Source organism: Sander lucioperca, chromosome 10 (assembly GCF_008315115.2).
Source record: "Sander lucioperca isolate FBNREF2018 chromosome 10, SLUC_FBN_1.2, whole genome shotgun sequence".
Taxonomy (NCBI): domain Eukaryota; kingdom Metazoa; phylum Chordata; class Actinopteri; order Perciformes; family Percidae; genus Sander; species Sander lucioperca.
Window position 1 is genome coordinate 19,854,991 of NC_050182.1, and position 142,500 is coordinate 19,997,490.

The window sequence follows — 142,500 nt, forward strand, 5'->3', positions numbered from 1 at the left end:
TGCAAACTACACACTCTAATACCACTGTACTGTTTGACATTTTCACTAATAATCAACAAAAGGGACAGACATTTCTTAGGCAGGGATCTGTGTGCGTCACTCACTCAGAAACCTGATTACAGCACCTGATGGAATTATCATATTAACAATAAGACCTTTTCCATTATAATGCTGCGCTATTGTGCTTCAGATGCGGACAGTAAATGCCAGACCAATTTGACAGACGGGGGAGAAGCTGAGGTAGATGCCTGACAAAGAGAAAAAATGAAATGAAAAAATTAGCAAAATGGTAGTGATTGTGACCTAAGGTCTCTGTTTTAGCATAAACTGCACAGCAGATCAGTAGTACTGTGTTGGGCTTACGACATTTGAGACCAATTTTAGAAGCTGTATTTTTATTAATTACAAATAATATAATACTGTCAAATGCTTACATTAATGGGAAAAATGTGTGGTCAAAAGGAAACGGAAGGTTACAGTGTAATTCAGTACGCTCTTGTGTATCTCTTCACGAGGAAGACTCAGTGAATGTTCAACACGCGGCACTCTGGTTTGGACCTCTTCTTGGCTCCGTGCCTCATGAGTGTAATTTGGATGAGTGCAGCTCGCTTGCCTTTGGGCTCATTAACAACAATATAAACAGTAATTACTGTGATCGCCTAATTAATTCATTTAAAAATGCTGCACCGCGTAAAAGGCATGAGCAAATATTTTCTGCAGATAACAATTTTACGGAATCATTGTTGACATAATTAGCAATTTCTCTGTTCCAAAATACAACCGGAATAATTAAAAACTTTTTTTTTTTGTCCTATTTTACACATTTACTCTTTTATTATTCAGATTGTCTCCGCTTTTCTTTCCCTTTTCACTAAGCCTGTTTTCTGTGCGTTATCCTTCTCTGATCCCGTCTCTGTCTGCATGGCAGCTCCGCAGTCCTGATAAATGTAATCCTCCCCTCTGGACGCATTCTTTTGTTTTTGGGCCATTTCGAGGCTCTCCTCTGATCACCAAGCCCTACTTATTATAGAATTCTCTGCCTTCTTTTTGTGGGTTTTGTTGAGGTAAAGAATGGCCATTTGGCCCGCAATTGTCCAGTCATTCTATATACTGTATTGGCTAGTTAATTGTGATTAACAGTAATTAAGATTCAGTTGAACAAAGAGTGGATTTGTTGTGGCTCTGCAAAATGAATGATGACATTTCTTCCACCACAGCCACATTCTTTTCTCTAAAGACAATGTTTCAATTAAACCATCAAGCAGCATAGATATGTTCCATGATAACTAGTTGGTAAAAGATCCGCTCATATATATGAAATTAGCACATTAATGTTTTGTGTTCATGAAAATCCCAAAAGACTTTAAACATTTAACATATATCAAATTCATTCAAAAAATATATATTTTGTATCATAAAATAAAAAATAAAAAAATGTAATTCATTCAGTGCTGTAATGGAACACACCTTGGTACTTAAGATGAAAAAAGCACAAGGTGAGAAGCATGTGACAGAGTGGTTTATGTTACAGGCACAGTCCTCTGACCCTTCAAAACCCCAATTAGTATTCCTGCAGAATTTATTACCACGCCTGGCATCACTTCTTGTTGATTACCTCTCTACTCATTAAAGTGAGAGCAGATTTATAGACAGATCTGACTGATGCATGAGTGAAGTGGGGGGCTCTCACTATGTCAAAATGCTGATCCAAAGCAGTGTGGTTGGTGTTTTAAAAAAGTGCCAGAGATTAATAAGCATCGTTATTTTGATCTAAACAGAGACAGGGGTTATATGGGGTAACCTGCTTTACCAAAGTAGAGACCAGTGACGTATCAGCAATATCTGAGGTACAAAATGCCTCTCATCAACACACACACACACACACACACGCACACGCACACGCACGCACATGCACACACACACGCACACACACACACACACACACACACACACACACACACACACGAGTGACAACATTTTTAACTGTTTTCTTGATGTATGTTGTGCAAAATCTATGGACATACATGTGCAGCTAAATTGGTCTTAGGCAACTACTACAGTAATTCTAACTGAATATATGCAAAGACAAATGTCTGCAGAACAGGATGGATGCAATACAATAAAATGAATGCATGCATTATTTAATTCTTCTTACTCTTTTTGGCAGGTCAACTTGTATAAGATGAAGTGACATGCAGAACATGTGAACATAACGTAAAGCACAGCACCTGAGCACCACCTGCTGGTGTAATACACAATACCATGCCCTGTATTTACAAACCGTTTGATTCAAAATTCTAAGCACATTTGGCAGCCGGTATCCACACTCATACTCCTCTACAAAGGTATTAAACTGAATACTACAGCAAACTATACAAAATAATTCAAAACTATTTTCTTATGGCAAAGCTATTCAGCTGTTCTGATTTAAATTGCTCTTCTAATGTTATTTTAATTCCTGTTAATTCATGCTGTGCAGCTGTAACATAAAATGAAAGTATAGAATTAAAGAAAAACAATTATTGGGTTCAATTTGACTAGCAGATACTCAATATTAAGACTCCTTAATGATATGAATCAGGCGTAATGGTACCACTTTACTTGAAGGTATCGACATAATCGTGACATGACACTGTCATAACTATGACATGGCACTGAATGAACATTTATGACTTCTGTCATTAAGTGTCATTCGGTTTTTGTCATGACAAGTTGACATTGTTTGGGTTGTCTTGATTATGACAAGTTGACATTAATCAAAGTGACATTACCAGAGGATGTCTTGGTCACGACAAGTTGACATTAAATTAGTTTGGGATGTCTTTGTAAAGACAACTTGACATTAACCAGGATGACATTACCAGAAGATGTCTTGGTCATGACAACTTGACATAAACAGAAAATCCACCTCTTTTCGTATTCATGACATGTTGACATAATGATTATTAAAATTAGATGTGCACGGTTAGAGACCAATTCTAGCACTTGGTCAGATAGACAGGATATTTCACAAAACTGGCTGTCATGTGTAGCCCAGGCTTAATAATGACACTCCTATATTATTTTATTTTATTTTGAGACATTTTGTTTTCCAAGTTTTTAAAATGTGGTCAAAAGTAGTTGGTAAAAGCTATGGGAGAAAATAGTGGAAAATTATTTAACTTTCACTTATTTTGTTGTTAGCTTTGATGGGCTTGTAAATAAGCCAATGGGTGAACTTGGGTCCGTGAGCTGACCAATCAGCTATCAGCTAGGCTACGTTAGGCACCTGCATCGGAACGTAGGAGGCTTCCGTTATTCACTCAGTAAGATAAAAAAGAACGACATAGTGAAATACATTAATTCTACATACTAAATACTATCTAATACTGGCTATGAGCAAAAAAGAGCTGTGCCTGAATCCACTCTCGTCATGGAGTTAAAGGCAGTGCTAATCGGTGCTAATAGTGCAAAGCTAACGGGTTAGCTAAGGTGCTGTATTCATATGCTAATAGGGTGATTAGCAAGGGGGTAAGCTTTGCTTCAGAGCTCAAACCTCCAATGGCGCCATTTTGATGCTACCAAACGATCACCCCCCGTTAGCATCCCATTGACTGCCATTCATTTTGGCGTCACTTTGACAGAGAATAACTTTACATCTGAAGAGTTTAAAGACTCTATTTGTCCATTGTTTATTTCTAAAGAAACACAACAATGTATAAAAGGCTCCATTACCTTGTACCTCACATTATGGCTCCGTAGCAGACGTTTTTATAAAAATAGGCTAACGATTGGGTCATAACCACGAGACTTACTGTCTCATAGTAGAGGAATTACCGTATAGTACAGGAGAAGCTCGCAGGCAGTTTTGACTTCCATTAGCTGTTTAAGTTTAATTACTAATGTTAACTATCATTTTAGTGATCAATAATTAGCCTGTGTCTATGTTATCGCCTTACATATACCTACGCTCTCCGTCTCTGCTAGATTGGGAATGATTGAGATTTCTCTTGGCACAGCTACCAGAAGACTTCCAACTTTCAGACAGGTTGCTCACGTCACATCTATGTCGTCAAGCTCAGTTGGAGGCTGCTCAGTAACGCTCAGCCATCACCGGGAAAGTGCTTCTAATATCCTTCACTGGTCTCCGTCCAGAGACACGGGATCTGTTGGTCCATTATGTATACTGTCTATGGTAATTAGCCACAAAAGCCTAGCGGAGTACTGCATATTGCCTGTGAAAATGCTAATGATTCTATTCTATCTATTGGTTATGAAAATTAATGTTGCTTTTCAACACTATTGCTAGCTGTGGGTATTTTCTTGAATGAATGTTAGTACAAATTGTGAGTTTAATTGTTTAACTGGAGTTTATGGTGAAGTAACTTAAAGAAGCCCATTTTTAGTACATTCTTTCTACTGTTACCGGTGCAGGGAAGGATAAATAAGCACGCATGTCTTAATGCCTCTAAATTACAACACTGTAGCTTAAGTTATGGGAAAATAATACAATTTGAGAGATGTTTACATGCAATTTATGCAATTATATTTAGGATAGTGGTAATGTCACTAAGGTTCCATACAACTTGAATTAGAAATGTATTTTTTGTATAAAGGTTGCCTATTAATATAAATTTGCTTTTGATACCTGAAAGGGATTTATATACTTTTGATACCTAAGAGAAGACATTTAAGAACGGTTGTACTACAACTGAATAGAGATTTAGACATTTCAATATGGGTTAACTGAATTTTATTTTCATCGTAGCCTAAGCAATTGATTTTATTACTGAATAGTAATTGAGAGAAATGATTGGGCCTTATCTATAGGTCAGGTTTTTGGTGGAGATTTGAGAAATGCTACGCAGGGGAGGTCCAGTCCACAGAGGGATATTGAATCACATCGACTCTTCAGATCCCAGAGACTTCCAGGGTTTAGAGATTCCCAGTTGAGTTGGCTGTGTGGCGAGATACAGGATCGAGACTCTGAACTTAGACGGATTGCCCTGGATCCCTTCTTCATGGTGGTAGGACAAATGGAAACCAAACTCATATGGGCCCCAACGTTTAACATCTCTGAACTCACGTCATCAAAGAACAACTGAGCTCATAGAACTGAAAAGGTTTTCTTTTATGTGCACACTTTATTATTTCAGTTGTTATTTTTCATACCTGTGTTTATTTGTATGTATGCCATATTTCTGTGTATATTAATAAATTTCTCAAACTTTATCATGGTTTTCTAGTCTCTTTATTGACCTTCAATTATCTGGTTCTTAACAATCTAGTTTTCTTCTGGTTCTGGTCCAAATTCACACTGATATCAACTACATAACCATACTGTCAACAAAGATTTTTACATCACATGATAGAGTGTTAGGAAGGTAATTTGGTGTGCGATGGAACTTCGTAAGACATGTCTTATCCTTCATGATATCTTAATGACAAATCAAAATTGTACCACTTTACTTGCGGTTAAAATATTTATTAGTTACACTGTCATAATGTTGTCATGACAGCAAGTCTTATCCATGATATCTTAATGACAAATCAAAATGGTACCACTTTACTTGAATCTATCCATTACACTGTCATAATAGTGTCATGACAGCCAGTTTTGTGAAATATCCTGTCACACATCTATCTGACCAAGTGCTAGAATTGGTCTCTAACCGTGCACATCTAATTTTAATAATCATTATGTCAACATGTCATGAATGCAAAAAGAGGTGGATTTTCTGTTTATGTCAAGTTGTCATGACCAAGACATCTTCTGGTAATGTCATCCTGGTTAATGTCAAGTTATCTTTACAAAGACATCCCAAACTAATTTAATGTCAACTTGTCGTGACCAAGACATCCTCTGGTAATGTCATCCTGGTTAATGTCAAGTTGTCATAATCAAGACAACCCAAACAATTGTCATGACAAAAAACGAATGAACCTTAATGACAGAAGTCATAAACGTTCATGACTTGTTTATAAGGTTTAGGTTTAGGTCACGTTCATAATTTAATTTATTCTCTTTATTGATTCCCAATGGGGAAATTACAATTTACACACTGCACACAGGCCTGAAATATACACACACACATGCTCTGGTCCTTTTACATGCACTAATGGAGAGATGTCAGAGTGAGTGGGCTGCAACTGCTGAACAGGCGCCCTGAGCGTTTCGGGGGAGCTCGGTGCCTTGCTCCTTCCAGGAGGTGAACTGGCACCTCTCCAGCTACCAGTCCACATCTGTATTACGGTCCGTACGGGCACTTGAACCAGCGACCCTCCGGTTCCCAACCCAACTCCCTACGGACTGAGCTACTGCCACACACCACCACTGTCATGTCATAGTTATGACAGTGTCATGTCACGATTATGTCGATACTGTCAAGTAAAGTGTTACCGGAGTAATATAATATGATCAGGACAAACCCAACTGAGCTCTGTTACTTTTTATTAAGAAATGTTAACAGAGGCTCTGGCCCCCTGACCCCTTGGGCCCCTGAGCCTTTGCCCGGCAGGCCCTTTCAATAATCAAACCATGCATAAAATATGTTCAATGCTAAATAACAAACACTAGCTGATACAGTACAAAAGTCCTGCATCAGACACACAATGAGTGTTGGGGTATTGCTATATTGCATATATATATATATATATATATTTCATTTTCACCAGTACCCTACTACACTTACCAAAAGTTAAGTCATTAAATTGGTATAGGTTAAACGCCATACCTTCCCAGTTGTCCACTAGATGACGGTAGAGTCTTACGAAATTATAATTTAATTCAGCTCGAGGTGGCTAGAGAAGAGATATAAGACAGAACTCTCACTCTGCTCTTTTTTCGATACCACAAATGCACGCAGACGCGGATTTCAAATAGCCTGTTGCTTCCATGGTGGAAAAATAAAATGTCGAGTTTTGTAAAAACAACTACCATTTGTGTCATGTTTTAGAAAATGTCGAATGGCAAACGTTATGCCCAGAGTCTAGTTATGACTCGTCCGACGGCGCATGCGTCATGACAGACATAATTTTGCAGACCGGAAGATGAGCCAGTTTTCCTCTCACGTAGCCCATCTTCTTTAAATCCTATCTTTGATCTAACTAGCTATCTAGCTACACTGACACTTGTTGGGGATACATGTGTTTCTGAGTGTTGCTCTGCAATATACCGAGTTACCGGCAGATTAAGAAGCCACATCTGGTGACATTTCTCATTTAAGTGGTACGTCTCCTGTTTGAGGTTAGCTATCTATTTACGGCATTTATAGCATGTATAGCTCTTATTGGCTGTTTCTTCTTACAGACCTTGACTTAAAATATAACGTTAGCTATGTTACGCTGTGGTAAACTCTGGCAAAATGTAACTGTTAGGTTAGTGCATCTTATTTTAACTTACCTGGTTAAAATGTAAGCAGTCTCATAAAATATCCTTCCACAAACGCTAACACTAACGTTAGCGTTTATAAAACGTTTAGCTAGCTAACGCTACTTATTCCGTTTTTGTGTAGCAGCTTAGGTCAACATAAGTTAGTTGTAGCTTTGCTTTGGTGTATCCAAAACCATAGCATTTTAGCTGTCTATGCTAGTTGAGCTTTGTAGAGTAACACCACTTCTTTCTTTGGCTCCGTGTTGATGCCACACGGGTTTAATGTTCCGCGGGCTTTTGTTCCATCCACTCTTACTACGTCTGTCATATTTATCAACATGTATTATGCTCTCATTGTTGCGTATTTACAAATGCTCTTAAGATGTTCGTAGGTTGTGCTTTGGGCGGATACAAACTATAACAACAGAATCTCTTAAGCTCATAAACTGTTTCCTGTGCCTGGGGCAGAACGTTTAGAAGGGTTTAGGTCAATATAAAATATCCATTAGTTAGGTTTGTTTTGTTGTTGTTTTTAACATATGTAAATCAGGAATTCCCAACATTTGAACTGAAGTGTAGTCTGGTTAAATGCACCCCATTAAGAGATTTTGGAAATCCCTGCATTACAGAGATTTCTCACTTATGGCCAAGATACAACTGACAACAAAATGTTCGCCCATAATCAAGTAAAATATAGAATATACAAACCTATACTCTATTTAACCACTTTTTACATATTTATATTATATTGTTATATGAATTCATCAATTGTTATGCAATGGCATGAACTGCTTAGATTAGAATGCATTGTGTATATTACATTAAGTACTGTACACTAGAGCTAGAATGATAAATCAGCCACTCCAACATGTCGGCCAATATAAGCTTCTTGCAAGTTTATTGATATCTGTGTGTATGTCTGATGATAACTAGTCTCGCTTTGCCAGACCCTCCTCCAAAGCATCCTTGAGGAGGGTCTTGCTACTCCTCATAGCATTCGGGGATGGGAAAAAAAAACGTTCTCTGGTTTATTGGCATTTCTTTAAACCAATCACAATCGTCTTGGGCGGTGCTAAGCACCAGAGAAAAGCCACAGTGCTGCTGCAAAATAGGCCCGGAAGGAACTCGTTTTGGTGGAACACATAGAATAGATAGAATACACTTTATTGTCCACAAGGGGAAATTTGTCTTGGACATAGTGCTACAATCTGTTAGTCAAGCTCAATCTTTTAAGATTGAACATTGGTCTGGGGAGTCTGCTCTGTATTTTCTACTGCACAAGAGGCGTGATCAACGGTCATAGTTCAAATGACTCCGTACACAATTGGGTAGTCCTTCAACCAATTAGACCGGATCGGGTGACGTAGCAGCGACAGCGGCATCAACCGGTTGCTGCATTTCGGTGGCCGTCATGTTGAATGTAAACAAAAAGCTGCTTGGTCGCTTCTCTATTGTCATCGTGTTAAACCCGCCACTACTGCGCCAAGTGGATAAGCCAGTTTGTGATTGGTCCCTGCAAAATTGTAACGGAAGCAGGATAGATAAACGTACAGGTTTCCAGCCTGAGCTGCAGGGAGAAATGAAATCGCCGGCACATCGGGCTGGGTTTACCCAGTCTACCAATCTGTTGCTTCACAACACAAACATGAAAAAAACATTCTAAAATCAACATAAAAATAAGATAAACAAAGCATCATAGGACACAAAAGAAGGACACACATGACAGCACAGACAACAAAACATCCTAAGAATGAACTGTAATAATTAAAGTGCGAAGTGCAAAAAGTGCTGGTGTATTTATCACACCCATGCAAGTCAACCGTAGCAGGTTGCTACAGAGCCGCGCTTTAAAAGTAGTTTTAGTTGTGCAACAGAAAACTCAGATTGGACAGATAGTCTAGCTAGCTGTCTGGATTTACCCTGCAGAGATCTGAGGAGCAGTTAACCATAGTCCTCACAAATCCACCAGAGGTTAGAACGCCAACACAAAGACAGAGGAAGGGGACAGACATGCGGCCTAAATGAGTGAAATCCGACAGATTTTCCGGCGGGAACGAAGCAATCCCGGAAGTAGAACGTCGTGGATATAGACTAGTCGATAACTAACAAAATGCCAAACTAGGTTTAAGGTAATTTAGAAACAGTTTCACCATTAAATGTTTTTTTTCCACCAGAAAGCAACTGTAAATTGTCCCTCTTATTATGTATCTTGTATCACAATTCTTAAAAAAAAAAAAAAAAAAACTAATCTAAGGGATCAAGATTTTTTTGTATGCTTAAAAAAATCGGTTGATATATTGTTATTGGAGTTTTCCCCCTAAATATTGATATTAGTATCAGCCTCAAAAATCCAGTATTGGTTGGGCTTTAATCTGGTATGGTCTGGCTACACCACCTATATGCTGGCATAGGGGGGAAATGCTCTGGCTTGTTTATATTTCTTTAAAGCTCCATTGTGTAAGTTTTTCTCCCATCTAGCGGTGAAATTGTATATGACAACCAACTGAATATTACTTTCTAGCCCCCCCCATTCTGAGCGCGTTCTAACTCCTACGGTGGCCGAACTCAAAATGAGCTCTTAGTATCTCCATCATTTACACGCAGCTGTCTGCGTTACAACTGCATGACGTGCGTTGTCTACCAGGGAAATCACGACGTTATGCACAACCATGCTATAGAAGAGCTATAGCCAAGCAACTTTGAAACTTTGAATTTACACAAATAGGCTGAATTACCTGTCGAAGAAAGCAGGCAACTTCGGCGTCCCTTTAAAAATTTCCATCTTGGAAAAGCCACTCCAGTATTTACTTTGATCTTGTTGCTTTGCGTCGTTTTAATTCTCTTTTTAACTTCCTTGGCGACTTCGTTACACGTCCTTGAGAATAGGTGTGATCCTCCATTTTCAACAGGCTTTCAAATCTGCTGGCAGTCGCGAGTAATCTTCTCCCCCTCCCTGGCATTCGTCACGGTGCCACTGAGTGTAAAAGTGCGAAAGGCGGAGGTATGTCCCTCTTTGGCTAATTTATTTTAAAGATGGAGGCGCTGCATGGCTGCCGCCATTCGAGCAACTCGCTCCTATGTATTCTGAATGATTCTGAATGGCAGATTCTACGCTTACGAGAATACTTTGATTAGTTGGTGGAAGTAATTACACATGAATGAGCACATATTTGTGAAAGAACAAAGTTTTTTTTTTGTTGCTAAGAATCAACTCAAAAAATTACACAATGTAGGTTTAACCAATCTCAACTGTCTAAGCCCCGACAGAGGAGATAGTGAGATGGGAGGATAGCGTATGATTACATGTTTTATATGTGAAATAAGTGTAGAACATCTGGTCGCAGTATGAAGCAAGTGTTGGTTGGTGGATCATTAACAAGAAAGCAGTGGTAGCACCCCCCTGATGGATATGCAAAGTACATTTGTTAAACTGAGCCACAAATGAATGATACTTTTTTAAGTAATGCATTTCATTTTTAGGAAGAAGAAGGAAAAAACCAGTGGAGGAGGGTGCCTTTTCCCGGCTCTGGTGGTCTGGTGGATTCATAGTTACTGCGATAGTAAGGCTTCCGGTCATGGCCTGGGAAGTTTGTGCACAGATAAGAGTACAAGAGTGTACTTAGACTTAATACATGTAATATCCCAATTTTTAAATTGGTTGGCTTTGTTCAACACTAGGGTTTAAACTCTTTTTACATATGGATTATGCAGGGTGAATGAACTTCTACAATAGGTTTCATTGCAAATCCAGTTGGCGATTTAACCTTGCAGTGCATTACCAACTTGGCTTTATCTGGTGTTATCTTCTAAATTATCTTTTGTTAAATGTTTCTCGTGCTTGTGATTTTTTTTTTTTTGCCAGCCATACTAAATAACCTTAGAAAGTGTGGAATAGAGTAGTCAGTGAGCGTCTGAGCAACGTTAATGAAGCAAATAAACGGAGGCAGTGATAAGAGCCGGCCGTACAGTAACATCATCTAAACTTTGCCCTCAGTCAGTGTTTCCTCTGACCCCCTGAATGAACTCTGAAGTTGGGTCTGCAGATCAGTGACCCTGATACACGCAGGCTACACGTCTGGACCTCAGTCAGTGATATACAGCCACCCACTGACCTACTCATTAAAGCACGTTTGTCGACACACATTTATAGATACAAACACAAACATATACACTACAGTACATATTCACATGTTAAATACAGTAAGTGCAGAAACACTGATTGTTTTGCTGGTCAGTTGCATACCAGTGTGACATAAAGTCTGGGGGTAAAACTGAAGTTAAAGAATTTGTCTCTTTTCATCTTTCCTCAGGTGCTGTTGACTTTTAGGTCATTGGTGGATAAGGAAGGACACATAAAGCCAAACACTAGACGGAGTGACCCAGCTGTCTGAAACCACTTACTTGGGCTGCAGGCGTCCACACGTTCCACCTGGTGAGTGACAGAACTACAGCAATTGAACTAATTATTGCCAATGTTTTATAGCTATAGTCTGTAGATATGAGATACTGTACATAAGTGCAGGAGTGTGAAGATATCTCATAAGTGTTTTGACATCAACCGTGGTATTATAAAACAGCTGCATACATTAGAGATTCTCATGGGGCATCCCAGAGAACAGCCATTGTAAAAGTTTGATTTCACTACTGTGAATGGATCATAATTAGGGCAGCAGTGATTACTTTTGTGGCAACATTTACATTGATCATGCCTATACTTAATTTCATAACATTGCCTTCTGTCAGCACCTACTTACCATGATTGATACACTGCTTTTGTTAGTAAAAGCTTTAGTTAACACTGTAGTCTCAAATCATGGATTGGAACCTATTTCTTGCCACAGTCCAAATACATTTTAGGTGAATTGCCTACAGGTGTGTGATGTCTGTTTAGTGCCACCCCTATGATAGACTGGCTTCTTTCCTAATATTTTCCTAGTACCGAAACCCAAACGACTGGTATCTACCGGACCGCATAAGAACACAGATTTCGGGGTCTCATTTCGGTGCCACTTAAATGACTGTGCTGCACTCTGGTGCTTTGTGGTTCGTGTATTTGATTAGGATGCCCCTTGGATGCCTCTCTGTGTAGATATTCCATGATCCAGGGGCAGACCCATAACAAATGGAGGGAATATACATCTAATCTGACCTGGTACAATAATTGGTTAATTACAAGTTAAGACAACTGAAAAAGTTTTCCATCTCAAGTTATGATGCAATTTTATCGTTGAGGGATCGAGAGCATTCTCATCTTGGGAATAACTGTGGTATGGAAACACTTCAGCACAAGACTGTAAACGTCTCAACAAAATGGCACGCAGCGCATCAAAAATCAAAGACCCACCGCTCAATGTGGCAACAATATTAATGTCTCCTCAGATGATGTTCGGCACTTACATGAAAAATGTTCCAACTCAGTGACAAGGGGAAAACGCCAAACGTCCAGCACTTAGTGCAGAATAGATGCTCAGCACCTCGTCATGCTCCTGGCGTTTCTAGCATAGTTTAAAAACAAGGTCCGCCCATTGCAAAGAATTACAAAAGTACGCTGGCCTCAGGGAAAAATGCTTAGGTGGACACACAATGCTACCAGGTAGTGTGCACTCAGTGCTCTGTGGCTGATTTACTTAATCTAGAGATAACGTGCAGACCCACCCCCCCATCAACCAACCGACTGAAGAGTATGTCGAATTTCAGTCAACCATGACTTCCTTTGGTTGACTACAGCCCTAATTATTATTAAAGGGGATATATTAAGCTTTGTTTGTATTTTCTGTCACATCTACAATGTTATAATGTTGGATTTTCATTTTAACGTGGCCAAAACAAATAATGAGGTAAACATATTTTAGAGAAACCCCTGTGAGCTAAAACATTCAGATTTCCAACTGTTCTGAACGCTCTGGTTTCAACATTTTTTTTCTACTCTCAGCTACGTGCTACGCTACTCTAAGCCGGCCTTCTATGATTGGTGATCTGCTCCAGGTAGGCAGGACTGGAGTGTTTTTTTTACTAAGCTACTGCTGTGGTGTCAACATTGTCACATGTAGCTACATGCTAACGGCAGTAAAATGTCATCTTGGCTGCCAGCGTTGTTATATTCTCCCCAATTCCGGGTCACATTACTCCTAAACATTCACGGTTATGTAGCATTTGGTTAAAAAGCCTTAATCTGTGATATTGACTGTAGAAAGTGCTGCTATATTCTATTAGTGCCCAGTGCTAACTAAAGTAGCTACATGCTAACGGCAGTAAACGTTGTCGTCTTGGCAGCCAATTTGTTAAATTCTCCCCAATTTTGGGGACTCCAGTCTAGTTACTAAGTGAACTAAAAGCAGCAGCTATAAACTTACAGTGCACAATGATGTTAGCTGTTGCTGTTACCAATGTTACAAGTAGGCTACAGACATGGAGCGTTGAAAAAATCACGAGGTGACACTGAGATTCACTTCACAATAACCTCCTACACTATATTATAAAACTTAACTTTAACATATAAACACTGAGCACACACAGAGTGTGACATAAACCGGCGCTATCACATATTAACGGCGATGATTAGCTAAGTAGACTCTAACGAGTGTGCCGTGGAGTAAGGAAAATAAGGCTTTCATGACAACTCCTGCCATAACTTCGATCTAAATAGTTAAACAACAGTGGAGGCTGCGGCGGAGCTCAGATTCTAGGAACACTCTGGCCAATCAGAGCAGACGGTGCTTTGTCGGGAGGCGGGCTTAAAGAGACAGCCACTCCTACAAAGCATCTCATACAGAGGGTGAATACAGGTGCAGCAGCCATGGGCAGGATGAGAAAAATAAAGTGTTTTTTTTTTTAACATTCAAGCATGTAAACATGTTTTGGTACAAACACAAAATACAAGTATTATCCTGAAAATGCTATATAATAGTTGCCATTTAATACTATCTTGTTTAAATCACCTGTTTTATTGCCCACAGTAGTTATTGTATCTGATGTGACGTTTTTGTTTGCTTTTGTTTTGTGTGAGCTTACCAAACCAAATTCTTGAATCTGGATTGAACCCTAAATCCTAAAGTTACTATAAAGTGTGTAGTGAAAGGCAATGGTTGTTTGCTTTTCTTTGTGTGGGAAACAGTTTCTACATTTGTCCTTCAGTTTTTCCTGGATGGATAATTAGAATTGTTGGCATTCCTCATCGAAACTAAGGACACAGCTATACCACAGCTAGCTGAGCCCCTTGTTCATAGTAAGAATGTCGATGAATCAAATTATGGGCAGATTTTTATTTATTTTTTCATGTAGCAAGTCTGCTTATTGGCAGTTACTTTTAAATATTGAGACTGGAGAGGTTGAGAGAACTTGAGGAGGACAAAATGAAACACAGGCCAGATCTGAACCCAGGACGTCACAGTCACATGGTATGTGCCTTTCGACCACAAAGCTCCATATAAAACAAACTTAGGAACAAATGCTGAAACTACATTTCCATGATGTCCTGTGAAGAAGAAAAATAACTCACTGTAATGTACATGTCTAGACATGAAATATCCTTGAAGCACTCATGTGCAGACAAATATCACAGCATCCCACCCACCCTCAGTGTACAGAGCACTGGGATTATTCCCACGTGTCTCTGCTCTGCTCAACACGAGTGGCTTAGTGGCTGAGATCAAACAGGATCATCAACTGTCAGCCTCATGCTTCCCACGGACACGGTGGTGACATCTTGAACAAGGCAACATGATGTTCTGCCAACTACCTTCAGGAGAAGGCCTAGCACTAGGGATGCAAATTTGAAGCAATTTCTGCAATCAATAGTTGGACGTCTTAACTTATGAAATACGTTGGATAGAAAACCGTTTTAACCACTGACATGAACTATGTTTGAGAGTGGGCTATGTTAGGAGTTAATATGTTAAGGTCTGCAGACCTAATCGACATGATGGACTGATGTGTTTTTCACTTTAGCTAACGTTAGCTCAACTGGACGGATGTCCTGGGGACGAGCATTACTGTCGCTTCAACTTCATCCGCCCATTTACAGCCACTGCTAAAATGCATTTATAATGGAGCAGGAGACTGTCCATAATACACTCACTTTTGTGTTGATTTAGTTAGAAGCATGTTTAATTAGAGTCCTGCTCTCTGAAGTTAACTGTGCAGCTGCTTCTGTTCAAGATGCTAGTTTAGCATTAGCATGAGCCTCAGATAGCTAGACCGCACTGCACTTAGCATGTTTCCTTAATATCTGATGACGCATTGGGGTCATTTTTGGATTTATTACAGTAAATATATTACATATTGGACCTTTTAATGTTAAGTGTTTGTTAAAGTGAAGTGTTTGTTAGCTTGTTAACGTTACCAGTTAGCTAACATTAGCCTGTTTAATGTTAACAGTAGCGTTACAGTTAACAGCTAACAAGTCAGCAGAAGCCAATGTTTGCATTTACGGTGAGTGCACTGGCAACAGCAACAGTTCAAACATGTCACTGATGTTACCACTTAACATTAGGGTTGGGTACCTTTCGCATCTGAACTAATACCACTACTGATACCGGTACCTGAAATTCGGTCAGTAGGAGTTAGATTTTTAATTGGCATGTGCCACCGGAAGTGGCATGTTCTTCACCGTAAGACATAAAACATAACTTATAACGTTAAAATATAACTTAGTTCTTCACCGTAAGACGTACAATATAACTTAAGTTAAAATATAACTTATAACGTAAGATTTTCTTAAAATATACGTGGCACTTTCTAAAGCCACGTGGCGTGTTATCGCGAGGCTACGTCTTATTGCGAGGCTACGTGACACGCGGGTTGCGTTTCAGAAGAAACGGTTGGGATTAGGAAAAGAAGAACGGGGTTGGGTTGGCTTTACCAAAAAAACGGTTGGGATTAGGAAAAGAAGAACGGAGTTAGGTTAGGGTTTAGGAAAAGAACAACTGGTTGTGTTTAGGAAAAGAATAACAAGGTTAGGGTTAGGAAAACGACAAACGTGAAAAGGAAGTATTAATTGCTGGACACAAAGTCACACGTGGGACTCGTCCCCGCTCTCCTGGGTGAAAGTCCTGTGTTTTACCCATCCTCCACCCCGACCAACGTACCTAAACAGATTTTTGCCCTTTCATACTACTCGCTACGGTGTCAATTCACACGCACTCGCAATTGGCATACGGAAGTGCCAGAAGTACATGCCTGTGGCACGTGCCACATGCCACTTAAAAATCTAACTCCCTCTCAATTCGGTTCCCGGTACCCAGCGGTACTTTTTTCGGTACTTTTCCTCTGTAATTACAAAAAATTATTTCAGTTGTAAAAATAATTCCAAACCTATTTACTTAGAACATTATGTTATTTATTTAGAATATTTTACACTGACAGAAATTAAACAAAAAAAAAAAAAACTCCCAAACCCGTCCCTACAACCTATTAAATTGAATAATTATGAATTTCTTACTCACTGTAACTTTTATTCTTGTATTTGTATATTATTATATTTTAGCCTGTTTTATTTTCATCATGACCGTTTTTAATTGCTCTTTAATGTTTCATGTAAAGCACTTTGAATTGCCTTGTTGCTGAAAGGTGCTGTAGAAATAAAGTTGCCTTGCCTGACAATCTCAGCCTGTCAGTCAGTCCCCAGGGCATAGAAACCACTGTTGTGCCTGCTTGTCTCAGAGGAAGTGTAATGTCAAGAACAGCACCGCGACTGCTTTCGGCTCACCATTAATATCATATCACGGTGAAAGGTGTCTGCGTGAAGTTTTGAAAAACTGTAACCACACTTTAAACCGCTTTATCGGCCTCGTCATGACTCTCTGTGACTTCAACAAAACTGCAGAGCCCACGTAGTTTGCTCCGTCTGCACCTCTGCGGGTGACATAAGGCTGCAAAGAGATCTCTTCATCGCATTTATTCCTTGGCAACATGCACATCTCCCTGTGACCATGGCCTATGACAGGTACAGCTTGTCCAGCAGCTCCTCCAACTTTTAGAAACACCAGCTAGCAGGGCCGTTTGTAGCTTTCTTGGCCAACTTCTTCTTAAGGACAGCACCGTTGTTGCCAACTTGGCCTTTGTTTGTGTTGTGACGGATTCACCTCTAGTCTCTAATCTTTTCAGATGAATTTAAATAAAAAGGTTGATGATTCATCATGTAATCATTTTCAAAACATTCAAGCGGACCAGACGCAAGCTTTTATTTTGAAAAGTAGAATCTCGGGGAAGGCACCAGCTGGGATGGCATGAGACGGGAGGTCTTCAGGCTGCAGCCATACGCGACTCGGTTCTGGAGGCTCCCCGGCGGCCATATTCTCCACTCTCCCTCTCCACGCTGCATTTCTTTGGCCGTATACTCTGAGGCACACACTGAGGATTTTATTGCTTTAATTGACTATATTTACAATCAACACTGATTGGATATCAACATAAAAGGTGTTGCATTTTCCCTTTAGGGTTGTTATTATGTAATATGGTATAATTTCATCATAGTTAATGCATCTTGTTGTATGGTGAATTCACTCTAGGGATTACCTAGAGTGAAATGTACCCATCATGTCTCATGTGTGTCAGAGTGAGCCTGCAGTCCATAGATGACTGACTGATGACACCTGGCCCTGGGACTGGTCAGATGCCATTCTCTGACCTGTGAGTCATTACAGCTACGCACTGCCAGCATGTCTGATGTGTTGGATCGTAACAATGGCAGACATTAAATGTGATGATAGACTAGTAAAATCTCTGCAGTCTGCGGCACACACAGGCTCTGGTGGCTTATACTATGTATTTGCATTATTGTGGTTTAGAGTCCAATACACTTGTGACAGTCTTTGTCACGTTAGCTTTTTTCCCTTTTTCACCTATTTCTTCAATGTTTTTCAGTGTGATAAAGCAATGTTGCTCTCTTAATAGGGGTGCACGATATTGAAAAAATGTGATATTGCGATATCGATAATGAATATTGCGATATCGATATTAATTTCGATATTTTTAAACATATGTAAAATTACCAAAGTTATGGGAAAACGCATCAAAATAGATTTATAACAAATAAATGTTTTCTTACAACGCAAGGTTTATTTCAACTGACAGTCATATTGGACTGGTCCAACATGTGTCTACAGAACAGGACATGTTTTACTGCTTGGACAGTATAAAATAAATAAAGAGCATGTCTATAGAACAGGACATGTTGTACTGGTTGTATATACACGACTACAGTATAAAAAACAATGCAATGCACATCTGTTGGCTTAAAGCCAAAGTATTTCCAAGCTACCGAGGAGGAGGCATTACCCTACAGTCACATTAGCTACAAGAGACAGCTACCATTCATTTTCAATGGGAGTGGCCGTTTGGCCACGAGCGACTGCCAATCAGAGTGAAGGCAGCGTGAGGGCAGCTCACATGGAAGAAAATAATTCAAGATGGCGGACAACACTTCAGGACATCATATTTATGTATATATCTGATATGTTTGGCATTTAATCTCATATATTGTGTTACTTTTATCGAGAAATAAATACTTTTAAATCCAAAAACATCGTTCTTGTGACTTAACAATACCTCTGAAGTAACTTTTAAGACGTGGTTTAAGGTAGCACCGGAGAATTTCTGTTTACTGTTGCCAAGCAACCAGGGGTAGGCTAGGCACGCCCAGGAGCACCCACAAGCGAGTGCATGTCGCTCTCTTTTGTAGCTAATACTTTTGGCCTCTAAAGTTTCTTTTCAATCTCGTCGTCTCCCAGAGCAACACTCATTTTCTTACTTTTGTGTTCTTTTTGCTCCACTCTTCGCTCTCTCTTTAGCTTCTTTCTTTTCTTTCGCTTCGTTTTATGGTTCTGCGGAGGCTCCACGGTGTGTGCGTCGAGCATGTGGGTGTGTGTGGTAGAGCGAAGAAAAGGTGAGAGTGACGGCGATTTTCTTCGGAGCGAGTAGTGACCGTAGAGTGTTAGTGAGAGAAACTTAAGTGTCTCCTCTGTTCTTTCTGACCACGGTGGAAAATCTGTAGCAGGAAAAGTTAACCCTCTCCTTGATTTCATGTTGTTTATGGAGAAGGAGAACCAGGAAATGAGTCGGGGGAAATACAACGCTACCAAGTGATGTGTATTTTTCGAGAGGTGCATCAAAGAGTATAGACATAACAAGAGGAGAAACTCAATGGAACTGCAGCTCGAATGCAGAATGTAACACAATGTTCTATTGAGTTTCTCTATACTTCTATACTCTTTGGGTACATGTCGGGCGGGATGCAACGCAAACAAAATATCGCGTAATTATCGCGAGACTTTCGGTATAATATCGCGCAACGTGATATCGCGATAACGATATTGAGTCGATATATTGTGCACCCCTATCTCTTAACAAATGTATTTGTATATAATCGATAAATCGTGGCTATAGCCTTTACCTAATTATTTTATTAAAGGGGACCACAGGGACAAATTCAAGTCAGTCACTAAGTGCAAGTGTCATCATCAGTCTGTTTGTCTTTGTGACATGACACAAACGTTTACAGTTGTACCCTGTTGGCAGTAACACAAATACATGCTAATTTTATTGTCTAGACAGTGAATTAAGCCTCCTAATAGCTCTATGGTATGTGGACTGTAAAATCATGGCTCTGTTGTAGGGATGAAGCGGTCAACCGATTTCACTGTTAACCACGCTTTAAAACGTCACGGTTAATTAATCGTAAAGGCTCTGCTACACCAATTGTGCGCACACACACGGCACATCAGATGCCGGTCACTGCAAGTATTGACTGTCAGAGTGGTGTACAACCGCGTCTCTTGGTGGGATACTGCTGCAATTTTTTAACGTGACATCAAGTAAGCAAACTGCGAGGAAAAAAAGAGCAGATCCAGCCCCTGACCTCAGGACAGCTGCAGCTGCACGGGGATTTCAACCCAAGTTGGTAAGCTTGCTAGCGACTTTAATGTTTGGTAACGTTGTTGTTAATTGTTTGTTAGCTTGTCAACGTTACTAGTTAGCTAACGTTTAATGTTAACGGTAACGTTACATTTAACGGTATCTAACAAATCAGCCGCCGTTTGCATTTACTGTGAGTGCACAGTTACATTATAACGTTACGTTCGTACGAGTCAAAACTCCGCAACAGCTCAAACATGTCACTGACGTTACCACTTAACGTTACTTACTTTCTCTTCATCATCCCCTATGGGACATAAGGCTGCAAAGAGATCTCTCCATCGCATTTTGTCTGTGGCAACATGCTGCACATCTCCCTGTGACAGCTGCATCTTTTCCAGCAGCTCCTCCAACTTTTAGAAACCCCAGCTAGCAGGGCCGTTTGTAGCTTTTTGAGGGCCCGAAGGACAGCACTGTTGTTGCCAACTTGGCCTTTGTTTGTGTTGTGACTGATTCACTTCTAGTCTCTAATCTTTTCAGATGAATTTAAATGAAAAAGGTTGATGATTGATCATATAATCATTTTCAAAACATTCAAAACTGTTACTGTGCTATTTCTGTTTAAAAAGCCAGAAATAAATAACACATTAAAATCTAGAGTGTTCATGTGATTTTATACATTAGTAGTAAAATTAATTAATGCATAATAATCATGATAACCGTGAAACTATGATTATTCATCAGACTATAATCGTACCAACAAAATCTACAATCATTGCATCCCTACTCTGTTGTGAATTTTTATCCATAGATACAGACGTTGTTGGGTGACCATACAGATGTTATCTGTTGACTGTTGGAGCAGATGATGCAAGAAAAGTTGTGTGAACATATATCTTATATGGGTTAGCTTTGTTGATCTTACAGTTTTACACTAGCATCTTCTTACATTTGATCATACTTTTTTTGAGGATTTTCTCTTGATCATTGCAGCATCCTTTACCGCACCCTTCTCTTGGTATGCCTAGTAAACCCCATCCCTCTGCAGCCTCTTGAATTCAAATGTCAGCTGTACACACCAGCTGGTTGTTATAACTCAACTCTGTCTGTCTGTCTGCAGGCAGGACTTCCCTCAATTAAGGTCAGATAGAAAGACAGAGACCAACTGCCGGTGTCTAACATGTGATGATGGGCTTTAGAGCCTGAATGGAGCCACATTTCTGTTCACTCATACGCAATCAGGCTTTCAGTAGATTCTGTAGTGCATTTGGCTGTTTAAAGTTAAGTAAAAAATGCATTTTCTCATTGTTAATCCTATGTCCCTATGTTAATTGTTCATCTGTCTCTTGTTCTATGCCAAATATATGTAAAAGAAAATAAAATTTTGAGCATTTCAACATTTGTTTCAGTATCTCACTGTGGGACACACTCGCCGCGCTGTCCCCAGAAGCTATATCACACCACGCCAGTCCTGACAGACAGACATGATGTCTGCCAAAACCTCTTCTTGCTTCTAGAAGTTAACTCTCGGGCGGCACGTGTGGCTTACAGGCTAGAATAACAGTTCACAGAGCAAGCTAAACACTCGGTTGACAAACACTACCTAAAACGCTGCGAAGCCATCTGAGTTTAGTAGCTGGGCTGTCTCCAAACAGTAGCTACTCACGTTACAGCTCTATTAGCTGCTTACTGGAGCCTAAACAACGTCGGAACCTGACCTTACCTCACCATGGATATGGGCAAACTACCAACCAGGGCGTGCACATGCGGACACCCATTCTGTATGCTCAGCGTGCCTAGGGCCGCAACATGCCCAAGCCGCGTTAGCATCCCAGCCTGCTACAAGGGGAAAAGGCTGCCTAAGGTCAAGTCGTCAGCAAAACAGCTGCTGCCGGTTTTTCCTGAGCGCCTGGAGGAGGCAACCCGCTCATAGAGCATCCCCCTCTGCCAAAAACCCCGTCCAGGGAGGGTCAGCGTTGGACTGGGCTGACATGGAAGAAAATGACATCTGTGGGCCCCACTCTGTCGCAGAAGGAAAAGACTCCGCTCCTCGGCATCCCCGTGGACCCGAAGGGCTTGTTTGACCCAGCGGTAGCCACGATGCTGCGTCGTTGCGAGGAAAAGAGAAGGTGAAGCACTACAACTGTGTCTCCCCAAAAGATTGCCGGCACCCAGGCAGATTTTTGCACAAGCCATGGCCCGGCGTAATCGCACCCCAAGCGGCAGCCCCAACCACCACAGGCGAGCGCCCAGGGTCAGAGCAAGCCGCTTGAGCTGAGAGGTACGTGAGCTAAGAAACCCTTTGCCCTCAGTGTGACGCCAGGGGGCCGAGGGGGCCCTCCTACCACCACAGGGGCTAACAAAAAGGCGCGCCATCTGATGTGCTGTTGCTGGGGGGGCCCAGCCAGACACCTGCCTCGTTCTCCCGGGATTGTGTTCTGTTCCTAACAAGGTTAAAGAGGCCATGTCAGCACTCACAGTTCACAGCCATGCAAAAAAGAGGAAGGCCAGTCCTGCAGAAGTGGTTGTGACAGTGTTGACACAGTTTGAGAATTTACTTGTGGTTGTAGGTGGCGCAGGATGTGAAGGCGCGGCGCGTGATGCCTGGGTTCAGGTATAAACTAGTCAAACGAAGGTGAAAACAATGACTTCATAACATTATCAGATACTTTAGAAATAAATAACTATTTACATATTAAACAAATTAGACTAAAAGATGATACAGATAAAATTATTGCGACACTATTCTGCATCTGACACAATTTCAGGGTAATTATAAGGGCTGCGCGATATGAGGAAAATATGCGATGTACCCTAACGTTGTTGAATATCGCAATAATGATATAACTTGCGATAAATAAACATATTAAAATGTACTCAGTTCTGCCTTTCTGCTGCTTAGTATTCTGCTAAAATACAACAAATTGCTTGTTGAATTTAAAACAAATGACAGGACATGTAGCCATGATGTGCTTTGTCAAATTTTCTTTTTTTCAACAGTTCAGCAGATAAAATACACGTAATACTAATAATATGATCCATACAGAAAGTTACATGGGGGAGGGGCTGGAGGCAGCTGGTCTGGGTGACCTGTAAAAAATACACCGTTGTTTGGAGAAAAAAAAATTTAATTCGTTTTATCTACCTAACCTTTGTATGCTAAACACTGGTTGACACACACACACACACACACACACACACATTTAATGGGAGGCACAGTTAATCTGCATGTACTGCTTGTGCTGCAGTGACAGAGCAGTTTGAAAATCAGCAAGGTTTCCCTTTCCTCTTTTGTCCTCCTCCTGATCTAACAGCAACAACGGGTGAGGGAAGTGTGTGTGGAGCCAACAGTCCTCAGAACTGAACTAAACTCTAGCCTGCCCACTTTTAAGCAGTCCAATCAAATGCTGCAAACTGCTCAAATATTCAGTTTCACTAGAAAATACGTCACAGTACAGAAGCTAAAGACACTAACCTCCATTTCACTGGGACGTAAAAGCCAGTAAATATGAATCAGTCAAGGTTAGAATTAAACTCAGCACCACTGTGAACCAAGAAAACTCTTCAGTGTGTCTTTCATCATTACAAACACATTTCCAAGCATTGTTCAGACCCACAGTACTGTATTTTAAAATTTAGTCAAGATGCCAAGTTTTCTAAAAATACCACAAAACATGCTGAATCCCATGGGAATTGGAATGATAAAATGTAGATTTTTTCTTTTTGGTTTATTGTGTAAAACACCTGGACAGTACATGTGTCACTCAATATAACCCTACTGTTTGAGCATGGAAGTTATCTCTTTACTTTGAACAAAAAAACAAAATCTCTCAAATCAAAGGTCTACTTAACAGCTTTCCAAAGCTTTCAACCACATAACACTGTCTTCATCAGCAAATGGGCCAGCTTCATTCACGGATGAAGAAAATGCAGTTTAAAGCTCCAAAAAAAGCTATTTGAGATAATTTTGTCACAAAGCATTAGTATTGTTAACTGCTCAGAAGTATATATACAAGTATTTGTATGTTAAAGGGATTACTAATGGTTATAAACCCATAAAAAATGTTCCACATAGTGAAGGATTTAGCAGATAACGAGTCAGATATAGTATGTTTTTCAGAAGTTTGTGGAAAGCAAAACAGAGCTAAAAGGAGAGTGAATGTTGGACATACTTCCATCACATGAAAACAAACAAGACTTCTGAAAATAAGCAGATTCCATAATAATCTTTCAGCATTTTGTAATTGAAGTTGTCTGAGAGCAAACTAGATTACATTACTCTTGGATCTGTATTCAGGCTTCAGAAAATCTATCAGTCACAGGCAGTTTTACCAACTCTTTTCCAATTAAAGTAGCTAGCACTAGCGCCAAAAGTCGCTAGATGATGCCATATGCTAATTTGCATAATGGTGCTGTCATTACGTATCCTTTGCATAAAGCTTAGTGGCTGTGCCGGCTGACTGCCTGCTGCACGGCGAGTAAAGAGTAGAGGGAGAAAGAGACCCGTGCTGTTGGCAGAAGAGCCGTGGACTGTGATTGCTGTCATGAACCAGCTCAAAGTTATGACTTAAACAAGGGAGACCACACATAATTAAAGGTACGTTGTGTAGTAATTTCTCCCATCTAGCGGTGAAATTGTATTTTGCATTCAAACGAATAGTGCTCTCTAGCGCCTCGCTTTTTCAAATGCGCGTTGCAACTACGGTAGCTGTTTTGTACCAAGAAGCTACGACAACATGTCTTCCGATTTTTCGCTTTTTTTGGCAACGAGGATTCCTTCTCTGTGGCTCGTATGGCTGAGTATGATCCTCCATTATGAACTAAAGGGCAGTGCAGGCTTTCAAATTTGCCGGGGCAGTGACAAGCGCCTCTCACTGATCTCCTTCTCCGTTTCAGCTGGTTTCAGTTATGTGACGCTGGCTCTGAACGAAAACACGTTGTGGATTAGTTAGACAGGTAGGCTAGTGCTGTATGTCCCTCTCAGAGATTAGAGTTTTTCAAAATGGCCGAACGACATGGAAGCCTCCTTGGACTTGCCCGTCTAATGTAAATACAGATAAGAAATTCTTTGCTTACAAGGATAAGTCATTGGCAGAGGTCATTTTACACCAATGAGGACATATTTATGAATGAAGACTTGATTTTAGCTAATAAAATACTTAAAACACTACACAGTGTACCTTTTAAGGATTAAATTAAAACCAATTTATTTAACCCAAATTAAATATTACTTCAAAATAGAATAAAACATGTAGTGAGTGCATGGGTGAAGGTGAGTGTGTGGAAAGTAAAACAGAACCCAAACGACAACCCACACCCTGCTGGCTGTGTGGACAGAGAGCCAGAGCCAATTAACTTCAATTTCAGCCATCTTAAATAGGAATCAGGAGGGCAATCAGGAGGAGTGGGTTCAGGTGTGGCTGATCGTCCTGCCACACCTCTGCCACTCGGACTGCCTCCTAAACAGCTGCAGGAAAAAATATCAAGAGACACTCATAGAGTGGGGGGATCATCACATGACTCTAAGAAACATCATGCAAATCAATTATAAAATATAAAATAAAATAAATAGTCTCACTTTTCCCCTGATGGTCTAATGTCTGCTAGTCGCTTTTTAGAAATAAAGTCTAAATAAGAGGGTCTGAGAAGTTCCTAAAGCTAGCGAAAAAGTCGTCAAGTTGGCAACACTGGGGCACGTTCAATCTCAAAACGGTGTGCACCGTTTTTCTACGGTTTCCTGGTTGAACGACATGTTTCCTTGGAACGGTGTGCAACTGCTTTGAGATATGTTTTCTCTCATTTGGTGGGTGTGTCTCGTTTATTGGCTGTGTCACAGGTGATACCCAATCAGCAGAGACGAGTCTGTAAACTCAAAAAGACTTGCGCTTGCCTACGCAACAGGGTGTTCAGTGCACCCCCGTTTCAGTTTTAAAAAAACGTGTTGCTACGTTTTGTCTGGGCTGAACGTGGCCCTGGTCATGGGAGACCAGAGAGAGAGCGAACGCTGTTGGCTGTTCTGCGTATGCATTTTCTGTGTGACAAAGAGGGGAGAGGGAGAGCTGCAGGAAGAGTTCTCACGCTACTTAAAATGTTGGCATTTTTTAATTCTACCCACTGCAGCTTTAATGAAGCCTTGGTAAAAGCAAATGAAAACTTCTTATTCAGCTTTGTGAAAATCAGCTATAGAATATAGATCTAAAGAGCTAACATAGAAGTCACATCTTTGCTGGCGCCCAGCTGTAACTTTTAACATGAGATAATTATCTCTTACATTCATTTTGACATGTTTAACTAATTGAAAGAAACACCATATTTGCAACACGTGCATAAGCATGTGAGAAGTACTGATGTACCTGCAATTTGTGAAATGGGATGCTAGCACCATTTGCGATCTGCGTGTTAGCAGTGCTTGAAGACCCTTTTTGTGAAACGGGTATTCCAAAGATACACTATATGGTCAGAGGCAAAGTAAATGACCCCATTCTCAAATGCAACTAGACCTACTGGAGTTTTTTTGGTAGACACCTCTGTCAACATCACCCAGGTACTCAGTCAGTGTGGAACTTCTACCCCAGTAGGCAACATACTGTGGTGAATCCATTTATGAAGTGAGTTAATGGGCAGCAGCTGTGGCATTTCACAGTAGAGGTTAGATTTTCTGCCCAAGCCCGAACTGGACCTGACCCGGCCCGTGGGGTCAAGCATTTGTGTTTTTTTAAACATTACTTCATTAGCCTAATGGTGGGGAGAAAGCTATGCCATAATCATGTGCAGCGACTCCTCCACTCGCACACATCACACCGGGTCTGCTGTGCTGTGGTATGGTGTGGCTTAAGTGCAACATGGAGCTTGAAGATGTAAAGAAAAAAATAAAAACAGGAGAATTAGCCTACCTTTGAGCAAGTTTGGAGGAAAGTCAGAGGTATGGATCCATTTTAAACTAGTGGGCAGTGACAACATATGTGTTGGCTTTGTCGAGTGCATTAAGTGCGGCACGCTGCTCGCCTATGACAGCGAAAAAACGGGGGTGATGAACAGACACAAGAAGCAGGGTTGCCATGGCAGAAAAGATGATAGTCAGCCTTCAACGACCTCTTTTGTTACTTCTCCAAGCATACCCCTTCTGAACAGATTTCTGCAGTTCAAACAACTCTGAATTGTAGTTGAGAACGTCAGTTACAACGGCCCACGTATTAAAAAAAAAATGTCTGGTTTAAATCGGGCTCAGGCTCATAATTACAGTTAATGTGTCGGGCCGGGCTTGGACACAACGTGCTCGGGTAGGGTCGGGCTTGATTTTTTTTTTTGAGCCCAATCTAAGCTCTATTTCACAGTGATCTCTCTTTGTCTGTATGTCATTCTGCCTGCTCCGTAATGTGGCTTCAAACACACAGTGCAAGTTTCCCATTAAAAGATGAATATTTAGCCATGATTGACTGAAAGACTTTCATTATGCATATTTACTGTTGTCCATGTCCACACTGAGGGCATAATGAGACATTGAATGAGATCAGCCTCAGCTCCGTGTCCAGATAGCTAGGAGACTGTGTTTCTAGTTACTAGACATGAAACAATCTGCTTCTATAAAAATCCCTTTGATTTTTTTCTCCATAATAAATGATCATTGGCAGAATAAAGTAAACAGCAACAGTAGTTGTTTCTAACTTGTTGCTGTTGCTAACATTGGATGTGTGTGTAATCTTCTACAACAGCTGCTAAATTTCACTCTGAGGCCTACTTCGTCTCCATGCCATACATAGACTGAGATAGACTAATACACAGTTTAGAAGAAACAGAATGCACACATATGTTGGCGTAATGACAAATACAAACACAAAGACACGCACCACTGTAGACAGGCAGGCAGACAGCTCGGTCCCTTATATGTATTCAACAGCAATAAATTCGCTATCTCTACTTTAAGCAGCCAGAGTCGGGGACGAGCAAGGACCCACCCCCAGACATTGCCACCATTTAGCAGTCTGTTATTGGTTGTTCGAAAGAGCAGTTGCTGGCGACAAAGGCTCCGCTACCGGTCTTGCTACCTACCCATTACAACGAAATTCAGCGATAGGGCTGGGTATTTGTACTCGATACCTGTAAGTCAGGGGTACTCAAATACATACAAATACAACATCTCGATAGTCCGGCAAGCTCAGCCCCGACACAGAGAGCAGGGGAGGCTGCAGCGTGATAATAAATGACACCAAAACTTTAAAAAGCCGGTAATGTCGGAGCTTGTCAATACTACGGACTTTAATAGTTTAGCCCCAGGGCCTGTTTAATACGGAGTTTCGGTACCCATCCCTACTTACAGGTATGCATTTTTAATCTGAAGTGCTAAAAATTGTATTGACATATAACACTGTTAAAACACACTCCATTACCTCACCAGTTCCACAGTGACACCCCACTGCCAAGGCCAGACAGATTGTCAGAAGGGGTGGCATCAATAGCTGCAGGTTGTGTTGGGAGATGTGAGAGGAGTTGCTAAGTCTCACTGACAGGCTTTGACTTCACTCCCTGGCTGGTCAGGAGTCCGTGGGCATGTCCTGAATTAGTACAGGGCTTTCTCACTATGTGAGAATGCTGTGGTGGCTGGAATGCCTCTCACAAGGGTGAAGACCTGGGTTTACAATTGACTTCGGAGGGATTTTTAGAGCCCTGGAATGCCTGTGATTTCAACCCCTTAACTCTTGGGTGTCGGTAAAGTCATCGGTAAACATTCACTGAAGACATTTGATGTATCTATGATGAGCAATTGATTATAGCAAGTGTGAAAGCATAATAAGATGCAAAAATAAATCACACGGTCCTGATAGGAAGGTACAGACAGAGCAGCACAAATAATATGGAGAGAAAATAGTTTCAAAAGTAGTGTTTAATGATCTTAACTTCCATCCCATAACTTCTCTCCATGCAATTTGTGCCTAAAGCTATAGTGCGGCATTCGTGTGTTACATTCAAGCCATTGCCAAATGAGTTGCAGGGCTCCAGACTGCGACCATTTTTTGAGATAGTGCGAGTATTTTTTTACAACTACGACCTGTAAATTTGGTGACTTTTATTTTTTTAATTTTATGTTGAAAAAGGAGGAGCGAGCAAGTCTGCCAGAGTTGTCCAATGTGTGTGAGAGGGGGATGGTCCGTGAGTGATTAGTCAACTGCATAACGCTTTGATCTACACTTCGTGGTGTCACACTCATCGTCCGCACGTGCTGTTGCACAGCGCTGTTGTTACAGTGTTTCCCGTGAAAACCATGATGTTGCAGTCCATAATACATCTACGAGTGGTGATCCGCAGCCAAAGTCCATTTTGTTTGCTAAAGACCTTACATTAGCGAGGAAAATGCTGCGTAGCCATAAGGAGTTAGCTCTCTTCTCTTCATCCCACTTTGTTTATGGTCTCAACCCGGCTTGCATGAAGTTCCGGTCGGCAGAGCTATATTGAAAGACCTCGGCAGTGTTGTATTAGGTCTCGTCACAAAATCGACCGCATTTTTTTTCTCAGTGTTGTATCAGTCTGAGACAAAAAGCACAGATTTTATTTCAACACCACAACTACGAGATATCACTTAATTGCCTGTGCATTCACTGATTTATTTGCATTTTTAGATCAATGCTAATGTCATTGCTACACGCTGCAGGACCGCTCCCTCAGTTGGGTGAGAGAAGTAGTGTCAGCAGAGAGCGGTGACTGCTTCTTAAAAAAAATACATACGGGCTGCTAAATATATAACTATTTACCTCGTAAAATCAAATAGAGCTTGTGTAAGTGTTGTGAGCTCTTCTCTTTCTGACTCCATATTTCCCACACTGTATTAGTTAGATACCCTTTCCATGGAAGTTTAATCACTTTAGATATGATTGCTATTTCAGTGTTAACAAAAAAAACTTGTATGAGGCAAAGGCAATAATACAGTACATTGACAGTAATAATACTTAGTTTACATTTCTGAATGTGCATTTGTTAAGCACCATTCAATTAAAATGTGACTGTGAGCTAAAATAAGACGGCAGATTGTAGTTTCTGTATTTATTACCAAAGCATTTATCAGTAATACAGTTAAAATGGGGGAAATGTGAAAAATTGCATGCAGGTCAATTTAAGATGTGGACCCCTACATTTTCTGCCTGTGCCCCTAAACATTTTTAATTAGGGGGCTACAGTGCTCCTAGTAAAAAAAAAAGTTAGTCTGGAGCCCTGAGTTGATACAAAGCTAATTAAGCTCTACAAAACTCTCTGTATTTCTTGGGTTGGCTATGTTCCAGTGAGAAAGGACAACAGCAGCGTTCCGCTTTGGAGACGAAGAGGACTGCTGCAACAGGTGAAGGCATGGCTGAAAACCCGAAGAAGGGTCCACGAAATGTTAAGTCAGTGATTGTACTGCTAAGAAAATACCTACATGTTCAGCAGAAGGACTAAAATCCAAAAAAGAAAGTGACCGACGGCAAAGACAAACACGGAACCATTGGTGTGGCTTTTCCTAGTTGGAGAGTGCTAAAAAAAGAAAAGGGACTAAGGTAAGACACAGATGTCGCCTTACTGCTCTCGAACAGGTTAGTAATGGGTTTTGTAACGTATTAGGAGTAGGAATGATTGCTACTGCATAGGGGTGTCACGATTCTCCAAATCGATTCGATAAAAGTTTCGATTCTAAGGTCACGGTTCGATTCGATTCTCGATTTTTACATTATTATTTCTTTTTAGACTAGCCTTTTATGCAATATAATATCTGACCTTTGTTTGCAATGTACCACACTACATTGTCAAATTTAAAACATTTATTAACAACATAATGTAACAACCTATCTTCAGTCATTTGGAAACTTGACAATTTATCAATAAAGTTAAAAAAACTCTTTTTAACTTTATTTTTTGCTGACAATGCCGAGGGCAGACGCTTCGCCTCACAGCGGCTGAGCAGTCAGAGAGCAGTCCCCTAACGTGTTGCTCTCTCTAATATAACCAATATAAGCTGCACCGTGCGGTTTTGTTGGGATAAAGCTATAAGCAGAAGGAATCTCTGCTAGCTGCTAGGCTAATGTGCAATGGTAAACACACAGAATATGGTACACGCACATAGCAGAGCTTGCAAACTGTGTTTTTGTCGACAACGCAAACGTTGTCAACATAACTCACTGGAAATCCAAAATACTTCCACACCGGCGACTTCAGTGAAAGAGGAGGGGGCTTAAGTTCTGTCGATGGGTCTCCTGCATCTGCAGTTGCCATGCTATCTTTTGACTGGCTCTAGCTAAGTTACAGGAGGTTGACTGACTCGCAGCACTTCAACACGTTTTTTTCCGCTTGACAAGCCGACCGGACGTGACATGGGGGCGTGGCAGTATCAACGATTCCATTTTTTATTCGAAATTCAAGATTGTGACTTAATTTTGGTGACACCCTTACTACTGCATGTCGATGCGCCGACAGTGTTGTTGTCATTACTTAGAATTCCTTATGGGGGCGACGGAAACTACACACTATAGCTTTAATACTGCTCTGTCTGTACCTTTCTATCAGGACAGTGTGACGGTTTGCATGCTGTATAAAACATTTATTAGATAAAAGAAGATTACAAAAATACTCATAAAAATGAATCACTTTGAGAGACCCTTTTGAGTGGGGTTGATGTCACAGAGGTGGGTGCCTCTTCAAGAGCAATAATAACACTTCTGGAAATCGTCTGTGAGCTCTCTGCAGGAAAACAGAACTAATGGATTTCTGCCAGAATGCAATATACCTGGGTACTGCATACCTTTTTGTAGGTTGTTACAAAACACAGCACTTGTTTGGTCTCGTTCGTCTTGTTTATATAGTTTGTTTAATTTAAAGTTACTATATATAACTTTTTTAATGTTTCTGAAACTATCATTTTTCATCTGATGATCATAAATGACCTGTAACAGCAAACGAGACTAACAGTGAAAAGAACGCTATTTTATATAGTTTTCATTAATTGCTTTTTCCCGGGTCCGATTTTTCCCGCACAAAATGATTTACGACAGGCAGGACTGCTCTACAGTAACACATTCTGACAGGTCACAGATTTCAGTGTAACACTGGAAAAAAGCCTGTGTTAGTCTGTCCAACCAGGTTAAAGGTAGAAGGAGATTTCTTTATATTGGCCTAATTGTATTTTAATTAACAACAACTAACGTTAAAGCTAAAAGGGAAAGTGACAGATGATGGTCAGGCTTTCAACAGATGGAGACAATTACAGATTGTATATGATTTAAAACCAACCCCGAATTGGCCCTCCGTTATGTAATAAGTGTATTTCATTCATAAAATAACTTTATAATGCGCAGTGTGGCTGTAGGTCAGTAGCCGACATTAAGCCTACTATTTTCTATTCCCTTGTCCCCCTGACCCTGTACTTGTGTACAGGGTCTGGGGGTTGACACCAGACACCAGGTTGACACCAGACCCTTCTCAGTTATAACTGAGAGTGGGTCTGGGGAAGGTTCATTGCTCTTGACCAGTCTGACTTGCAGAGCAAATCTCAAATTTGCCGGAAGTTCGTCAGGGTTTTCCCAGGCTAGTGCTTGTGTAAAGTGTCCTTGGGTTTCATGAAATGCGCTATAATAATCTAAGTTATTATTACGTTGGTTGCTACAACAATCTGTTAATGATTTGGCTGGTGACACAGTGACAGTGATACCCGGTTTAGCTCACGAGACATCCAGAGTAGACTAAGTTACCGTATGCAACACTGGAAGTGCAACAACACATCTGTAACTTATTCTCTTACTGTAAATTAATGATTTTCTGTCTGAGCAAAATATTCATCGCGACTATATGACCTCCCGGTAACGCTAACACAAATATAATACTGTGGGCAACGCAGCACTGTAAAGAAAAGACCTTTACGACAGCAGGTGTGGTAAAAACACTATCGCTTTAGTCCAAAGGGGCCTCTAGAATCAACACAAACTGAAAGTTACAAATAGACACTTTAAACCACATGTATGGTTATAATTGACATATGAATACAACAAAGTAAATGCACACATCTGCACAAAAACACACACATGAATTGGGCCCACATTGTCTTTATGTAATGTTCCAGTTTGCCACCCAGCGTGCTGTAGAGGAGAGGTAGGATGAAAGCTTCTTGAAACGACAGTTACATGAGAGAGGAACGATAATGAGTGGGCTCGAAACCGTGACAGGCGGTCTGCTGCAAGAAGGGGAGCGTGAGAGAGAGAGTGAATAAGAGGAGGGGGTTACATGTGGGAGTATACCACAGCAAATATGGTAGGAAGACAACACATTGCAGCCGCAGCCTAGTTTTTTTTGAGCAGATGAGCGAATGAGCAAGCATGCGTGTCTGGTCCAGACACCCACACTGCCTGGGCTGGTGTCCGAAGAGATTAGCAATACAATGTTACGTCTTTCTCTGTTTTTCTTTCTGTGCTTTGCTTGGTTGTTTTTAATACCTTTTACAATTTCAGCATATATCCATTCCTGAGATATTGGCCAATGGCCTGGTGAAATTCCATCATGCTAGTTATTACTCTGTGACAAACAAGACTCGTACCATCTTTTTTTGTTGTTGCAAAATTCAGTCCAGGGTAATTTAGTGTACCGCCCACTGCTTGGGATCTAGGACCAGCTAGTGTGGTGCACCTGTTTGAGCAGGTAGATTACTTCAAGGATAATCAAAGTCCTTAGAACCACTAAGTCAGAGAGGACAGTGTTAAAAAATAGAGATGTTATGAAAAAACTCCTGTGCTTGTTGCCAAAGCTGACCACATTTCATTGCTCATATTTCAGACAACCGATCACTATGGAGAGTTTAACAGGGATATGTGGGATGGGCTCTCTCACACAATAGTGTAAAATATCTGTCCAAAACAGTGACCTGCATGTGTATGCAGAGTCAGAGCTGCTGGTAGCCGCAGGAGTGGGAAGTGGTAATTTTTTTTTGTGGTGAAAATTTCTCAATTTTCATAAAGTACACCACTCGTATGCCTTATTTCCATATGGTTAGCATCCCTGTGCCGCACCAAAATGTGAGCTACCATGATCAGAGCCTGTGATGGTGGCATGGCAGAAGTGGTTTTCAAGTCATTTATTGTCATAGGCACAACAATTACAGAGAAGCAGTCGTTGGCGATGAAACTCTCATGCTCCCTCCAACAATGCTCATACAAATACCTATATAAAAAAAAATCATGCAAGTAAAAAAATTAGAAATGAGAATAAAATGAATGGGATCGGGAAAATAACTTTATGACACTTAAATGTATTGTGGTGGCTCATTGCTTAAATATTGAATTACATAATGTCATTGTTCATCTGTTGGTATCAATGATGTTTGGTCATATATAAGGGTGTTTCATCCTCATGAATATAACAGAAATAGAGTGCAGGAGCTTGCTGCAAATGAAATGTTAATGTTACAGTCTTCCTGCTCATTTGACACTGCTGCTGGTGTTTGATGTTTTTCATGAATGCACACACACAGGTTGTTTTTTTAAATCCTTGATCGCTTTCTCTGAGTTGAATATTGTTCTAGTTTTTACACCTGATTCTAGCTGCTTTTTCTTACCCACCATGGAACCTGTTGCCATGGCATCACAGAAAAGGCTGTGGTCTCCCTGATGTCACATTTTGTTCGAAGACAACCTGAGCTCTCCAAACCCGCTGCTTCTCTGTCTCTCACTTCATTTATTTCCATTCTATCTTTCCCTCCTCTCCCTAAGACTGAAACCATGTGCCTCCCCAGGGGAGCTGACCACTTCCTTAGACCTTTTTAGAAACTGAAAAATGACATTGTCTTCACAAAAAAACCAAATGTAATAAATGAAGAATGCACATTATTATGCGGGTTTAAAGATCATTTCTAATGTGCTAAGAGCAAGGACATGTTATTTAGTTGAATGTTAGTTATTCTAAATCATTTTAGAATGAGGCTGTTGTCTGATTACAAAAATAACCTCCTAATAATACTATTTGCTTGGCTATTGCTTAAATGGCTTTGAGGTGATGTAATTGCATTGAATATGATTTCTAGCCAGAAAACAAAAGCTGAGCTCCTTCATGATTTTTTTTAGAGAAGTAGTTCTATTTTTAGTTGTATTTTTCTGTTTTTCCTTTTCCTTTTTGTTGTTGGGCCAGAAATGGCATTCCATATACAGTCTTCAGACGGGCCAACTTCTAGGTCAGTAGTATGTGTTTAGTTTCACAAATGGTGTGTGAAAATCTCGAGACCAGGACATTCTGTGATGTCTGCACATGTATGATTGTAATGCTTGATTTATGGTTGTGCGGAGGCTCCACGCAGAGCTTTCACCGTAGCCTATGTAAGTTGCCTGAAGTTTATACTTGTGCGTTGGTGTGTGCGTCCATCTCTTTTATAGCAGGGCGTGTGTGCGTGGGGTGTGTGTGGTAGAGCGAGTGAGAGAGTGATGGTGATTATCTTCGACTCTAGAGTCATAGTGAGAGAAACAAAGTGTCTCCTCTGTTCTTTCTGACCACGGTGGGAAATCTGTAGCAGGAAAAGTTAACCCTCTCCTTGATTTCATGTTGTTTATGGAGAGGGAGAACCAGGAAATGAGTCGGGGGAAATACAACGCTACCAAGCCACGGCCGAGCAACGTGCATTACTGTGTAGTCACATTTTTCAAGAAGTGCACGTCAGGCTACGGCATAGGGTCCAGCGTAGGGTCGGTATCTCCATGTACCTACGTAGCCACGGCATAGATTTTACGCAGAAGCATAAATCACGCTTAAGAGAGCAGGCGAGTGAGGGCATGAATGTACATAAGCACTAGTAGTCATGCTTTCACTCATGGGGCTATTAAAATTAGGGATGGTAATGATTACCTGGTAACCGACAACAAGAATTTTGACCGATTCATACTATCAGTTAAACTGTTAAAAACAATATTGTTAAAACAAAAATAAAGTAAAAACAATTTTTTTGCATTGTAAAAGAAATTGCAAGATAAAATAGGCTATACAATCAATTGCTTAACTGCTAGTTAACTTGCTAGTGCAAACTCTCACTAGCAAGCATTTTAAGCTCTTTTTTTCTGCTAAGTTCGTGGCTCTCTGCCAGACGGTGCTCACAGCAGGGAGCTGCGTGACTCATGCCACTATATGGATAAGGACTGGCGGGTTAAATCGTTCGTCCTACATGCAGTTATGCCAGGCAGACACACGGCTGACAACCTCGCAGGTGGATGCGGTGGAGACTGGCTCGGACAGCTGCGGACTCGTCGGTCACACGGACGCACAAGCGGTTCTAGGTAAGGGGCTGCATGTGTCCACAACAATGCAGGGAACATCATGGCTGCGCTACCAGTACAAGTCTGCAGCTGTCCCCGGACACGGAGCAAGGAAAGTATGTGGGACTCGTTGCTTGCTTATCAGTTAATTGTTAATGATCGGTTAACGAGGGTTGGCTATCGGTCAAAAAACAATCTAAAATAAATCTAAATTAGCATGCCAAATTAGAATTGCCATGAGCCAAACCAGCTCCCACCGAACGACGGGAAATAATGCCCTTTGATTTGAAGGCCTCAGTGGATTGAGGGAATAGTTGTTTTGATGGATTGACTAATATCCATGGTACACATCCTAGCTTTTTTTCAGGCAGCAATCCCTTTCTCTCTTCTCTCCCACCTTAGTGTTTGGTTGTAAGATGCTGAAGTAAAGTTGAGTCATTTTATCACTCAAAAGACAAGATAAATGTTTGCTCCCATATCAGCAAACTTATTTTAAGATATTTATTGAGAAGCTCCCGAATAATTGAAATACTAAAAAGTGTTGTTATCACATGATAAAAATGTCCGTCTATTTGTCTTCCAAAGTGCAAAACCTTCCCACTGACTAACTAACTATTCTGGGAAAGCCACAGCAGCAATAGCTCATGTTTGGAGAACGTAGTTGGGGCTGTTACAGAGGCCCCTCAGGGTTCTGTACATATAGCTGCGCTAGCAGCATGCTAACCTCGACAATCCAGCTGTGTCCCAGCATTAACTTAAAGCTTACTCACCCTTACTAGCTAGGCTGCTTACATAACAACATAATAACTTATTTGAAGAATTGGGTCTGTTAGATTTACGCTGTTGTGTTAAGAACATAGATAGACTAAGTTACCAGAGTTAACTTGAATGCATCCTTTTTGGACAAATTTGCGCAGAAGTGTTCATTATACTAACCATTCAGGAACTTAGGATTGATTCTATGCACGAACTCGGCCTGCCGTTTTCTCTGCGGGGAAAAGCCAACAACAATCCTTCCTCCCGCGCATTATCATGTTTTAATTCAAAGTGTGGACAGAGAGGACGGGCTATTCACAGAACCTGCGTGTGGGTGTGTGTGTGGGTGGGTGTGTGTGTGTGTGTGTGTGTGTGTGTGTGTGTGTGTGTGTGTGTGTGTAATTTGATGTATATTAAATGGTTCAAAAAATAAATAGAAAATCAATATGTGGCAATCAATACTGATATTGTGGGAGGCTGCCACAAATAAATCAATGTGCAAATTTGAATGATGTTTTAATCTTCACTGAAAACAAAATGTATTGTGTGTGAGAGCGATAGAGTGTGTATGTCTTACAAAAAAGTTCTTTCCTATTACAAGTAAGCAAAATGTTGTATAATGGTGTTGTTGCACTTAAACACACACACAAACTCCCTCTCACACACATGCACACATTTTTAGTTTGCCGGCAGAGTTTGTGGTTATCAAGCTGTTCACTGCCAGAAGAGAAGACAGGAACCTTAGGAGCTGTTCGCTTTCCTCATGCTTTCACCTTCTCCAGGCACCCAACAGGAAAAAACTTTTATGACATTGGCTTGTATTGTCATTGCTGAAAAACATACTGCGTACTTGCAAAGAGCAGGTCATGTAGCTTGTTATTTTAAAAAAGAATATTGAAGGGTAATTATTATGAAATGACTCAGTTCTAGAGTTGGGTCAGTTTCCAGTTTTACCAGTCTGGGGTACGAGCTTGAATTGGTTTGATTGTATGCAAACCGCCTGAAACCGCATTTGTCATCAGGACACATTCTGGAAAATTAAAAAGTAGCCTACATCAGCAACTGCACTGACGGCGTGAAAGCGCTATATTCAACTTGTATTGCAAGCATTGTTGGCAGTAGCAGCGCTACAGCGGTGTTACTAGTTTAACTACTTCTCAATAGCATCGCTGTTTCATCTATCTGCCTTTTAACTCACATTTACAACAATAAATGTCTTCAGAGAGTCATTAATTCTTCATCCTTTCATTTTTTTAATTAGCATATTTAGTTCTAGTAAATCACAAAAAAAACTTTCGCTTGGATCATGTTTGGGGACAAGTATGAGTTCAATGATATGTTGTAAAAAGTTTGCTTAATTATAAGTCTATACACCTTCACACCTTCACCCTACATGTTGACACAATTTACAAAAAGGCCCAACAGCGCATGTGTCTCCTTAGAAGGCTTAAAGGATTTGAAGTGAGACAGGACATTCTATCCAGAGTATACCAGTCACTGATAGAGTCGGTCATCGGTTTCAACATCACATCTTGGTACAGCTTCCTACCAAACAAATGCAAGAGAAAGCTGGCTAGGATAGCCCGGCAAGTCGTGAAGATCATAGGCATTCCACAAAAACAGCCATCTGATCTTTATATACAAGCAGTGGAAAGAAAATCCAACTTCATCATCCAGGATGCCTCCCACCCCTCCACCAAAGCTTTGAGCTATTACCATCAGGAAGAAGGTTCAGAGTGCCTCTGGCTAAAAAGTCATTATACAACAAATCCTTCATTCCCAATGCAATACATATAAAAAAACTCATGCCACTGACACATCACACACACTCTGCCTTCAATCAAAAGAGCATTTTCTAACATGGCAAGATATTAGACAATAAAGCTTTTTGAATTTTGAATATCCACGACGTTCCACTTCCGGGATTGCCCCATTGCCGCCGGAAATTCCGCTGCATGTCCTTTTTTTCAGCCGGATTTCCGTTACCTAACGCTTCCTTTGGGTTGGAATTTTAAACTCTGGTGGATTTGTGAGGACTATGGTTAACTGCTCCTCAGATCTCTGCAGGGTAAATCCAGACAGCTAGCTAGACTATCTGTCCAATCTGAGTTTTCTGTTGCACGACTAAAACTACTTTTGAACGTACACGTTCCACCAAAACAAGTTCCTTCCTGAGACTATTTTGCAGAGGCACCGTGGCTCCGTGCAGCACTTAGCGCCGCCCATGACGATTGTGATTGGTTTAAAGAAATGCCAATACACCAGAGCACATTTTTCTCCCATCTCAGAATGCTGTGGACTCGCCAGACCCTCCTCCGCAGTGTTGTGGAGGAAGGTCTGGCAATGCGAGACTACTTAATTATTGATGCATAATTATTGAGCCTGATTTTGTTCATATTTCCCACCAGTAAGTAAGCTGCAGAAAATAATTTAAAGCTACAGATTAGTTTAAAGGACTTTTATCTATGGCAGAAGTTTAACAGTATAATGGCGGGTGGTCAAGCTGCAGCGTGCACAATCTCTGTTGTTTTTGGTCAGTGTTGTTTCCCATGACTCTGAGATGAGCCAGAAGAAGCCCAATGTGATTTCCACACAGTTCCCAGGCCCCCAGCTTCCCCTAAACACAGGCCATTACACACAGTCACACATACACACTCACGTAGTCATAAATCAGAGACAAGTGTGTGTGTGTGTGTGTGTGTGTGTGTCTGTGTGTCTGTGTGTGTCTGTTTGTGTTACTAACATTAAAAGAGATACATTGCCTGAACATCCTTTGCTCTTTGATACACACATGCTCCCTGTAAGTTGACAACCATAATCACACACACACACACACACACACACACACACACACACAGGCCTGCAGGGTAAAGAGGTTAAAATAATAAGAGGCGACACTCATGTTGTTTTTGCGCAACAGCCACAAGTAAGCGCAGCCGTCATTTTGGACTGAATGCTGCCCTGACTAATGTCGAAGTAAAGTTAAAAGTCTTTCCCAAAGGTTGCAAATTTACTTGTGGTGGTGGTGGGTGGCGCAGGATGTGACGGCGCGGTTTGTGATGGCTGGGTTCAGTAATAAAGTAGTCAAATGAAGGTTTATGTTAACCGATCATTTGGAAAGAAATAACTATTTATATATTAAACAAATCAGACAAAAATGTGCTACAGATGAATTGTAGCCTTTGATCTAGCCTGGTCCTACCAGACTCTGGTCCATTTCATTAGTACAGAGAGTCTGGCCACTCTCCATTGACAAGTGTTAACTTCCTTGAAGGCGGGTACTCTGTTGAAGTTCAAAACTATTGGATCTGCCATAACCAATCGCTAATGTTTGGTCGTGATGTCGGCTTAACATCGCTAGCGTTAGCCTTAGCCAACTCCTTCACCACTAACTGAAAAATCGAACTTTTCCCGAACCCCGTGGAGAGAAGGGCCACAACATCATGGCCACCAACAAAACTCAGCAAATACTGTTCTTGCTCGGGCGTTAACTTCTGGATATTCAGCAGCGTTGGCTTCGCTCGCATCTTTCTTGCGCACGTCCTCAACGTCATCGTTCTCAGCCACTCCCTCTGTTCGCTGATTGGACCGCCAAATATTTAGCCAGAGAAAACCCAAGAATATACCGCAAACCCAGACGGAGTAGTGAAGGAAAATGAAAATTGAGCGGAAGTACGTAAGAGGGCGGAGCCAGGCTACCTTTGATGTGCTTTGTCAATTAAACCTGGTTGGTTTGTCAAATGTTATGATTCAGCAGATAAAAAATTCCTGATTACCAGGAGCCCAAATGTTATATGTATTAACAACTTAACCTTAAAACTATACTATGATCCATACAGAAAGTAATCTTATTATAAATCTTAACACTGTCTCCTCCTTCCTTGTGTTAAATCATATAAGACTACGGCTATCTTAAGTTAATTCTTGTTCATTTTGTTTGTTAGATCATTTTGTTTTTTGAAGTGTTTTAATCCGTGTTTTGGAGGATCTTAAACGCGCTGTTTTGTACTATACATGTCCGTCTTGCACTCATTACGATCTCTTCTGAACAGATTAATTCAAACAACTCTGAGTTGTAGTTTAAAACTTTTACAGCCAACACAATCAATTGATTTTTTTGGGCTCGAATCAATTAATACAGTTAATGGAGACGGGCACGGAGAACAGGAACTGAAGGCTCGGTTAGCAAGGGTTAGCAAGGGTTAGCTCCGGTTAGCGGTTAGCTCCATTATAAAGATAAGCTCAAGCGGAAGAGACTGTCGCAGAGAGAGTAAACAACTAGACTCTAATAAATGACGTTGAGGGAGCTTTCACAGCGGTGTGGCCGCTGCGTTTCTACAGTTTATTAGTACAGTTAATCCCACGGCAAGACCACCAGCAGCATACTACTACTGATAGCCTCTGAGCCTGAAGTGCAGCATTAATGCTGTGCCATGCATACGGCGCGAGACTTCACGAGGGGGAGGGGCTGGAGGCCTCTGGTCTGTGTGCGCTATAAAAATACACTGTTGACTGGATAAAAAATGTAATTCAGGATTTTATCTACCTGAGCGGGGCGCCCAAGTAGAACCTACTGTATGTATGGGAAACACTGGACTTCTATGTCAGTCTCATGAAGAAACACAAGCTGTGTTCTTCTGCTCAAATTATCCAAGTGAGAATCCAGAGCTACCTTTTAGGTTTCCCAGTGATCCCGACAGGTAGGCCTATTTATTAACAAAAAGATGAAAGAGAAAACTGAACTTGTCAAACTGGCTTGGCAAAAATGCTAACATGCTAGCTAATGCTACACACTTTTTCTCTAATCCAGTCAGTCAGTTCAGACAAGACTGATTGCCCAGAAGAGATCCTTTCCATGACGAACTATTATTCACTTCAAAATACACCTGTCAAATGAGGATCAAGGTTCATTTAATGTTATTGTACAACACAGGGTTGCACAACAACATGCAGTTTTAGTCTCTAAATATTGTCCATCAGCTTTGACTTTGAGCAATAAGCATCACCGATGTAAACAGTCTGCCTCCCCTCGTCCTACCGGACTCCTGCGCGTCAGGTGTAACCAATCCAGGATTCTCCAGTCTCTGCAAAGATGTGGGCACAATAGTCTCAGATCACACCACCGTCGGTGGCGCTTTGTTGGCTGTGTGGTCGGAAGATGTTGTGGGCAGTGATTGTCTCAAGGGTTGCCAAATTGAATCCAATCCCCTCAGACACCAATGAATGAATGAATCTATCTACAGATGTCAATGATTATTCTAATATATTCATGAATCTACTGTGATCTTTCTATTAATAGCTTCTTCTTTCTCCCTATGTATATATTTGTAATGCATCAGAATCAGAATAAGGTTTATTGCCAATTAGGTTTTTGCATGTAAAGGCCCGGACACACCGAGCCGACAGTCTGGCGAGGTCAGTGACTCGAGTCTGTTCGGTGTGTTCCGTGCTGTCGTCCGTCCGAGGGGCTGTCGTCCTTCATTTTGGCCAATTTGACATGTATAATCGGCGGGGCGGGCACTGCCGACAGTCAGACTCAAATGACCCATCTGATTGGTGGAGAGCTAACCAGGAAACGGGGAGCTGAATGAGCATGACTAGAGTCTCTCAAAATCTGATGAAAATCTTTTAAACTGACCTTTGTTGATCTGAAATGAAGACAGATTCAGCAACTGCACGGCCTATTTCTCTCTTAAAATGTTTTCAGAAACACGTTTCGGTGAACTATTTTAGTACAATATGAGATCGTAATCTGAACAAGCCGCCATGACAGTCTGGCTTTGAATTTCCGGAGAAACCAGACCCACGTGACGCGTTCGTCTAATCAGCTGCCAGTTTTAATTTTTGGGCACCAATACAGATTAGCGCCGCCTGCTGTTATGGAGACGTATTACTTCTCATCGCTTTGGTGTGTTCTGAGGAACTTTTTTGACCAATTTGGGGAGACTGATCAGTCACACTGGCTTTTCTGCCGATGTTTGGCCGTCAGCTCTGTGTGTCTGGGCCTTAAGGAATTTGTGTCCGCTGCATAATAAACATTTTAAAAGGATATAAAAATAAAAACAAAGTAATACACTGGCTGTGGATGAAGCTGGATTGAAGTATTGTTGCATTAATTGCGAAACATAGTAATACTAATGTCACTAATATAGCTACAAGCAGGTGAAGAAAGGGAAGGAAAAAGGTTAAGTTTAAGGCTATGTTTAGATGGAAACGATCTGAAGAGAAAATGCAAAAGTGGCGTTGCGTTATCACTTTTTATTCCGCGTTTAGACAAGCGTTTTGGGGGGGAAATCTGCGTGCATTTGGTGACGCAAAAGTGTGTGAAATTCGATGTAGTATGCACACCAGGCGGCTAGGTGGTAGTGTGAAGCACTGACACACAACACCACCAAGTCCGCGCGCCTGCGTAGAACCTTCCTTCTACTTCTCTCCCTAGTAACCGCAAAACCAAAACATGAAAGCTGACAATTTTGTCTGGACAGACAAGTAGGTGGCACAACAGGGCGTAGACTGGGAGTCCTGCCAGTCAAAATATATAGACATATGGACCGAATTTCTTCAGCAGTATCCTGTACTTGGAGGGACGTCATATTCACACAAGAAAGACGCTATCTGTAAAAGTCAGATATCATCAAAGCTGAAAGCCATCCGGACCAAGTATAGGCAGGCTGTGGATACCCAACGGCGGACTGGCCATGGGCGAGTAATCACTCTATATTTTGATTTATGTAACGAAATATGGAGTGGGTCGCCAGCCACCCAGGGCTTAAAGTATTCTGGCACCGTGCCGGATCTCCGGCTTGCGGCCGTGAGGAAAAAAATAAATAAAATTGGGAACTTGCATGCGGTTTAATATTTTCAAGTCAATTGATTTCACCTACCAATCATATGAGAGGAACGCAGCTCTAACTAACGCAGGGCTTAAGTACTCACTGGTGTCCAATTTCTGGCGTATGACTATTTCAGAAAAATAAATAAATTAAAAAGTCCACATGGAATTTGTTTTTGATGTGCTGGATTTAACCAATCATCGAACTTCGACCTACCAATGAAATGAGTTCTTCCATACACTTCATTCAAATTGGACAGAAAAGAAAAAAAACTCACCAAATGTGTCTTAGTTAGATCTTTCCACTGTTCAAACAATCAGCAACTCTGTTTTTGTCTAAATAAATCCTTAATTTACCAAGTAAGATGTAGAGATGATCCACTCGCCTTTTTTGCAGTAAACATGCAGTAACACACATACAGCCCCATGAGAGCTGTCATCAGCAACAATATCCAGCGAAAATGGCCCACGCTGACATTCATTGCATCACTGGTGGACAGAAGTAGAAGAGATTTTGCAGCTGTGGCCGGCTGAGCCCCAGAGACTCTCAGTGTGTTTACATGCAGTCTAAAAAAACGATTATATTCGGGTTAAGGCAATACTCTGATTTCTCAAACGCCATGTAAACACCTTATCCCAGTTAAAATCAGAGTTCTCATACCCCGGTTAACAGACCTAGAGAACTCCTTTAGTAACCGGGGTATACCTTCATATATACACCTTAACCGGAGTAAGATCGGGTTAAACGTCCAGCTGCTCCTCCCCGCTCCGGAAATAATCCGTCGGTGCTGTTAATTGTAGTCGTTGCTATTGTTGCTATGATACCATACAGCAAAACAGCGTTCACTGAATCAGCGGGCCATCTGTTTTACTCAAGCCCCCAGGAACAGCGCCATGTCTTAAAGCAACCATGGGCTTAGCGGATAACGGTGAAATTGCACCCCTCTGGCCCAAAAAGACTTTTCCTAACTAGACATGATGAACTTGCATAATGGACGCGAGCAGACTGCACTGCGCATGCTCATATGACTGTTCTCCCGAGGTCCTGTAGCTGTAATAATGGATAATGCTAACGCTTATGGTTGTAATTCACCATGTGTTCTATTAATACATCCATGGTATGTATGCTGTAAAGCCTGTAACGTGGATGAGAGATGAAGCCATGGATGTTATTAAGAGAAGCTCTGTTCACGAAACTGCAGGCTAACCTTAGTAGCTAGCGCTAGCTAGTAGCACGACATAATGATTACATCTCCTTGGTTCTCTAAATACATCCATCGTTTATTTAGATAAGCATGTAAACGATCAGGAACAACGAAAACACAATGTTTAACGTTAGTGAATATTTTAGACAATGAAACGGTGAGTTTATGAGTTCGCCACTTGTAAGCGACACGAGAGAGAAGCTCATGAATGAGCATGTTGCTACCGGTTGCTACGAAAACACAAACATGTCCATCGTGACTTCATGGGCCAGTCAACGCGCAAGATCCGAGCTCCATGACTGCTTTATGCGCTTTTGAGCAACTCTCATTGGAATGAACGGGGCTTCCCGCCGAACGCTGTATCCAGTTCTCTTAGTACATCCATGATTTACTCCCCGCCGAGGCAGCAGCAGACATCTGGACATGGCTAAACAAATTGTCCATCTCCAGGGCTGTCAACGTTGTCTCGGCAAAAAATGTGGAGGGACCGAGCTGCCCCCGCTGGCTAACGTTAACGTTAGTTAGCTAACGAAGTTAGCTTGATAATTCCACCTGACACTGGTTACAGATAGCTGGGCTATACTGTATATAAAGAATAATATCATCAATTGATATAGATTCATACTATTTATATACTATATATAGGGCAAAAGAATTAAATCAATGCACATAATTGTATTAAAATAGGCCTAGGCTGAGGAAATCAAACACTCAAACTACAGTACAAACAAACTGGCTCATAAAATTATCAAGTGCCGACTTGAATCAAAATAATTGTAAACAAGTGTCTTTCTGCAACTGTTTTGATGCAGATCTGCAGGGAGAAGCCTCTCTCTGCTGGCACACTGGAGACGGGTTTTACACATGCTACCTTGGCCAGTTTGACCCACACTGGATAGATTTTACCGTAATCCCAATAAGTAGGCTACCTCGCAGGCTGTTGAGAAAGTCAAGCCTCCGTAACCGCGGAGACCTGTCTTCATAAATGGCATCTCAATGTTGTTTTAATAGAAAGAAAGATCAGAAAACCACTGTAGCATATTTCAACACAATTAAAATTGTGCAGAGGGAATTATTTCCACCGGTCACCGGAGACAATTAGAAATTTCTGACGGAAACGTGTGTGTGTGTGTGTGTGTGTGTGTGTGTGTGTGTGTGTGTGTGTGTGTGTGTGTGTGTGTGTGTGTGTGTGTGTGTGTGTGTGTGTGTGTGTGTGTGTGTGTGTGCGCGCCTCATAGGGGAGGTGTTGATGTGTCTTTTTCTTGCTCCTGACCTGCTGCTTTCTGATAGGAGACACTGAGACTGTGGGCTCTGGTTAATCCTCTCTCTGCAATCGAGCCTGCCGTTTGCCATAAAGAAGAATAGATGGGACAGATTGGTCATCCGTCTTTTCTTCTAGCTTCTGTTTATAGCTCCTGAATCACAGAGGATGGAGTGGGTTGTAATGCTATTGAGTAACTCTTGAGACACCTTGCAGATTGTATAACAAACCTTTTTTTCATTCCCAATTTACCGTTTCCTCTATAAATGGGATTAAATAGATAACTTCTGTAAAAATTGTTCTTCTCAACACTCTGGATTGTAAAGAAATATAGATGTGTCAAAGGTTGAGTCATATACAATGATATCATTATTATGATTACCAAAAGAGAAGAGTGAGACATACAGTAATGCTGCAAGACTTCCCTGATGAGAAAGTGTTTGTTGTTTGTTCAAGTGTCCATTAAGATTATTTTTAACATGTTTGATTTTTATGACTCAATGAATCGTGTGAGAGCAATAAACAAAAAGATGAAAAAAAGAGTATTTCTGAATCATTACACTATGTATTTAGTATGATGGTTTGTCACAACAGTTCTGAATCAAGGGCTGGTGCCCTTACTGGTGGCTGCACTTATGGTAGTCTCTATCCACGACGGGATTGCTGTCATTCTGAGGGCAATTCTGCTGGATGTCATTCTTTTTGGATGTCCGTTTTTAGATGTCAGTTTCCTTCCGCTTTCTTTGTGATGTAATTCTAAACTCTGGTGGATTTGTGAGGACTATGGTTAACTGCTCCTCAGATCTCTGCAGGGTAAATCCAGACAGCTAGCTAGACTATCTGTCCTATCTGAGTTTTCTGTTGCACGTACACATGTTCCACCAAAACAACTTCCTTCCTGAGACTATTTTGCAGAGGTACCGCCCAAGACGATTGTGATTGGTTTAAAGAAATGCAAAGTTTTTCTCCCATCCCGGATTGCTGTGTGGACAAGCCAGACCCTGCTCTGCAGCGTTGTGGAGGAAGGTCTGGCAAAGCAAGACTACACTCATGGCAATGTGAGTATAGCGAGAAAATACACCAGGGTGTGAGTTCCAACATGGCGGTGCCTGGCCGATGAAATAACAGATCAGTGACTTTTGGACTATGTTCATACTAAATAAACACACTAATCCACATCTCAGGCCATAGGAAACAGTTTGAATACAATTTTCATATACTGGAGGATTTTGCAGACCTGGAACTGGGGTTCCTTGGTTGTAGACTTGTTTCAGTGGTTGCTGTGTGACACTGTCCTTATCACAGTTAATCTGTTGTCCAATGTGTTTTACTTTGACAGTCAAGACTAAAAAAGTCTGTCTATGGAAGGTCTGTTCCCAGCTTTAATCCCTGGCAGATCCCAGTTGTGAAGGTTGTATTGTAACTATCCTTTTTGCTGTTGAAATTGTATTATTCTGACTACCCCAATCCAAACACAAAATACTAACAGGAGAGATAGAGAATAGTTTGCAGGGCAGCAACCTGTCATGATGGCCCTTTTTTTAACCACTGTTGTTTAATGGCATTCAGGCAGATGTAATTAGTCATGGCCATAAGTGCTGATTTAATACATTTGGAATTAATAGATTTTCTGCACCTGTTCAAATACATAGTAGATACATAATTTCTTCCATTAAACAGTCATACTTCTAATGCTAAAATACATTTTCATCTTTGCCTTTTCACTTGCATTACTACTTTCATTCCACTCTCTTCTGCCAGAACGCCACAGCTAATCACTTCCCAACAAATCCTTTATGCAAAATGTCGCGGTCACTACTTTCAACATAAAACACTCTTCCAACTGCCCAGAACTCTGATAACTTGGACGTATTCCTGCAATTTAACAGGTTGTCTAACCAGGATGGTCAAACATGGGTGACGCAAAACCAGTATGAAGCGGAATATGGAGGATGACAGTGGGCAATGTATCCACACTATGTCTCTCTCTAAATATAAATCCATTTTTCTGTTTTGGCATCACCAAAGTTCATATTGCCAAAGCAAGTTGTGTAAGGTTATACAATTAATCATGCCATTTCAAAGTGAACAAAAACATGAAGAGTATGATATGTGAGTTTGGGAGCAGGTATACTTCATCTCTCTCTGGGTTAGTCGTCCATCTTTTCTCTTCCTGTGATTTTCATCATCTCCTTCCCTCGGTCAGGTGTGTAGGCATAGGGGGAATAGCTATACATTCATTTTGTGTATTGGAGTTTAGGAAGATGCATTTCTTCTCTGTGGGCAGACTTCATTTTGGTTAATAACTTTAGTAAAGATTATATTCCTGGATTTGGATCAAAGGATGTCATTCAGAAGATATTTGAGTAAGATCTAAAAATACACCTAAGCCTCCTGTTGTCCTCGGGTCAAATTTGACCCATTTTCAAAAAGTTTCTAAATCCGAAATTTGGGTATTTTCAACCAAAATTGTCAAAAAAAAAATAACGTGAATGGTTTCCTACAACGCTCTTCACAAGTAAAATAAATGATCAGTTCACTACTTTTATTGAATTTGGGTGTTTTAATCAATTTTATGGCATTTGAAGAAAAAAAATGATAAAAGAATGTCGAAAAAAAAAGTGACAAAAACATGAAACGCGAGAAAAGTGTCGAAAAAGATGACCAAAAAGTTGAAAAAAAAACTTTTCATTTTAAATAGAAAAGAGTTGCATGGTCGTCAGGAAGACAACACAAGGGTTAAGAATGCATACATCTTTTTTTATTACATTTTTACTCATTTTACAGTGTTGATACTGTAGCACCAGCTACGATGAATGTCGTGTAATTTCCCATCACAATTATTATTTTAATACCACTTATAATGTCAATTCAGTGCATCTCTTTAAAATGTGCAGCTATTTCAACATTCTAATAAAAATATGAATATTAATATTTTTCCTTTCCATTGCAAACTATTACACTCTTAATTGACAAATGGTTCTTTTCTTTAATTTTGTATTAATTTACATTATCACAACCTGCTTTATTACACAACAAAGGGATGCTTTCGTCATTTGTTTTGGCAAGCGGTGTGGTACATTGGATTAGCTTGTTCAGCGAGGTGCATTGGCTCGCCCACCTCATGTACTGCAGTTACATAACACACCAGGAGGAGATTTGTTTTTAAACCATGTTGTCTACTCATTTAAGTGAGTTGTTAACTAACCTATACTGTACTGATAGAGCTACGAGAACAGCTGCTGTTTGTCAGAGTCTCTGAATACAGCTGCTAAGGGATAAACAAGTGTGCTGTCACAAGTAGTCTTAGTGGACTGGGTTGTACAGTGCAACTTCTTTAGACAAGGTTCCCTACAGTATGTGAGTTTATGCATGGCTGCACATTTACATATCTGGTGGGGGTGGGGGGGTATTTGTGGATGTCCTTTTCCCTCTCTCTCCTCCCAGGAGTGCATTGATATATTGATAACCATATGGTGTGTGGGAGATGAATTCACTCCCCTGTCTGCCCGCCAAGTTTTTAAATAACTCGGCATGCCAGCAGCCGTGATCTATTTGTCATTCTAAAAGGGAAACCGGATATATAAACAGTTCCTCCAGGATTTCGCAGCCTTTTCTTGAGATTGTTGCGGCCCAAAATGTCTGATTTTGCGGGAGCTTTTGTAAAATATTGCGATAAAAGTTTGCGATGTCTTTTGTATTTCTGTTGCAATGAAGTTGCGAGAGACGGTAAGTTGCAAAAAAAAGTTGCAATTTGTTTTTGTATGGTTCTTGTTTTGCGGAAAATAAAATTACTCTAGGCTGAGATTTCTCAGTAACCAAAAAGGCTCAGGATGCTGCAAATGTTGGTGTAATATGAAATATAATATGGTGGATTTAAGACAAAAAATAATAATTTATTGAATGAATCAAATCTGAACATGTATGTCAGTGGCTTGTTGATCTTTAGTTAATTTCCTATATGGCCTGGCCTGGGACACACATTCATACGGTTTGATAAAGTACTTATTGGACTTTAACTTATCATTGCACTTACAATAACGAGCGTAGCTGTCCTCAATTTAGGTCATCGTGTCGTCTCATCTCCGGTTTTTCCTGCATCCACCGTGTGTGATTGTGTGTGTGTGTGTGTGTGCACGCGTCAGTCGCGGAGGGAACTGAGTGCCGACAGGATTGAAACAGCAGCAGCTTTCAGCGACTTTAGAATGATAAAACGTTACAGCGTACATTGATGTTAAAATGTATACAGGTATACTGGCAGGACGGTCTGAAATGTTGTGCACGGTTTTGTTGGTAAATGTGAGATGTTCGAGTCACACACGTCTCGTCTTCATATCAGAAACAAGGAAATGAATTTGGCGACGTCCGTGTGTTACGTCATCCCCGTTCTCACTCCTGCTTGGTCAGTGGCTCTCAGAGTCACATTATACTGACGCAAAGTCTAGCACGTGGTACTGCTGGGATTGGGTGAAGTCGCGGGAAACTCCGGTTATTGGTCAAATTTGCGGTGATTGGTCAAAATTGCGAGTCGCACCAAATTCACGGTGATTGGTTGAATTCACGTGAATTATTGTGATCGCGAAATCCTGGAGGGACTGTATAAACTGTTGCTCTAATACAGAGATCTTCAACAGGGGGTCCAGGACCCTTAGGGGGTCCTTAGAGTTACTAACCCAAGTTATTTTTATTTATTTTTTTTTTTTTTTTTTACATACACACAAGTCCAACATATTCTTAGTAAAAATAAATCTGCCTATTTGTGATTTGTTTTTAAATTTACACAACATTGATGACAGGCTACTGGCCTATAGGTAAGCCTAGCCACTAAGGTAGCCATCCACAGATACAGATAAGCTTAAAGGATTCACTGTCCTACATGTACTTTTATCATTAAAACATGATGTATAAATATATAGATGTCAGTTATTCTTTAAATACCACGTTATTGTAGGCCCAGTTTCATTTGCAACTCAATTTTATACAATATGTAGGTCCCTGCTCCGTCTCTCTCTCTCAGCTAAGGGGTCCTTGGCCTAAAAAATGTTGAAGACCCCTGCTCTAATGACACGCTCTAATTTGCTAATCAGTCAGCAGCAAAGAGCCTACGTTCTCTTTGCTTTACTCCCCGCCAGGACGACAGCGAAAACCGGGAGATGGCTAACCAGATTGTCCATCTCCCAGCCTGTCATCCGTTCTCTCTGCAAAGAAGTCTCCCTGCGGAGGGACCAAGTAGCCCGCTGTGGCCAGCTGGCTAGTTAGCTAATTAGCTAATTCCACCCAACATGCTCTCATGCGACACTGGTTACAGAAAATGAGCCAAACAAAGTTGTCACTCATCTGGGGATAGCAGTGTGCTTTCCTATGATGTGACAAGCGTGTGTGAATCAAACATTAATTTGTTAAACTAGTTGCCGGCCAGCTGGCTAGTTAGCTAGCATGTTCGCTAGGGGGCTAAGTTCTCAGTCTGGTACCAACCACAGTGCAGAGGTAGAGAGGAAGAGAGGTCTATAGTCTTTATATTGAGTTTTACGTTATTTGTAGGTATATTTAAAAGAAATATTTATGTTGAAATAAATATAGTAGTTATGTATCACATTTGTCTGCCCTCTTCTGGACATAATGTACAAAAATTCCAATAGTTAAAACCTTTGTGTTTTTTTCAGAAAGAACATTAAAATGTAATTTTTGGCCAAAAGAAGAAAAAGACGCTGATGGTCGACGTGTAGACGACTTCCTCAGCATATTTAGGAAACACAGCATTGGACACCTACACCAGACTTTCACCTGGAACTTTACAATGATAAGAAAAGTTTTTAACATATTGTTAATGTTCACATCACAGCAGAAACAGTGGCAACAGCACCATGATAGATTTGCATAGACAGTTCCTCTTTAAAGCAACAGTAGAGAACTGTTCCCGCTTCGGTCCCCCTACAGGTTGGAAGCGGAATTGTCCATTACATTACATTATGCAAGTTTGCCAGATCGGGTAGCGCGAGCTGTAGTTCGAATGAGACAACCTGTAGGGGGGACCGAAGTGGGAAAAGTTCTCTAATGTTGCTTCAAAAAACCTTCTGCCATTGTTGTCGTCGCTTGTTCAGAATCGGTTGATGGGCTTGAGTGCATCTAACTCTCTAAAAGAACGCAGGATATGCGAGGGATCAGAAGCTTAGGTTACAGAAAAAAAAACACTCACATAATGCCTGTATCATAGCAAATAATCACAATTATCAAAACTCACTGTACAGGATGGTGCAGGTACTATAGCATCCCAATTGGGACACAAAAATACAATGTGTGTGTGTGTGTGTGTGTGTGTGTGTTCCTCTGTGCTTTCATTAGTTTGTTGGATAAGACACTCAAACCTTGCTGAGAGTTTTAGGCCTTCCCTCCCCGACAGCTGATTATCCAATTTGAATTATTCATTTATAATTCATTTATCTAATACCTCCAGGCCAGCAGCTGATGGCTCCGATACATTCATTTTCATTTTTTTTCACTGCCCAATAACAACTTTCATAACATTACCATAAGCATACATTTGCCATCTCTCAGTATTGTTTGTTTTGGGTTCATTTGCAGTTTCAGAAATCTGTGAGTCTGTTGTTTCATACTTGACTTTTTTCACCCTCAGCTAATTTTAGAAACTTACTGCAGACAATAATGGAGTTATTTAGAAGTGAGTTTCTAACAGTGACACAGTGTGAGCAGTTTCCTCTTCCAAAGGAACAACATCTAAAGCGTTTGCCTTGGAAAGAGAAGTTGTTTTCTCTTCCGCCCATGCTGTTGCTTCCTGAGTCTTCAGGAGGGAGGAATTCCCTCTAGTGCCGGTTACCCACCCTACATCCTAACACACGCACAAAGAAGCTGGTAACATGCTTCTGATGAAAGTGCTGTGCAGAGAGCCTAAAAAAGTAGTGAAAAAGTCCGTTCAAACGGTCAGAAAAGGCGGTCTATAGTATGAAATCCTTGTGGGGGGTTTTCAAAATTGAAACTGTGACAGTCATGCCCACTTTCCACAGTGATTGGCCAGATCAGCAGATGGTTTAATAATATGAAACATGCAGTGCAGAAGTGTGACCTGTAAATGCAATAGTTTGTCTGCTTTTCTGCTGTTTATTTATCTCTTGTACTGTACCAACAAATATTTCCCCTTTATCATCCCCCAACCCTTCATTATGATGACCAGCATCTCATCTGGCCCTCAAAGGCAGCCCATATAAAACAGCTTATACTGGTACAACTCTGCTTTTTCAACATGGTGGACTGTGCTTCACCCAAGCTTATTCTTCAATACCATGCATTCACCTCAAGTCATCACCAGTAAGCCCACTTATCCCAGGAGTCAGGCTTTAGTCCAAATAATTTATCCCTCAACCAATTTACCCACGTTCCAATCAGACTCTCATTTTAGTGTCTTACATCATCTGATCTCGTTGTGCTTTGCTGTTGGCTTCACTCCCCTCTGCTTCCCTCCTCGGCAGGATCTTTGCAGTCAAATATAGCTGCAGGCTTTACTAAATGACTTTTCCCTGCACTGTGTCGATTCTCAGTCCTGTGTGACATTTCATCTTGTGTCTCTATCCATGTGCCTCTCACTCAGCCATATATACCCATAATAACAGCAGTCAATTGGGGGGTGGTTTTCACTTGGCTGACCTCGCCCCACCCTTAATCTGGGCCCCACTGCGCTCCATTCAACTGGCCAGCAGATGCTATTCAGATGTAATCAGCCCAAAGCTGTTCATACACAGCTTGGGTCAGTGGAGGATGGGGTAAGGAGGGTAAATAGTTTGTCTTCCCACACTGCACACCCTCAGTTTGTCTGATACTCAAACTCTGCCCCAGATAAACATGACAATGCACACAACATTTTGGAAGTGGAAGTGAGGAGACAACTCAACAAATGAGTGTGTATACATTCTGAACACAGAGAGTTGCTGTATGCAGTCTTTTATAAAGTACTTAAAAGCAATACTTGAGTAAAAGTACACGTATCTTAGCAGAAAATGATTTTGGTAGAAGTCTCCTTTTAGAATATTACTCGAGTAAAAGTCTTCAAGTATCTGATATTTACTGTACTTAAGTATTAAAAGTAATTTCCTGATATTAAATGTAGTTAAATATTAGAAGTAAAAGTAAAAAATAACTTTGATTATGAACTTTATTGTGGCTACCAAGTGAAAGGACCAAATGCTGCATATTTTGAGTGAGCTGACATCAGCAAAGAGAAAAACAAACAGAATTTTCTTTCTTTCTTTCTTTTTTGTGAGGGAGAATCTTTCACTCCAACATACGAAAACATTTCTTGCAAATACCGCCACAGGTGTTGAACGTTATCTTTATCACCACCCCATTCACCAAACCTGCTTTTTTTGCAGTGAGAAATGTAGTGTAATAGTAAAAGTAAACATTTTATTTAGGTAATGTAGTGGAGTAAAAGTAAAAGTCTCCAGAAATATAAATAACGAAGTAAAGTACAGATACGTAAAAAATTCAGTAACAAAGTATTTTTACTTTGTTACATTACAACCCTGGCTGTATGTTACTGTGTGTGCACCAAGACGGTCACCTGCTCTAATTTAATAAACCAGTGTGTGCCAGTTCAATACGGGACGATTGCTTGGTTCCCAGTATTTATTTTTTTTACAACTTTGTTAAATTCTCACAAACAGCATGTTACACAAAATGCAGTTCTAAAACGCTTGGTGCCCAGTATTGCTTGTTCCACCTTTCCTGTTTCAGGCTCCCAGACCGCGGTCAGTAGGCACAGGGGAGACGTTCCCTAACACCCTTCACTTTACCAGGAGTATTGACAAAAGATGAAGCTTGTTGTTGTTTTTTTGTTATAACAGGGTTTTTTCTGCATAGAGGAATTTTTTGGTGGCACCCACCGAAGAGGTTTTAGCCAGCCCCAAAGGAAAAAAAGAATTGAGAGTTAAAAATAGCGATTCAAATCCTCTCCGAATGTGTTTCAGAGCAATTTACCAAACAACGTTAAATAAGCAGAACATAAATTTAAATATGAGAGCTAATCTGTTTTATTTCCAGAGTCAGGCTGTACCGGACTGTCCTGGTGATTTATTTAAATATTAATATTATTTTTTTTAACCAGTTTTGTTAATTAGGGTTTTATTTACTCCAGCATAATATACATTTTTGTTTATCACATTGTCAGAAATAACAGGTAAATGCATAAACTTCTGTCAGATATGCAGAAGAACGGACTCATTTTCTTTACTGTAGGCGGACTGATCATGCTTTCTGCATATGTGCAATATGGAAATGCAAGCAGCCCATTAGCTTAGCTTACCACAAATGTGGGCGGCATTGGCGCTACGTGTTGAAGTGTCCTTGGGCAAGACACTGAACCTTGAATTGCTCCTGATGCTGCGCCATTGGTGTGTGAATGTGTGTATGTGTGTGAATGTTTATCTGATGAGCAGGTGGCACCTTGTATGGCAGCATCGGCCACACTGTATAAATGTGTGTGAATGGTGAACAGTTCCTGTACCATGTAAAGTGCTAAGTCCATTACATTACATTTACAATTGAATGTAACAAAATCTGCCTACAGGCACCTCTAAAGCTCACTAAGTAACCCCTTCTATCTAGTTTTTTTAATTTGTACTTAAACCACAGTGTAAAAACAGGTTTGGGTTTTACAGGGTAACTATTTTTGGCTCTGAACAGTGACTGGAGTCTTGTAAGCTCCTTTCCCACAGCCTCTTCACGGTGGGATTGTTGCACCTTTAAGCTGCCTTGTCATCTGTGTGAAAGTTACAAGATGGAATGGGGCGACACAGTGGTTGCGCCTGTAAGCTGGCAGTGGAGGTAGACACAGAGCCGAACCGACGTCTGTGTGGGACAGCCAGCACGGAGGGACTACATGCAGTACGATGCACGGGTCAACCCACAGGCAGCTCAAAAAGTGACAAAGCAGCGTTCCGAGTAGCCAAAGTTATTAATAACTTACAGAAACATTGCGTGAAGTAGTCCTCCTCCTCTTCCACTCTGTCTCTCCTTCTCTCAAACACACACACACTCACACATTCAGTCGCTCTTTACTGACAATTGAAATTAAATAAAACATAAAGTTGGCGGTTTGTGGGGTGGGTCCGGTTTGCGTCGTTGATTGAACGGTGACGATCGGCTCACACAAAGTAGCTGCCGACGCAGTTGTGTTACCCCTCTTTTGCTACCTGAATGCTGGCATGCTATGTGTAATCACAGACTGGGGCCTCATGACGCCTTTGCTTGGTTCTGTGTGAATAAACAAAGCCAGCATAACGGCAGACCTTTATTGCGGCACTATTGCAGTATCTTTCAGTTATCTTTAGTTGCCTGTCCATGGCGTATAAATATATATATATAAATATGGCATATAACCTTTGACTATTCTAGTTGCTCTAATGCTGCGTTCCAGACACAATTTTTACCCTGTAAGTTACGACTTCAAGTCACGACTCACGACTTGGTAGCGTTCCAGGCAAAGTCACCACAAACCCTTCTAGCTAGCGTTAGCTAGTGGCTACCTAACGTTGATGTTAGCTAGCGCTAGCTGATGCTAGCGATTTCTAGTCTGCGACATATTTTGGGCTTCATTTAATAAACATAACCTGTAATAGTACACAATCATATGTGTATTATTTTGATTACAATGTGCGGAATTACTTTATGTTGCCTATTTATGTCTATTTATTTCTATTTCTCACCATTATTCACAGGCATCTGTACAGCATCAACAGGGGTCGCCATTGTTGTTTATGGGTGTGTGACGTCAAAAACTGTACGGTCTGGTACGAGTTCACGGGTAGTAAGTTACGGGTTTGACTGCCGTTCCAGGGCACGTTCACAGGTAGAAGGTTGTGAAAACACAGGTTACGGGTTGCCTGGACCGCAGCATGACATCTGGCAAAACACAGGAAACACCAGATGATACTTTGAGAGTAATTGGAAATCATACAGTGTCAAAGAATTATACTCAGTAACAGTAATACATCATTTCTTTCTGCCACACAGCATAATGTTTTCTATGTACATGCCACTTTGCAACACAGTAATACAGTAGAGACCTAATTGTATGATATTTCAATATCCATCCAGCTTTCTACGATGTGCTATGTTGACAAGGGGCTAATGCTTGGAGGCTAAACTGTACGGTAACGTTATAGGCTACAACAACATTCAACAATGTACATAAAGTTATTTTTAGTATGTTTTCCACGGTTAACAGCGCTAGACTAACCCACGATTAAATTGGCCATGTAACATCAGCTGTATGTGTAGTTGATTCATCTAATGCTAGCCAGCTAACGCATCAGGTCCATCTGCCCTTTCTCCCCGGCACTAAGAGACTTCAGTCAGAATGATAGCCGACAACAGTCCCGGGGACACAGCTACAGTTAGCCCCTTAGTCAGCGACTACAGCAACCCGAACCCAGCCAGTGCCTGGTGCTAACAATGCTACGGCAATAACCAACAGTTTAATGTTCAGTCGGGGAACAGACCACAGGTGCCCGCGTCTAGCCAAAATCAAGCCGCCATAGGGGCCAACAGACGTCTCTGGTCCAGAGACATTTTAATTGACAATGGTGGTTAACAATGAAGACAGCAACTGCCATGATCCCACGCAGCTTCACAACATCATCAAAAGTTTGTGTTTACATCCATGGTTTCAATTAAGAGACCCCTAGCGGGAGAAAATTACATATTGTATGTTGTGCTCACATCAGAGTCTTGCAGCCTCAAGTCTAGTTGAGGAGCAGTCTGTTATTGTGTGAAGACAGAGGGTTGTGACATCTTTCTGCCAAACACTGCTACCTGAAAGAGTCCAGGCTGATGTGCATCATTAACTTTGACAGTAAAACAATATGTCTCTACTCTGCTAATGAGACATGATGTTGTAATCATAGCCACATCCCCACTGTTGATTTGCACCATTGTCTTGTTATTGTTGTTTATTGGCTGTTAATCAGAGTGTGGTGTGCTTAAGCTTGTCTAAAGTATTATACAAATGAAATAAAAACGCAATTGAAACTGGAGCTACTGTATTCCCCACTTCCCTGAAGTAATGAAGGTTATTTAGTTTATTAGTCATTTCTTCTCCATACAGAAATTATTTATTAAGAAATAAAAAGACATTTTATTAGTCATGTTTTGAACAAATCACTGGAGTCCTGAAGGAATGAACTATTCTTGGGCACATCAGAGTGACAACATAGATAGAAGATCCTTTTCTAATAACTAAAGTTATGTTCTGATAACATAAGCTCTTTAGAACCAAAGCATAACAAATATATGGAATGTTGTTTTCTTTTGAAAAACCTTAATATATGTAAACTGAAAAGACCCTTAAAATAAAATTTAAATTGCCCCTTTCTATACATCATTGCCATTCAAAAAGGTCATAAATTGTAGTAAAAACAAACAAGAGCAGAACATGTTGCTTATTTTGGTAAAGGAGTCAAAGCACAAGTTCAAAAGTGAAGTTTGTATGGTGCGCATTCCTTTTTTAATTGCATTTGTTTCTGTGAACTGGGGGGAAAAAACATAGGAAATTTGAACCACTTTGTATCAGTTTCTAATTGTATTTCTCCTTCTCTCTCTGTTGCTCCTTCACTCGGTTCACCTTTTCTAGATTAGTCCATCTGCAGCTCTGAGTCTGTCTTTTACCAGCTTCTCTGTATGTAAGAATCTGTGTGCTTGCGTATGTCAGATGACCTATTGAAATCATTGCGGTGCAGTGTGCCTGTTACCACGGCAACACAGGCTTCTCCGTCTCTCTTTCTTTCTCTCCCTCTGTCTCTCTCTGTGTGTCTCCCCTCCCCTTTCATTTCCCCTCCACACCAGAGTGAGGTCATGTGACCGTGCTGACGTCAAGCTGGAGAGGCAGGCGAGCAGAGGGGCGAGTTAGTTTGTGGGCTTTTAACAAACCTCCTGCTCACACTAGGAGTCTCTGGTAGTCTTTCAGTCACTCCGTCTCAGTCGCTAAGTCTGTCTTCTTCTCCTCCTCCCCCCCCCCCTCTGTTGTTCCCCCTCTCTCTCTTGCTCTCATCTTTGTTTCTTTCTGGTGCTCTTCTTTATTCTCGCCTGTTGCCTCTGCTGCCACTGCTGCTTCCACAAACTTAGTCTTGAGAGAAAGTGCTGGGTGATGGACTGCTGAACGGCTTGTACGTTGATACAAAGTGAGGTAAGCTTCCTGTGTTTTCTCTTTGTGTGTGTATTGTGTGCTTTAGCAGCTAGTGGTTGCGCTGAGAGGGGTGTGCAGTAAATTAAAGCTGGATGAAGGAGAGCTTTGACCTCATGAGTTTGAGTCACATACTTGTGCAGAAGGGAAGTTGTCTTTTAGATGAATTCCTGACAGAGAGGGAATGAGGCTCTGTGTGCTTCGGGAAACTCTTTTTGTCCCCCTTTAATCATTTGGCAAAACTTAAGTAATGTAGTGTGTGTTTGAGGTTTTCAAGGGAAAGCCCTGATCAGGGTGTGATCTCGAAGATAAGTTGCTTTTCTTTCTCAGCACCACATCTGTTTTCAAACCCTCTGCAGGAAGTGAGTGTCTGATAGAAGAGAGAGAGAATGCGAGCGTGATCGTTACGGTGGATGAGTGTGTTATGTGTTGTGTAGTTGAAAGTGATGGGCAGCTCCACATGGCTTTTCCTCTCAAAGCGTTGCTAATGTTAGAGGCAGTAGTGTGGGCTGGAGCTGCTGGCTCTGTCTGCCAGAGAGCCAGAGGCGGGGGGGAGGCAGCTGCCACCTGCCCCCCTCAGAGGGGATGGGAAAGCCTCAGAGGTATGCGCTGCAAAAATGTAACTCTTACACAGTCTCAAGGTTAGCTGTGATATTCTGTTTTTCTAAAGAAATCCAGTAATGGTGTGAGATGAGGACATTTTTCAAAAGGTTTTTTTTTTTTTTTTTTTAAGAATTGTCTTTGTGTGTGTGTGTGTGTGTGTGTGTGACACACACACACACACACACACACACACACACACACACCTCCCTGTGTGCCTCAAACAATAGCATGCCAGCCCAATTTAGCCCAGATCGAGTGGAAAGAAAGGGAAATGTGCATAACAAGTGGTTTGGATCTCCCTACAATACTCCAGGCTCTCTCCTCCTCCTCCTCCTTCTTCTCTCTCTAGTTCTCTAGAACTCCTCTGCTGTGAGACTTTATCTCTTCCTCTCATTCCCTCCTCAGCAGTGCCTCCCTCCTCCAACTTAACAAAGTGGAGACAAGCCAAGGGCATGTAACAGGTCACTGTCTAAAGTATTCTAGTTGCAGATATCTACTGACTCCATCCAATTAAATGCTCCGATTAGAACACAGATTTGCATTTGCTGTGCTGATTAGATTGGATTTACGGTTTGGTTTGGAGGTTGCTGTGACATAATACCTTACATGGCCTATTTGAATACACATTTTTTATCAGTGAATAGCATTAGGTTACATAAAGGCAGATATACAATATACTTTAGGGAGTAATTCAATAGTGTTGATCCTGCACTTATTTTTTTTAAACTCTTGCAAATGGGGAATACTCCTGCTTTAAATGATCTAAATGTAAAATCTGGATATTTTTCTTTTACTGAGAATCCCAGAAAAGATTTCAGAAGCAGACTAAAAGTAACATGAATTTTGACATTCACTAGTTTGTGCAAGCTATTAGTCTTCCTTCAGTGTAAATTGTCCGTGTAAAGCAGTTCCTGCAGTCCTGTAAGCCTAAGGGCACATCATTCACAAGTGTCTTACTGTTGTGAAATGAGCTGCATGAATACCACGAGGAGCCATTTTGAGTTTAGAGACAGAAAAGGTCTGTCTTCATGTCCGTCTAACAAAATAATACTTCCAAGCATACTGTTATCTAATGTCACATCTAATGTGTTTATGAGCTGGATATGTTGGCAGCAGTTACCATGCAGAAAGAGCCACTGACAAACACACACACACACACACAAACCTCTAGCATACAGCCAGTAGCTTTATCTGACATCCTGCAGCAGTGGATTATTCTCTTGACGCGTGTGCGTGTGTGTGTGTGCGTGTGTGTGTGTGTGTGTGTGTGTGTGTGTGTGTGTGTGTGTGTGTGTGTGTGTGTGTGCTGTTGAATGTTTTCCAGCAAGATTTTTACCATCCTACAGGAGGTGGCTAAATATAATACAACTGTAAATTAGTACACATTTTTCAGACTATCATAATCTTGTATTGGTAAATGCTTAGTATTAAAACAGCTATGGTGGTGTGGCAGCCAGATGATCACTGATGGCATCTTAGCTGTTATCTTGGTGCTGTATTGACACGATGACATTTTTATTTTATGTCAAAAGGCGATGAATGAACCGACTGTTATTCAGAGGAATTGTTATGTGTGTGAAATTATCTTTATACTTAGAACAACGTAGAAAAAGATACACGCTTACACGCACAGTGATTTTGGATATAAGCAATTAACAAGTTACTGGAAAATTTTATTTGATACTTGAAACCGACTCTTTCATTTCACACTAACTCAACACACACACATTCATGTACTCATATTAGAACAGAGGTAATGGCATGACTGAGATGGTTTCCATGGTATTTGCTCATTTTGTTCAGTGGATTTCATTTACGCAGAACACACACCAGGCACAGGTCTGGCTTTTTTCCAGCTTTTCTCTTTGGGGTTTTATCACTTTATTGGTTTTACACCTCTGTATTCCATAGGGCTGGGATTGATACGGTAATCTGCAGGGTTGAGCTCATTATTGTCCTCGTAACCAGGGCTGTGTACTGAATTCAATACTTTTTAGACACCGACCAAATTGCCTCTAAAGTATTGCCTCATCATTTAATACCCAATTTCAAGGAGTAAATCTCATTAGAGATTTCAGTGAGCCAATGAGCACGCAGCATGCTTCTGCCAAGATCTAACAATGTTTGTGATTGGCTGTCTAACGTTACATGTCGTAGAGGCATACAGGAAAAACTACGTTAAACACAGAGATGAGGCATAGTAGGAGCTGAAAAGAAATAAAAAGATTTGTGTCGTAATGTGTAATGTTGTAATTTTTTTTTTAAACTATTACCCAGCCCTACTCATAACAACTAGGCAACATTACGGCATCAAACTCATCAGTTTTCTCATCCGTCCTGCAACTAAAAGCCAACACAACACAAACTATCAGTTAGTCTATAATTGTGAAGCAGGTACAGCTCCCTTAATGTCAATGTTAGCAACTGCTTACATCTTGCTACATAAAAAATGAGACTAAGTTAGGCAAACGTCAGTATCTAAGCAACACAGTCAGCAAGGGTGCAGGTGTTTGGCACACATTACAAAATAAAGACAAAACTTTTATTGTTTTACCCCCAAATCAAATGCATTTTGGACTCAATTTCAATGTCATTCAGTGTGTAGGGTTGTTTTAAAAACAAATGATGTGATTAAGAATGGTGGTGTGTCGGACTTAATGGTTAAGACACTAACTAAATAACCACAACCAGGCCTGTAACAATTATTACATAATTGTCTAATTGTCAATATTTTTATTAATATTTTATTTTGTTTAACTGCAATTATTTGCTAACATTAGCTAAGGTCTTAAGGCGTATGACTGGTACTTGTTGATCTTGTTTTAGATATGCCAAATTGTAATTATATAAGTGATTATTGGTCGGACTATATATTTTTATTATTTCCTTTGTAAGTTGTTGGCACTTAACCCTATACAGCAGCACTTCTCAAGCTCCGGACCAAACTGCAAGTAAATCCAGACCCAGTACACACTTCATGTTATGAAAATTGTCTACTGATCAATTCATTGTTAGTGATGTTAAATATACGCTGAAAAAAGTTGAGGGCAAAAAAAAATAATAATAATATATTGTTAATCGCAATTATTTCTGAGACAATCATACAGCAAAATTGGGAATTGTTACAGTTCTAACCACAACATGACCGATTCTCTTCCTGCCAGTGACATTACATTCCCCTCTCTCTCTCTCTCTCTCTCTCTCTCTCTCTCTCTCTCTCTCTCTCTCTCTCTCTCTCTCTCTCTCCCTCTCCCTCTCTCCCCTCATTTCCTGTCTGTACAGTCAGTATCAGATAAAGGTAAAATTATAAAACGTCCTGGGCTGCACTGTCCTATCACTGTGGTGAGACCAACATCAATACCATCACAACTAGGGCTGTGTATTGGCAAGAATTTGGCGTTACAATACGTATCACGATACATGGGTCACAATTCAGTATATTGCAATATATTTCCATACTGTGCGTAAGGCAGTATATTGGGATTTTAGACAGTAGGGGGTTTAAACACAACATAAACGTGAACCACTGTCTTACATGAATATTTTTGCGCATAAACTAAAAAAAAAATATTATTGCAATAACAATATTGCGCTTTTGAAAATCGATATAAAATATTGTGATACTCAAGTGTATCGATTTTTTCTTACACCCCTAGTCACAACCCAAGAAATCCGAAAGTATAAAAGAGCAGAGAGTACAATTTTACAGAAAAACAATGTAATGCATTGTCATTTGTTAAAGGTGATTAGTTCCAGTGCTGCCAGTGTCTTTTGTCTGCTCTACAGTTAACTTGTCAGAACTCTGCACATACTAGATCAGGGTATACTTGTGTAAGTTTGTCAGCATGCAGCATGTATCTGTGTGTTTGCAGGTGGGTGAAAGCAGGGTGCCAGTTACTTGCATGAATAACACTAAGTGTGTGTCTGTTCTAAACATATGAATGCAGGGTTTTCTGCGTGTCCAGGTGAGTGTAAAGTGTGTTTCTTTGTGGAACAGATGGAAATCCATTGTTGCATTAAGTTCTAAATCAAAGTCAAAATTAATCTAAGATAGTTATGTCATGGAAAAGGTGACGTGATGTATTTTGCCCACATCCGTTTAAGAAAAAAGATCCTGAAGAAAACAAGTTTAATTCTGCTACACATAGCTGAACTGTATGAACCAGGCTTCTATAACATCCTGTTTTGTACTTAAGGGAGTCTCATATAACACTGGTGGAAACTAACTTGAAAGCGGTTTATGTAACTGTTGATTTATGACCTGAGCCGGAGACAGAGACAGAAATGGAGAGAAATAGAAAGAGTTTAGGGCTACATCCACACTACTATGTTTTAGTGTTTTAAAACAACAGTTAGATGTGTTCCCTGCCTGGATTCCTCTCACTCTTTTATCAGGTGTTCAATAATAGCTGCTCTAGGTGCTGGAGCAAACCAGGAGACGGTATCAAGCAGCGTAGGGCTTTGTCTTTTTTCTGATTGTTTAGGGTGGTTATCAATTTGATATGTCAAAATTGAACTACTGACATTCCATCTACACTGGTAAGTGTAGTGATAGTGGTAAGTGATTATAGGCTGTAGGAAACTCCTTTGTGTGTGTGTGTGTGTGTGTGTGTGTGTGTGTGTGATGGTCTCAGCAATTGGCTCTTATTATAAGTTTTGGTTGTTCTCCATTCATTCTGCAGCTGGCCAGTATGTGTTGGTAGGACACGACATACTCATCAAAACAAACAAAACAATATACAGTGCCAAAAACTCCAGACTTTATTTAATGGAGTGGTAATTAAGTTTTCTAGTATCATTTACAGTTGTGTAGCATATGGATTTAATTTGAAATGGAAAATGTTTTAAAATGTGGGCTTGTTCACATAAACACACTCAAAGAGAGTGCCATTTATGTTTGAGCTCCTGCTCTCAAATGGGAAACACAAACTTCACTGAAGTGAATTGGATGTCACAGTTAGGCAAAAGGTACTTGACACACTGGGTTTGAGAACTGTGTGAGATCTCCTGTGTAGTTTTGCATGAATATATGTATATTCAACAATGGCAATGGACACTCTGTTAAATAGTGTGTTACTGATTATGTTACACTCAAATCTCAAAATGTGTTTGTGCAGTGTAACTTCCCAACTCTGCTGAAGGAGCAGGTTTTAAAACACACATTAGACTCAAGTGTGGAAAGGTCGGTCACCGTGGTTACTGTGCTTAGATGACTGTGACATATTTCACTACTGCATCCCTTTAAAGGTCAGAACTAAAAGAAGGGGAAACTGACATTTCTCTGCCGAGGTGTTGTGGTAGTTCTAGATAATAGTTACTCATTGACTGTCATAGTACCACCACACTAGATGGACGTGTAATACAGTCGTCAGACAAAGTTGTCTTCCGTTGCTGTTAGCGTTGGGCATCGTTTTGATTTTAACAATTCTTATTCCATTACCGATTCTTTCTTTCGATTCCGGTTCTCATCGATTCTCAATTCAGATTCTTTGAGTTCAATGGTGATTTACAGTTTTACCGGGCTTTTTCAAAATAAAATGAAGCCACACTTTAGAGCGCAGCTTCCTGTGCTCCGTGGCTGCAACACAACAAGCGCCTGGAAGTACGGTGGCCGCTACGGAAACCGAAACTTACGCGTTAAATGATGATCGGATTCTAAACCAAATTCCAAGTTGGAACCGATTCTCGATGCCCAATCCTAATTGCTGTAAAGGAAAACATGACTTTTCCCGCCTTCACCATGTCATCCATCCAGCAAACACAGCAATGGAGACATGGGATAAAACACAAAGAAGCAGTTTACGCTGACCACTCTTTGATCTTGCAGTCTCCACCTCACTCCCCATAGATATATATGTTTTATATCTATGTCACTCCCACTAATATTTATCAAAGGCAAAATATGTGTCAAACCATTCTGAATGAAGTATTGTGGTGCTGCAGAGACGTCCCGGCCTACAAATCCAATCCTACAGACGTAAGGAAAAAAGTCTTTGTTTGGTACAGATCCTTGCAAAAATCACAATATAATCAGTATTTTATTTTAATATTTGTCAATAAAAAAGGGGATTAATGATACAAAACTCATCATCTTGAATCATATATATCACTCACAATATCAGTCAAAATAATTGCAATAAGATATGTTTCTCATATCGTGCAGCCCTATGATAGAATATACCATAAAATAGCAATAACTTTAAACAAGCGTTACCCAGAGCAGCACGACATAAATGATGTCACTCTTCACCCCCTGTGAAAGCATTCATCTCTGTGACTTACAAGCGGAGTGAGAGCTTGCAGACAGACACATGCAAGTGGTGGTTTCGAGGGACAGCTGGTCAGCCGCACTCTTGTCATTCTCTAATAGGCTTCTTTAGAAAGCGGTCATAGGTCATTCAACTGAAAACCATCCCCAATGAGGTGCAGAATACTTTTAGAGATTGCTCTGACCTAAAGTATAGCCTTGGCCTATAAGCTCCCATAGCATCGGTGTAGGGGAACTATGGGAAACAGATGTTCTATTTTTACCCACAGAAAGGAATTCACACACGTTGTCATGTCATGCTGGACACAAGAGACAAAAGGAGGAGTTCTTTTTTCAGTAAGCTGTTGCTTTCTAGAGTGTACTTGTTGGTGGTACTTTGTACTGCAAAAAAAGCTGCCATCACTGAGAATTTTTCTGTCTTTACACAAAGGAGTTTTTTTGAGTCAGAAAACCACACGTCACTACTCACAGTTTGTGAATCAAAGGATCATCAAGATTGTTACAACAACGTAACAAAGTTTACTTTATTAGCTTTTTGTTTTTTATTTTAGTTAGACACTTTATAATTGCGGTTCACTCACTTGTGATAATGTTGTTGGACAATAAAAATTAGATAGATCGGCATGATAGTCAATATCTTAGTGATTTTAATACTTTTAATACTACTTTTTTACCTGGCTACACAGATAAAAGGAAGCTGGATATCCATTCCTTTAAACAAAGTAGAAATTCAGCTATGTGTTGCAACTTTATTTGTTGCTGTGTCTCTGCTGCTGTTTGTTAGTGAAATATGATACCACAGTATTCAAGATATTTCAGTGGTTGTAGTAATGTGTTTCGGAAATGAGAGAACATTAACATGATTCTTTAAATGTTTGACAGGAAGCAGGAAGCCAACCACATCTGATTTCATTGTCAGCCATTACAGTACTTTGGATCATCTAATGTAGTGGTATACAGATATTTAGCCACAACCACATTATTCTTTTCCAAATTTGATTTAAAATGCGTACTTTAGATCTATTTGTCAAAAACAACATTATGCTTAATAATGTTTAGTGAAAGAACATTTATCAAAGGCTGCTTAGTGGGCATTTTGACTGAAAACAGCCAGCTCTGTGTTCGAAGCTGCAAGTGGCTGCTATCCATGAGTTTGAAGTAGGGCTGGGTAATAAATAATTTTTCATAAAAATATCCATATATGAGACTAGATATCGTCTTAAAATTTGGATATCATAATATGACAAGTCTTTTTCTGTTTTTTAAAGGCTGCAGTACAGTAAAGTGATGTCATTTTCTGAACTTACCAGACTGTTGTAGCTGTATTTGCCTTTACCCACCCTAGTCATTATATCCATTATATATTACTGATTATTACTTGTCAAATCTCACTGTGTAAATATTTTGTGAAAGCACCAGTAGTCAACCCCACAATATCGCCGCAATATCAACATCGATGTATTTGGTCAGAACATATCGTGATATTTGATTTTCTCCATATCACCCAGCTCTAGTGTAAAGGCTTATTAAAACACTGTGCAGTGATTTATGATAATATGAGGAAGGATTTTACAATGAATCATGTAATCCTGGGTCTTAACAATTTTAAGGTAAGCAGTAGAAATTAAGCACTTGCCTATATTGTCAGCACAGTCTGTTGCGAGATGACGTTGCATTGTATAAAGAATCCTTTTGCAAAACCATTTAGTATGTGTACTCACTGGGCCTGGATGTGTTTGGTGCTTGTCCAAGCCCAGTCGACGATCACTGTCCAGGTGTAGACCATGAAGACTTTATGAAGGAGCATTTGGCGCTGGACACAGAACACTCATCATAGATTAGGGCTTTAATAGTTTAATTATTCACTCCTAACTTATTTCAACATCAAATTGGATCACTTTTGGGAATAACTAATAGAAAATTAATAGTTGAGCAAAAATAGCATGCTTTGGCATTAAATAATGCTTTTGGGTCAGTACAGAGAAGACACCGGGAATGATGAAATGTGTTTCATAAGAATTCTGATTTGATACTTGAAAATGTCCAACTGCTGATGACATTATTTTGAAAGTAGCTGTTCTTTCTACTATTCACATGGAGCACAGAAGTAGCTCTCAGCCAATATGGAAGCTCTTGAATTATTCACAATATAGCATGTGAATTATTTCCGAAAGGAAGTATTGCAAATGACAGTGTGGCAGCTAGGAGTGGATAGATCACAGATACTACTTCTTATTCCTCGGTGCCTGCACAGATTTTGGTCAGTCAAGGTGCATGCCTTACGGGGTGTGTGAGGCAAAAGGAGGAGAGTGCTATCACTAAATTGTCACTAAGAAATGACTCAAATGCAATATCTGCATGGAAATTGCTTTCTTTTTTTTTTAAGATTATTTTTTCGGGGCTTTTCCCTTTTATTATGTAGTGACAGTGGATAGATAGGAAATGGGGAGAGAGATGGGGGATGACACGCAGCACAGGGCAGCAGGTCAGATTCAAACCCGCTGCAGGACTCAGCCAACATGGGGCGAACACTCTTACTGGGTGAGTTAGAGGCCGCCCCGGAAATTGCTTTCTGAAGCTGTGCATTTATTGTGACCCGTCAGAAATTAATATGCTAACATAGAGAGGGGATATTGTATGCTTGTATGTTGTGGCAGCTGTTCACACAGATAGAGATATTTTAAGCCCACACAGATAAGTGCTTCTCTGGTTTTGAATATCTGTTGCACACGTGGCAAATGCTGTGGTAGAACTTCAGTTTAAAAATGCTTTCATACTCTTAGATTAGTTATCTACACAGTAGTCTATATCCACAACGTTCCATTTCCGGGATTGCTCCGGTGCTGCCGGAAATTCAGCCGTATGTCCTTCTTTTCGGCCGGATGTCCTTTACCTTCCTCTTTCTTTGTGTTGGCATTTTAAACTCCGGTGGATTCATGATGACTATGGTTAACTCCTCCTCAGATCTCTGCAGGGTAAATCCAGACAGCTAGCTAGACTATCTGTCCAATCTGAGTTTTCTCTCGCACAACTAAAACTACTTTTGAACGTACATGTTCAACCAAAACAAGTTCCAATCCCGGAAATGAAACCTCATCGCTATAGACTACACTAAGCATAATAATGACAATTAAGACAACAAACAACACCTTACTGTTCTAGTGTTCACAAGTTTGGTTTCTAATAAACCAGGCTCCTAATGTTATTGAGAAGGACTGGTAGTTGACACAGTTTCTTATGTGTTGTGGTAAGGTGGTGTTCCAATCGTGGGAGGCTCTGGCAGAAAAAGCTGATTGGCCAAAACTACTTCTCTATTGGCTTTAGCGTTGTTTGATTGTTTCTGTGAGACAAGAAGTGTACAGACTTGGCTATAGATCGAATTACAGTTGTATGGAATTAAGCTAATCTAATTCTATTCTTATTCTAAACCTAATTATATTTACATTAATCAGTTGCATATTCTGACTTTCCTTTGTACAACACAGAAAATGATTCAAACTGCCTACCAGTCTATATATATTGAGTCATCCTAACACTCCAAAACATTTTTACTGTTCAACACTTCCTAGTTTCCTGGGTTCATCCTGACCCCTGACCTCCACTGTGATGGAACTTGTTATTTTCTGTGATGTTCTATCCTGTTTCTATATTTATTTTTTTGACCACAGGAAGCAGAGCGAGCTTTGTTGCATCCCCAGGGGCATTCTTCAATCAGAGCCATCTCAAGCGCTGCCCGAGTCAAATTTTTGTCATTCCCTTTTCTCTTTTTTTCACCGTTCTTACTGTCTTACTACTCTGTCTCTCATAATGCATACACTGTTAGACATGATATACCTTGCCCTTATTCTGTAACAACCATACATTCTCCAGCTGCTCCTATAGTTGCTCTGCAAACAGTTTTATCAGTTATAGTTCAGCACATTTTACAGCCATCCCACTTCACCTTTCACATGCTAATTGGAATTTGTACGTAGAAAGCAGTTCTTTTTTTATCATCAGTTTTATGGAAAATTCACTTTGAACAAACAAAGCACAACCAAAACAAGCAGCAGTTTGTGTATTAAGCATTTAAAGCAGCTACACAGATGTTTTTAACTGGTTATGAAAGAATCTCAATTTATACTGATGCCTTTATATGACCTATATAAGCAAACAAGACCATCAGCGAAAGATTGGTTGTCTTTATAGGTTTTCTTAATGCCTGTCCCCAGGTCTGATCCCTGAGAAAACAGACATGGAGAGCGGAATAGACTATGTTTATGTATTGAGTAGTAGGTTAGCAAGTTAAAAGAAAGCAGGAGGAGATTTTTGTAAAATGTACTTTTTTCAAAGAGAAAAACAGTAGAATTGACCGAAGAACCAAAAAAAAGCTAAACAAGGAAAGTGATAGAGCACAGGCGAAAACATGAGTCAACCTTGGTCGGCCATTCAACCGATCCTAAATTGTCCCTCTTCCTCCTAGACAGGTACGAATAATATTCATTGTATTTATGAAATAAATTGTGCGACGTGGTTGTACATCAATATATAAATTTACATTAGCTAAAACCAAGTTTACCTTGTTTTACCATCATCATATTACAGTTATTAATCCTACTTACCCACAAATGGATGCATTACCTTGTCAGTATGCATTTTGCAAACAGCTGTGTTTAAAACAGAATAATATTAATTTAAAATAAGTTGAGTCTTTTCTTTTACTCGCTTCCAACACCAATGCACCCGCTAGCCAGATCAAGGTCTTTCCGACACGAGGCGGTGATGTAGTATAATTTTGAGTGGTAATTTATAATTTGCCACTGTAGACTGGATAGGTACAGCACAAATGCAATAATGGGGGCTGGGCTTGTATGACATTTAAGCAGTAGTCAGACTATGCAGGGTTTATTAGGGCTGTGTATTGGCAAGAATCTGGCGATACGATACGTAATACGATACATGGGTCACAATTCATAATATATTGCAATATATTTCGATACTGTGCGTAAGGCGATATATTGGGATTTTTTTTAAGTATAATTTTAGAAAAACTAATATTTAAAAAAAGACATGATGTGCATAAAAGTGAAAGAAGTTTCCTTTAGGTAAAAATTCAGTACAGTGAAAATCAAACTGCCAGTTTGGGATTGTGGTTCCCAGGTTCTTAGTGAGCTAATGTTTATATGCTAAAGTAGGCCAAAGTTCAGCCATAGCTACGTTGTTAGCTTCTAGCAAAAAGTCAGGCACTGTTAGGTACTGTTAGGTACTGTTAGGCACTGCTAGGCACTGCTAGGCACTGTTAGGCACTGCTAGGCACTGTTAGGCACTGCTAGGCACTGTTAGGCACTGTTAGGCACTGCTAGGCACTGCTAGGCACTGCACTGTTAGGCACTGCTAGGCACTATTAGGCAAGGACACTAGTGGTGCGTCTCAGCATATCTACTGCATTCATACCGTCATCTAGCGGTAGGTGGTTTAAACACAACATTAACGTGAACCACTGTCTTACATGAATATTTTGCACTTAAACTAAAAAAAAAAAAAAGAAGAAAATCTATATAGTATTGCTAAATAAAAAAGTGTATCAATTTTTTCTTACACCCCTAGGGTTTATCCTGAAGCTTTTAAAGCTAGCACAGAACCATAATAACTTTTAATAACAGAAAGACAGACATCTATTCATCTATTCTTCCCCCCGCCCCCCCACCGTTGGAACCCATGAGTTAGTCATCCAGCCAATTAACCAGGTCCAATGATCCAGACAGAGAACTCCCACCAGGGCACCACAGACAGGGAGCCAAACAAATTAGACACAACCTCCTTTTCTGTTGGACAAAAAGGGAAGTGAAAAAGAAGAGATTCCTTACAGGCATGCAATCCAAGCTGATTCTCATAACAGTCCACTAAAAACTGTTGTCCAATCTGACTCAGCTGAGAAGATGCTTCATCCACTGTTATCCATGATCTTTACACATTTACATATATAATACTTGTAAGCAAGCCAGAATAAACAGTAAAGCTGTTATATCCTTATTCAATACCTCTGACGTGGATAATAACACAGGCACAGTGACAGATCTCTGCACTGTGGCTACATAGATGAAATTACATAACCCTTAAGTTGATTATGAAAGTGACTTGGGGAAGTGTGTCATCTTGTGCTTCTCATTGGTTCACTCTTTTTCTCCTGAATCAATAGGCACAATGTGTGGTTGTTGCCTCCTCCCCTTCCTCCTACCAGGTCTGTTACCATAGCAACCTAATGAAGGCTAAGGAGGCCATTTAAACGTATAAGGGCTGAAAATATGGCCTGTGGGTAGCATCAAGCTAACCAGCTAGCAACCCTAATCATTCCGACAAGAATTCAAATGCTGCTTGTGTGCTGTCTCACTGTCTCACCAGGTATGGTGTTGATTTGATGGCAAAGAGCTTGCACATGTATGGTCAGCTTGGCTACAAAAGAAAAAGTGAAGAATCAAGGAGTCAGATCCTAGTAAAGTTAGCTTTAGCCCAAGTAGTACAAACTCATCTGCTCCCCACTTGGATCACCCTTTATCCAGCTGCTGCCTGGCCTTCTGCCAATGCCTGTCTTTGTGTTTTCCCACCTCGCCCTCCAGTGTCAGAGCATTGTCACGACATTTGAGGGGAGAGGTTTCTCCTTTTTGGAACCAGACTAATTTTAGCTTAAAATGTGGCTGGGAAAAAGCCCTTCTTGTGCTTCAGTCAGACTGCACTATTACCAAAAAAAAAAGCATAAAACAGGTAAATTGTTGGTTGATTAGCCTTAAACAAATGGCTTGAATTGTCTTTAGGTTTTCCTGCTCTGACAGGAAAAGAGAACAGAGTGGTGTCTCTTAGTAGTAGTAGGATGTAGGTAGATGGAGGCGTTTTCTTATTTTAATTTCTATTTTTGTGTCTATGTCTTTGTCTCACATTCCCACTCCCATCTCTATTGTTCTGCTGTTCCTGCTGTCCATTGTTTTGGAGACTCAAGCTGCTGCCTTGCACTAAGAAAAACCAAATGTACAAATGTTTCTTTACACACAAAAAGACACTCCCCCTTCCCATTTCTCACATCACAGTCCCTTTGTGTGCTTAGCACTTACTGTATATTATTTGGGGGTTTCATCCCAAAACGCATTTGGGTTTCCATTAAAAAAATATTTGTAGTGAGTAGAGAGATGAACCAAATTAATAAGTGCCATGTATGCATATATTGGCTCTCAACATTTTGATGCAAAGCCATGCCAAATTATATATTAGCACCCTGTAATGCAAAGTACTCCAGGAATTGAAAGGGAGCTTTCCAAAGTGAAGTACTGTATTTGCACTCAATCTAAAACCTTGTTGCAAATCAAATTTAGTTTGCCACTGACTTGCTACCATTATAAGCAAAATCACAAGGTAGTAGGGTTTTTTTAACCTCTGGTTCAGCACATTATACTGTATACAAGATATGTTACCAGTAGACCAGTAAGTAGCCTATTTGTTAAGTTGTTAAGCCTTTAAATAATATATGAATAAATGATTGATAAGTGGGCTGATTGAGTACAGCTATGTCCTAATAAAGGGGATGGATCTTGATTTACCACACAAAGGTGGATCATTGGTCAAGTCAGAAGTGCTAGTTTCATGTTACCAGAGTTTATGCTTTACCATAGGATGGAAGCAAATATATATTTATTATGCTAATTGTATATACATTCATATAACTTCCATTTTTCAGTAACTGTAAAAATACTTCACTTCCCAGCCGTGTTTGAAGAAACCTTTGAATGAGGTCTCATGATGAAAATGTAGCTCTCAAAGGTTTCATCCCCTAAATTTGGGAAACAGCTATTGTTTGTTATAAAGTTGGCAGTGTTGGAGAGTTACGCCGGCTTGACTTATTTACACTGAACCAAACTGCCCCAGTTTGTGATTTTAGATAGCATGTCGGCATTCCGGAAGCAAAAGAGGCATGACGTATAACACAACAGCGTTGGCGTCTAGTGTGTGTATGTGTGTGCTTGTAGTCCCAACCTGTCGACTGTTCTTTTCACACAAATGTCGATTCGGCTCTGTTACTACCTCCGCGCCAGCTTAATGGCAGAACAACTCTGTCCAACCATTCCGTCTCCAAACCTTTTATACAGAATGGCGAGTGGGAATAACGGCCCAAATGCCGGCTATCCTTTTCACACAAATGTCAGTTTGGCTCTGTTACTACATCCGCTGCCAGCTTAACAGCGGAAAAGCTCTGTCACCCCATTCCGTCTCCAGGGTTTCCCCCAGAAAAGTTGTTGGCAGGTGTCTTTTTTTGACGTCTCAGACTGATGGCAGCATTAGAGCCAAATATTTTCTGTGACAAAAGAATCATGGACGGAATCGCGAAACTGAGAATTAAAAAAAACAACTATAAGACAGATTCCATAGGGCTCTACATTAAGTCAGTGCTAAAAGCTAACTGGAGATTTGAAAATATGACTACGTTCAAGTTTCCAACCGAGCCGCCCCACTGTTAGCCTGGAAATCCAGAGTTTTCGTGAGAGCACAATTTGAATTTGCTCAGCGAGTCACTCTGGCATTGAGTAATGATGCTCATTAACTATGCCCTTGTAGCCGAGCTGCACCAATCACATCGGTGTATCTGATATAGGCGGGCCAGAGGTGAGCTAAACCGATGACGACAGTTTAATCTACCAGTTAGCTCCGCTGGTAGCTAAGAGTTTAATCTACCAGTTAGCTCCGCTGGTAGCTAAGAGTTTAATCTACCAGTTAGCTCCGCTGGTAGCTAAGAGTTTAATCTACCAGTTAGCTTCTCTGGTAGCTAAGCGTATGGGGCTCTGGATACGTCAGCCCGTGTATTGTTGTGATTGGTCGTAGTGTTATCCAATTGCGTGCAGTGAGATTTTCAAATGCATGCTTGGTGCCTCGAGTTGGGCCATTTTCATTACTCAATGCCAGACCCTTAATCTTTCGGATTTAGTTCTGGATTTCCAGGCTACCCCACTGTAACTACTTTAAAAAACGTCTTAAAAATACATTCAAGATTTTTCCCCCAGTGGCTTAGGCCTGATGGGGGGCAACTTAGGCCCGGTGGGCCACCAGGCTTGCAATACACTGGGGGGAACCCCAGGTCTCCATACCTATTATTATATAGAACGGCGAGGCGAATAACGGCGCAACTTTCCCACCTTGAACAGGCTGTGTGAAAGGGGCTTCCTTTTCCCCAGGAATCTACTGCAGCTGGACCATAAGCCTTTTTCACCCTCTGTAACAGCTGGTGTCATAGATTTGGGAAAGTGAGGTAGCCAAGGCTAAATGGCATTATAGGACAAACAACTCCTATCATTAGTTGTGTTCTTGTGTTTTTTTTGTTGTTGTGGTTGTTGTTTTAAATTTGTAGGCTGGTGCTCTACTGTATGCTTCCTTGTAAAAGACAGCAGAGGTTATTATTATGGTAGAGATGGAACCTTTGGGGTGACCTGGGATTACAATGGCACAATGTGAAAGGCTGTTAAAGTCTACCAACCTGTTGGCAATGGTCTAGTTCCGTTGGTTAATATACTAATGATTATAATTTATCGATGTAAAAATAATGGTCTGGAGTAGCTGCTTCAAATGAAGGATACATGCAGACTAGACTGCTGTAAGGTTTTAAGTAGGGCTGTCAGCATTAACGCGTTAATCGCAATGCGATTAAGGGCCGAGCATAATGCGTTAATTTTTTTTAATCGTATTAATCGCATGCTGGCATTTATTAATTTATTTTCACTTCACTCGGCTTTGCGTCATGCCTAACAGACTACTATTTTGCCGTACTTCCTCGTAACACATCCTGCTGCTGCAGGAATAGCAACGCAGATTTCGGTGCCTCATTCTGGTGCCACTGATATGTCTGCACTTCTCTCTGATGCTCTGAAACAGACCTTACAGGAAACACAAACACCGCTGCACGTGACGCTAGTTAACACTATACTCAACAGCAGCTAACGTTAGCCTACCGCTAGCTAGTAGCTGGATTAAACACGGTTACAATGCTGACAGCTAACGCTAAACGGTGTAAAGTTTGACTGTATTTCACTGTAGAGGATTCAACACCGGGATGTAACAATCTGCAGCTGCTGTTGTCGGAAAAACACAGACGGTGCGTTCAATTAAACATGGTAATTTACAGCCTCGTGGTGCATTCATAGTTGTTGTTAAATGCCCTTTTCCCATCTGGTGGTTGTTTTTGTCATTCAACAGCTATTTACTAGTAAAATAAGTTATTGTTATAGTGATTACATTATTATTAAACATTTAATTGTGACGATATGGCCTTAGCAATAAACAAGCCATTCTTTAATGTTAATGTAACTGTTTAGTACCCTTCTTTTTTTCAACTTTCTTAAAAAGTACCGGTTCAGGCACCGTTGAGGCACCGTTACCGTTTTAGAAGTACCGCTTTAGCACCGGTATCCAAACCAAACAATACCCAACCCTAATATTGACTTTAGATTCAAATGTGTGACTAGATTAAATATATAATAAACAAATACAAATCTTAAAATCAAGTTCATAAAGTCACTTTCTTTGCATTCATTTGATTCCCAATCAAGATACACTGGTAAGAATTGCTTTCCATTGTTAATATGTACTCAAAAACAGTTCTGAAATGCAAAATAATGCGATTAATCGCGATTAACTATAGAAATTCAACAGTTAATCGCGATTAAGAAAATGTAATAGTTTGACAGCCCTAGTTTTAAGTCTACATTATTATCATTATTTGACACCCTGGTTCATAGAAAGGATTTTTGATATCTGTGAGTTTATATAACTGATCAAAGTTGGCTGCTTGCTACTAACCCAACATACCTGCACCCACACAACCACCTATACACACATGGGCACACACATCCTGCAGTCACTGATTCTGTGTATTTGACTGTTAGTAGCCTGTGTCCCCATGCGTATATGTATGCAGCACACTCAGTCAGAAAGCTAAAAAAATGATATATTGTGCAGCCCTATTACTATGGTAACTGCAGTGAAATTGCTTCATAAGAGAGTAAATTATTCATGTGTAGGGTGACATAAAACAAGATGAAGAGTATGGAAATAAGGTACGGGCAAAGTGGAAGAGAAAAACAGAGTTTATGAATGGGATAGTAGAAAGACGGAAATATTCGTTGACTAGTAAGTGGGACAGATGAAGGGCAGCTGAAAAGCATGAAGATGGGAAAAGATGACATGTGTCGGAGAGAATATGAAACAAGGAGTATGTATAAATTGAATAGGTTAAAATGGAGATATACTGTCTCTTTCTGTTTTCATCCTGATCCATGTCTCGTCCGCCTCTCTCACTGCTTCAGTCTCCATACCTCTCTCTTAATAGTATCAGAGCCTTCTCATAAATGTATTTATACAGAATTAACATCATCACAGTCTTCACAGCCTTTCATCATAGAGAGCCTGTGTGTTTTGCATAGATATTGTTTTGTCCAGCAGCTTAACTGGTGAGCGCGTGTGTGAAGTGGTTAGCTTCTTATAATCTGAATGTGAATCCGAGCAATGGAAACAGTTCTTCCCAAGCTCTATTTGAATCTGAATCTCCATCCGCTTCTGTCCGCACGTTTGATTTGAATGATAATCAGCGTCCAAATGGTTCTGCAGCTGGCTTCAAGGGAGGAAATGTGAGTGGATGAGAGACAGGAACAGTGGAAGCATCTGCCTGCTTCAAACAAACTACTTTGTACGAATCAATCGGCCAATCACATTGCACAGCCCAGTTGCTCTTACCTTTTCTGAACTATAGATAAAATTTGAGGTTGCACAAAAAACTGGTGTAGGATTATGAACACAAAGTCACGCAAATGAGTAAATTATTTATTCATAACTTTATTTAGTTATTAGGTTGTAGAACATAGCGGTCACTGGGAATGTTATATCTAAACTGTTATTACTATTTGTTAGATGGATAAGTGCCTCTGTTTCTCCATTGCCACATACTTTCCTTTTCCTTACCATTTATATGTAACAGACTGACACTTTAAAGTCTCTTGATTTTCTCCTTTGCAGCACTTCCAGTAGCTACTTCATAGTAAAGGGCTTTCAGAGTTACCTCCACGTTTCATGTCTTTTTTAAATCCACGCTAGCTGTGTGTGTGTCTATGGATGGAAATGACGGTCAGTCCGTCCACCACTTTGTTCCAGACCGAAGTATCTCAACAACTGTTGGATGGATTGCCATGACATTTTGTACAGACATTTGTGATCAGAGGATGCCACTATGAGGTTGACATTTTCGGTTTTGATTGAAACGTCTTGACAGCTGTTGGATGGATTGCAATGACATTCCCATCAGCCTCCGCTGTACTTTGTGTTCATCGTATAATGCCTGCACACTGGTTAGCCAGTAGAGAAGATCCCAGTGGATGTTCAAATACTCTTTCCTCAGTGCCCCCTCTGATGTAGAGATGGAGATGGTCTTGCTTGTCCACGTAGTCGGGATCGTAGCCATAGGTCGTAGCTGATAGTCTACATTTGAAAACCTCGACCGGCCAGCTGGCAATTTTATTTCCCTATCTTGATGAGCAACTCATAGCCACATGCCATCACCGTCCAACGTCAACCTCAAGTACAACTAATATTTGTAAAATAGACCAGAGATCTTCAACATAAAAAGGGGGTCCAAATTATTGTACGGTAGTTTAAAAAAAAAAAAATAATCCAACATATTATTTGTAAAGATAATTGTTTTATTTATTTACACAACGTTGATGATAGGTTACGTGCCTATAGGTAGATAGCCATAAGGTAGCCATCCACAGATACAGTTAAGGATTCACTTTGCCACATTTTAACATTGAAACGTGATGTAGGCTATAAATATATCAACTATTATTATTTTATGTATAAAGGCTTTAGCCCTACATGTTATTGTAGGCCCAGTTTAATATGCAATTTATATTTTACATTTTATACTCATATATTTATACAAAATCTGCATCTCTTTTTTAACTGAGGGGTCCTTGGTCTGACAAACGTTGAAGACCCCTGAAATAGACAATTCAGCATACATTTTGTGGAGCTGACAGAGAGGCGACTAGAGAGGTCTGTGCCAAGCCTCCGGTCTGCTGATAACAACCTTCTGTAAATCTCCAGGACCAAGTGCCGAACCTGGGGTGACAGGGCGTTTTCAGTCACTGTCCCCTCTCTGTGGAACTCACTTCCTAACCACCCACACTGTCAGCATTCAAAAAGGCCCTCAAAACCCCCTCTATAGACTTGCAGTTCCCAGCTAAATTTGGATAAAAGTGATTGATATGGTGGTCAAAGTAGCTGTATGAATAAACCAAACTGAATTTGTGAACCAGTTGACACTTCTCTTATTATCTCATCTGATCCTACCTGGCCCGTTGATGTGGAAAGTGAGCAGAGACTGTCAGATTGCCTGTTTTTGGAGAGTAAATGTTTAGATTTACCACTCCTCCCAGCCCAGCTGTGAGAAAGCAGCCTTCCAACGCTATCTGACATTCTGAACAGCACACTGAAGCGTGCAGCAGCCTTGAGAGCAGCTAAACAAAAATCCATGTCATCCCACAAGTGGGTTGCCAGCATCCTTAGTTGCCTGAGACAGGGTCATGGCTATGGATTCCATTAGTGAGGAGCCTGGCGACAGACTGAAGTGTAATCACTCTGAGGGTCAGTTGCTGTAGTAGCACTTTAAACGGTAGTCAGTGCGGTAATTGGCATAAAGTCAGAGTTTTTAAGAGTTTTTTAAACTTTCAAAACCAAACCTTCAGTTATGTAGTTTTATAGGACAGAGGACTACTTGTGCCCAAAACAAAGTCACCCAAAGGTCTTTGAATTAATTAGATATATCGATATCGTGATGTGAGACTAGATATTCCGGCATTATTCAGGTTTTAGAGGCATTCTTTGGACATGTATGCAGCGCATTTGGAATATGTGTTTCAATCTGGGTTTTTATCACAGGCTGTGTTGCTATGGTTGCTGTACACAAACCAACCAGCCAACAGTTTGCAAGGCTGCAGACCCGATAAGAAGGAGAAACACAGCTACTTTTAAACATCATCAAAGACTTGGATATCAGCAGGTTTTTGGATATGCGCACACATCGCTACGCCGACCTTTGGTCAGTTGGTAGAGCGGGCGCCCATATATAGAGGTTTACTCCTTGACGCAGCGGATCCGGGTTTGACTCCGACCTGCGGCCCTTTGCTGCACCTCATTCCCCCTCTCTCTCCCCTGTCATGTCTTCAGTTGTCCTGTCAAATAAAGGCCTAAAATGCCCCAAAAATGATCTTTAAGAAGCTGGTTGAAGGAATGAAAGGGGGACGCTATGTTCGTACAGTCCAACAAGTTCACCACCGCTGGTAAACTTAGAAAAAATAATATTCTGCACAGCTGCATGTAAACGGGAGTATTAGTGGAATATTCACTTTCATTAGCCATGTACACAGCTTAGTCGGAATATCGTCTTTTTTGTAAACATCCTAGGTTTAACTTTAGGATTACAGTAAGCATCTTGCCGTGTGTAGTATTATCATCTGGGTTAACCTCCACATGGACCTGAGACTGTTTTCCCTTCTGTTACTCTGGATTCTAGTCTCCGGGTTATCTTGTGTTTATTGATATATGTGCGGCTTGTTAAATTTTGCTGTCTACTTCTGTGTTATCTCCCCTTCTCACGTTTCAATATGCTGCTGTTTAAATGCTAAGCAGTTCTTTGCTGTGCCCAGTGTGTAAACAAAGGAGAATGTCAAACATAATTCCCTACAAAAGTCATTCTTCCATTAATGTGTTTGCCACTCACGAAGTGATTGCTCCTCTTGATTATGATTCTGTCCCACCCAGACATCAGAGCCGTTTTGATCATCATTTTTACCAAAAGACATGAAGACGCTGTTCTGTAGCATTAACCGCCTGGCTGGTGATTACAGTGTTTTAGGGCACTCTAACAGTAGATAATTCAATACTCTGATAAGTTATCACTTCTCAAATATCCTTGCTTACATTGTGGAATATCTACTCGGTAGCCTTGAGTGTAGGAGGTCTGTTTTTTTTTTGGTATCTGCCATGATTTGACTTGATGTTGGTAGATTTACTCATTTTCTTCTTCTTTCTATGAGATTGTAGTAGTCAACCAGACACTCTAGATATCCTGCTAAGGATGTGAGAAATAAACTTTCAGCAGTTGTTTTCATTTCCTATGGTTTCCTATAGCGCAGTTATATTCAAGGACCTTGCTAGGTAGTTTTGAGTACACAAGTGACTCATTTCCTGAGACTTTTCAGAGTGAAGGCCATATTAAGGCTAACAGGGCATTGCATCAGGCTGAATACATACTGGACATAAATACATACAATCTAAACACATACGAGATAAAGTATGTTAGGGAAGTTACAAATCATTTCACATGTTTGGTTCTTAGAATTGTATTTTGCATAAAGGCTTATGACACATGCTAAAATATTAGCATGTACAGTTTATACTCAGATACACAAAAAGAGCATGTTTACTGCATTATGAGCACAATCTCACTGAGACCAGGGCAAGCCACTTCCTGTTTGTGTCACCAAAGGGGCAGATATAAAATAGACTCAGAGACTCGCCAGACCCTCTTCCGCAGCGCTGTTGAGGAAGGTCTGGCAAAGCGAGACTACTTTTTGCCCGACTGCCACTATTTCCCCGTCTAACTCTGACACTCCATCTGTTTGTTCATGTATCTCCTACCTCTGTCTTTGTCTCTGGAGAGATAATATCTGTATAAATATATAAGACTTGAGATAAATAATCATGCAGATAAATAGACAATTTATGTACTAAAGACATTGTGAAATAACCCAATATCATTTGAATTATGAAATATTATTTGGTGTGGTTTTAATTACCGTATATACATTTTTATTTCATTGAGCAGTTTTATTTCAAAATGTGTTATTTCAAACTCTTGCGAGAGCCTTTTTTATTTCTCACTACTATTTTTCTAAATGACCAGCTGTTGTCTTATTCAGCCTGAAGCAACAGCCAATCACATAACTGCCCTGTTTGTCTTGGTGAACAAAGATGTGATAAAAAAGAGGCATTATGAAATGAAACAGTCTATGGGGAAAAAGGTGGCTTTGTGAAATAATAACAGTTGGGATCAATTAAACATGTTGGGTCCATATACATATCAGGCTTTACTTGTTACTTCTAGAAGTATAGATTTGAAAAAAAGATATGATTAGAATGATTTCATTACACTACTCATCAATGTCTGTCCTTTCTGTCATAAACTAACTAGAGCAATGGATCTATGGAACATTTAATAGTTTCTAGTCAAACATAAATACAGTAAATGTAACATCTGTTCATTAAGGTGTTTTATTACATGAACATTGAAATCGTCTGCAAACAGGGATTATAAAGCGTTATCATGTTCATAAAGATCTACCCTACACACACAACACTGATGCTCCAGTTCCAGGAAAAGAATCGAGACATTGTTTATCAAGAGTTTATGAATCTGAATGATGTTTGTTGAAAGACTAATTGAAACCATGTTGGGCATATGGCACACAGTACACAGTGCTGTTTTCCATGGAAAGTTCCAACAGTTTGTAAAAGGAGAGTGATTTTTAGTTCTGATAAACGTAAAGTTTAAAGTCCGAAAAAAAGGGTTGATTACATTTTTGGTTCATACCTCGGTAGCCACTGAGGACACAGCAGCTGTGTTCTTGGCTTAGTCTGGTGGTTATTTAACTGATGCATACAGAAGAGGATTTAGGCCGCATGTGGAAAAACTGTATTTGAGTTCTGAGTTTAAAGTCTGAATTCTGAGGGGGAAAAAAGTCTGAATTCTGAGATTAAAGTCTCAATAAAATGTTCACACGTGGCCCTAATCCTCTTCCGTAGATACATACATTGGATTCAGGCCTTTAAAGACCAACACCCCATAGTGGAACCAATTACTGATCTCCCCTTTAAAAAATATAATTCAATAGTCATTATGTAACACAAAACATGTTTTTCAAAGGACTGACTGTACGACCCATGGTAATAAGTTCTAACCACAAAAAAATCTAATTAAATGCCCTCATTGCTACTTTGAGTAACGTTTACTGCAGGGAAACATAAAATGAGGCTCAGCATACATGTTGGTGATTTTTTTCTCTGAAATATTGTAAGAGTAACAGTATGATGATGCACTTTCCATCCCAGCGCCATCAGTCTGCCACCTTAATCAGCTGTCACCCAGCTGTGCACACTGAAACTCTAAATGCATGTTAAACTGATTACATAAGCATTGATCATGGAGCCTGACAAACGTTTGCACTATTCATTTAACATAGTCATAAACAAGCAGTAACAGCGTGAGTTGTTTACCTTTTAAAAATCCAGGGCTCTGGTATCTTTTTTCCGATACCAATTTTATGAAAATCCATTATAACAAAAAGAAATTACAACATTACGGCACAAATCTTTTCATTTCTTTTTCAGCTCCTAGTACATGAGCCCCATCTCTGTGTAACATAGAGTTTTTCCTGCGTGGTCTGTGTATATATATATATATATATATATATATATATATATCGTATCGTTAGAAAGCCAATCATAGACATTGTTAGATCTTGGTAGAAGCATGCTGCATGCTTATTGGCTCACTGACTCGGATGAGATCTACTCCTTAGGGCAGGGGTCTTCAATGTTTTTTAAAGCTATAGTGCATAGTTTTTGTCTCCACCATGAGGAATTCTAAGTAATGACAACAACACTGGCAGCGAAAATTAATAATTTGGTGGCCCCCCTGCAGTAACTCTGAGGGCCCCCTTGGGGTCCCGGACCCCCTGTTGAAGATCTCTGCGTTAGGGATTGAAATTGGGTATTAAATGACAAGGCGTTTTTCGATACTTTTGGATTGAATTTGAATTGGGTACTACATTGAACTTTAAACTGTCTGTTGGTGTTTATCCTATCCTAAAACCAAACCTTCTCTCCTCCCTCTCTCTCCCAGCTGTGAACCGAGTAATTGAGCGGACCGACAGACATGGGGAAGCAGAACAGCAAGCTCCGTCCTGAGGTGATGCAGGACCTCCTGGAGAGCACTGACTTCACCGAACACGAGATCCAGGAGTGGTACAAGGGCTTCCTGAGGGACTGCCCCAGCGGGAACCTCTCCATGGAGGAGTTCAAGAAGATCTACGGTAACTTCTTCCCCTACGGAGACGCTTCCAAGTTCGCCGAGCATGTCTTTCGCACATTCGATGCTAACGGCGACGGGACAATAGACTTTCGGGAGTTTATCATCGCACTAAGTGTGACGTCACGTGGCAAGCTGGAGCAGAAGTTGAAATGGGCATTCAGTATGTACGACCTGGATGGAAATGGGTACATCAGTAAATCTGAGATGCTGGAGATTGTTCAGGTGAGTGTGCACAGAGGCAGATGGACACACTGTGCTCAGCTTTATATACAAATACCACATATTAAAACTGCATATATATGTCTAACAAAATAGCTCAGTGTCTAAAACAGTAAAATGCAAAAACAGGACAGAAACTTCCACTAACAGGAACAAAGTTTCTGTATCACATGGTAGCATCTGTGACTATGAGCCAGTTAGTTCTGAATTATCCATCAGGACACACACACACACACACACACAAACACACACTAACTGTAATATTAGCCAGAGCAGGGATTGTTTAACATTTATATTAACAGTTTTGCCCCTGTATCCATAACACACTCTTTATGAGACTAGGAAAAACATTGCTGGCTAAGAACAGGAGGACATACAGCTGTGCTCCATGCAGGGAGGAAGCTCTATCAGTGTATCATTTGGTGTTTTCATATTCAATTGGGAATCCAAAATCAGAAATTTAAAACATGATTTCTTTATGTCATTATTAATGTATCAATCCAGCACAAAAAAAAAACTATTAACGGCTCATTTTTTGTCTTTTCCATTTTATGCTTAAGTCAAAAATAGGTCATGAAAAAAACAGGCCACTAAATTAGATTTTGATATTTGATGTGTCCGATTTGTCTGACCAGGAAGTTGACTGAGTTCTTCGTGTGTTGCACTTGATGAAGTTGCAGCAAATACTCTAGCGCGATGGCAGTACCTGATTTAATGTAATGAATATCATCTTAAACATGTGTTGTTGTTTCTCAACAAAACATTTTGGAAAATGTCACATTAAAAGTCTTCAGTTGTGTGAACAGAGAAACATTTACAAGAAACCGGAAACAACTATTGTATTGCTTCCGCTAAAAAATATAGTCCATTTCCGCCTATACGGTTGGAACACTGCGTCCATAGCAACGTAAACTCCGTAGCTGTTTCATGCAACCCTCTATCAGTCACTCAGCACCACAGTATCTCCTCCTCCTTACTGGGGATCAGACTGGTGTGTGGGTTTGTGTGTGTGTGGGTGGGTGTGTTGGGAATGGGTCGAGTCTTCATACACACACATACACACACAGTATCTCCTCCTCTGCATGTTTGAAAATATGCATTATGTATTTATGTCAGAATATTATTAAACAAACAAATAAAAAAAAATTACAATTGTACAAAAGCCCCAAAGTCAGTTATGTGCCGCGTCAGATGAATTTAAACCAATAAATGTAGCCATATGCCAGTTGGTCTGAGCAAGTGAACGTGACCACTAAAAACATTGAGGGTGCTCCTGCATTTGCAATCTGCATGTGTCTCACTGTGTTTTATTTATGTATAGTTTTGACATTTATTTATTCCTCCCCCCGACAATTAGGGACATACGGCGGAATTTCCAGCAGCACCCGAACAATCCCGGAAATGAAACGTTGTCGATATATAGACTAGAGTATCTGTATTTTAGTTCATCAAGCCAACTTATCTGATTCATTTCATAGTAGCTATGGGCAATCTTAATATGAATATATAATGCCTGACTTTTTTCCCCAAGTATCATAGCTTCATGGTTAAAGTAGCCTTCCTACCTCAAGACTGCAGTGATTCAGACTTTCATCCTGTCACTAGACGACATAAACCCTCTGCCCACTTTCCATTAAAAGTTCCCAAGGACAAAAGAATAGAAAGCTATGAATCAGTCGCTCATGTCTGGCTGTGTGCAGGGCTCATTAGTTAAAAGTCATAAAAGGAGTGTTGAAAACTTGATAGTTCTGCCTTAATGAGGGAATGAGTGTAAGTGCATTTGTCATTTTTTAGCATATTTCTGTGTATGTCGCAGATGTTAATTAGCTACAGTTTCTTAAGGGTTCAGACTTCTGACATGCATGCAAAAAGCAGTATTGTACTTCTAACTCAAGTTTGGCTTTTGAAATGTAGATGCAGGAGCTCTGTGTTTTACTCATTCGATTAGACAGTGCCATTTCTCATTGCTGAAGTGCAGTTTTAGAAAGAGCCCAGGTTCATCTCAGTTTCTCTCTCTCTGTCTCAGACACATACAGAAGCACACAGTATTCATCTGTCCTCATGTCTATCTACTTCCTCTCTGCATTTGGCTGACTGACTCTTCTTGTTCCAAGTCACCTACCTCTGCAGTGTTGCCAACTTAGCGACAAATCTAGCTTTCTGTAGAAGACGCCAGTATTGTCCGGCGAGCGCGGAGGTCTTTCTTTCTTCCAGCCGCCACAGTCAACTCTCTCGGTCACTTCTGACTGAGGAGCAGCAGCGAGCATCATGTAGTGGGCCAGCGCCTTACATGGCAGCTCCGCCACCATCGGTGTATGTGAATGGGTGAATGAGAGGCAAATTGTAAAGCGCTTTGTCCGATAACAAAGAAAAGCGCTATATAAATGGAGTGCATTTACCATTTACCATCGGATGAGTGGTTCTTGAGAAGGCTTCGAACGGGCACGCCACCTGACAAAGCTGCAAGCAGCAATACTGAAAACCAAGTATTTTATAACTGCATTTTGTGTCACATGTTGTTTGTGAGAATTTACACAGTAAAGTTGTGGAGAAAAAAAAATAAAACTGGGAACCAAGCAATCTGCCTTTTCTGAACAGGCACGCGCTCTAAACAGGCACTAGACTCGTATATACAACCAGGATCTGCGTGATGTCAATTTCGTCATCTCCCCATGCAGACGTGCGCCAACATTTGTAAACTGTAGCCTCTGTAAGCACTACAACCACTCTGACTGCACATGTGCTGGTAAAGCAAACTATACGCTGGTTTCATGTACTGTGTGTGTGTACTAGGGTTGGGTACCGAACCTGGTATTTTTACCGGTACCGACCGAATCACGTCGGTACTACAGAGTATTGGTTCATGTAAAATCAAACTGTGCCAAATTTTGGTACCTGAGAGTAAGCACAAGCTTATCTGTCCTGTCTGCATGTTGACAGAGAGCAGAGGTCCGACACACACACACACACACACACACACACACAGCACCGCAGAGGTGCGGACGGAGCAAACTACGTGGGCTCTGCAGTTTTGTTGAAGTCACAGAGAGTCACGGCGATGCTGATAAAGGGGTTTCAAGTGTGGTTACAGTTTTTCAAAACTTCACGCAGACACCTTTCACCGTGATATGATATTAATGGCGAGCCGCAAGCAGTCGCGGTGCTGTTCTTGACATTACACTTCCTCTGAGACAAGCAGGCACAACAGTGGTTTCTATGCCCTGGGGACTGACTGACAGGCTGAGATTGTCAGGCAAGGCAACTTTATTTCTACAGCACCTTTCAGCAACAAGGCAATTCAAAGTGCTTTATATGAAACATTAAAGAGCAATTAAAAACGGTCATGATGAAAATAAAACAGGCTAAAATATAATAATATACAAATACAAGAAGAAAAGTTACAGTGAGTAAGAAATTAATAATTATTCAATTTAATAGGTTGTAGGGACGGGTTTGGGAGGAGAGAGGGAGGGCTTTTATTTTTGTTTAATTTCTGTCAGTGTAAAATATTCTAAATAAATAACATAATGTTCCAAGTAAATAGGTTTGGAATTATTTTTACAACTGAAATTATTTTTTTGTAATTACAGAGGAAAAGTACCAAAAAAAGTACCGTTGGGTACCGGGAACCGAATTTCAGGTACCAGTATCGGTACTGGTATTGGTTTAGATGCGAAAGGTATCCAACCCTAGTGTGTACTGTTTTCCCCATCCTTGGTCCTATTATCATCAAGTGGTCACACAAGCCATTTTATGTGTTTGACTTTTACTTATTACCAAATAAAACAAATACAGTAAAGATGTTTCTGTTGCTTTTGTGAGGTTGCCATATTGTTTTAGTGCTCACATTTGGAATGCATCTGTGAACAGACCCCCGATTGTAGTATGTATAGATACACGTGTGAGTTTGCCCCTGCATCCGTGTTGAAGAATGAACAAATCTTTAGAAATGTCATATAGCTCTTTTGGTCATGATTTGACGTCATATTATCCAATTTATTCTCTCTGTAAGGGATATTGTCCACCACACCGGTATTATTGTGACCATCACCTTTAAATGCTTCACCCAAGATCCTGTCATTCCCCCCACAGTGGTCTTCATGTTCTCTATTCACAAATCTCCATTTGCTGTAGTGAGTGAGAGCTGCGGCTCACTCCAGCTAGCTAATGTTCTCTCCTGCAGAGAGCGTGTAAATGCTGGTGATGCCCATAATTAGCCTTGCTATGGGAGTAATTGAATGAGATGGATCACAGCCAACCTGGATCATCTTCTTCAGATAATGACTAAATCTGAACTCCGGCAGAAAGATAAAAGTGTCTCATGCACTCACCAATAGTTGATATCTAACCTCTGTCTACCTTTCATCTGAAATCGGGTACTATCAGCAGAGCAGACTGGCACAGAGGGAAGTTCATCTCGGTGGACAAAAAAGGAGAGCATTCATACTGGTAATTCAGTGAGATTGAACAGAATAGCAGGTTAGATGAATATATTACTGCTCAGGTGGATAGGGTCGCCGTAGGAAACGTATTCATCTTTTGTGTGAGGGTGAGGCGAGGCACTGTGTACATGTTGTGTACAGTATGTGTGCTTATTACTGCAGGGCGACTCAAACAGTGCTCAGCTGGCTCTGTTGGTACAAATAAGTCTTAACAACTTTCTATTTAAATTTGTTTCTTGACTTTTGCAGTACTTTAATTTTTTGTTTGCTCTTAGCAAACAAACAATTTGGTGCATTGTTATGCACCAAACACCCGGGCAAAGTCCTTGCATGTGAAAACCTACTTGGGAGTAAACCTGACTCTGATTCTAACAAGTGGATACACCAGCTGACAGGGTGTCATGTGTGAAGAAGAAAAAAATAGAAAGACACAACCAATTAAGACAACGGTTGTGGTCTGTGGACACAGGGAAAGAAAAGATCAAACCTAAATAACACTGGCTTTACTTTTAGTGCAGGAGAGTTACTCTGCCTGATATTTTAATCGCCTCAGATATGCTATCTAAAGACTGGCTGTGGTAAAGGATAAGACTGGTGTTATTTTAAATTTGTTCAAACTATCAACAAATCCCATGAGATGACCAAAGTGTGTTAGTTCGTTTCTCAATACTTTCTGACTTCCCAATCCTGTCTGTGGCACTCTGACCCAAGCCAGTTGGTTCCTACTGAAGACATAAATCTTTAATAAAAAAAAGAGTCACACATATATAGTTAAAGATATAATATGTAATGTTTCTGCATTACAATGTCTAAAAACAACTATAATTATATATATTTGCTTAGTTGTGTGCTTACATTATCCCATAGACTGTAAAAATAATGGACGTAGCAGCAGTGACATCACCCATTGGTTTGTGGACTGCCGTTTTGAAGCCTTGAGTTTGGCTCTTTGGCTGTTGCCATCTTGGTTTTTTAAAAACCGGACGTGACGATGGTTGAACGAGAGGTTGGAGCTAAGGAGGATTACGTGGCCAAGCCAGTGTTGTTTATGTTTGCAATGGTGCTAAGCTAAATGCTAAAGAGGAAAAGTTCTGATTTTCAACCCCTCTGAAGCGAGTCATCCAGCGGAGATTTACCGGCGGGTAAACGCAGACCTCTGGGTACTGGCGCCATTCATCTGCATGTACAGCAGTACACAGAAAATTGGTAAACTTTCCCTTAAGTTACCAGCTACGCTAGCACTAGCTTGGTTGGCAGAACGCTGAACAAGAACATTTAGACATTTCAAGTGAAAACACAGTGAGAGGGTCAAACTTTAAGACGAAAACACGGATAACACTCAAAAATTAATGTTAACGTACACAGTGCCATGGATACGCATTGCTAAGCCTCTGTCCTGATTAACAGGTCGGCGTGTAGCCACGCCCCTAAAGCATACCCTGCTTTATGTCAATTTTAAAATAAATGGGATCATAATTTACAAATTGAACATCATGCTGTATTGAAGAAGACTTGAAACTAGCGATTGAGACCATAAACTCATTATGAAAATGTTTACTGAGGTAATAAATCAAGTGAGAAGTATGTATACATTACATACAATACATTAATTACATGCCACTTTGTAACACAATAAAGACCTTATTGATATGATTTCAATATGGATCCAGCTTACTTGACTCATGCTAATGCTTCGTGACTAAACAATGTTCAACACACTAAGTTATTTTAGTATGATTGTTTTGACCACGGTTAACAGCGGTGGGCTAATCCACAATTAAATTTGCCACCTAACAGACCCCAGGCGCTGCCAAGCGAAGCTCTCCGTTCCGCCATGTTATAATTGCGAAAAGATGTTTGGCTGCCATTCATCATCACTCTCTCTTGAGTCACATGATATCTATCCCACTATCCTGTGGGCCTATCCATCATATGTTGCTCTCAAGCGCTACTAAATACGATGACCCAGATGCAACAGTTGCAATAGTACAAAATATTGCTTTTGTGGTAAACACACATCAATAATAGTAACAGAAACCAGCTGTTTTACAAAGAAAGTTACTAGAGAAAGTGTTTTTTAAAGTTGTAATATAGCATGATTTGTATTTGAAATATAACTGATCATGCATTGTGTCTATTTTAGTGGATACATAATTATTTGTAATTTCCTGCTCACATACAATTAATGTTTGAAAAAGATAAGAATTTGATGAAGAATTATGTTATTCCTTAGATGTTACTTTGTGTTTAAATTTGTATTTAGGATTGTGTGTGTGTGTGTGTGTGTGTGTGTGTGTGTGTGTGTGTGTGTGTGTGTGTTTGTGTTCATGGTAATGAAGGAAGGTGTTGCCCAGTGCAACAGTGTGACTCATTGATGTGTTTTTGATATGGCACAAAGGAATAAGTATATTCCTCTGTCTCTCTTTGGCTCTAACTGCGTTCACAGCACTGTGCGTAGTCGGGAATATTGAGAGGGCTATAAGCTCCAGATCGTTTCACTTTTTATTGGTTGCTTGTAGTTTTAGGATTTAGAAATTTAAGCTTATTCACTGCATTGCTCTGGATTAGACCAACAGCTAAATCCCCATCATGTAATATTGGCTAAATGTACTAAACACTCACAACCGTTTGAAGGATTTTGATTAATAACAGACTCAGCTCCAAAACTGAAATGAAATGAATATTAACCATGGCTGCTGCTTGTTCCTCAGCTCTACGATGACCAAGGAGCTGAGCCGCCCTGCTATTGTGTAATAGGAGGCATAACCAGCACCTATTCAAAGCTCTCAATGCACTGTAATCACAATCAGCCCTCCTCTGTTCACATGTCAGCTCCCATTCCCCTCAAATCTGCCTCCTTATTAGAGACAGAGAGAGTGGGCTGGGATTTCACTGTTTACTGCCAAACAGCCTGCAATGCAACCGAGAGCAGGGGAAACACAACACTGATAAATAGTCTGTAAGGGGTTGTGTATGTGCATATGTTTGTCTCCACCGCTGCCTACCTAAACCATGAAAATATAATCGCACAACAGTGAAGCAGTTTCTGTAGTCTGGACCGGGTATGCACCTATCTGATTCGACGGCCCGGTATCTGCACAGATACTGACCTTATTGTCTATATCAACGACATTTCATTTACCGGATTGTTCAGGTGCCGCAAGAGGATCTGCCGGATGTCCCTCATTTTGGCTGGATGTCCGTCCCCTTCCTCTTCCTTTGTGTTGGCGTTCTAACCTCCGGTGGATTTGTGAGGACTATGGTTAACTGCTCCTCAGATCTCTGCAGGGTAAATCCAGACAGCTAGCTAGACTATCTGTCCAATCTGAGTTTTCTGTTGTTCCACCAAAACAAGTTCCTTCCCGAGACTATTTAGCAGAGGTACCGTTGCTCCGTCCGGTGCTTAGCGCCGCCCAAGACAATTGTGATTAGATGAAAGATTTCCAATAAACCAGAGCACGTTTTTCTCCCATCCCAGAATGCTGTGTGGACTAGCCAGACCCTCCTCCGCAGCGCTGTGGAGGAAGGTCTGGCAATGCGAGACTACTGACCTAATTAAGCTGATGGGGTATCAGCCGTGATATGACCAGTCCATATTAATTACAGTTTCTTGACCAATATAAAATGTAACAATAGAACTTTTTTTTTATCGCCATCTCAATGTCACCTTATGCAATAAACACATTGCGAAAGTCTGCGATATTGTCCTCAAGGATTGTTTTTGAGTTAGATGAAAGAGTATCAGTAGAAAACTGCACTTTAAAAAGTAATTATCATTCTTTTTTTATTGGTGCCTTTTGTGTTGGAACAATGTTGGAAATAATTTGTTTCTTTTTTTTATTTAACAAGCAATTTGGCAGAACTGAGTACACTAATATCTGTCGCAAGCAATTATGTTATCACGATATTCAACAACATTATTGCATATTTTCCTTCTATTGTGCAGCCCTAATCAGTTACAATATATGGAAGCCGAAATGATACTGTCCGCGTGCGCAAGGGTCCGCTGGGCTCTGCGTTACCAACATTTTTCATGAAGGCAGAATGAAGTTTTTCTTGCAAATGTTTACAAAACCATTATCTAATATCTAATATTTAAAAAGTGAAGCAATCTGCTTCATCTGACTGTGTGACTATGGTTTGATTAGATTAAGCTAAATCCTGATTGGTGCACAGAAGTACGTGACATCACCTTTTTTTCAACTAGGTCCCACCCACCTCAAACCAGCAATAAGAGCACAGACAAAAAAAATACACAAAATGCCCTATGTGAAATAACCACAACTGATCTAACTTTGGTAGATAAGTGTGTGTGTTAATTGAGGACTCCCATTGCTGAGTAAGGTTGCTTTCACAGCTGCCTCGTTTGGTCCGTTTAAAACCAACCCTGGAGCGTTAGGTCGGATAGTCCGTTTCGTTTGGGCTGGTGTGAAAGCTCATCCCAACTCTGGTGCGGATCAAACAAACAAACTCTGGTCCACTTAAAAACGGGGGTCTCGGTTCACTTCCAAGTGAACCAGAGTTCAGTTCATTCAGATGAGAACGTGATCCGACCCAAATACAGGACTTGAACCAGAAACCTTGCACACAATTTACGGACTTATATATGATTTAAGGGATAACTTTCAGATCCATAAGCTGTTCTGAGCACACATCGATGGTTAGTCTGTGTGACATCATCATCTCTCTCTCTCTCTCTCTCTCTCTCTCTCTCTCTCTCTCTCCTTCTCTCGCTGTCTGTCAGCTGCTCATTGTTCGCCTTCTTCTAAAATATTAGAAACACTAAAGCAGAACCAGAAAACCCAAGACGTTATAAATTGGTGTTGCTCCATTATTTCTGAGACCAGAAAGTGTCGGCAAGTTTCGGATATTCTGTCCAATAAACAAGCGACTGTCTCTAACGCAGGACGTGTGTCTACAGTGTTTGGTGACTTTGACAAAGTGCAGTGTGAAAGCAAACTGAATCAAATGAAAAATGCAACAATGTTGCAACTTCACCCCCGAATCGAGTCCACTGAACTATAGATGTGAAAGCGCAAGAAGTTAAATGAAAATTCCGGGGCCTTTAAAAATGATCCATCTAAATGGTCTTGTATATTAGCTGTTAGAAAAGGAGAGAGCTTTTCACAGAGGTAGACGAAAAGTTTATAGAGAATGTCTTTAAAGATGTCCATGTGAATCTTCCTCCTCAGACCTCAGTGTGCTCCATCCAGTTAACATTCATTAAAGCGATGAGTTCAAGATCCAGCATTCAAAAATAAAAGATGAATGGTAGCAAAATCCCATCTGTAGTTACATAGAGTCAGATAGCCATGTTCACCCACAGAGTTGTGATGTTCCTAGAGGCAACAGCTGGTGCTACAATACCTTCAGTTTAGAAAATGAACAGTTTTGAGATCCATGGATTAATCATTGATTATACCATGGTCTGGGTGAATATAGTATATAAATCTATCCATGAAAAAAAAAATCTTTTCAGCAGATATCTTGCATATCTAGCACAGAAATTTGGTGTTTATATTTGTGGTAATTATTCAGTTAACTTTAGCTTATGTTGATTGGCTGACTAAACAGGGAGGGACTAGAAGATTCTCTCTGTTGCTTTTTGTTTTAATTTTGAGAGCGAATTGCCCCCACAATATGAATAATTTAATTTTATTGGCAACCGTTGTTGTATAATCGCAATATCACACTCAAGGGTTTGATTTAACGTCATATTATTGGCACTTCAGTGACTCTTACGGACCTCGGCGCAAGTCATTAAATCAAACCCTCTCGTGTAATGTTGCCTAATTATATGACCTCCCTATTTTCCCTTTTATAGGCAATCTATAAGATGGTGTCCTCTGTGATGAAGATGCCTGAGGACGAGTCAACACCTGAGAAGAGGACAGAGAAGATCTTCAGGCAGATGGACACCAACAGAGACGGTAAGCTCTCCTCGTCTGCTGCTGTTTTGAATGGGGGTAGTTTCACATAGGTGTGCTTTAACAATAGATTGATGGTAAAGACAAAATGGTCAACTTAAGAAAATGGCTGGGTGTGGGTGTGTGTGTGTGTCTGCGTGCCTGCCTGCGTGTACCTATAACAAAACCAAAAACATCTGTACAGAAGTCAACAATGATTATGCTGATGAGAAAAAACAGCAGGTATTTGAATATACTTTCTAACTTGTGACCTTTTGCTTCTCCACCATGACTCCAAAATATATTTTTGATAAAATTGGTTTATTATTTATTTATTGGTTGATTGATTGGTTTCAGTGAAATGGGACACAACAAGCATTTCAATTGCAAATGTATTGAACAGCTCCTCCCTGCCACCTGGTTAGCTGGGGGACAGCTGTTGTCATTGTACAAACCAGGCACTCGTAAAAGCCCTTCAGCCTGAAACAGCAGTTCACTGACAACAGACATCACACCCGACCTGTGATTTTTTTACACAAATTTCAGTCACATTCAATTTTATTCAATTGTATTCGTAGTATCAAATCATGACAAGAGTTATCGCAAGACACTTTACAGATAGAGTAGGTCTAGACCACACTCTATAATTCACAAAAACCTCAGACCGATCCAGGCTCTGACACACAATTGTACCGTAGATACTAGAGAGTATCATTCATACAGCACAAACCCTCCAGTGATAATCCTGAGCACAGGAGACAGAGTAACAAGATGGGAGGAACAGAGGGATGGACAGTGAGGAATCAGTGAGTAGTGTGGGTACGAGGAGGAGGAGGAGAAGAGAGAGAGGAGGAGGGAAGAGGAACTGGGAGAACAGTGACAGCAACACAAAGTGAGAGGGAGTGTGCTGACCTGGACATGAAAGTGTGCCGTCTTTCTTTTTGCTTCTTCTAACGAGAATCACGAGTGCTAGCGAGTGGTTCAGAGGCATCTCGAGTCGGTCTGTTATGAGGGTGAGAGGAGAGGCCGTCTCGACACCGCCACCTGATGGTGAGAAACGGAACACAATTAGGATGCACTGATTCAGGTTGTGAGAACAATCCCAAAGAATCATAAGTGATTCCCTTTGAAATGTGTATTTTGCTAACATCTTATTAAAAATCTTTCAAAACCCTTAACTGGTATTTAAAAGGCCTCCTACCTCTTGGCTCACCAATGAGTTGCACTAACTAACTGAACAGATTCTCATATGTGTATGTATGATTTTGCGAAGATGTTTAAAATAAAAACAAAATCCTAGAATCAATATTTTTTATTAATTTTCTGTTTATGCGGTACCGCCGACGGCGATTACATCATATCCGTTTCCAGCAAAACAGACCGGAAGCAGAGAATGCAGAAAATCCATGTTACGTACTTCTTTACAAAAGAAATAAATGTCAGACTGACTGACTTGACATGTGATTTTCATTCTTTTTTAGAAAAACAATTAGTTTTTAGAAATGTCTCATGATATATTGTCTCTAGAAGTGTATTATTCTTCAACTTTTGTTTTTGTTAAAGAAGGAAAGGAAAATCGCAATACTCAATACTATCGAATCGCAATACTTCTACAATCGCAATAAATGGAAATCGCAGTACAAATCAAATCAGCACCCATGTATCGTGAAAGATCAAATCGGGACAAAGGCATATGGTCCCAGCCCTACTAGCCTATAAAACAGAGAAGTCACATTTCACAGCAGAATGAGCAAACCAGCTAATAATAGTCATGTTTCCATCAACGTCTTTTTATGCGCATTTTAAAGTATTGCATTAGAAAGTGTGGATGGAAACGGCAAAATTAAAAATAAAAACTTCCTCAAATTCGCAAAAAAGTCTTTACGCTCGCTTGAGGTGGTTTTTGCCTTTTTCGAAAAAGAGTCAATGCGCAAAATGGGAGATGGAAACAGCTTTGCCGAATAAGTCGTGACGTAGTGAACATGTAAGTCACATGACTATAGTCCCGGTATCCTTCGGATGGGGGAAGGATCGGGATACGGGTCCCATCCAGGGTGCAGTACACTTGTGGCAGAAGGTGCGTAGTGGAGGTACGGTGCGCTGTAGCCTGTGCCTCAGACACATCGGGTATATTGAATAATTGGTTCAACAGCTTGAATGGTATGGCCCTGCACACCGCGTATACACAGCGGTGAACGGTTGTCTCACTGAGACCAAATGTCTCTGCCACAAGCCTGTATTCTGCACAGGTGGCCAACTTGTCCAATGCTACCTCTCTCCATTTACACAAAGAACTTCTAAACTCTTTTATTTAGCAAGCCGGTTTGCATTCTACAACCATGCGTAACGTCAACTTGTGACCAAACTACACTTTGTGTAGTCTAGTTTATTCGCTGTAAACCAGTTGATGGATACTCTTCTAATTAGCATTTTATTTTTTTACGACATTTTAAAAGTTTGCTAAAAATTCGCTTGACAATTACATGGAAACATTGTCTCCCAGTAATGTGTTGGAATGCAGTGTCACGTCTGCTTGCTGTTAAAATAGCAGGTCATTCATTTTGTGCCGATGCTGTATATGTTTTAGGTAAGCTGTCTCTGGAGGAGTTCATTAAAGGAGCGAAGAGCGACCCCTCCATCGTCCGCCTGTTGCAGTGTGACCCCAGCAGCGCCGGACAGTTCTAAAGCCGAGGCATCAACACAACCTGTAAGGCTCACATTCAGCATCTTCACCTGCAATGCAACTCATAGATAAGCTTCAGTTAACTTAACCTTTTTGAAAATGGCAAAGTGGGGCAAGTTCGACGATGGGAGAGTTAATGAAAGCGTGCTGGAGTTCCAGCCAGTTTCAGTAAAAAGTGCCATTAGTAGGAAGGCTGAGGTTCGGCCTCAGGAACAGAGGCCTTTCTCTTACGAACAGTGAACATGGCTGCTGGAGGGAAGCTAATCTGAGGCTGTGGGCACTGTACAGGATGTGGGATGGCTCATCCACAATATCACTGGCTGTGTGACTTAGTTCATGGACAGATATTGGAGACTGTGTAGGAGCTGGCCTGTTATTTTGGAGAAGTTGTTGAAGGTGCTCTGAAGAAGCTTCTTATTTTTAAAGCTGTAGCGCGTACCTTTTTGATATTAATGAACATCCGTTACACTTAAGCCATTGCCAAATGAGTTGAGCTACAAAGCTAATTAAGACAAAGCTAATTAAGACTAATTAAGAGCTTATTAAGATTTATTTCATTAGACATGCCAAAAACACACATTTCTGTTTTGTTCTGTTGTGTTTATCCATCACCTGTCTCAGTAGATTTACCAGAAAATGTACTATATCACTATGTGTATATAGCATTTAGTTTATAATATCCACCTACAGCTGGTTCAATATATCAATATTATATACAAGGCTAGATTTCGTCTTAGATTTTGTATGTGAGAATATTGTAATATGACGTATGTGTTGTCTTTTCCTGTTTTTAAGGCTGCATTAATTACAGTAAAGTTATGTCAATTTCTGAACTTTTCCAGACTGTTTTAACTGTTGTATTATTTTCCTTTACCCACTTACTCATTATATCCACATTATGATGATTTTAAATATTTTGTGAAAGCACCAATAGTCAACACTACAATATTGCCATAATATTGACGTATTTGGTCAAGAATATTTTAATAATTTCTACTGAAAAGTGTTTACGTGTTTAATAGATGAATATAACATCAAATGCGCTGCATTTCTGTAGTAATATCAAAGTGTTGTCAAAGTTACAAATACATCAGATGACGTTGTAGGTCTTGACCCATTCTCTTTTATATTCTATCATAATTGCAAAGCATGAAATGCAACATGTTGATAATAACGACCAACACGTTTGCCCTCATCCATCTCCTCGCAGTGCTTCTTCGGGGGACTCCAAATGCTCTTAACTCTCCACTATGGAGCGGACTGACGATGAAGAATGACAAGCTGATGATGACTATGAAGAAGACAGGCCTTCAACATGCACTGAGGACATCAAAGATGAGCACAGGAGCCAAATTATCCCCCCACCCCCCTTGAGCTGTTTCTCTAAAACCCTCCGAACCCCAACAAAGACTCAAACTGAAAACGTTCCCCACCCCCCAACCCCCGACTGATTGTTGTTGACCAGGATCCCTCAGTTCTCCTATAGGCACGTCAGCGTATAAGGCAGGTCTAGAGTAGGTTGTATATAAACAGTATAAACTGGAGTCTCTGTATCAGTGTCTTTGCTTGGCTCTCTGTGCCCGTCGAGGCTCCAGCCAGGAGACACAGAGCCTCCGTCACTCTAATGTGTATCAAACTGTGGACAGTGTGTGCATGAGACAACAGGAGAGAGAGAGACATGATGGTGTTGAATAACAGGACATACTGTAGGTGAGACTATTTAATCTGCAGAGAGGACTTGTGAAGTTTGTCCTTCACTCAGAGTGAGTACTGCTTTTAGTTTCCTCTTTTCTACTGTGAGAATGTGTACGTGTGTTTGTGTGTTTTGCAAGAAACTTGATAGACCTCGTTTCATATTTTGTGCTGGGACAAAATGACATGTCATTGTATGCTACTATGCATATGTGCCCTAATCAGTAGTTGGATTTTGTGAAGTCTCACTGATGTAACGGAGAATGAAACACATCCCTTCATCCACCACCTGTTCCAGTGGCTTTTCATATCGGTAAGAATTTGACAGACATTTTGGAGTGGCAGTGTATTACTGCGCTCTAGCTTAAGGAAAAATAGAAAACTAGTCTTTTAAAGTATTTGAGTACAGTGTAGATATATAAAAGTGCACCTAAATTTGTAAATTCCGGTAGTTCCGATTGCTCAGTTCATAACAAATGTGAAATAATAATAAAAAAAAATGTTTATTGAAGCTATTGGGTGATGTCGAGCATGCAAACCAGTTTCTATCTTAGACATTTTACAATGTGAAGAAGAGACACACACTTCTTCGCGTTCACTTTTAGATGTTTTTAAATGCTGCATGTTGAACGGTTGGGTGCAGGGGTGCATAGACTAAATAACACGTATGCATGTGACTTATGTGCATGTGCGTGTTTTACGTTATGTTTATGGATATCAGTAGCCCAACGGCCGGTTGCCCATCCAGCTCTGAGCTCGCTTCTGTATGTAAGTGTTGTCATGGTTAGTGCTCCCAATAGTCTGTGTTATTGACAGAGTGTGGACTGCCAAAGCTGACACATGGAACGGTTTGCGTTGATAACTTCATGGAGGAAAACACCACCACACACAACAATCTATACATATAAAGACACACTGTTTAATGGGATGCTGGGTAGTCAGAGCTGAGAGCCTTTTTTCTGTTTCAGTTGAGTTCAATGATTAAATTGCCATCCAATTGTATCTGTAACAGGGCCAAATACAGAGAGTACTGGATTCTTTAGCAACAGTCCCAATTCTACACTTTCAATCAAATCAATCTGTCAAAGAAAAGAGAAGGGGAAAAAGCTCTCACTGAGGTTTTTTAAGAAAGTTTAACAAGTTCAGGACCGGTATGACCAGGCCAGAGCAAAGACGTTTCAGTTATTGCATTATTTTCCAATTAGAAAAGCTTTGAATGTTTTACTCAATAACTGCTGTTTTTTTGGTGAAAAAGAATAAAGGATGCAGACAAACAAAACCAAGAATCACAACTACTACTGCAATGATACTGTCACCATCTGTTGCTTTTATTGTATTTTTTATTATTTCTTTTGTTGATTTTTCTTCTTTTTTTTTTTTTTTAAAGCTACGTCAGGTGTAACATTTCTGTTAAAACACAAAATAGCATCTTGTGGTCAAGTGCCAAATAAAAACAAAGCAGTATTGTATAAATTTATACTGTACAATTGTTATCTGTTGAACAAAACGTTTGTAATTGTTGCATTTTGTAGGTTTTGTATGGTATCCTGTATTTAGTGACTGCAGTTTTGGAACACAGGATTCTGTTTTTTGGTCAACTTTAAAAGGCAAGAATTAAATTTACAATGTATTGTGTGCAAGAATTAATGTGGTGTGTGGTTAATTGTAATATTGTGGTTTCAGTGACAGCGTAAACATAAAGTTCAGCCTATATGAACTTATTGCAGATCTATTCTATCGTGTATGTGTCGGCCCGTAAGTAATGAGAAATATCCACACAGAAATGTTAACGATAACGTTTGTTTTAAAGGTCCTATGACATGCTGCTTTTTGGATGCTTTTATATAGACCTTAGTGGTCCCCTAATACTGTATCTGAAGTCTCTTTTATATAGGCCTTAGTGGTCCCCTAATACTGTATCTGAAGTCTCTTTTATATAGACCTTAGTGGTCTCCTAATACTGTATCTGAAGTCTTTTATATAGACCTTAGTGGTCCCCTAATACTGTATCTGAAGTCTTTTATATAGACCTTAGTGGTCCCCTAATACTGTATCTGAAGTATCTTTTATATAGACCTTAGTGGTCCCCTAATACTGTATCTGAAGTCTTTTATATAGACCTTAGTGGTCCCCTAATACTGTATCTGAAGTCTTTTATATAGACCTTAGTGGTCCCCTAATACTGTATCTGAAGTATCTTTTATATAGACCTTAGTGGTCCCCTAATACTGTATCTGAAGTCTCTTTTATATAGGCCTTAGTGGTCCCCTAATACTGTATCTGAAGTCTCTTTTATATAGACCTTAGTGGTCCCCTAATACTGTATCTGAAGTCTCTTATATAGGCCTTAGTGGTCCCCTAATACTGTATCTGAAGTCTCTTTCCCCAAATTCAGCCTTGGTGCAGAATTACAGCCACTAGAGCCAGTCCCACAATTAGCTTTCCTTAGTATGTGCCATTTCTGTGTCTGTAGCTTTAAATGCTATTGAGGAGGAGAGAGGGGGGGCAAGGTGGGGGGTGGGGTGTGGCCTTGACCAACTGCCACTTTGCTCATTTGAAAGCCATGTCTCTCTCTTTCTCATGGGTGGGCCAAAAAAAACCTCATAAAGTGACATTTTCATGCCATGGGACCTTTAACATAGTTCATAATGAGTAATAACACTGACCTAGTTTGTTTTTCAACTATAAAATGTCCCAATCAGTATCCAGGCCACAATTCTTAAAAAACAAAAACAAATTTAAGGAGTTCTTATGTATGAGACTAAGCATGTTTTCAGGCAAATAAAACGCAGATAGTTTTACATGTTGGTATATTTCATTATGATAATTAGCACAAAATACAGCTGAATCTGATGGGAATACCATTACCTTTTCAGGAATTTGGTCATAATCTAAAGTATTGGACTAAATAAATCTTGACCTAATAACAGCGCCACATGAAAAATAGAAAACATGAATGTCTTGTACCGATATATTTCACTCTGGACCCAAAATGTCCAGCTTGTGGTTGCGCTGGAGGAAAGGTAAGGATTCAAAGATTCATCCTCTGGGGACCTAGAATCTCCGCACAAAATTCCATCTCAATCCTGCCAATAGTTATAATAGATATTTCAGTCTGGATCCAAAGAGCTGGACCAACATTGCAAAACCATCTTCAGAGCAGTTTTTCCCAGCTGTAATGTCAAATGAAGAATTGTCAGTTCAACGTTCTGAAATGAGATCAGTCCGTATTGTCAACAAGCCCTGGATCCAATGACTGATGGGTAATCATGACAAGGCGTGTTTGAAGCTGTGCTGTTAGAAAAAGAGGAAGAGGAACCAGAACGTTCCTCTTTTTCTAACAATCAACACTCTAGTTTTGGTTGAAATAAACACATAGTTTACCGATTTACATGTCAAAATATTTTGGCTCTATACACGCTAAAAGTATGGTTTTTTTAAATGGAGCCTGGTGGGTTTAGCGCTAGTGACCTCAGAGCTGTTTCTGGTTAAACAGAAAGGTTTTAAATAGGTTTTAAAACGGTCTATCTCTGTAGGGATCCTTTGCATAATGTTGTCAGACACTTAGAATAATAATCTGAGCCTGTCAGTGGCAAAAACAGAACTTTTAGTGGATGTAAATTGATGATGCACACTAGCCCCATAGGGTTACATGGCAGCCCGGTCTGCAGGTGCCGCTGGACCAATTTCAAAGATCCTATGAGTCACTTTCACACAAAAACATAGGAAAATAGGGTCCAAAAAAACAAAATTACCCTTTAAGACCATGTCTTTTATACATTTTACACATTCCACCCCTGATCTAAAGCATTATTATTAAATAATGAATTCAATCTTAATAAAACCATTAGTATAGAAAGTGATACCTTGCCTTAGGCCTGCAACTAACGATTATTTTCATTCAATTAATCTGTTGATTATTTTCTCAATTATTCGTTTGCCCAACAAAATGACAGAAAATTGTGAAAAATGTCGAACAGAGTTTTCCAAAGCCCAAGATGACGTCCTCAAATGTCTTGTTTGTCCACAACTCAAAGATATTACCTTTACGGTCACAGAGGAATGAAGACACTAGAACATATTCACATTTAAAGTACTCATATTATGCTCATTTTCAGGTTCATAATTGTATTTAAAAATTGTACTAGAAAAGGTTTATTTGGTTTAATTTTCAAAAAACACCATATTTGTGTTGTACTGCACATTGCTGCAGCTCCTCTTTTCACCCTGTGTGTTGAGCTCTCTGTTTTAGCTACAGAGTGAGACATCTCACTTCTGTTCCATCTTTGTTGGGAGTTGCACATGCTCAGTACCTAGGTAAGGACTACTAGCCAGTCAGAAGCAGAGTATGAGGGCGTGCCCTGACAGTACCTAGGTAAGGACTACTAGCCAGTCAGAAGCAGAGTATGAAGGCGTGCCCTGACAGTACCTAGGTAAGGACTACTAGCCAGTCAGAAGCAGAGTATGAGGGTGTGCCCTGACAGTAGCTAGGTAAGGACTACTAGCCAGTCAGAAGCAGAGTATGAGGGCGTGCCATGCTAGCAGCTAGGTGAGCATTATAACGTGTGTTACAAAGTGACCACGTTTGTCTCTGAAGTAAAGGCTGGACTACAATAGAGCTGTTTGGAGCAGTTTGTGAACAGTGTTTTCTGTTGGAGATGCTAAGTCCCTTTGGGGGGGACTTTGGGCTTTTTCTCTTTGTAAACTTATAACATGCACAAAGAAGATAACACAATAAAGGAAAGGAGAAAGCCAAAAAGCATAATATGAGCACTTTAAGAAGCTGGAATCAGAGAATGTTTACTTTTTTTAAATAAAAAATGACTCAAACCGATTAATCCCTTATCAAAACAGTTGGTGATCAATTTAGCAGTTGACAACTAATCAATTCATCTTTGCAGCTCTGATTTTGCCTCAGCTGGAGCCTTAGTTTAGCTGTACAACAGTGCTTAAAGTGACATTGTACTGAGTGATATGGTTTGGGCTGACAGCTCAGAGTTTCAGCATCCCGTCACCTCCAGAAGAATGAAGTATCGAAGATGCATTAAGAAATTTGAGCTATATCAATTTGCAGTTCTCACCGTGTTCCTCTCTGTAATCAAGGATGGAAGTACTGTACAGACCGGACCAGTCTGTACAGTACCGGACAGGACACACTGTACCGGACAGTTTAGCACTAGCGACTTCAGAGCTGTTTCTGGTTAAACAGAAACGTCTCAAAGAGGTTTTAAAGGACCATCTCTGAAGGGATTCTTTCCATAATGTTGTCAGACACTGTAGATACAAGCTGGACAATTGTCCTATTAACTTACATTGTAGCTTGTTTCTCCGTTGCTGACTGCAGCGATCTCGCTTAATACTGGACCAATGTCAAAGATTGTTGTTCCCATCAGTCACTTAATCACAAAAACATAGGAACATAGGGTCCAAGTTACCTTTTTATAAAACAACTTTCGGGTTTCCAGGTTGTGACAAAAAAAGAAAATGACTGATAGACCATATGGCCACTTACCTTATGGAAAAGGTTATGGAATAGGGCTGCAATAATCTGGATAAAGGGTGCCTCATTGGAATGTGGTAAAATAAAATGCGACATGTGACTGCATATAAAACTATATTTATTGACTCATTTAAAAAAAGACTGTACATTTTGGTGCATGAGGCAAATGAAGGCTACTGAAGCTGTCAGGGAATCAGGTGTAAACACAGGCAGTGAGCGATTAGACTGTTAAACTCCAGTGGTTTGCAGTAGCCTCAGACTAATGCCCTAAATACTAATGACTCCAGTCTCTACAGTGAGAGGAAAAGCAATAAACACATGCACAAGCATCCTGGAGACTTACTTTCGTGTTCCATAATGGTGCCTGATGCAATTATGGACCATGAGACACTAGCGTGTAATCACAATCTGTGATAACTGGTATTTCACTGGCACCGATTGGAAACATTTAGTATGCAGTAAAAACAAATACGACAATTCAATTTAAGAAAAAAAAAGATGGACAACTAAGAAAGATTAGAGAATTCATGACATTTTTTTTTTAACTTGAACTGTTGAGTGCCAGCAAAAGATGTTGCGTGACTTGCTTTGAAGCGAGAGCCTTCCACACATAATAATCTAAAAGCTTCCACCACTAGAAGAGGTACCAGGAAGACTCTAACAGCAGTCCCTGCTATCAATCCCATAAGACTATACTGTATACTGTGCTGTTCTTTCTGTGAAAGCACAGCAAGCTGACTGGATGCTTTGTGGTAACTTGGATAAAGACCGCTTTCCTGGTAGTGGTGTAGTATTAACAAGTTCATTATTATTTCATTTTATTTAGTTAGTTTGGTTAATCAGCTAGTCAAGAATTTCACAGGTAGTGGGCCGGGAAATATCAAACATGTTCCCCGCTGATCCACAAATATGGACACTTCCATACATTTTCAAAATGAAGCCTGTGTTCCTAATGCAAGAAATCCTCCCACAGCAGGATGTGTAGTAAACAGGGTCTGCAGCAGGTGAGGTGGCTGTGGATGTTGCCTGGGGGGGATGGAGTTTAGCCAATGATCCATATAGGACAACAAACAGAGACTCCTACTGTATTTAGGCCACACATAGGCCTCAAGGAACACATTTTGGTGCCGCCACCATCTAATACCGCCAGCAAAATGTTCACAATTGCTAACCATGGCATGGCTAAAGTGTCAATATGGTGACTGTGGTGGATACAGTGCTGTGGCTAGCAACTGTCAGATTTCTGACAGAGTGACACGTAAGGATTGTGCAGAGCTCTCGATAGCCAGGATGAAGGTGTCCTCGTTGGAGTAGTGCTGGATGATGTTGTCGTCCATGTTCACCAGGACCCTGAGGACCAACAAACACATTAACACGCCAGAGTGCCCTGGTTACTTTTTTTATGATTAACACTTTTTAATTGTTTTTTTAAACAACATGCAAAACATACACTTTACAACATGAACTACATATCCCCTCCCCGCCTGAAGCCTGGTCTCAGCACCTGTTGGATGGATTGCCATGAAATTAGCTTCAGACATTCATGTCTTCCACCGGATGACTTGAAGTAGATATTACCTTTCATCTACGGTTTATAACCAAATACCTGCAAAAGTAATGACATTCCCATCAGCCTCAGCTGTACTTTGTGTTCGGGTCATCCCTATGTTCACAGGGTTCTATGTTCTTGTGTTCTTGATATAAACCAACATTGTAAGAGATTGGTCATTTTCAATTTGTAAAAGAAGGAAAGGACATGGAAAGTAAAAAATCCGCTCAGTGGAAATATTAATGTCTAAAGTCAAGAACACAAATTTGAGGGCGTAGGTTTAGTATAATGTATCAGCAGGCTTTAAGCTGTAGGTGGGTGATTTCAACACATTGACCCAGGGAAACTTACATTGAACATAAAACCCTTTAAAAGGTCTCCTAATGGGCCACATTAAGAGGATATTAAGCTGGCAATAATGAGGAACCTGGGAGCATATATCTATAATGCATACGCTCTCCTTTGTGTTTAGTGCTAATTAGCAAATGTTAGCATGCTAACACACGAAAGTAAGATGGCGAACATGGTAAACATTATGCCTGCTAAACGTAGACGTCAGCATTTAGCTCAAAGCACCACTGTGTGTCATACTCTCAATAGTTTGACTCACTCACCCTTTCTTGCTTTTTTGGTAAACTTTGGCCATCTTGTCAACAGGCACTGCATATTTCTCTGAGATCTGTGAAACACAGTGACGAAAAAGAATTGTATGAATGATCTGGTGTTGACTAATCCTGTTTAGCACAATGGATGCAATGTGTTTGTCTTACTTTTCTGCCTAAAGAAGCTCAAACATTATTATAATACTTCATTAATACTCACTGCCTCCATCAATGCTTTTAGGGTTGGGGTGTGCAGCATTAAGGCATCAAACACTTCATCACACTCCTTCCTCACATAGAGCAGGACTGATGAGTCATGGAATAGAGAGGGCAATCATTCAGTTAAATAATAAGGTATGAGATCCAACATGGGTAATGAGAAAAAAGCAACATTTACAAACCTTTCCTTTCCAGTTCCACTTTGGACTTCTTGGGCTGAGGTGGACAGACATCTTCCTCAGCAACACGTGACATCCTTTTCACCAGAACACTTCTCACACACACACACACACACACACACACACCTAATTATTGTTCGACCAAAATTAAAATATATGTCTGAAAATATACATTACCATGAATCCAACATATTATTAGTAAAGATAAACCTTTTTTGTATGGAATGTATACAACATTGATGATAGGCTTACTGGACTATAGTAGGGTGACCAGACGTCCCCGGTTTCCGGGGACAGTCCCCGGTTTCGGTGACCTGTCCCCGGCTGGAGATGTCCCCGGAAATGTCCCCGGTTTTCACTGTGACTGACAGACCCGAAATTGGAATGAAATAGTCGTGCACCCTACACGCACAGGCTCAAGACAGCCAGAGCAAGCCTCAGAGCTCAGAGATGTTCTAGAATGCCCATTTTACGATGCTAAAATTACTGTTTATTTACATGGAGTCTGGTGGGTTTAGCGAACGCAATTTCGCCGACTTTTTATATTTAAAAAAGGATCTTACTCTTTAACAAAAAGATCGACCTCCTTAGAAATCCTTTCCATAATGTTGTCAGACACTTAGAATATTAATCTGAGCCTGTCAGTGGCAAAACGAGCACTTTTATGAACGTAAAAACAAGCTGGACAGTTGACGTCCTATTAACTTACATTGTAGCTTGTTCACCGTTGCCGACTGCAGCGACCTCGTTTAATACTGGACCAATCTCAAAGGAAAATATTTCCTCAATAGTTTTAATTGTATCTGATACTCAATGAGCTGTTGCAGAAACAAGCCCAGCGTGAAGCAATAAAGCAAACAAAGCTGTCAGATGAATGTAGTGCAGTAAACATGACAACATTTCCCTCTGAGGTGTAGTGGAGTACAAGTATGAAGTAGCAGCAGGGGTGATTCTAGGATCAGACCTTTAGGGGGGCTCAGCCCCTAATGAGAATGTGACACGGATACAGCGCATGCAAAAGTGTTAATCTGCGACATGAAATTACCAACTTCTTCACAACGGCACTCCTGCTCTCCCTCTGACAGACAGAGACTCAGCCAAAGGGCCAACATTATAATGTATTCTCATGTAAACTATTTATGTCAACACAGACATTTGTTAGCCAGTGTATCCCACCATAATGTTTATTATATTGCCAGATTCCAGACAATCCCACTTACTATATATATATATATATATATATATATATATATATATATATATATATATATATATATATATATATATATATATATATATATATATATATATATATATCTCTATCTATCTATCTACTGGTATGTTTCCTAGTAACATTAATGCAAAAATATGAAGAAAAAAATCTATTCAACTTGTGTGTGAATGGTTAAAATTCTGAAGTGCAAAATAGTTCAGGCTACAGCACAAATATTTCCATTCATAGATAAGAATAATCAAGTCCAACCTCTGAATTTCTTTTCGAAGTGCACCAGATTGATGCATTTAAATGTTAAAATAGACAACATTTTCTTACAGGGGAGCATGCCCATGTGACCCCCCCTGGGGCAGTGTCCCCGTTTTAAGTTTTACAAAGATAAAAACATTACCTTTTGGAGGTATTTATGCTTCTGAGCTGAAAATGTCCCCGGATTCACTGTGCCACAGTTTAACATTAAAACCATGTATACGTTTTTATTTTAATAGCTTAGCTTGTATGCACCATACAAAAAGGTATATGTAGAGGCTTTAGGCTGCCCTACACGTTATTGTTATATATATATATATATATATATATATATATATATATATATATATATATATATATATATATATATATATATATATATATATATATATATATATATATATATATGGGGTTCCGCTCTGTCTCTTTTTCAGCTAAGGGGTCCTTGGCCTAAAAACCATTGAAGACCCCTGAACTAGAGGTATGTATAATAACCGTATGATACTCACCCATCTCTGTCCACCTCTTCAGTGTTGAAAGCAAACACCTGCAAGTGGAGGAAACAGGCAACACTAGGTACACTGCAAGACTGGACAATGCCTGCACATTTCGTGTGTGTGTGTGTGTGTGTGTGTGTGTGTGTGTGTGTGTGTGTGTGTGTGTGTGTGTGTGTGTGTGTGTGTGCGCATTTTAGACAATGAGACAGGGAGGGGTCCATCACCTGCCCGGCTCTCTGCAGGTTTCCAAAGTGGACGTCAGGAATAAAGAGCACAGGCTGGGCGTCCAGGTCTATCATGGTTTTGAACAGCGTGTTATCAGCCCTCTTAAAGGGAGGCGTCTCCCCCAAGCTGCAATTTTTCCCTAATCCAGAGAGAGGGTGAACTCAACATCTGTTGCCAGGCAACCATTCCAAGTACAGATTCGATACGGTTTGATTACATTTCCCTGGCTTTTTCAGTCTTCTGCCGAGCTCTTCTATTACATTTTATGGTTTCCTGGACAGTGCTTTGTAACCTTGTTTCAGTGGATTATTTCTGTTTACAAGAGTCTATGTAATTCATAGGGCTGGGTACCGAATTCAATACTTTTTAGGCACCGACCGAATTGCCTCTAAAGTATTGAATATCGAAAAAGGAGTAAATCTCATCAGAGGCAGTGAGCCAATGAGCATGCAGCATGCTTCTACCAAGATCAAATAATGCTTGTGATGGGCTGTCTAATGTTACACGTTGTAGAGACCACGCAGGAAAAACTCTACGTTACACAGAGACGGAGCTCACGTAGTAGGAGCTGAAAAAGAAATAAAAAAGATTTGTGCCGTAAATGTGTGTAATGCAATTTCTTTTTGTTTTATAAAAACTGGAATCGAAAAAAAGTACCGTTTAGGAACCGGTATCGAAGTCACGTTATTGGTAACGAACATTTTTGAACGATACCCAGGCCTAGTAATTCATATTTAGCGAAACTGAAGAAGAATAAAAACTGTTTTGACCTTTTATCCTCTTCCTGAGCTGCTTCTTCTCCTCATCACGAAGCTTCCTCTCAGCGCCCTGTGAAACACACACAGGGTTTCTGCAGGTTTTACCAAGTCAAATTTAAGACTTTTTGAGACCTTTTTAAGACCTTTATGAATGAAATGTAAGGCCTATATCACGACTAAAAAGTACAACAAAATGCACAAAATGTCACAAAAGCACTTTCAAAAGGTAATAAATGTATTCAAATTGAATAAAAGCAACCCGGAGTAATAATAATCTGTACATATAGAGCTAATTATATTTGGATGGGTGAAAGAAATAACTACACCACAGAATTAAAAAAAAAAGACATTTCAGTATGCATTAGAGGTAGCGTTATATGGACATAGGAAAATGTAAGACCGGTTTAAAATTATTTAAGACCTAAAACAAAATACTTCAGCGAATTTAGAACTTTTTAAGGCCTAAAATTCAGACTTTTTTTTAGACTTTTTAAGACCCCACGGAAACCCTGCACACAGGGGGTAGATGGGACAGAAACCACAGAATATGTTAAGACAAAGTAAAAGTAAAGCAAAAAAAAAATCTTTCAAGTCTGCTCATGGTTGCCGGGACCAGCAGGCCATCCTCACCTTATCACAGAAGACCTTGATCTGAGCGAAGGCCCTGTGGATCGGCCGGCTGCTGCAGCTGTTGTAGCTGTAGGTGTCGATCTGGATTATCAGAGGCATCCCCTTCACGCCCTTCTGCGAGGAGAAGTCTGTGCTCAGACAGTTCACGGAGATAAAGACCTAGGAGACAAAAATAAGACGAGACAGGGACAATTTTATGGAGTTTTGTCACCTACATTAAGCAGAGATTATGATTTGGTTAAAAATATTATACAGGTAGATCCTCACAGGGGCGATTCTAGGATCAGACCTTTAGGGGGGGCTCAGCCCCTAATGAGAATGTGACACGGATACAGTGCCTTGCAAAAGTGTTACCCCCCCCCCCCCCCCCGCTAAATCATTAATTTCATTAGCCGATAATCTCTGAGCAGAACAACGTCAGCTAACGGTTTTTGACACTATGATGGAACTAAACCTGACACTTTATAAGTCACAGTAATAACGACCGGTTTGATACAATGTTCCAACATTCAGCAACTTTAGTTTCTTACATTTCAATTTGGGTTCTAATCTGCACCATGAAATGACCAACTTCTTCTCTGGGGACTACCAACCATCTCCTGCCCCCCCTCTGACAGATCAGATAGAGACTCAGCCAAAGGAGGGAGTCTGGCACAACCTCCTCTGATTGGCCAACGCTATGTTTCTGTTAACCCTTTCCTTGACTGGATATTAAACCTGGGGCCTGTTTCACAAAACCAAGATAAGGGATTAAGCCGGGATTTATCAGTTATCCTGGATGATTTAAGCCTTGACTCGGTTTCACGAAAGTGGAGGCACATAAATCACCATGGAGATTTATTCTGTGCAGCTAGCCTGCTCCCGACCAGGCTAACAGCCGGTATTTATTAATCCTGGAGCCTTTTCTAATCACCCAGCAGTGGTTTTACCCTATTGTTATCAGCCTGGATTAAAATACAACAGGTGCATATTGCTGTTCATTTAAGTACTGTTATTATTTAAAGTTGTGACCATAATTGTTTTTAATAATTATTCATGTGACAGTCATTGTTACTGTTATATTTCTGTATGCAGACTGCTGTTCATATTGTTGTTAGAAGTTTGATGAATATATTACTGCAGTTGTTGAGATAATTAGAAAAGGCTGATAACATTTCAAATGTGTTTTAAATGAAGTCTGTTACTAAGGGCAACACATACAATGCTGTACATTTCTATAGTTGACCAATGCACCTTGAATTATTTTAGTTGATACATTTTTTTTAATTCTTTAACAATAAGGATCATGTTTGTTCCTCTTCCATGTGCATTGTATTTGGCATTCGTAGCACACAAATTGTGTTGTCCAGTAAACTGGGACTATAATTTGGGAGGATTGTACAATTTGAAGAACATATCCTAATTGTACAATCCTCCCAAATTATAGTCTTAGTTCACTGGACCAGTAACTATCTAGTGATGTAGACTACTGTACATTCATGTAACAACAGTGGAGAGGACACCCCAATGGTTTTTGACCTTATGTTTTGCTGGGGGGGGAAATAACTGATTGAATATACTCTGTTCCATTCATGTTTACAGTGTGCATGGGATTATCACTTAATTATCTTTATAGTTTCTAGATTTTAGAGTCCAATTTCTTCAGTGCCTTTATTTTCTATGTCCACAAGGGAGCAAGGCATATAATATGTAGAGAAGAAACTCGTCCTCTATAAAAAAATAAAAAAAAACGCGAGAAAAAGCGTGGCAGATATAGCGCACCGACTGAATGATAGTCTAAAAATATACATTTATGAACTACTGCTCTTAACTGAATTTTTTTGCAAAAGCAAACAGCTGTACACTTTGCATTAAAAGCGAGCAGTGGAAGTTAATATGACTTAGGAAATTTATATTTTAGCCCATGAGAGAGAGGGAGGAACAGAGTGAAAGAGATATTTACGCATCATACTCTAGCATTGTAGAAAATTGATCTTCATGGTAAATTTCCTGAGTAACATTATCTTCTGCTTACTTTTAAGGCAAAGAGTACAACTGTTAATGTGTGCAAATGATTAGTAGCCTAATCCTTGAATGGAATGATGACGGTTTCAGTTCAGAGCAGTGGTCAGTAAATGTATATATTTAGGCTACGCATTCAGTCGGTCCGTGATCGTCTGCTACGCTTTCTCTCACTGTTTCATTACATTACATTCTTTTCTTTTTATACAAAAAAATGTGTTTCACATCATCATACTTCCACAAGAAGCTGCTGCTCACTCTGTATAAAGTATGTACAATGCGTATTCTCCATTTTGGCATCAGTAAATCTGTGATCGACCTCATGGTCTTTTGAGGAAAGCCGTGGACGCGCATCTATCTGAATTACTTCAGCCTGGCTCAACCTAGTCGCTCCTCCTCAGCCTGGCTTGGCCTTCGTGAAACGCACCAAGCCAGGATGCTCAGATTAGACTAGGTCAAGCCTCACTTTATCAGTTATTCTGGATTTATATATTCTGCTTTTGTGAAACAGGCCCCTGTTTCAAGCCCTTTGAACCTGTAATTGTTTGTCCTCTGTCAATAACAGACAAGTTCGCAAACTAACTTGAAGCTCTGAAATAGATTTTTTTTTTTTTTTAAGTTGTTTTTTATTATTATAATTTTTAGGGGGGCTGAGATGAAATTTAGGGGGGCTTGAGTTATTCAAATTTGTTGAAATTAGTAACAATTGGGCTAGTGGAAAATCTGATTGGCCACTAAATTAAAAAATGTACCAGCCATGTTGGCTGGTGATTAATAAAAAAATAAATGTATAGCTCTGGCTTTAAGTAATGGATAAACAGTTGAAATCAGTTGGTTAAAAGTAAGGAATATACAGTATGACCCTATTTATTGATAAATGGGTAAAATAGTTAAAAAGTAATGGATAAATGGTTGAAATACTGAGCTAAAAGTATTAACGGTTGAACTGTCCAGGTTCTGCCATTTCAAGTGGTGCAGAAGCTCGACCAAACCCAGCTAAAAAAAAAATTATGGAACGATATTCACTTTTATACAATTTATAGAGTTTAAAAAACATCCAGTTCATTATAAACTAAAATGAACACATTTGGAAGATGACGGGTGGTGTCAGGGTACCAGAGATCATCTGACAGGGCTCTGGGTGTCAGAACAGGTGCTTTCCAATATGAAAAACTTAGACAGTAATGGTCAATGAGAAAATGTCCTTCTGTCTTATTTGAAAAGTGGACACCTTTCTACAAACTAAAACCATCTCACTACTTGTATAGAATGTTTTGTAGCTGGATGGTTCATATGCAAAGAATCAAGGAAATGCATCACAACAATAACTGGTAACTTAAAGATGATAATAAAAGGGTATTACTTTATTTTAGCAAGGGGAACCCACTCGCCTGTCTTCAGCTCAGTTAGTTTTATAGCCAGTCAGATCCAGTGGAGATCTAGTTTTTTTTTTTCTTTATTTTCAATTTTAAAAATTTGCAGTTTGGTGAGCTGGGGATCTCATCGCTGCTTTTTGCGGATGATGTGGTCCTGATGGCATCATCGGCCTGTGACCTTCAGCACTCACTGGATCGGTTCGCAGCCGAGTGTGAAGCGGCTGGGATGAGGATCAGCACCTCTAAATCTGAGGCCATGGTTCTCAGCAGGAAACCGATGGAGTGCTTTCTCCAGGTAGGGAATGAGTCTTTACCCCAAGTGAAGGAGTTCAAGTACCTTGGGGTATTGTTCGCGAGTGAGGGGACAATGGAGCGGGAGATTGGTCAGAGAATCGGTGCAGCGGGTGCGGTATTACACTCAATTTATCGCACCGTTGTGACGAAAAGAGAGCTGAGCCAGAAGGCAAAGCTCTCAATCTACCGGTCAGTTTTTGTTCCTACCCTCACCTATGGTCATGAAGGCTGGGTCATGACCGAAAGAACGAGATCCAGGGTACAAGCGGCCGAAATGGGTTTCCTCAGGAGGGTGGCTGGCGTCTCCCTTAGAGATAGGGTGAGAAGCTCAGTCATCCGTGAGGAGCTCGGAGTAGAGCCGCTGCTCCTTCGCGTCGAAAGGAGCCAGTTGAGGTGGTTCGGGCATCTGGTAAGGATGCCCCCTGGGCGCCTCCCTAGGGAGGTGTTCCAGGCACGTCCAGCTGGGAGGAGGCCTCGGGGAAGACCCAGGACTAGGTGGAGGGATTATATCTCCAACCTGGCCTGGGAACGCCTCGGGATCCCCCAGTCGGAGCTGGTTAATGTGGCTCGGGAAAGGGAAGTTTGGGGTCCCCTGCTGGAGCTGCTACCCCCGCGACCCGTTACCGGATAAGCGGAAGAAGATGGATTTATTTTCAATTTTTCTCATAACAGTCACAGGAAAAAAAACGGGGTTTGTGAGGAGAGTGAAGAAAAACTGTTCTCTCAACTGTCGTGTGTCACATTACTGTGTGTAATGGACGTGTGTTGTTTTTTTTGCTATCTTTAAGAAAATAAAAAAAACTTTTGAACACGCACACACACACGGCTGCCAGAGTGCAGATTAAGGGCGTAGCATAGAGCAGCAAACACAAAAATCGTCAAGTAATATCAAAAATGGTTTCCACACCTTAAAAAGTATTTCTGTAAATTCCTTTTGTTAGATCTGGTGGAGATCTTTGTTCCCTAGTGAACCTCAACCTGATAATGATATAATGATATATAATGCAGTGATGAGTGAGAGGGTTACAGGCTCATGAGTCACAACAGCTGCAGTTCACAGGCCAGAAACTACACTCAGCCAAATGTGTCCTAATAATTCAGTCAGGGCTCCTGATGTTAAATGTTTTATATGCTGACAAATACGCTTCCAATCTATGAGAATGATACTGATTTAGAAGAAAGTGTGTATCCTGTGCTGAAATTGTGAATGACTGTTGGTTTATTATTGTTCTAGACCTCTCTGTGCCACAGCTTTTAGAAATGTGAGGTTTCACTCCAACATAACTTTTTCCTGGAGCTAAATAATGTAGCAGAGCAGAGCTGCTGAATCTTTTAAAAGCTGAGAGAGAAACCGAATTTACAAAATCTCACCCAAATCCAAGTACTATCCTATAACTCTTTTAAACCATGAAGTGTACACTGTTAACACTTTTTTTTGTTATCTTCACACATTTAACAGATTCCCATGATTAATGATGATGCCAAACCATCTAAACCAACATAAACTTCTGATGCATTTTCCAGATAAACAGGTCCGACAGCATGAGCAACAGGTCGGCAGAGATGGATAACGGTAAGATTTCTCACCGCAGCTTAACAGCAAATTTTCCCACTACGCAGCACCGTGCCTGAACCTGCAGAGGTGAGGGCTGGAAAGGCCTGGAGCACAAATGAGCCTCCTACACACCTCCACAAATTCACACCTCCACAGACCCAAGCCGTTTCAATTTCTCCAGAAGCACTGGACGTGTTGCTGCTAGTGTGTGTGTGTGTGTGTGTGTGTGTGTGTGTGTGTGTGTGTGTGGCTTTCAAATACCTTCCTAAAAAGAGAAAGGTTCATGAGGGCACTGGTAAGTGGCTGTTCAGTGCCATCCGCTCAACCAGGCACAAACAAAAACAAAAACGGCAGTCATGCTGCAAGGAGGCAGCTCATCTCCCCTACAAACACATTTCACACTCCTATTACAATGCCGATGAGGACGGTTGCTTGGCAACAGCAGAGCCATGCAGAAAAAAATATTAAATAAATAACATCCATTTGCACCAAAAAGACCCATTTTGTATGTCAGCCCGTTGGAGCCTGATTGGACATCCAATTATGTTTGTGAACCGAAAGTTCTAGGTGGCACAACGCAGAGAGAAAGAGACGCGGTAGCAGGGACATCTGAGCCCACAGCCTTCCTCACAATAACAGTATTCTTTCCCAACCTCCTCCACCTTGTTTCCAGCAGTCCTGTGTGGAGGCACAGTCAGTGTGCAGCAGCAAGGCTGCTTGTCTGTCAAAGCACTTTGGAAACTTTGTTTTTAAAGATGCTATATAAATACAGTTATTATTATTATTATTATTATTATTATTATTATTATAATAATAATGATCATCTCGTTTGTATTTGACAGCGTAGCCACACATCGACAGCCACAATCAACAGAACCAGAGTCAACCTGCTCCCCACCGAGCACTCAATCCTCGGGTTGTAATTCATATGCTGGTGAATGTTTCATTCACCCTTTGGCTCGAGAAAAATACAGAGATTTTGGAAATGAGGTTCTTTAAGCGTGACAAGATGAGTGCATTGTGGATGAAATTTATACTGCAATATTAATAAGAAAATAGTCTCGCATTGCCAGACGTTCCTCCACAGCGCTGCGGAGGAGGGTCTGGCTAGTCCAGACAGCATTCTGGGATGGGAGAAAAACGTGCTCTGGTTTATTGGTATTTCGTTAAACCAATCACAATCATCATGGGCGGAGCTAAGCGCCGGACGGAGCCACAGAGCCTCTGCAAAATAGCCTCAGGAAGGAACTTGTTTTGGTGGAACGTGTACGTTCAAAAGTAGTTTTAGTCGTGCAACAGAAAACTCAGATTGGACAGATAGTCTAGCTAGCTGTCTGGATTTACCCTGCAGAGATCTGAGGAGCAGTTAACCATAGTCCTCACAAATCCACCAGAGGTTAGAACACCAACACAGAGAAAGAGGAAGGTGACCGACATCCAGCCGAAAAGAGTGAAATCTGGCGGAATTTCCAGTGGCAATGGAGCAATCCCGGAAGTGGAACGTCGTGGATATAGACCAATTAGAAAATGACCTAATTGATGTTCAGTGTTATGAGCTGCTGTCCACTTGTATGTATTACATCAGTAAAACGTTTCGCATGTCTAAACAACATAACTAAGGGACTGTATTGGGGGGATGGGGGCATTTAGGAGAGCAATTATTTCCCCCCATCACAATTACAAGCTAACATGTTGGTCCTCAGCTCAATACTTTTTGAACTAGCCCTACAGCTGCGCTAGCGCCTCTGTGCGGCTGTAATAAGGCACTGTAGTGCTTTAAGTGAAATGCTAACGTCAACATGATAACAATGGCAATATATAGCAAGTCATAAAAAAACATGTTTAGCATTTTAGTTCACCGTGTTTACATGCAAGCATTTGCTTAAGAGCAATTTTTTTTGCAGGTATGAAGCGGCAACCTCCAGGGCTGAATAATGAAGCCAACGCAAAAATAACCGAAACTGCAGTTCATAAAGTGGCCACTTGCTCCAAAAGGGAGTCAATCCCCATAGACCCCCATGTTAAAATGCCCAACTTAATTGCAGAAATAAACATGTTCCCAGCCTGCTACAAAAAAACGGTTTAGTCTCTATAGCTAAATTCCCTCTTCATGACAACTGTGGGTGTAAAGTACTACATGACATGCCCTCGAAACGTTGCTGTTGGGTTCATTTAGAAACCCAAACTACTTGGTTAGGTTTAGGAAAAGATGATGGTTTGGTTTTAAATAAGTACATTAATCAAGGTAGTTATCTCAGGGGGCAGGTCGTGTAGTGAAGTGGGTGTGTCTTGGAGTACAGTGGGCATGTTGCGTAGCCTGCAAGACTGATATTAGACTCCTCTCGGAGCAGGCGTCACCAAGATGGCAACGGCCAGGGCCACCCACACTAAGCATCCCAATAGCTCTTCAGAAACCTATGGGTGACGTCACGGAGACTGCATCCATGTTTTATACAGTCGATGCTGTTTAGTCATTAACCAAAGTATTCGACAAATTGAAATTTTTATCTGGTGATGGCTCTAGAGATGAAATGTCTCCAAAGTTATTTCATCCCAAGGGGAACTTGAATGTCTGTCCCAAATGTTATCTGCACTGGACCAAAAACACAAAAAAGGCCAAAAGTCATCTCTACCTGCTGAGGAGACTGTTAAAAACAGTCTATCACACTGTGGTTGTGTCTGCTATCTTCTATGCAGTAGTTGGGGGAGCTGGGAACACAGAGAGGGACAAAAAACAGCTCAACAAACTGGTGCAAAGGGCTAACTCTGATCTGATCTGCCCTCTGGACACCATAGAGGAAAGGGGAGGAGGATGTTAGCTATCCTGGAATCAATCATGGGCGACACCTCTCACCCTCTGCATGAGACTGGCTTCCCTGAGCAGCTCCTTCAGCAGCAGACTGGTGCACCCTGAGGCCCCTATCCTGCACCCAGCACAGCGCAGCCCAAAACCTGATGCAAGTGTCTTTGCTAGTTTAAGACCGACACAGTTGCCAATTTCCCGTCCACGTCGTTTAAATAGCAAATGCACCTGCGGCCATCTTTGCGCCCATGGGCGGGCTGGTCTAACAGGGAGGTGTGTTCAGGTGCATTCTGGGCGTGCTGGTCGCAGTCAGACTCTTTATTCACTTTACAATATTCTGCACTGTGCATATTTATTTGTTTATTTATTGCTCTGTGTCATGTATAAATAATACATATACACAATTCCTTTGTTTTTTTTAATAGTTAATAGTGTGTACATGTTACTATTATTACTCTTATCCTTATTTTTTCTATAGTTTATATATTCTTTTCTATTTAATGAGTATTTTCCTTATTCTGTTGTGATTTTCTTGTTAAACTGCTGTATCAACGGAATTTCCCCAGTGTGGGATCAATAAAGTCTATCTTATCTTATCATAATCTATCCAACAGTTGTTAAGACATTTCACTCAAAACCAAATATGTTGACCTGGCACTAGATGAAAAGTCATAATAAAAAATAAAAATATGAAAAGATGTGGATGTTTACCAGGCAGAGAGGGTCTATTGAAAAGATGCAACTTGCATTATGGGAAGTGTAGGATCAAGTGTTTTGGAGCCTTCTTAATCACTGGAGTACTGCTTGATGAAACACAGCAAGCTGCAACAATGAATGTTCTAAAGCTTGAGAGTGTGTGTGTGTGTGTGTGTGTGTGTGTGTGTGTGTATTATTGTAGTCAGGTGTACAACAAGTATGTAGAAAATGCCAAACAATTAGAGTGGAATGAAGGTTTATGCCAAACAGTAAATATGTATCCACAAACCCAAAGAGCTCACAGCGACTTCTTACAATGAGGCTGTTTGTGGCGTTCTCATTAAGTGAGCTACAGCCACACTCTCCTGAGCCCAAAACAGCCTGAGGGCGGGCTGATGCTGTGTGTGTGTGTGTGTGTTCATGTTGTTTGCCATTTGTCTTTATCCAACTGAACACTGTTACAAAAGGTGTTATCTGAGAAGCTCCTTTCAGGGTCTATTGCAGTGTGCCCGCCCGGCCTGTCTGCCATTCAAAATAATGACCCAACAGAAAGCAAGAGGACAAAGAGGTGTGGGTGGATGGAGGGGCCTGGCCTTGCTGAAAGTAAAGAAAGTATAAATCTTGATTTTCTCCATAAGGATTTTGATTATCTAGCCATAATGTCGAAACCAAGTCGTGGTCTGTGGTACACTGATCTCCGAGGCTGTGAAACAAAGGTTTCTGCTCCTGTAAAAGCTAGAAGTCCGTATAAAAATCAACCTTGTTTCGGGAAGAAAAAAAAAGGTTTTATTGGCAATCTTATGGAGAAATACTACACTACCCACAATCCTAAGCATAACAGCCACGTCTGATTTGTCCAACTCGCTGTTACCATCTACCATCATCTCTGTAGGTATAAGTCTATGATAGTTTCTGTACACAGTCTTGTACCTTTGTCTTTTCTGCCTTTTTCAAAATGTTTTTTCGCGCCGGAACCAAAAGTTTTATGGTCATAATTCCTCTCGTAGCTGGTTGGCTCGGTTTCAGACGAAAAAAAAACTTTATATAAGCAATTTTTAAAACGTCAATGGAACAATTGAATGGGGAAAAACACTTAGGGAACCAGAGCCGCTACAAAAGTGGGCGGTCACTGCTGAGCTCTAGTGTGGTTTAATAAGCAATCTTTCCCACTAGTGGCTTTGAGTTTTGCACAAAAAGAAATAAAAATATGGGTGTGAAAGTGAAGGTAAGAGAATAAATGGGGAAAGCTATTTCATTTGTCTTGTCTCACTTGTAGATCAATCGATTCTTGCTTTGTTTCAAACAGCACATTCCCCCCTAACCTTCGTCCGTTGCTTTTTTACCTTAGCTTCTTCACTGACATCCCATGTGAAAGAGACAGCGTTGTAGGCAATTTCTTCCACGTTCCCGATCGTGCTGAAGCTCTCCTTGAAGTCGGCTGCATGTAAAGTGAAGATTAGAGGAAACCGTTTCAGTGAGTGTTAGGCTACATTTACATTGCTACATTTTGGTTTAAAAACGAATAGCTTTTGCTACGTTTACACCTCGCATTCACACTGCTCTGGCATGGCTAATGGCATTTCTTTAAACCAATCAGAATCGTCATGGGCGGCGCTAAACTCCGCACAGAGCCTCTGCAAAATAGTCGTGCGAGAGAAAACTCAGATTGGACAGATAGTCTAGCTAGCTGTCTGGATTTACCCTGCAGAGATCTGAGGAGCAGTTAACCATAGTCCTCTGAAATCCACCGAATTTAAAATTTCAACACAAAGAAAGCAGAAGGAAACAGAAAATACATGCATCCGGCAGAATGTCCTGCAGCACCGGAGCAATCCCGGAAGTGGAACACCAAGGATATAGACTACCATAGCAAGTAGTATACACGCTGCCTCCTGTTTACCGACATGTGCATGCCCAGTATACATGAATGTTGTTGAGATGTTTTGGTTTGGGCGTGGTAGTTTAAACGGAGATTAGTTCTTCTACTGGAGCTAAAACCACTTGTGTGCACGGAGATCACGTTTGGCTCAAAACTCTGCTTGAATACCAAAACTTAGAAGTGTAAATGTAGCCTTAGACGCTGACGTTTTGTGTCAGCCCTCATTTTAATATTTTTAGGGCTCTTTTAAAAATTGTGGCACAAGCAACAACACAATACAAACAAGAAATAGTGCATCACAGGTAAAACTCCCAAATAATGTACTACATAAGTAGCATTTTATAAGTTCTGTGACACAAATATATTTTTTTAAAATAAATATAAAAAAATAAAATATTTTTTATATATCTCTCTCTCTCTCTCTATCTATCTATCTCATGGTCCTTAAACACTTCAGTTAATTAAAACAAACCTGAGCGTCTGGTGGGATTGCTATTGATAACAACTCAATAGACACTGCTTTTCTTTTCTTTTTTTAATAAGTGTTCACAAGCCATAAAGGTTGGAAACCACTGGTTTAATTTCCAATTCATCACTTTAATTTATCCTACATACAGTATCAATATCATATTCTGGCATCTTTTTACCTGTGAAACAATTTTGCAACAACTCAAGTTCCAAATCAATAAAAATTCTCATAAGGCCATTGTTACCTCCAAAAACACTCAAGTTGTCATCACATGGGCTTATTTTCACCCGCATACATTGGGTTACGGATTTCACCATGGTACTGGCATGAACTTGCCACAGAGAAAAGCTCCACCGTGTCTGACATCTCTGCCTCATTCCACTGAGACCTTCAACCACAGGTTGAGGCCTGTCTCTTGCTGATCGTGCAGGATATGGCTTCAGTCCAGGCCTCCGCCTATTTCTCCTGTTAACGTTTATGCAAATGCAGACCCATTGGCTGTCTGTTCAGTGCTTGTGGAATCAAGGATTGACAAATTATTATTCAAACTGTGCGACGGGATCCTCCAGGAGACTCCTGCAGGTTTGTCACCTGCTTACTCTCCTTTTAATTCTATGGTTTTGTGGAGCTAAGGTGTCAAAATATCTGTATTTATTGTGTTACTCAAAACCAAAAGTGTGTGCCATTTTTTGAATTTGGGCCTCTTCCTGTTCTACTCACAAACCCCATCAAGCCATGCATGGATCAGGCAGGCCTGTTGACAATAATCATCTTACCAATGTCCAGGACTCTCTGTTTGGCAGTGTGCTGGCGGGAGTGCCAGTATTTCCAATTCTTCAGCTGCTCGTCTCTGCACTTGTCTTCCCCAAAGACGACCATGATAACACTCTGAAGTAGAAGCAAAGATACACAAGATATATTACAGTATAATCAGGCTAAAAAAACAAGGTAGAAATGCAAATGTGACATTTCTAAGTGTAACAAGATTTCACGCTACGCAACAATAAGCTAAATGTAAAACCCTCAACCTCTAGCACTAGCTTCCTCTCCATGAACTATCTCCTCTCCCTCACCTGTACAATACTGTCCCGCTGCAGCTCAGAGCCTCCCATGGTGCATTTCTCATTACTGGATGGGCCCCCATCAGGCCTGTGTGACGGCGTCGGTCCACTCACCCGCACTTTGCCTCTGGGCTGATGTACGGACGATCTGAAGCCGGCCTTCGACAGTGTCAAAGCGTAGAACTGGCCCCGGTTCAGGTAAGCCATGGGTCCTTCTACCTGCCGCGGCCGCAGAGACATGCTGGCCTCCAGACTGTACTGGAAGCTGCCCCTGGAAGAACACAAGCATGTGTGGGGCAAACTTGATCACGATATACAACATTTTGATTAAAAGAAAACTAAATCAGAATACATTTTTGATCTGGTTTTCTGACTGGACTAAGTAGTTGAGTGTAAATTGAGCATGAGAAGAAGTTGAAGCAAGAAGTGGTTCTTATGGCACTCGTATGCCTCTAAACAAAGAGATTCATTTCATTCATCAGGTAGTCCCAAATGCAGCAGCACAGCTTTAAATGATAGGTCTGGTGGTATGTTTCTTACTGTATACAAATCCCATGAAAAGATCAAAACTCATCAATGAATGAACAAGTATTGTGTATGAGCTCCATTGTTGTCCACACACTATTGTCCACACACACGTGTATTAATCTACAACTGAAAATAGTCCAACAAAAACTATTTACTCCTGTGAGTAACATTTGCTAAAAACTACAGTGCCCAGCTATGTTAGGAAATGACTAGGTCTTTAAAAAAAAAAAAATGTATTGTAAAAATAAAAAAATCTATGTATTTGTGTCCCAGGTTAAGAGATAGTTAATGTTCAGTAGGAATGAATAGGCTTGGGGCTGAGAGCCCCAGAAAGGCTGGGGGAGTCATAAAGTACTGAGAGGCAGACAGGTTTTGGTCTAGAACACGTGTCAAACTCAAGACCCGCGGGCCAAATCCGGCCCCTCGCAAATTCTGATCCAGCCCGCATATCAATTTAGGTTCACAATTAAATTTTGGCCCACCTAGTTGTGCGCCAAACCAAAAACATGGGAAACTGTTTTTCAACTTGCGATTACGTGACACCCAAAGCAGAATTTGGCAAATTTGCCTACTCTGAGAATCAGAAATTCCCCCAGAACCAGAGAGTTTGCATATTCAGGCTGTGAAAGAGCTCGCTGTGAGTCAGCTGTGTGATCATTGTTTTGCTTGATTTGCTAAATTCTAGGATGGCTTTGGAACTTTTTTGCTGACTTTTCTAGGGCTTTATGTGGACCAAACTGTAAGTGAGAAGACTGTATGAGACATGCAATAATTGAGTCAAAGATATTTTACTTTTTCGATGAAATAAAAGCATGTCAATAAACTCTACATGTCTGGCCCTTGATGTGATTCTCTTTTTCCAGACTGGCCCTTAGCACAATTGAGTTTGACACCCCTGGTCTAGAAGATAGAATATTGCAAGCCTTATCCTTTAAAACCTAATAAACATCCTGTGCACACATTTGAAAAAAAAAAAAACAGTGTCTGTATGTTTTAACGCTTTCACTTATCAGTAAATTTTAACTTACATTGGTAGGCTGCAGTGGAATTCATCAACTCCAGAGGAGGGACTTTTGTGATACATCTGTTAAAGAAGAATAGATACTGTGTGTTTCAGGAGGAGAAATGCTGGATACTGCCACTAATGAAGCAAAACTATCCTACAAATGTGATCCAGGTTTACAAAGCAGGACGTAAGACTACCCCCACCCCACCCCCTCTTGTGTAACAAGTCTCACCTCTCCTTCGACAGCGTCCTCATATGTGCTGTCTGGGGTGCTTCTCTGTTGATCTTTCAAGTACCCAGCGTGGGACACACAGTGGCTCTGCTGGTAAACCATCCGTATCTGATCTCCGGGTTCTCCTTGGTAGGATCCCCCAGAGCAGGACACTCCCATGGACATCTGGCCCTCTGTCTTGACCACAGCCGGAGCCGCCCCACCTCCACCTTTACCGCCTCCTGCGATGCAGATAGCTCCATACTTGGAGCCCTGATGTTCTGTAGTGGTGTTGTTGTTGTTTAGGGAAAGGTTGACAGGCATGGATCTGAGAGCGTGAAGATGGTGATCTAGTATCTCCAAGCTCCCGCAGGTTTCAGGCCCCATAGCAGAGGGGTCTGTGGGTTTAACGCCGCTGGAGGCCCGTCTCCTCTCTCTGGGAACCTGACAGGGTTATAGCAAAGTCAACTTATTATATTAGCTGTAATGGAGGGATGTAGGGGTTGCTAGGGGAAAACTCACGATTCCATACGGTTCACAATTTAAGAGTTCACGATATGGTTTTCATAACAGAACAAGCTGCGGACAAATGGCTGAAAAATATTCCTTTATTTATACATAAACTGTGCCAAACAACAGATGTGTCCTCTCATCAAAAGTGCAACTGGAATTGTATTTTATCTTAAATAACAAAAATTGAACAACTAATTAATAATTCGATTTTTAAAACAAATCTCACATCAAAATAACTAAATGAATAGAGAAAAAAAAATCTCTTCCAATAAATAAACTAAAAACACATACAGTAGTGAAGTCCAAAGTCAAACAAGTGAACTTAAAAGTAGATTACGCCCGAGGCAGTTTAAAAACACTGCAGCACAATTCACTTTTTATCTCAACCGAGTGTAATCTTAAACATTTATATCGACTTTTAACCGATTCACGATGTATCCTTACATCCCTACTGTAATGTCAAGCTTTCCACACCTTGTAGTAGTCGTAGAGCAGTCCCAGTGCTGCTGCACTGTCTTCATCTCCATTAATGCTCATCATGGCCTTAGTGGCAGCGGTCAGTGGGTTCTCCAGGTAGCTCCTCCACGCCTCATCCTCGCTGCTGACCGCTCGACGAGAGGGCACCAGCCCTTCATTTGGTACCACGACCACCAGCCGTTTACTGAGAGGACAACGGGACAATGGAAAAGACACAATAAGCCACGTCGTTACTCTAAAACCCATCTGTCATTAACAGAAGCTACGTCTGCCAAGCCACCAAGTCTGCCCCAGGCTGTTTCTCACCAAACTTCAATGGATCTGCCTGCTCCATGTGATGTGTGTTTACGTAAGTTCACCTCTGTATGTCACATTTAATTATCAATTCTGAACAGGTCAAGCTGACATGAGTTATTTCCTAAAGAAAGAATCATTCAAAAAGAGGCTGCCAAGAAGGACACACATTACACAGGCCACACAGTAGTAGGCCTACACTCTTTAATATTTACAGAAAACTTAAATATTTCAATATACACATAAAAACAGTAAAGCTTAACTAGACCTCCGATTATAGTAAGGTTTTCCTAATACACAATCACTATAATATTACCATTATATTCATTTTGGTCATTTCTGCAGTGTCTGTGGTGCATTTAGGGACTTTTATCTGTAGTACCCTATTTTATACAGTCAATGGCAGTAGCCTACCTATGGGTAGTACCACTACTTAAAACAACCCCCACTCCCTCATCAAATCATAAACTATAGAAATTAGATAGTTTAGTTAGAAGTTATTAACCGCAATATGAATGACTTTGTCTTACCTGTCGAGGTCCATGGTGCCTCCAGGACTCTCTGGTGTTTCTAGGACTTGCTTGAGAAACTGGACTTTCTAGTTAGTGCAGCTGAGTTTGTGTGGGAGGCTGAGAAAACTAGGCGTGCAAGAGGCTGGCTCTATTTAACCTCTCAATCAAAATAACCAATGAAATCCTCTGTAACCTTGCGTACTAAAATATATTCGAATGTCTTTGACGTCAGCAGGTAAAATGTGCGCATACGCTGACAAAATAAATAAATAAATAAACTACATTTCTTGCACGCGCAAGGTTTGTATCCTGTTTGGAGAAGTTGGTAAATTAAAGAGATGGGTAGGCTACTGCAGCATCCGAAGAGGGAGAGTAAACAAGGAAACGAAAGGTGCCTTGCTGATTGGATAGATGTTTCTACACAGGTGACAGTCGTTTCCCAATTGGTGTTCGGAGGGGAAGGGCGTGGCTTGAAATGCGAGAAAGGTGGACACACCGAAAATTACAACACTGGTGTACCTCATTTAAGGTACCAACTGTTTTCTACAATGAGGAAGAAAGTAGTGAATGTCGGTCAACATTCATTCTTCTCGCTCAGTTGGGCCATGGTTTAAGACTTTTTGACTGAAACTGGCAGATGAATCAGAGGTGAAGGGATTTTTACTGACAGTAACCCCTCTCCTCTTTAGTTGATGATGAGACTGTATGATTGATATAACCACACAGTAAAAATAAAAAAGAATGCCTATAGTTTTAGGGTTTGTATTAGGCTACATAGACTAATATGCCACGGACAATATATGATCTGTATCATACAGGTGTTAATATGCAGTTGGGGGAAAGTAAGTAGTGATCTGGGTAAACTTTATTGTTGCCTGTACCGTGACACCTTGTGGTAGGCATTTTATTTTGCACCATGCAAACAGAAAATGTTAGTCACAAATGTAACCCACAAATGTGGTTGGCTTTGCGCGTTATTTTAAAAACGTGTTTTGTATAGGAAAAGGGCTGCTTTACGCTCATAAACTTTGTTACATTCGTATTTGAGTTTTTATTTTATTATTTTTTCAGCTGTAAGTGGCCTTGACGCCTTTTCTTTTGCAAGAGAGGATGGAACTGGTGCTGCCTTTACGTGCCGTCAGAAATGTTCCAATCCAACCGATATACCTACACCGACCAGACACCGACAAGGTGAACGCTTTGGTCGCGACCACTGACAACACTTGAAGGCAGCATAGTGTAGGGCCGGGCGTGGGCATGCGCACCAGCACAGTGAGGAAAACCCAGTGGAAGGTCCAGAGAATTTAACATAGCGTTTCTTGAATTTTATTTTGTTGGCTATCTTCAGTAATATTTTTATTTACACTGGTAAGGCATTTACAACATGTGTATTATGACTTTTAATGACTAATAGCTATCAACATTCCTATTTTCTATAAAGTTAACGTTATGTGTTCCCGTAGATTGTAAAAACGTAGTGTTCCTCAAAACTATTCTATAACGTTAACGTAACCGCGATAGCAACCGTCTAACAGAATGTGTGCCTCTCTTGATTAGTAGGAAATTAAATTTCTGTCATATTTATTCTATAACTGTATTTACAGATGTGTGTTTTGGGTTCCTTAAGACGACCTGTCTTCCACAGCATCCCTTTGCAACCGTCGGGCTCGGTAGCTAGCAAAAGTTGGCTAACGTTACTGCTAGATGATCCCACAGTTTTCCCATTCTTCCTTCTGATCCTTCACGTTTGACTATCCACTTTGGTCTTCCTAAAAGCTCTGTTTTCAGTTTGGCAGCTTATAAAAACTTAATTATTTTTATATTTCTGCGGTGATCCAGATTGAAAATCTGTGGAATTCTGCGGAATGTTTTTATGGGTTCTTTACCCTGTTTCAGCCATTGGTTTCAGCGTTTGGACGTGTTTCTGTTGTTTGCTAGCAGAGGGAATTAACAAAAACAGCGTTAGCTAAAGCAAAGATCCTCTATAATATACTAAACCGTCTCTTGCTAAAAGTTAGTTAGCCATATGAGAGCAATGCATGGCGGAGACTGCCTATGGGTGGATTACATTTTGAATGGAAAAGTGAAGAGATTTAGGGTAACGTTTCTCCTTTCAAACACACCCAGCTTTTGGGGATTTCTGATTGACCCAATGTATTGATGGAATAACAGCCCCTCCCCCGCCAGTATCAGTTCAAAACAAAGTTCATTTAACCGTATCACTGACCTAGTTCTAGTATCCTGTCTATAATAACTTTGAAAATCTGCAGTCTGATTTTCTTTGGGGACATTTCTAATGTAATTGCCTTATCCTTGTGACCCAAAAAAGCAGCAATTAACCTAGTTCTTAAAGATGTTTCACAGCCACTGCTGCCTTGCACATTTTGAAGCCTATTGATCCTGTTAGACAGCTGTTCTTACATCGTTAATCATCAAGGTTGCTTCATCGGAAGCCTCAACTGGTGTAACTGCTTTGTGTTTTCATTTAGTGCGTCTTTCAATCCCTCTGTGCTTTCCATTTCCCTTTCCATCCCCTTCTCAGAAGGTTTTAGGTTTGATTGTGTGTCTCAGTTCATGGCTCATCATCACCTTCATCATGGTGTTGTACTGATCCAACTCTTTTGTAATTTCTTCAGATCTAGCGTCAGATATGGCCCGTGGGCACCAGAAGTTCCAGTCCCAGCAGAAGAATGCCAAAAAGCAGGCAGACATCAAGAAGAGCAAAGGCCATGACCAGAAGGCAGCAGCTAAGGCTGCTTTAGTTTACACGTGCACTGTGTGTCGGGTATGTGCTTAGGCGGAGAACAGAACATCAAATGATTCTTTTATGAGTTTGATATCATTTAACCATGAAGTCAGTATAGATATTAGTAAACAGAGGGGCAGGCAAAGGAGCCACATGCCTTACAGTTCTGAGATACATTAAATTGTTCTCAGCAATGACACTTGTGTGTATGAAGAGACTGTAGTGTAAGTATGAAATGTAGTCCCACTCCCTGCCTGTGTCATCTTTGGGGGACTATAACCAATTCTTGTATATGCTCTTTTAGACACTCTGAAAGTGTTAAAAAGCCCTCTCAGAAAGTTGGTTGAGGAGGCTCTGGCCACATTTTCTATCTTTCCGAGACTGTCTGGCAGTCACGCCGTCTTCAGTGATTGTCCAGATGCACATTGCAGGTATGAAAATGTGCAGAACTCCTAAGTGTTTCATGAAGTCTTCTCTGCACATTTCTGCTTATTCCTACCTCCGCCGCTGTCTGAGTTGCACTGTTTGTCTCGGTGTGTTGCCAGCAAAGTTCTATACTAACAGCTGGGACGGATATTAACTGATATGCAAACTCTTGCTTTACTTCCTCATTACATTTTAGTAATTAAACTCACCAGAAAAGGTGGCTACCTTATGTCACCTGTAAATGCAATATTTGATTTGCTTTAGCCTGTTAAGTAATCTGTTGTCCCAGCGATTATTGACAACCAGCCTCTCCCATCACCTTTGAAGGTAGCAGCTCTGAAAGAGTATGAACACTTTGGCATTTCTTAACGCGGTGTACTACGTGTCTTTTAAACCATCAGTGACCTTGTGGTGAAAGACCTGAGCCAGTATTTATCAAGCCTCTAAGAGTTACTCACAAGAACACTTCTAAGTATTGACTCAGCACTTCTTAGCACTTGAGACTAAAATGGCAATTTGAGAAGCTTGATAAATACGGGCCCAGGGCCAAAGACAGCAAAATAGACTTTAAGACTGACACTTAAGATATAGTCCTACACTTCATTTAAATTACAACTGAGATGCTTGAAAACTAGTCTATATCCACGACCTTCCACTTTCGGGATTGCCCCGTTGCCGGCGGAAATTTCGGCGTATGTCCTATTTTTTTGACGCTTCCTTTGTGTTGGAATTCTAAACCCCGGTGGATTTAGCCAGACCCTCCTCCGCAGCTCAGTGTTGTGGAGGAAGGTCTGGCAAAGTAAGACTTCTTGATAACTAACTTTTAAGCTCAGCTTTAAGCCAAGAATTTTTTTACTCTTAAGTCAGTTCTTAGCAGTGCTCTTGTGAGTAATCCTCAGAGGCTTGGTAAATACGGGCCCAGATATCCACCTTTTGTGGCGCCTTTGGTGTATGTGGGCAAACATATAATTTTATGAGGGTACACTGTAAATGGTCGGAACTCTGCTGGATGCATAACATTTTTATTAGTGTGCTTTTCATATACTGTCAAAAGTATATTTTCTAATTTTTCACTTTTTTTCTTTCCCACACTTTCTCAGACACAAATGCCCGACCCGAAGACCTTTAAGCAGCACTTTGAAAGCAAACATCCTAAGTCCTCCATGCCCCCGGAGTTGGTCAGTGTGGAGGCGTAATAGATTCACCTGTCTTTCAGTGAGACAGGTGGGGCTGATTCAGGACAGGCTTATACATTTTATAATGTTTTAGATCAAATATCTTCAGTACAACTTCAATTAATCCTCATGCTGCCTAATTTAGTTATTGATTGTTTTTATGCAGGGCTGTTACTGGAACTGCCTGCCTTCTTTTTTCCAGATTGTATTTTTAAAAAATTTTTTTTTACAAAGCTATCCTTCACTAACCATAATTTGATCTGGGTCCAGTACTGTACACAGCAGACAGCTACCCTCTCTTGGCTTGTGCCAAACATGTATGTTTTTATCTCTGATTGTATGCAATATTCCTATCTGATCATTTCAAAAATGTTATGCACACAAGACCAGCATGTCCATAGGCCCTACCACCATTACACCATGGCAGGGCTCCCCAAGACTTTGAAGCTTTGAATTTAGAAGACATTCTGAATTGGCACTGGCTCAGCTGAACACAGTTGTAACACTGGGATGATCATTGGAAGTCATCTGCATCCAAATCCAATGAACTGTGAAACCCATTATGGATTTTGACTGAAACTAATTTGTGATGTGCCAGGGTTGGGCTTATAATTAACAGAATGACTTTGGATGTTGAGATTGGAAAGACACTTATTCAAAACCACTCCCACTGAATAATGTTCTTTTGAGTAGTTTCAGATTTACTTTTTTTTTTCCTTGCCTGGATCATTTTTAAAAGTTTCAAGACAGGTCTATAGTTTTTGTTTATATGAAGAATATAATAAACATATTGTGCTACACGGGTACTGAAATTGTGCATTGTATTTAGTAGATCTCAGATATTCATGAAATGTGTCTAGTTCATGTCAACTGTGTAACTTTCTCATGTGCAAAAGAGAAAAAAGTTGACCAGAGAGGGCACTGCAAGTCTACTCATAGCAAACTCTTCAGTGACACAATTTCCCTTAACTCCTCTTTTCATAAAGCAATGGTATGACTGCATATAATTTAACAGTTCTTTGATGCTGTTAGAAGGGGTCTGTTGAGTGAATCGGGGTAAACATAAGTTGGCACTGGGCGTTGTAAATGATAACACCAACGATCTGCTCTTATCCGCCCACTTTGTCATTGTAATAATGGTATAATTGTATGCATCGCTGTAATATTTTATAATGATTTGGCTCATCACTATTGTATTTTTGCAGTGTAACCGGTCTCACACGGTCATCTCAATGTGAAAATGATCCCAAGTGCAGTGTCGTTTCGCTCTTTGGTGTTAAGCCGTCATGGTGGTGCAAAAGTATTTTGACTCTGAACCTACATTTAAAGTCTACATTACACTGTAAGTTAGTTTTGGTTCTTATTTTTATATTAGTTTCTTTTCCTAGCGTGCTAATACACAGAGATTTAATTTATACAAAGGACCTATTTTCAATACATTTGGACCTACTGGTCATTAACCACAGACACTGTATCACTGTGCTAAAGTCTGGACTGACAACCAGCCACGTTTTTACTTTTGTAATAATCATCTCTTTGTCCATACAATGTTATGTATGGCCTTATAATAAAGGTTTAACTTTTTCATGAACCATTACTAAGTTGTGCTTTTTTATCATGTAGAAATGTCCATTTTATTATTTGTGTATGCATGTGTGAGTGTTTGTGTTAGGTTTAATGGCCTTTTAAGCTTCCACCTACTAGCACCCCTTTGTATTAGCATAGTGCTTAGGCGTCGCTAGACCCCTTTTACTGGGCTACGTATTAGCGTAGCGCTAAACCCCTTTTACTGGGCTACGTATTAGCGTAGCGCTAAACCGCTTTTACTGGGCTACGTATTAGTGTAGCGCTAGACCGCTTTTACTGGGCTGCGTATTAGCATAGTGCTAGACCCCTTTTACTGGGCTACGTATTAGTGTAGCGCTAGACCGCTTTTACTGGGCTGCGTATTAGCATAGTGCTAGACCCCTTTTACTGGGCTACGTATTAGCGTTGTGCTTAGACCCCTTTTACTGGGTTACGTATTAGCGTAGTGCTGGACCCCTTTTACTGGGCTGCGTATTAGCGTAGTGCTAAACCCCTTTTACTGGGCTACGTATTAGCGTACTGCTTAGACCCCTTTTACTGGGCTATGTATTAGCATAGTGCTAGACCCCTTTTACTGGGCTACGTATTAGCGTTGTGCTTAGATCCCTTTTACTGGGCTACATATTAGCATAGTGCTTAGACCCCTTTTACTGGGCTACGTATTAGCGTAGTGCTAGACCCCTTTTACTGGGCTACGTATTAGCGTTGTGCTTAGATCCCTTTTACTGGGCTACATATTAGCATAGTGCTTAGACCCCTTTTACTGGGCTACGTATTAGCGTAGTGCTAGACCCCTTTTACTGGGCTACGTATTAGCGTAGTGCTAGACCCCTTTTAATGGGCTACGTATTAGCATAGTGCTAGACCCCTTTTACTGGGCCACGTGCCCTACTGTTGATCTGCTGTGCCCCAGTAAAATCTCATGTGTGAGTTTAACCCTTGTGTTGTCTTCGGGTCAAATTTGACCCGTTTTCTAAATTTCTATATCAACGCGCTTCGTAAGTACAACAAAAGATCGGATCTCTACTTTCATTGAACTTTGGGTGTTTTATTCAATTTTTTAGCATTTGAAAAAAAAAATTAAATGTTTCGAAATAGTATCCTCACTGAGCATTTACCCTTCTGTAATTATCCTTCCTTTAATATTAATCTAAATAGTTAATAATTTCTATTTTTTTATTTATTTTTATTAGGTATAATTTCCTATAAAAGATGTTTCTTGATCATGAATTCCAAAAATAAGTGTAAAACTAGTAATAATAAGTTGGTGTTAGTGGTGTTTATACATGGTACTGAAAAGAAACATTAAACGTCAAAAAAAGCGCCAAAAACATCAGAAAAAGTGTTGATTTTCCAGGAGGTGTAGTGCTTATTCAGACGTCACCTGGTTAAAACTGTACTGTAGTTATTGGTAAACCATCAATCACTATCATATGATATTACAGTGAACACCATCTATAAACAATGTGATGGAAATTAATCACTTCCTCATCTACCTCTGCTCTTCAGTCCTTTCAGTTAGTGCTCTAATTATATATTATGAATTATAATAATCTGAGTTTTATTAGCTTGACAGTTTGTGTTTTGTCTTGTTGCTCATCCCCAAATGTTCTTCTTCTTAGTCTTTATTTTATAAAGGACAACACACATTCATTAACATTTCTGTAAATGTACCAGTGTTGGTTCAACTGTAGTCCTTTGGCCAGATGATTTTAGACCAGAGCAACAGGAAACAGCAAGATATTAGTAGGCCTACAGGTTAAACTATACAGACAGAAGTCAACAGCTTTCTCAGTAAGCCATGCAGAGCTACAGGAAGCAGCAAGACAGGCTTGTTCGAGATGAGCTGTGCCTCGCCTGTAAAGTGGACGAGAGCAGGCGGCAGCAGCCGGGGGCAGTGACAAAAATCCGCTCTCAAGTTGGACAGTTTCCAGCCGTTTCCAGTAGCCTTCAGGCTGAACAGGAAGTGACAGAAACACTGTGATTCGATTCCGATTTAATAAAATGTTACCAGACCCATATATCAGCTTGTACACAGTCTCCACTTGTTTTTATTATAACAGAGTAGCTGTCAAAATGCTCTACATGCAATCTGTTGCTGATTTTAATTAACAGCAGACTGTAAATCAGACAAATAGCAGTTAAAATCCCTCCAATTCAAAAACAATAAAAAAAGTTTATATAAAACGTCATCACGTTGAGTCGATTCTGAACCAATCAGCTGAGAGGCAGGTGTTTCCCAGCATGCCCCTGGATCCACCTGGGTCTTGCAGTCGGTGAAAAGCAACTGCGCTGCCTGCGTCTCAAACCTGCAGTCGCCGTGATCTCATGAGGTTATTGTTGACCACGTGTGCATGACATCAGAGCAAGTCGGGATCAAGTCGGACACAAATCTAACCGGCATGAGGCGATCGCCGGTGATCGATTCTGCACAGACCTGGCTCATCTCGAACTAGCCTACTAGCACAGTTACATGCAGTATAAGAAGCCATGCAAGCATCAAAACACAGCCAAGCAACACAGACCCGTATGTATATGTATGGTAAAACCAATTCTAGAATGAGAAATGTAGCATAAATGTAATAATGAATCACTTATCCAGTGGGAATGTTTTAAGGACCAGGGGCATCGGACTGGGGGGGAAAATGGGACTGAGTACCCAGGGCCCTCATGTGAGGAGGGCCCAAATAGATGCTAGAATGAATAGGTGTGGATGCGGTGAGGGGCCCATAGGAAATGCCTTTCTACAGGGTCCAGAATGTTGTACTACACCTTTGGTAAGGACTGACACACACTAATAATGTGGCTTCTTCATTAGTCACACTTTTGAGCTATTGTATTGATTGGTTGCTTTAGAAATTCTGTGTTGCCAGAGACACTTTTTGCACACTTTATTGTGTTGTAGATGTTTTTTTTAAATGGATACAATAAATCCCTCAACCCATAATGACAAAGGGAAAACATGTTTTTAGAATTTTTTGCAAATCAAAAACTGCAATCTCTCATTTACATAAGTGTTCATCCCCTTTGCTGGGGCACTCCAAATTGTGGCCAGGTGCATCGTGTTTGCTTTAATTATCCTCATGTGTCTAGAACTTGATTGGAGTCCACCTGTGGCAAATTGAATTGATTGGACATAGTTTAGAAAGGAACACATCTGTATATAAAGTCCTACAATTCACACTCCATGTCAGGTCAAAAACCAAGCCAAGAAGTCCAAGAAACGAAAGACCTGTGAAAACACTGTGGTGAGGCATAGATCAGGGCAGGGCTTTGAAACCATTTCTAAAGCTTGGAATGTTCCCAGGTGCACAGTGGCAGTAGAGATGGCCGTCCGGCCAAACTGAGTAATGGGGCCTAGAAGAGCCTAGGTCAGGGAGGGGACCAAGAGTTCAATGGTCACTCTAGAGCAGGGGTGTCAAACTCATTTTAGTTCATGGGTCACATACCCCTAATTTGATCTCAAGTAGGCCAGAACAGTAAACCACTCCTGATCAGAAACTTTACAGTTTCTTGTCAGCTCGATGTTGGCAAACGCAAGTTGCTTCTGCTACGACAGCGTTCTAATAGCCTGGCTCCGCGTTCCTACGTACTTCCGCTCAATTTTCATTTTCCTTTACTACTCCGTCTGGGTTTGCGGTATATTCTTGGGTTTTCTCCGGCCAAATATTTGGCGGTCCAATCAGCGAACAGAGGGAGTGGCTGAGAACGATGACGTTGAGGACGTGCGCTAGAAAGATGCGAGCGAAGCCAACGCTGCCGAATATCCAGAAGTTAAAGCCCGAGCAAGAACAGTATTTGCTGAGTTTAAGTCTGTGATATGTCTTCAACTATATCACAGACTTTGTGAGATGATCACAAATACAAGGTGGTCCTTTGTTGCCACAACAGTTGGAGATTATTCCTTCACAGCTGTGCAATACGAGAGAATCTCAGAGCTGACTAATGTCTGATTAGTACTCCATATTCTCTGTCAGGTAAATCAGTAAGTCAGTAGTAGGCTATACAGTGGAGTTACATATTAAGTGGTTTGGGGTCCTTCTGTAAGTCATTTTGGGGTACAATTTGGTTTTGAAGAATTCTACAAGCAGCAATACCACAGGCCAAGTAATCGGCCTGTTCCAGGCACATTTTCAATGGACACTGCACTAGTTTATATAAATGAGAGATTCCAGTTCATTTTTTATTAAATTTGCAAGAATTTCTAAATACATCACGTGTGTGTGTGTGTGTGTGTGTGTGTGTGTGTGTGTGTGTGTGTGTGTGTGTGTGTGTGTGTGTGTGTGTATGTGTCCTCTCAAGGGGTTTATCCTTAAAGGTCCAGTATGTAACGTGTTTAGTTGGTCATTATCAAAATCTGTGTTGCCCGTTCATAAACTTCATTTATTCATCATAAAAGAATAATGGTCAAAATTAAAGTAACAGAGGTCGACAAATCATTACCTATGGGTAAAGCTACAAAACCACTAAATCCTACTATTCATCTCAAAAGCATCTTCCATGCCTGGTTAACGCCTGCGTTAATGGGCGTTCTGTTAAGCCAAGCAGCAACGGGCAACCTCTGGTGCTGAAAAAATTAAGCCAATGCGAGAGTGCAAAAAACAGTGCAGTTCATCGAGTGGCCACTTGAGGCTGACTCAAAAAGGAGTCAATCCCCATTAGTCTATATTGACGACCAGGATTGTTCAGGTGCCACCGGAAATTCAGCTGGATGTCCCTTATTTAGGCTGGATGTCCGTTACCTTCCTCTTTCTTGCGTTCTAAACTCTGGTGGATTTCTGAGTACTATGGTTAACTGCTCCTCAGATCTCTGCAGGGTAAATCCAGACAGCTAGCTAGACTATCTGTCCAATCTGAGTTTTCTCTCGCACGACTAAAACTACTTTTGAACGTACATGTTCCACCAAAACAAGTTCTCTCATCAGGCTGTTTTGCAGAGGCACTGTTGCTCTGTCCGGCGCTTAGCACCGCCTAAGACGATTGTGATTGGTTTAAAGAAATGCCAATAAACCAGAGCACGTTTTTCTCCCATCCCAGAATGCTGTGTGGACTAGCCAGACCCTCCTCCGCAGCGCTGTGAAGGAAGGTCTGGCAATGTGAGACTAATCCCAATGGACCCCCATGTTTAATGCCCAACTTTACAGCAGAAATAAACATGTCTACAGCCTAGTGGGGGGGGGGCTTAAATGTATGCATAATAATAAGGGCGTTGGGGCGCCTGGGTAGCTCCCCTGGTAGGGCGTACACGGCCCATGTACAGAGGCTCAGTCCTCGCGGATGCAAGTTCAATGCCAACCTGCAGCCCTTTGCTGCATGTCATACCCCCTCTCTCTCCCCTTTCATGTCTGAACTTTCCTATAAAATAAAGGCCTGAAATGCCCAAAAAAATTGTACAAAAATAAAATAAAATAAATAATAAGGGAGGTCCACTTTCAGTGACAGGTGGGTGCCGTCACAGGAGGCGAGCACAGACTGTAGGATTCATTCGGCTCGCCTCAGCTCCATCCACACTCCACCTCTTTGCCCATTATTGGATTAGCCAATGTCAGGCATTGCCAAGATGGCCATTTACTGTATATAGTCTATGCTCCCAGCCCAAGCTGACATCCATAGAGGGCCTCTTTCAATTTTAAAAGAAATAACAGTCACACAGAAACCTTACTGATTGTTGTAAATGTCTAAGAGACATTAATGGAGAATTATGAGGAGAGTAAGTGGAGCTGGTTGGGATTTTGCAACTTCAGCAGTGTGAATTCCCACAGATGTAGAGGCTTAAATCTTCACAGTCAACAAAGGTCTCTGCGACAGCAAGATTCAGCTCATTATGCTGTTCCTCTTGGAAATTCTGCTGGATACTGCCCTAGACAACACTGCAGATTTTAATGATGTATGAAGAGACTGATACATTGATGTCCATTTGTTTGTTGATTGGATCCAGAACAGACATTATTGTTTGTGTGTGTGTGTGTGTGTGTGTGTGTGTGTGTGTGTGTGTGTGTGTGTGTGTGTGTGTGTGGACTGAATGAGAACTCACCAAACCGGTTACGTCACTCTGCTCTTATTTTTTCAATTTACTTGAAATTCCTCTTGTTTTGTACTACAACCCTCCTGGACCACACCTTGACAACAAGTGAGGAGATGCACTTTTTTGTTGTTGAACTGGTGCCTGTGCATTCTACAGCCAACACTATCTGATCTGCCTTTAAATAGGTTACAATCTTGAAATCTTGGCCCAAGGGGAAAACATGTGACAAGGCAAAAATAGCTTCACTCTCTCCCCTTGGAAACCAACCAGAATGTAGAAATAGTAGTTTCTATTAGGCAAGATATACTGTGGTGCTGTGTCCTGTGTTCTAGTTTGTGATGCCCTCAGCATCTCCAGCTATTCCAGACACAATTTCACCAGTGTTGGAAATGACAATATCTCATTTTGTTAGAGAAATATCACTCTGGTAAGACTCTTGGTGGTCTCTAGATAAAATGTGATCCTATCACCAATCAGCTCCACACAGCCATGATCTGATGTCACAGTGCCTATATCATGGGCAGCATTCAAGGTTGAAGAATTCCTTTCAGTGTTAGTCACTATACAGTAGGCCTATAGTATGTGCTGTCTCAGTCTCTGCCTCTGTTCTAATACAAAACAGTGTTCTGTTAGGACAGTGTTGGACCCTGTATGTGACCTTGACTTCTATATTAGATACTGCAGATATTACAATTTGGTATCTCTGCTTGCTCAGATCAGATGCAACACCATGACACATGGAAATGAATCAGAAGTGCTTGGAATACATTTGGGATTGTAAAAATTGACTACATTAAGGAGTGTGACAAATGTCATATTTGTAATATTTAATGTAATATTTACTATTAAACGTCAAAATGTGATAAACACTAGAGAAGTAATGGTGGTGGGTGGGGAAACTACACCTCCCACAATGTCTCGTGTTCGGTTGCCTGGGTAACGTTTGACGTCAGTCCCCCCCTGCTCCGTGCCTTGGACTGGTGTGATTGGAGGGAAACCCCGTGGACTGCATTCAGACAGACGGGCTGAGAGAATCAGCTGTAGTTTGGAACGCCGAAATCACTGCTATCTGCCAGTACTCAGGTATGAAGGACTTAAAGCTTGTAAAACTCCACTTTTACGTTTGCATAATGTATCGTTAGGTCTTCTAGCTCATCGTAAAATATGGTGATAATGGAAGCGCCTGCCTCCACTTGACAGTGGGCTGCGTGTAGCGGCGACAATCATCCGAGGAAAGAACAATGGCTAGCTAGGCTACAGTTTGGGATATGTCTAATACCTGGTTTTAAAATGGAACATCAGGCGTGGAATGCGGGTCAGGTCGAAGGTTTAATCTCTGATATTCTGTTGCATTGGCTACAAATGGTAAACCTATGAATTAGTTATTTATCAGGTTATGCTAATTGGGTCAGTGTGCCTGTAGCTAACTGATGAGGATGCATTGTCTTTGAGGAATACTCTCGCATATAACGTTAATATTAAATGTCCATTATTCTTTGGATATTTCAATCTCAGTTTTAGCGGATGTAACGTTACCGTTAATACTAGCTACACATTTGATGACAGTGGCACGATAATGTGTCTTAGTTTATAAGTTGCATTTGCTGACGTTAGGTGTCAAGTAGGTTAATGCATTAACGGTAGCAAAACTATAAATACGAGACAAAATGGGATTCATATCAAATCTGCCACCAGACGGTTAACGGTTAGCTAAACCCAGATGCACACCTTTTTAAAAGCTTGGCGTCACGCCGTTTTCGGATCGAGGTGAGCAGAAGCGTTTAAAAATTGTGTGTACACATTATGCGATGACCAGAGTCGTTACAAAATTGTGTATAACCTCTAGTCCATTTATAAGAGCTGTCTGTCTTGGAGGCTTTGTTTCAGGAAATAGTCGGCACCATACTGGAAACTGGTCACGAGGGCCTATCGGTAGCGGTTGCTTTTTTTTTTACTCGCTGATCATTGTTTCTTGTCAGATTCAGTTAAATTTAACTAAACTTAAATTCAATGGAAGCGCGTATTTCTCGGCCAAAACGTACTGACATTAATCACAGAAATCCGATTTAATTTCGCACTTTAGTTTGCGTGTTCTCGCTTGTTGGGCGAGCCACAGGTACAGGAATGGGTGTGGTGGTGTGTGTATACGGGAGAAAGAGGGGGGCCCATCTGCGTTTGCCCTGGAGGCTAGCCAGCAATACAAGATAGTTATTCTCGCATGTATCTGTACCATGACTGTTCCATGTATTCTTTTGGCGAGTAGTCTCTTAAAACCACACGTGACTTAATCTGTAACTACGAAATGACTTTTTTGTAACACATTTATTTCTCGATTGAACACATACACACCCCGGTGTACCCATGGGTCGTGTTGCATCATGTCCATGGGTACATCGCCAGCCTCGCAGTGCTGAAACTGTTCAGGGGTGGTTGTAATGCTGCAATACTAATACACATTTAGTACATTTTCTAACACCTGTATTAACTGCATCGTAGTGATGTCTTCCTCTTTGACAGATTCAAGTAGTTTTTTTTATAAATAAAAAATAAGGTTGGCAATTTGGAAGTTGCTGCTTTTTTTCAGTTTTTTTGATTTTGTAGAATTCACTTTCTTTTCTGTATGCCAGGTCAAATTTAGAAAACACCCTGCATGCACTCTGGAATGGAAAAAAAAAAGTGATTGATTCTGTGGAACCCCGCTGGCTATTTTGGATGGGTCGAACGGATGTAGGCTATTGATCTAGTGATGAGAATTCCTGTGTGTTTGTCAAGTTTACACATAGACCGCATTTACATCTGCTGGTACCTTACTCTGCGCCTCTTAAACTATTGTACTCAATGGTGCTTTGTAATTGGCAGGGCTAATAGTTCTATAGAACAGTGGTTAATAGAGGTATTGCCACTTTTTCTAAAATCACTATAATCACAGGCCTTGCAGGCATAATTGTATTTTAATGCAAACTGCGTTTTTACCAAGCGGCAACTTCCCGGGCCTAAAAAGTGAAACCGATAATGAAGTGCCTTGAACCAGCATTCTATCTCATTTCCAGCAGGGAGCAACTCCATTGGTTCCAAAAAGTCATTTTCTATAGAAGTCTATAGGGGATGATTTAGGGCGTGGCTACATGCCAACCTGTCAATCAGGACAGAGGCCTAGCATTGCTTGACACTGTGTACATTAAAATAGCTGTGAACTTGTTTTGGGGTGTTGTCTGTGTTTTTGTGTTTAATTTTGACACTGCCTTAGCCGCGTCATTCTTCCCAACTCCACCCTATTGTCCAAATGTGGTCACTTCTGGCTCCAAAATGCCAACAGCTGGCTTCAAAACGGCTGTCCACCAACCAATGGGTAGCTGATGCTACTTTGATTATTTTTACAGTCTATGGTTTTTACTTACTGCATCCTCTTATTTAGCTAACAGATGTCCCTTTTCCACCAAAATGAGTGCGTAGGCAATACAATTTATTTATTTTTTTTCTAATTTCTTTAGCTAAAACTTAGTCAATGTACTCGTGCTTTGGCACTCACTTGTTTAGTTGATAGCCCTTACTATTCTCCCCTGTACA

The 142,500-nt window shown here is 40.6% G+C and overlaps 4 protein-coding genes and 1 long non-coding RNA gene across 8 annotated transcripts in view; 4 read left to right on the forward strand and 1 right to left on the reverse strand.

The window, feature by feature from the left end:
* The first annotated feature begins 6,978 nt into the window (after positions 1-6,978).
* On the forward strand, positions 6,979-101,304 carry ncalda (neurocalcin delta a). Of its 2 annotated transcripts, XM_031322637.2 has the most exons (6): positions 6,979-7,207; positions 11,662-11,783; positions 84,527-84,937; positions 95,201-95,306; positions 97,870-97,989; positions 99,176-101,304. In XM_031322637.2, exons 3-5 carry the CDS (start codon positions 84,560-84,562, stop codon positions 97,965-97,967), a joined length of 582 nt encoding a protein of 193 aa, XP_031178497.1. In that variant the 5' UTR covers positions 6,979-7,207; positions 11,662-11,783; positions 84,527-84,559; the 3' UTR covers positions 97,968-97,989; positions 99,176-101,304. The 2 variants fall into 2 exon arrangements, with proteins under 2 accessions (XP_031178497.1, XP_031178496.1); XM_031322636.2 differs by lacking the exons at positions 6,979-7,207; positions 11,662-11,783 and adding an exon at positions 59,388-59,690.
* Positions 101,305-103,609: 2,305 nt separating this feature from the next.
* Positions 103,610-104,562, forward strand: LOC118496032. Its single transcript, XR_004898491.1, has 2 exons — positions 103,610-103,750; positions 104,438-104,562. It is a non-coding gene; the product is annotated as an uncharacterized LOC118496032 (long non-coding RNA).
* Positions 104,563-105,690: 1,128 nt separating this feature from the next.
* On the reverse strand, positions 105,691-127,343 carry LOC116066525 (grainyhead-like protein 2 homolog). Of its 3 annotated transcripts, none has more exons than XM_031322634.2 (15): positions 126,993-127,343; positions 126,166-126,352; positions 125,200-125,622; positions 124,990-125,045; positions 123,548-123,704; positions 123,149-123,260; positions 121,368-121,462; positions 111,300-111,458; positions 110,682-110,739; positions 109,911-110,050; positions 109,699-109,736; positions 107,710-107,801; positions 107,529-107,614; positions 107,321-107,385; positions 105,691-106,507 (listed from the first exon to the last, which is right to left on the reverse strand). In XM_031322634.2, exons 1-15 carry the CDS (start codon positions 127,004-127,006, stop codon positions 106,393-106,395), a joined length of 1,797 nt encoding a protein of 598 aa, XP_031178494.1. In that variant the 5' UTR covers positions 127,007-127,343; the 3' UTR covers positions 105,691-106,392. The 3 variants fall into 3 exon arrangements, with proteins under 3 accessions (XP_031178494.1, XP_031178492.1, XP_031178493.1); XM_031322632.2 differs by having other exon boundaries at positions 123,446-123,704; XM_031322633.2 differs by having other exon boundaries at positions 107,710-107,798; positions 123,446-123,704; positions 126,993-127,342.
* Positions 127,344-128,185: 842 nt separating this feature from the next.
* LOC116066670 (zinc finger protein 706) lies at positions 128,186-132,918 on the forward strand. The gene is made up of 3 exons (XM_031322869.2): positions 128,186-128,342; positions 129,611-129,759; positions 131,247-132,918. The coding sequence occupies exons 2-3, from the start codon at positions 129,625-129,627 to the stop codon at positions 131,340-131,342; spliced, it is 231 nt and encodes a 76-aa protein (XP_031178729.1). The 5' UTR covers positions 128,186-128,342; positions 129,611-129,624; the 3' UTR covers positions 131,343-132,918.
* Positions 132,919-139,832: 6,914 nt separating this feature from the next.
* The window catches only part of LOC116066583 (14-3-3 protein zeta-like), a 20,315-nt gene continuing 17,647 nt past the window's right edge, over positions 139,833-142,500 (forward strand). Inside the window, exon 1 of the mRNA XM_031322745.2 lies at positions 139,833-140,016. The gene's annotated coding sequence lies outside the window, so the exon portion shown is untranslated. The remainder of the gene's footprint in view (positions 140,017-142,500) is intronic.

Excerpts from the sequence above, each read along its gene's own strand:
- LOC116066525 (XM_031322632.2), bottom strand. Across the intron at positions 125,046-125,199 it reads AGGACGCTGTCGAAGGAGAG|ATGTATCACAAAAGTCCCTC; the intron begins GTGAGACTTGTT and ends CTTCTTTAACAG. Across the intron at positions 110,740-111,299 it reads TCAAGGTCTTCTGTGATAAG|GGCGCTGAGAGGAAGCTTCG; the intron begins GTGAGGATGGCC and ends TGTGTTTCACAG.
- ncalda (XM_031322637.2), top strand. The coding sequence starts at position 84,560 with ATGGGGAAGCAGAACAGCAAGCTCCGTCCTGAGGTGATGCAGGACCTC. Across the intron at positions 84,938-95,200 it reads AGATGCTGGAGATTGTTCAG|GCAATCTATAAGATGGTGTC; the intron begins GTGAGTGTGCAC and ends TCCCTTTTATAG. Across the intron at positions 95,307-97,869 it reads GATGGACACCAACAGAGACG|GTAAGCTGTCTCTGGAGGAG; the intron begins GTAAGCTCTCCT and ends TATATGTTTTAG.
- LOC116066670 (XM_031322869.2), top strand. The coding sequence starts at position 129,625 with ATGGCCCGTGGGCACCAGAAGTTCCAGTCCCAGCAGAAGAATGCCAAA. Across the intron at positions 129,760-131,246 it reads ACACGTGCACTGTGTGTCGG|ACACAAATGCCCGACCCGAA; the intron begins GTATGTGCTTAG and ends ACACTTTCTCAG.